This window comes from Salminus brasiliensis, chromosome 11, assembly GCF_030463535.1.
Source record: "Salminus brasiliensis chromosome 11, fSalBra1.hap2, whole genome shotgun sequence".
Taxonomy (NCBI): Eukaryota; Metazoa; Chordata; class Actinopteri; order Characiformes; family Bryconidae; genus Salminus; species Salminus brasiliensis.
This window is the reverse complement of record NC_132888.1, coordinates 33,990,513-34,134,691: the sequence shown is the minus strand read 5'-3', so window position 1 is coordinate 34,134,691 and position 144,179 is coordinate 33,990,513. Positions and strand designations below refer to the sequence as shown.

The window sequence follows — 144,179 nt, the reverse complement described above, 5'->3', positions numbered from 1 at the left end:
AAAAATATGTGATATTAGTTCATATATGTGCATTAGCAGAAGACACTGTGATTCTCTTTATGCTGCCTTCAAATCCTCCACCTGCAGTTGCTGCTTATGAGCATGTCAGTGGGACGTGATTTCTGTTGTTCATGTGGTTTTGGTCTGAAACAACATCAGCACTCCAGGTTTGCTTTTGTTTCTCTGTCACCTGTCTGTTTTTCTACTTTGAAATTCAGGTCTCATTGACACATCTAAGCTTCCCATTAGAAAATACAATGGTGTGATGGCTTTCCTGTGCACTTATCTTCTAAACACAATTTTTGCAAAACACTTTAAAACAGCATCATGACACTGAGCTAGCTGTCATATGCCCACAAATGAAAAATACTAATAGACTAATAGATTAATGCATGTTGAATTACAGATGTAATAATAATAATAATAATAATAATGTAAAATAAAATAAAAAATAAATAAAAAGGCTATCTAATAGCAACATAAGACAGTACAGATGAAAACGTTATAAAAAGTTATAGCTTTTACATTTTATTCATTTATTGTCAGGCTGGAGTTTGCAGCTGCAGGGACCCCCTTAAGGTAGCCTCAGTCTGGGTTAGATGGCGCATTAATCCTGCCATGGAATATACCTATATCTATTTTCAAAGACAAAGCTATGTAACCCTTTAAATGATCAGGAGTCAGGAACCAGTCAGGCTTCTATTTCACAATCATTTGGATGCATAACAACTTTCTGTAGGGAGAGTATACAGATATACAGATATACAGTTACAGTTAAGTGTTTCTTTTTTAATGTAATCTAGGAGTAAGCCTCAGCACTGATCCCAATCACAAGGCGCTGGCTTCTTATTGGTGCCTAGAACTATGAAAGCTATCACATGGGGAACAGAGAGGGAGGAATAATCTTTTAAAGGTCTATTACAAACACGGTTTAAAAAAAACTTAAGGTGTGTTTTTTTAAATATCTGATATAGAACATAGGAACTTGCCATTGTATTTTGTATCAATATAATTGTTTAGCATTCTTATTTTGTTGTGTACAATATATCTGAACATATCAGAACACTGAGATTTAAGAAACAAGAAAATTTCTTTCAAGAAACATGTAGGTTTAGCATGAATTAAAATCAGTTTACCAGTTACGTAATGTTTTTGGAAGTTTTTGTCAGTGGCATATCCTGAATATATTATTGGTAAACAGTTTGCCTGCCTAGTTTCATGTTGTGTCTGAGGAAGATGAGTTTTCTGTGTTTTTAGGTAAAAGGAAAATGACGAGGATCTTATCTTATCTCATCTTAAGTGGCCAGTATCCAAAGGCAGTGTTTGGCTGCAAATGCCCGCTTAGGGTAATGGTCACTGTGCAGTGCAGTGGTCTCCTCTTCTCCATGCATTGCTGCTGACTCTGTTGCAGCTATTTCCCAAGCAAAGTGTTTACATCTTATGTAACATGACTATTGAAATGGTGGATACACAGATCCATCATGGTGAGCTGAAAACACATGTTAGCTAAGCTACGTTTGCTTGCTGGTGGGTCTCAATTTTTAAATTTAGCTGTAAGTATTTTTTGTAGGCTTGTTGTGCCAATGTGGTAAAATACATTGCCTTTGTTTAGTCAAAGCTGATCTCTTTGTTTAGTTACAGCTGATCTCTTCAGTGCTTTGTCCTCTTTAAAGCAGATGATGTAAACTGAAGCATGATGCTAATTTCTGCGAGGGAGAGGGAGTTAAATCCCAGAGCTGAAGTCATATATACTTACACATTTTAACAGTGTAATTAAAAAAAGACAAAAGAAGAAAAAAAAAACTCTGAATATTACAAATCCAAAAAATCAAAAAAACTAATCTACATCACATATTTTACCTCTTCTATAGTTTGGCAAGCTTTTAGTGTTTATTCTCTTTTGAGACTAGAGAGTGAAATTGTACCCAAATCGTTGAAGTGTAGGATGCGGATTAAACAGTGTGGAATAACATTCTGCCAGTTAAACACATTAAAAACAACAGGGAACCAGCACTTTTGCACAAAAGCATACGTCTATGTTTGCTGACTGCAGTGTTGATAAATGTGAGCATACCTCTACTCCTGAATGCTCAAATCCCAGATACATTTTATATGCATTACCACTGCAGTAGAAAAACAATGCTGCTTTCTTGTTTCCACTTTTTATTTTATCTGAATTAAAACTTAAAACTTACTTTTATTGAGTGATGCTTTACAAAAGATATCTTTTTACTTGTTCACTGTCTATATCTGAATACTGTACTCTAGCAATACATATAAAGGCATGTCCAGTCAGATATCTGATAGAAATGTGTTCAGATCAGATGGTATAGTCCACAATATATAAGTGTCTCATGCAGTTTGTGTGTGTGTGGGTTAAATCTGGATGTGCTGTGTGCACAAGTTGTTGACTTTTAGGTTATTTTACGTTTTATGTTTATTCTGCTGGATGCAGTGGCTTCTCTAAAAAGGTACGGGTACATAAATTACACCCTAAAGATGAATGCGGTCGATCTTTGGAACACTGTACATTGTTTCCTTTTCCTGGCAGAAGCTGTTGCCTCCCTCTGTCTTTCTCACACTCATTCTCACTCATTCCTTTTCCTTGTGCTTGCGTGTTCTCACCTCCAGTCACGTGTTTTATGCATTGAGTGGGTGGAGAAGAGAAATCTAAGGGGCTTAGGAAGCTCCCTCTCTATCTCTTTCTCTCTACCGCTCTCTATCTCTCTCATGTACCATGCTTGGACATCTTCCTGTACACTGGGAGGCATGCAGGAAGGAGTCTGCAACAAAGTGAGTCTTTTTTACCCAACAGAAAATCTAAAAGTCTGTGAAAGCAAATTGCTTCTCTTTTGAGCTGCCTGCCTATTCAGTTTCCTGTGTGTAGGCAGGAAAAGGAGGCAGAATAAAAGCTGGTCAAGATGGCCTTCAGCTACACTGAACATACTCAACCTGAATAAGAAACACGCTGATCATTGCCCAACCTCCATCACAACAAGCCTTCCTCCTCACTCCCCCAAGAAACCATTTTTGGAAAAGTGCCAGCCCCTTTCTTTTTACCATGGTACGTCTCAGAGAGGATCAGCCATTGGACAACGAATCTGCCCTTCAGGGCATGTACAAACAGAAACAGTGATATAATACAAACTTGCAAATTTGGAATCCCACTGAATCCCAGAGAAGGTAATACGCAATAGATGTTCCAGAACCATTTATGCAGCACAACCTGGGGTAAGAGTGGCTTTCTGATTTACAAGCTCTCAGCAGGTGACATAAAGTGCTTAACAAACACTCTACAAAGCAACTGCCATTCACAGCTACTGGAAAGAAGATCTCTCATATTGTTCCATGAGGCATCTGCTTCATGTAAGGATGTTTTGCATGTTTATTTGTTTCTACTGTTTTAATGAATGAAACAAAGCAACCACAACTCCCTGTCGCAGCATGGCTGGCCCTGCGTCCTGGCTTTTCAAACTGGAATATGCAGAGAAGAATTATTAGGAAGTATAATGACAATAAAAATATACTAACTACTAAACTAAACAAAAACATTGGGCTTCATTTCCAATATCTTCCTTTGTTTGTTTTTTGTAATGATGATTCTATTGTCCTCATAAACTGAACAAATCCCAGATAAAAAAGCACTGGGAAATGCCAGATGGTTTATGAAAACTGCATAAGTTTCAAATTTCTTCTTAGGAACACTTGGTGACTAAGGGGAAATGTTAATAGAGGTAGTTAAGGTGGGTTGCCAATGAAAGTTTGAGTCCAGTGTCTTAACAAGGGTTACTTTGTCAAGTAAATACATTCTGGGTTTTTGGTTTATAACTGATTGTACTTGAATGTCTGTTCTCAAGCAAGTTGTCGTGTCCTCATAATAATCAAATACTTACCCCATGTACACACACACTTGCCCAGTCTCTCACCTCTCCCTGAGATCCAGCACATGCACACTTCACTTCATCCAGACTGTAGATGAACATTACAAGATGATTTGCTGAAGAACAGCCTAATGTGCACCTATTATTACTTTCAATTAGGTGCAAATGAATGTAATTTGACTCTGCTAGTAATCAAAAAGCAAAGTTTTAATTTAGCTTCCCCCCATAAAGTGCTAATGTGATTTACATACATTTCTGTGGGGTGTGTGAGAAGCACGTGGAAGCAGACTGATGGAGAAGATGCTGCTCAGCAGCAGGAGCAAGGTTGCTCTGACATTTCAGTGCCAAGGCACACTGATTCATTCCTCCTTCGTCTTCCAGTCTCTACTCCTCAGCCCACGGTTGGAGCTGTGCAGGGCCGGCAGCCTGCATGCCTGCCCCCACTTATCATAAGAAGCTTTCTTGTAGCCCAAGGGGATGCTGGGCTGTAGTAGGCAAAGAGGCTGAGCGGCAATGTGGTTTAAACTGGACACTATTTGCAGTGTCAGCATGGATCTCCACCAGTAAATAATAATAGAAAACAAAACAAAACATATGAGATCCCTTCCAGCCATTACAGTGTAGTGTAGCAGTGCCTTTAGGCGGACAGGGCTTTTAAGCGTGTGCTGAGCATTAAAAGGACAAAACTTATAAGCATTTAAGCTGCAAGGGACAGCTTCAGATGTAAGTGTGTTGATGTGATTGCCTTACGTAAAAAAGACTAGCATACATTGTTAGACATGCATGCATGTAAACATCAGTATGTGACACGCATCCACTCAGTGATGTACACACAGTCGCTTTTTAGTGACTCAATTAATATTAATATTGGCAGAAATCTGACACACTGGGCCCTGAACCACACAGAGTTTACATAGCTGTCACTCAGGATCCAGAGACAAGGACATTACATGCTAATGTAAGGTTGACCGCTAGCAGCTGGCTCTTTCACCCCATCCCTTAACACCCATGTCGTACAAGGCACATGGAATTCATTAAAGGAGTACACATTGCTCACTGTCACAATGCACAAAGCAAAAATGTCATTTTCTCAGTGTTTGGTCTGGCAATCTGACAACACTAGTTTCACTGGTACAGCTGTAGCCAGCTACGTTATTTTGTAATGTTATCAAAAGGTGTTTGTAATGTTGTTGTTGTTGTTGTTGTTGTGGAGCAGTGGTTGAAATGTTCCTGCACTTTTGCTGCTCTTGATATAGGGAATAATCTATTATTAATCCTTGACTTCAGTGCAGCAGAGTGGAACGCATTCTGTGTGTTTGAATTATCATTCCATTAATGATCATGGCCCTCTTCAGCACTTCAGTAGAGAATATGCACTACCTTTATATGAGATAAAAGCAACATTTGTAATTCAAAGGTTCAATAATGGAGAAAGGAAAATGGGGTGCTAAAAAAGATGGAATACGACTAGTAGGTGAACTGTCCTTAGATGGCAGGTTAGCGATAATTGTGAAAAATGAAGAGGACATTAAATCTGAAGGTTTAAGTTGCAATAAGCAAACAAGCCATATATCTCATCGCATCTGTCTCAGACTCCTGTAAACAGATGTGCAGACACCATACAGCTCTGATGGGTGCTCCTGAGAATTGCATAGCCTCAGTCACTAGTATCAATATTAATAAATTCTGCTTCTTGACCTTGCCCATAGCTCATTAATACAAAGTCAGTGTCAGCAACTGTTCGTTGACACAGGTCATGGAGTGGATCAGACTCTAATGAAGTTAACCCAGATTGAATGGGCCTTATCCATGCCACCTTATTACTGTTCTGTCAGTACCATTAGTATGGGGTCCCATCAGTTAGACCTGGTTTACTTTAAGGTTTCCTTTTTAAAACAGTAAATAGTTCATCTTAAATACAGCTTGATGTCAATGGGATATGCTGCATAGCAGTTTCTCTTTAAATGAAATGTTTAATATTTCTTTGATGCTTGAGGTTGGAAGGTGCTAATCTTTTCATTCCAAGTAGAAACTTGTTCTGAAATCTGAAATCCCTGATTAGATACAGTAAATAAACCACACCTGAAACCACAGATCTACCTCTATCCACTCAGAAATCCAACATAGTCTGGCTTTTAGAGCTTTTTGCCCTGACTATGTTGGACACCAGTCACTTTGGTATTCATGAATGAATTGCAATCACTTTCACACTTTTCAAATATTTGATTTTTTTCTCTCCTTCACATCTACCACTTCTACACTTTTTTGTTGGCACATGTTCCCAGTGTGTTTCATGCTTAAGTTTGGAACTCCATTTCTAAACATTTTTTGACCAGAAACATCAAAGGATCACTCTTCCCTATTGCATTGATGTTGGGGCCTTATATATCTACCTATATTCAGAGATAATGAAATCATGAGTCTGACACTCTGTGATGAATGGTATACTAGCAAACATGGCAAAATGGCAAAATATCATAACATGACAAAGGCAATGGGAACTGAAATTATTTTTCTTATTTTCCCAATTTTTCAAGAGATTGCAGGTCACCAACAAGCCATAAGCAACATCAGTTTCACTGCTCAGATGAAAGACTTGGCTCCCCGGTCCATCAAATGAAGTTTCCCTTCAAGTTCTTTCATAAGTTCAAATATGGGCAAAGTTACAACACTTCTTGAAAGTAGATCATGTTATGGCCCTCAGAAATGGGCAAAAGCAAGCTCAACAAAAACGCAAGTGCAAAAAGTCCCCTTAAACAGCCTTTTTGTGTCATGTTAATCTCAACATACAGATAGTCATAATTGGAATGTCATGTGATCACACTCGTTAATCAAAACTGAACTTTCATCGCTGATTAGCAATCTCTTATCACTCCATGTTTTGTATTGTTGAGCAGAGCTCAACAGGCTGTCTTATCTCGCCATGTTTCTCTGTGCATAAAATGGAAACCTCTCAGTTCAGGCCACCTGATGGGAAAATGATTAAGAAAAATTTAATATTTCTCACAGGCGGAAGTGTTTAACCCAAGCTACTATGTACCACTCATCAGAAAATATGAGTGTGACAGACATAAGTACAGAGATATGTTCATCATTAAATCGCATCATGATGTCTAACAGTATACTATGGGGATACAGAAGTTTTCTTCAGGCTCATATTCGTGCAAACAATTCCTCTTCACCAGGAGCCAGATTTCAAAGTTTAATGGAGATAATGATGTCCCAATGGTCCTATGTCCCTCCTGACCTAGAATTGCTTTGTGACAGGCTAAAAACCTTTCCAGCAATTAATTCTCAAAAGAAGGAGAGGATGTCCTAAGGTAGTCATAGCATAATAGTGGGTTAAAAGTTAAAATAAATATGTCACTTAAGTCACTTTACATTAGCTGGAGCCTGGAACATGCTAGTTTTGGAATTTCACTGGAATGTGCTACTCTTGGAATATTTTGCAAATAAAAAAAAACAAATAGTAGTAAGCGAACTGGTGTTCTTGTGAGAATTAGCTTGCAGAACTATGCTGCTAATGTAATTTGGCAAAAGCAGACTAACATAAAACAAATAGTCATGAAATTGTCACATTCTCTTTGGTAAGCTGTACAATCTAGTATATTCTACAAAATTGGCGTAGGTGTCATCATACAGCTTAACCACTTAAAATATTATTTTCTTATAGTGTTTAAGGTATATGGCCATATAATACTGGGATACAAGACAAGTAGCGTAATGTTTTCCCTAGGCCAATTAAATTTAACCTTTTTGTTTAATTAGACTTGGAGACTAGACTAGAATGTCATATGAGCAGACTGTGGATCTTAGGGTGTGAGTAAGCACATTAATCTTTGTAAAATAATTTTATTGCTGCACATTGTAGAGGGAAAAAAAATTATTTTACACGTTTTTCGGCACATCCCCAGAAAAGAACCAGACTGTTCCTGCTCAGTACTTCTCTTTTAACATTTTGACAGTAAACAAAGTCTATCTGCAAGAACAAAATTCTAGTCAGCAAAAGTGGACATCTGCCTAGACTGGGCATTGTAACACCTCGATTCTGACTTCCGAACAGAAGATGCCATCTCTAGAGGTTGACACTTATTTAGCTGTCACATGCTGCCCTCTCTCTTTTTCTTCCACCACTGCCTTGTAGCAATGTGCTCTCATGTGCATGTCAAAATATTAGTCGTTGTGTGTTTCCTCCATGAAGGTGTCCTCATGTCATTCTTTGGCCCAAACATGCCAATTATGGAGATTACACAGTAAAAATGGAAGAGTACATTCACCCTGAAAACGCATGCACAACTGCTATCCTTGATATGAACATCAGTCTCCAGATCTCTTCTCACGATTTTGCCTACAGCCCTTTTAGAATGTCACTGGATGTCTGATGCTTTTTAAATTGATAGTTTTTTGACTGCAGAAGACACTGGATGAAGCTCAGTTCCATCAGATATGCAGTGGTCTAACTGCTGGACTAGGTTTTCTTCCAAATTGTTGTATTAAACCTGCTGGCTCATTTTGCTGTTATTTTCAGAGTGCATGGAATCGTTAAGCAAACTTCCATAAGCTTTGCTTGCTTAAAATTGAACAGTCATTATTGGTCAGTTTGGATAGAAATCATATGCTTGTTCCATAGAAGGGAACTGAAAACTACTAGAGGCAGTTTGAGAATGTACACAATAACAAAAATAAAGCTCAAACACAGACAGCAACAACACTGTTATTATTATTATTATTTTTTAAATTATTATTTATTTTATTTTATTTTTCGATTGATGGAATTATGACATCATAAAAAGACATGGCCACATTTGAGCCATTATTTTTTTGCATGACTAAAAATATAGCACTGATAGTTGGTCCAGAACATGTGGAATTAGACCAGGGTTCAGTTCACTGAGTGCAGAGCAAACATGTTCCTTACTCTCTCCAGCCACCAAAGTATTGCTCTCAAGTAAATTTGCTCTTGACCATATTGGTTGGAGCTGTCTGGTACATAACTGACAGCCACTTCATTACGAGAAAGGAGCAAGAAAGGAGGGAAGCTGATACATCGCCTGTCTGCAGAGCACCACTTGTGCCTTTGTATAATTGATCAAGCTGCCATGTTTGCACATGGAGAGCAGTGATGGAGCCACTCAATCTGCTGCTGGTGCTTACCGGCTGCACGCAGGGCCTGATCTTCAACCTGCAATTACTAATATCAGCCATGGCAAGCGGTGTTTCATGAAGGAGGTTTTCCGTTACGTTAAAATAAGTCAGACCTGTCCAATAGGAGGAAAGGTTAGGGACATTCCTGTTGGACAAACCTTACTTTAGGCCTAAGTTGTTCATCTAAACTGTGAATGTTACATGAAATACCCCCTAGATCCAAACCATTCTCTCAGAAAGGAATCAAAGTAATGCGATTTCTTTTGACTGACAACTGATACAACTCTGAAGAGGTCAGGTCGTATTACCCAGTATGAGTTTTTGTTAGTGAAGGGGGGAAATAACTGGGGAGCATACACCAAAATAATAAACAGAACCAGTAACATACACAACTAACTAAACCTAAAACAAGAAATAGAAATATAAAAAAAATGTTAAGAAGAAGAAAATGTAAACAACAAACAAACACTTATCCCTTACGTCTCCCCAACGATTTATGAATTTGCTTAAGTATGTTGAAGCTAACAAGCAAACAGACCTGCAGTGCTAAAGTGTCTAGTTGGTCTGACCAAACTTTTCTGATAAGAATAGCCATCAAAGGGGAGGAGCCCTAAAGATCTCTCTCTGGGTCAGGCTTTGTTGGTCTCTTATAGTGAGAGCTCCCCTGGTGGGCACTCACAGGACTGCACACTGCACTACAACAACACAGCAAAACAGCATGCAGACTATATGGACATTACAACTGGACATAGGTCACAGCACAACTTTTAAATAAACAGAAAACTACATGATACAACAAAGCACAGCTAGTTAACACAGCTTTTTAAAATATGTTATATAAAATAAAATATTATATAAATTAAAAAAAAAATACTTTTCCTGTTAAATTACTAATGAAGAAGCCCTGTTGGTACAAAAGTTGGTACAGGATAATGGTGAAGTCGCAAACACCCTCCCCCTTTCTCTCTCTCTCTCTCTCTGTGTGTGTGTCTGTTTTGACAAGAGGTACTGCACAGGCTTTCAGCCTTTAGAGTACACTTCTTCCTTGGCTCCCTTTCACCCCACACAGCACGAAGCAAGCTACTGAGAACTGATTTGAAGACATCAAAAGGAGGACCCTTCCACATGGCAATCTTTTGGTAGTGGATTTGAAGCAGTTAGTAAGCCTACTCCAAGTGAAACAGCTTTACAGGGTTACCCTCCTCCTCTTTTGCTCTGTGGTCACTCTTTTCAATTACAGCTGGATGCACTGCAAGAAAAATAAGCAGCAGAATAAGATGCATATGACAGGTGTCTAAAAAAAAAAAAAGAAGGCCTTCAGGCATTGTGCCTAGTTCCATGCAGCTGCTTTTCAATGTGTTCAGTATTCTGACTAACAGTTAGCTGTTGCTGCACAGGATTATAATCAAGCAGTCTCACAGCATTCAGCTGCACAATTTATTGTGCGATCAGTTCAAACTGAAAAAATGCAAGAAAAACAACACACTAATCATATGCACATAGGGGGAAGAGCTCATCAGTCACTAATGAATCTCTCCTAGCGTCGTATGATCACTGGCATAATCAGGTTATTTTTCATGCACAGATGCACAGTGTGGGTTGAATTAATCGCCTCTGTCCAGGAAAAAATATAAAAAGAAAAGATTTCAAGATATATACCAGATCAATGAAAGATGCATGTTATTAGGCCGCAGAGTAACATGGAGTATTTACACTGCAAGAAAGATGGAAACATTTCAGCAGGGAAAGGTGGAATTGATGAGAGTCTGGTTGCGCTCTTAAAGAGCCAAAAACCCTCCCTTTCTTTTTTTTTCATATTTATTTGTTTTCAGTAAACCGTATTGCCTCTTTTACCATTTTCCAAGGTCACTCAAAGATACTCTATAAACATAAATGATTTAATTCAATGTAGAAATGACTCAACACAAATTCCACTTTGCAGGAGTGGCCGAGGCCAGGTTTTGCACCACATGGTCATATGCATGGCAAACATGATTTCATATTTACCACACACCATCTAATCTCCAGTGCTGATTCACTTGGCCTCGCTTTGAGGTCTTTGTGGGTAAGCCCTGGATCTGCAATTGGTTTTAGTCAGCCTCTGCGGGTTTCTACGGTCTCCCGTCAGCGCTTTTCTCCTCCTCATTGCCTGTAGTGTTGTTGGCACTCAGGGGACACGGCGTTCGTTACAGCTGGCCAGAGATCAGCAGGCTTGTTCACGTTGCACATATTAATGCCGTGCAGGGCTAAACCGCTGACTGGACTGGAGCCGGACAGACTGCGTGATAACAAGAGCTGCTGAAAGAGAGAAGAGAGAAGAGAGAAGGTCCCCTGATCTTCGGTGGGGGGGTTGGGTGAACGTTATATGCTAATTCCGTTTGTAACTTCTCGACTCAGGGCGAGCAAAGGGGCTGATGGAATTATTCATGAGGTAATTAGAGGAATGCTAATTAATTCCTGATAAATTATTAACAAATTGCCTACACACACGCTACCACCGTTGTTTGTTTTGAAGCGCCATGGTTTGAGCTCGTTTGGCTGTTGAGCAATACCACACTGCACTCTAGTGGTGTGAGAGAGTATTGCACTTAGATTACTTTATAATTACTGTCTGCTAGTCATTACTTGAGTAAATGGTAAAAATTGTAAAAACATTACATGTTACATGTTTAATCCATATATTTACACATTTCAATATTGCTGCATGATACATGGCCTTTCCTTCATGGAAAAAATTCTACACATCTTAAATGATTTTTAAACTCAATTCTGTGTTGTGAAACTTCTATTATCTCTTTCTGTATTGCACAGGTACAGCTGGGCATGGCTCTTACCAGGTCTCCAGACAGTTCTGGGACATGGACGATAGGTATCCTGCTATCTTCAAAACCTCACTTGCCATCAAGCAAATGATGCTAAATAAAGTAAGATGAACAAAAAATGAAAAATAAAATGTTAGTTGATCTTAACCTGTAGTTAATTACATTCAAATTTAAACTTTACAAATTTTTACTATACATTTGTTGCACATCAAAATACGCCCATTCGAAATATACTGTAATCTGCAAATATTACAAATAGACTAGGACAAATTGCCACATCCACAGACATTTCCACCATAGCAAAGCCATAGATAAATGTCCTCTTGATCTCTAATCTACCTCAAGGAACATCAGTTGTACCAAACTCCTACATCGACTCTTGCATCGTAATTTAGCCTGTATTAATACTAAACCTATGATTCACTGTAGTTTAATGTCCAACAGAAGTTCATAAACAGGTTCTGAAGAAAACTGAAAAAAACTTTTTGGTCATATAAATTAGCATTAAAAAATGTATACAAAGTACCATCTACAATAGACTTTCCACCAATGTAAAGAATCCCTTAAATGGTTCTTTGTATGGACAAAGTGTTTTCCACATTGATTAAAAGCATATTTATAGCAAATTAGCTTTTGCTAAAGAACCCTTAAAAGAACTTCTTTTAAATGGAGTAGTAACTCCACATCTTGTTTAATATTGCTCACTTTGCTTCTAATAGATATTTGATGTATATGGTTGGATTGTCATAATATTGCCATTTTATTTAGATCTAATTAAATTTAATCTGTTACAAGAATTTGACTCTCTTGTTCTGCACAGAAGAGATTCTGGTTTTCTTTTAAATTGTTCTGTAAGATTTCTTCTTTCAGCCATTCAAGGAACATTTCCATGCCACTGTTGCCCTTCAGTTGCTCATAAAAGGTTTCCACTCAGACATCTGTAAAGCTGCTGTAAAAGGTACAATGGAAATTAAATTGAATTTACCCAACTTAACTGAAGGAATATTATCAATGTGAGCCAATGTTCAAGTTAAAACCAGGGCTTATGAAAAGTAGGTTCAATTTGCCATTTATTTTGGAAAACCTTCCTTTAACCTAACAGTCTAATTGCTAACAAGCTAATTCATAGATAATAAATAGCTCTTTAATGCCTGAGCTACTTTTAAATACCACACAATCACTTGGAAACCACTAATGTATATAACAATAAACTGCATAGAGGTGTGGTTTTAATAAAAGAAAGAAGAGTAAAACACACTTTTTTCTGTAACTTTTAGACATATTTGTAAATTTTTTCTCCACAGTGGTCATCGCATCTAAAAAGTTCTATTCATCAGTCCAAATGCAGTAGGTCTGTTTAGACAATTTCCGATACTAAATTTTGTGGATGCAGAAAATGTTTCTTCTGATAAACAAAGTCATACAGTAGAACACTGCACCACTGCTGCAGAATCTGCAAAATCTTTCTAAATGTCTTTTCTATTCATCCACTACTTTCACATCACTTTCACCTGAGCCAGGGAAGAGCGGGGACTGGTATTACAAAACATATTGAAAAGGTGTGAGTTCTATGGAACCTACCCACCTCCTGATGATGATCTCTTTTAGCATGCCCGTTGGATTTTGGATGATGACCGGAAGTCAAACCTACAATTTAATAGTGGTCAGAAAGCCTTCCATACCTGTAAGGTGAACTGCATGTCCTGGTCTGAATCAATTTTCTTCCTGAACCCAAAGAACTAGTAGATTTCTCTGTGCTGTTTCAAGTGCAGTTTGGGCAGAATGGCCAGACAGCAGGCTTTTGAAAGCAGTGCTATTGTCTTGAGATACTAGTAAATGTCTAAGTAAAGTCTAGTAAAATCAGCGACATCCTGAACTTCTGAGGACTAACAGAATTAGATCTGTGCTAATGACAGTGTGTCATGAATACCTGGATGACTTTAACTCAGTGTAAAGGTATAAAACCCAATACAACAAGGTGTTACTGATGCTTTGAGGTACATTTGAGGATTTTGGCAGGTGGACAGCAGTAGGGTGGTTGTAGGTCAGTGATTTGGGCTTTTTGGATATCATCCATTATCCTCCAACAGATAGGGGCTACTACATATGAGAAAGGAAGAATGGTTTCGCTGGTCTGCCGGGGGTTGATAAAAAAAGCTTTTATGATAAAATAGCTTCTTTACTCACTTCAGAAATGTCTTTCACAAAAATAAAACGTTGAGATATATCAGGGTGGCACAGAATTTGAGCTGCAGTCACATTGTTCTACAATAAGAATAATGACACCTATTGTTCTGAAAGTCATACTCAAACTTAATACAATAATTTGTTTCAATCCCAAAGTCTACAAAACTATGCTTATGATCAACTAATGATTAACTTAACTTAAAGATTGTAGTATCCTATAAAGTAAAAACTTCATAGGAAACAGGTTCATATTTATTCCTGATATTACTGTATTGCCATTTAGGGAAACTGGGGTGGTGTAGCCCCTGCAAAGGGTTGTTTACTGTGGCTAATGTGACCTGTACAGAATTTGGAATAACAAAAGTATCAGGAACAGGAATATCTAAACTTGAATCACACTCCATCAGATTTTTCTTTGGCTATAACCTTCACATTATTGACATTGTTCTCAGTAGGAACAGTGTATTCAAGGTCTCCTGACACAAAGTGGTTGTAACACCAGCTTCAAAAGAAGTTGTTTCTCCAACACATCAACACCAAAGCACACATGAAGACATAAAACAACTAAACAACTAAAGCACTTTATTTCACTTAGTATACTGTACTGTCACTCAGTTATGCATATCATGACCACCAACTTCTCTTTCTATGACAAACAGATGTCATAAATGTTATATAATGATAATAAATATGATGACCTAAACAATCTTCCCCAAGAACATGACAAAATATGCAGTCTTGGACAGTTAGCCAGACGATTAAACATCTTCAGCTCCAGCTAAAAAAAGGGAGGGAGGTTGAAGACTGGCAAACGCTCTGTTAAATGGTGCAGGCGGAAGTTCGATAACTCAAATACTCCAAGCTGAAAGTGACTGTGGCACAGTGACTGTGAAAAACATCCACAGAGAGCTATTTTGGTCACAGCAGTGGCTTGTGTGTGCACCTGTGTTTGTGCCGCTGGCGCCCTCGTGCGCCAATAAGTGTAAATGATACCGGCACAGTATGAAATATGTGAGACGATTCATGTCACCGACCGAGCGATCAGTGCATCTCTGCTTGTAACTAGTAATGTGAAAATCCTAATCCAGCTTTACTTTGTAAGACAGCCTGTCAGTCAGTCAACATCAAATTAATGAAATGTGTAAAATCACCTATGTTTTAGTAATTCATTATTTTATTAGTCAGCCCCTCCGTGTTGGACCCTCCCCGGAGCGATTCCGAGCCACGGCCCACAGGCCCAAATAATAATAATAAGGACTTCCTCTTCGTTTGTGTTCGTTTCGTTCATTGTATCGGTTCAGGTCCATTTGTGTTCATGTGTTTGATTCAGTGTCTGGTTTCATGTTCATGAGATACACCTGGGATTGGGGGGTATTTAAGAAGCCTTCGGGCCGAGAATTGTATCGTATATTCAGTAAAATTCAGAATGTTTCATAAAAAAAACTATGATTTTATTACATTCCAAAATGTCTTCAGCTATGTAAGGTAAGTGAATGTATACAGCACACTCCACTACTACTTGATGACTCAGCTGATAGTGAAAAAACGTAAAGTGGGTTTCTGCAGAGGGGAAAGGCCCCATCTCCCACAAGGACAAAAGGTGCTCTGCTCCTGGAATCACATCTTCCCCAAAATCCACCACCCAGAAAAGCTAGTCTGCATCCGCATCTGCCAAGAAGACAAAAGACAATGTCCCCTTGTAATTATTATTTAACTATGAATTATAGGGGACTTTAATGGCTACATGCAGGGGCGGAGCCAGACATTTTAAACATCTGGCCCAAATGTTCATTACCATACCCATCTCTATTCCGTGTAACATATGCACTCAATCCACTCATTTTGTTCTCATTATTCCTCTTTCTCTCATTTACATTTACATTTACGGCATTTAGCAGACGCTCTTATCCAGAGCGACTTACAAAGTGCTTTGCTATTTACCCAAGAAAAACTTTAGCTAGTTAGAATAGACCAATAATTCAAAGGATACCTCTAAGCTTTAGACATTACTAAACACAAGACAATAAGGTGACCATAGTACTCTAATTGTCCAAGTACTCTCGGAAGAGGAGGGTCTTCAGTTTGCGTTTGAAGACAGCGAGCGACTCGACCGTTCGGACACCCAGGGGAAGCTCGTTCCACCACTTTGGTGCCAGGACAGAAAAAAGCCTGGACGCTTGTCTTCCGCGGATTTTGAGGGATGGTGGGTCGAGCCAAGCCGTACTTGAAGCTCGAAGGGCTCTAGGTGCGGATCGGCTTTTGACCATTGCCATCAAGTACGGAGGGGCTGGTCCGTTCTTGGCTTTGTAGGCCAGTGTCAGGATTTTTGAATCTGATGCGGGCAGCTACAGGAAGCCAGTGAAGAAAACGCAGCAGTGGAGTGACATGGCTGAATTTAGGGACATTGAAGACGACCCGTGCCGCTGCATTCTGGATGAGTTGCAGGGGCCTGATGGTGCGCAGAGGAAGACCAGCCAGAAGAGAGTTGCAGTAGTCAAGTCTTGAAATGATGACAGACTGAACAAGCACCTGGGTGGCCTCTCTAGAGAGGAAGGGTCGAATTCTCCGGATTTTGTACAGGAGAAATCTGCAGGACCGAGTTACGTTTGCAACATGACTTAAGAACAATAACTGATCATCCATGACTACACCAAGACTTCCAGCTTCTGTAGAAGGAGTGACCAGTGAGTTCTCAAAGGTGATGGCAAGATCGTTTTTTGGTCCAGCAGTTCCCGGGATGTACAGCAGCTCCGTCTTGCTGGGGTTGAGTTTGAGGTGGTGAGCCGCCATCCAAGAAGAGACGTCGACGAGGCATGCTGAGATGCGGGCAGAAACCTGTGTGTCAGACGGTGGGAAAGAGAGCATGAGTTGAGTGTCATCGGTGTAACAGTGGTAAGAGAATCCATGAGAGGAGATCCGAGCCTTGTGGAACACCAGTGGAGAGACTACAAGGAGCGGACGTGTCGCCCTGCCATGTTACCTGGTATAAGCGTCCCTGGAGGTATGATGCAAACCATTGCCATGCAGAGCCGGTAATTCCAAGGCCGGCAAGGATAGACAGGAGGATGTTGTGGTCCACTGTGTCAAAAGCTGCGGAGAGGTCACGAAGGATCAGAACCGAGGACAGTCTGGCAGCTTTAGCTGCATGGAGCTTCTCTGTAACTGCAATGAGAGCAGTTTCAGTAGAGTGAGCAGCTTTGAAGCCAGACTGGTTAGGGTCCTGTGGATTGTTCATAGTGAGAAAGAGAGACAGTTGGTTGTAGACAGAACGTTCGAGAATCTTTGAGAGGAAAGAAGAGAGATAGGTCTGTAGTTGCCGATGTCCAAGTTGTCCAGAGTTGGTTTCTTTAGGATAGGCACAACTCTGGCAGACTTGAAGGCCGATGGTACATGACCTGACAACAAAGAGCTGTTTATGATAAAGGAGATGAAAGGAAGGAGGTTTGGAGCGATTGTTTGGAACAGAGGGGATGGAACAGGGTCTAGTGGACAGGTGGTAGGATTATTGGAGGTGAGAAGATGTTGGAGGTAATCTGTTGAAAGGTCAGAGAACAGGGAGGAGGAGGGCAGGGCCTAGAGAGGGGGGTAGAGGTAGGGGGGAAAGATCGGCGGATCTTGTCAACCTTTTCTTCAAAGAAGGAGACAAAATCTTCTGCAGACAGGGTAGTGGGAGGTGAGGGAGTAGGAGGGTTGAGGAGAGAGGAGAAGATGGTGAAGAGTTTGCGTGGGTCAGATGCAGATGATTCCAATTTCCCCCTGTAGTAGGATGCTTTAGCAGCAGCAACTTCCGTTCTAAACCTGGAGAGAAGAGACTGATAGGAGTGGAGGTCGGAGTCGTGTTGTGACTTCCGCCACTTCCTTTCAGCCAGTCTTAGCTCTCTACGGTTGTTGCGGAGAACATCTGACAGCCACGGGGAAGGTGGAGAAGAATGTGTTGACCTAGGGGAGAAAGGGCAGAGAAGGTGGACAGAGGTAGAGATAGGTGAGAGGAGAGTGTCTGTAGCAGTTTCAAGTGTGAGAGAGGAGAAAGATTCAAGATGAGGAAGAGTGGTCAGGACAGTTGAGGCAAGAGCTGAGGGGGAAACAGAGCGAAGATTGCGGTGAAGAGTGGAAGAGCTTGCAGAAGTGGTGGTTGAAGGAGCAGAGAGGGGGAGTGAGAAGGAGAGAAAGTGGTGATCAGAGAAGCCCAAAGGAGTCACAGCCACATCCAGAGCAGGGACAGGTCTGCTGAAGATCAGGTCCAGAGTGTTCCTTGCTCTGTGTGTTGGTGCAGACTGGTTGAATGCGAGATCAAAGGAGGATAGGAATGGGAGAAGGCATGATGACTGGAGTTTCTCTGATGGAAGGTTGAAGTCGCCGAGTAGAATAAGTGGGGCATCAACAGGGAGTCCGCTCAAGAGAACATCCAGTTCATCAACGAAATTGCCCAAAGGACCAGGAGGACGATAGAGAACAATGATGTGAAGTCTAGTGGGAGAAGAGACAGTAACAGCATGGTATTCAAAAGAGGAAATGTCAAGATTAGAAAAAGATCTTTGAGATTCATTCCTTGGAAATGCCCTGCGCTGACAAAAAGAAAAACAACCGAGGTGATAAGACTGATAATCATAAAATCAAGATCCAAAAATTATTAAATGTATTGTTATTTGTTTCACTTATTTCTACACCCGTTATCCATTTTTTTACAGCTCCACTGATCATTTAGGACATGTTATGTAAGAAAGTTTGCAGAGAAACGACAAAGTTAAGATAAGCAGAGCTGATAAAATGGACAAGGGGGTGTGCCGAGAGTTGTACTTGACAAATGTCAAGTACTTGACAAATGGTTAAGTATATTAATGACAGGCCTCACAATTCTGTTTAAAATACATATATAATTAAATATTCACATTTACACAAAAACTATATTTTCAGTGCACTAACAGGGTTTCACAGAGGTGCTACACTTAACCAGGTTAAACAGAATGATAATTTACATTTAGGCAAAGAGTTTTGTCGTTTCAATATTACTTAAAGTTACATTACAACAAATGTTACACTCACACACAGTAAACTCCAACTAACTTTAACCAGAGTTATATCCTAGTTTTCACGTTAGCCAGGGTCCTAGTTTGTTTAACCCAGTAATGTTTAATTACACTAAACATGTCAGTCACTCACTGCTGACTCACTTGACACATCGTTTGCTGTGGTTGAGGGGCTGTGATTGATTTCTTAAAAAAAAATGTTCATATCAATAGAACTAGCTCCCTTAACTAGCTATCTAACGTGAACCGGCTCTGCTTCAGCTACCTGTCATTTGGGTGCGTTTGTCAAGTGATGTGAGTGTGTATTTCCACAATTTAACAGGGCAATAAAAACAATTATAGAACAAAATGTGTTGACAAAGTATATTTTGCAGATGGCCTTTAATGAAGTAAAATTCTCTCAAGTTACTTATCAATAATTCATATGAAAAATATATACCTAATAGCATGTGTTAATTATGCTTGAATAATTCATATACCAACACCCTTAACACTCCTCAAGGGTGAGTTTAAATTTTAGCAAATAACAAACCTGAAAGGACCAAAAAAGAGGAGGAGTCGCTTCAGCGCTTCATAAACCGAAATGTATGGAATGATCTCAAAGGAACATTTGTTAACTCCACCCACAAAACAGAGCAACCAACCCAACCCAACCAATCAATTTTACTCAGTCAAACACACAATATGTCTTACTCATAATATATCTATTAAAACACTCAAAAATGTCTAAATGTGTTTAAAAAATATTTTACTTATTCTAAAATCTGACTGACCTCAGATAAAGCTCTTGTCATTGAATGTAATTAAATTCACAACAATGGTTCAAAATCTAGTAGAAAGCTTTTTGTGAGATACTTAAACAAAAGCAGAGATAGACTCTTTAATACCCTTTATTACAGAGGAAATAATGAATTAGCAAGTGTCCCAATACTTTTGTTCATATAGTGTATATATAGTGCAAGTTGAGTTTCTAAAACAAAATAGGTTAATCCTCTACAGATAAGACTTCTGAACATTCTGAAGCATAATTAGTAGCTTAATATAACATATAGCAAGTAATATACAATAAAAAGAATGTATTTATATGTATGTTTATTCTCTGTAGAGAATCTATTCCCTTATTGTCCTTCAGTCTTGTGCAAAAGTTTGGCCATCCATGGTTAAATTACACATTTGATTTCCTAAATGTAAAATAAGAAATTATTTTATAAAGAAATATTTTTATTTATTAATTCAACAGATTACAATAAAATAAATAAAACAATACATTTAATGTTAATGTATTGTTTTACATACATTACATACCCCCCCCCCCCCCCCCCCCCCCCCGCACACAAACGAAGACAAAAGGTAGGCAGGGTACATACAACATTACAGCTTGTACAGATTGTGGAGGCACACTTACAATACACTGCCTCTCTGCATTCCAACCATGAGATCCAAGTGCTGTAACATTGAACAATATTTACATTTATTAATTTGTTGAGGTATGGAGTAAATGTTTACTGATTTATGGGAATCAATTTGTGAATGAAAAGTATTATATTTTTGTATATATTTAGTGTGATTTACCTTTTTTAAACCACATGCATCTAGTAATTACTTATGTTCAAAGTATTTGCTTTTATCGCCATCTACAGAGTATTATTTGTCAATAAAAGCTTCATTGTGTAAAGACTATCCAGCCTTTTGACCCGTGAATCCCTCTAAGTAGATGAAAACAACCCGGTGCTGGCATAAGGTTCTCACAGCAGTCAAATGACTGGCAATTGGCGCTTCTGGCTATGGTCAAGAAGGGCCGCTTTCAGTGTTAAATTCTAGTGTTCATTTTGGTGACAAAATTGTTAGAGCTATTCATTTGCCTATTGTCAGTGGGCAGTTGTTTACATTAAAAAGTAAAAAATGCCATGGGACGTAAATTACAGAACCAGGTGAGTCCAACTGTTCCCTGTATTGTTGCTTTCCTATTATCCACATCTAAAACAATTTTAAACATTGTTTTTGGGAGGGAGTCATGCCTGGTCAGGCGTGGCAGTGAAAAACTAGGAAACACTTGCAGGGAATAGATGATGCAAGACTTTAATGAACAAAGGCAGGGTAACAAGATTACACAAGGGGTATACAAACAAGATGGGATAAATCAAGGCAGAAGCAAACAAAGGGAAAATTCAGAAAGATACAGTGAATTCACGGCAGAGACTGCACAGAGCTTTTGTAGCCACAGTCCCAGGTGTTGTGCATGAGGTTAACGAGGGGAAGGCGGCTGCAGTGCGCATGCACAGCCACCATACGGAATCCTGGCTCCTGGGAGGGAAGAGCACGAGAACGAGGTCCTGACAAAGGGACGAGGTGCAGATTGCTAATGCAGATTTCAACCGCTTTGATTATTTAAAGAAATTTCAAATCTGTCTTTGAATTTCTGAAAACCTTTTTTTTTTTTTTTTACTTTAACTTTATTTTCTTGAATAACCCAACATTTCACTACACAATTCATTTATTGGATTTGCTCTCTGCCTTCAGAACATAAGCTGTTATTAAACAGGTTGCCCTAATGTCATGCCAGGTCAGGCGTGGCAGTGAGAACACGGGAAACACTTGCAGGGTTGGACGATGCAAGGATTTATTGATTAACAGAACAGGGAAATAACATTATAAGAACAGCCTAATCAGAGGTCATAACCTGAAAACAACAAACAGAACTTTGCCCAGACAACACAGTCTGGGCAACGTAAGACACCTGGGACTGGGAGGGCTCTGAACGGTATAACAGGGAATACATGAACATGAAGGGGCAGTGACAGGGGTACAACAGAAGACAAAACTCATGAACTAAAACAGTGAAGCAGGGCTCCGGATCAAAACAAAACAAGGAACCAAGAACTACTAAGAGACGGGCCTTTCTTAGCTTCCGGAGGAAGTAGAGACGCTGCTGGGCTTTCTTGGCTGTAGAGCTGGTGTTCAGGGACCAGGTGAGGTTCTCCGCTAGGTGGACACCAAGGAACTTGGCACTCTTAACAATCTCCACAGAGGAGCCGTTGATGTTGAGCGGAGAGTGGTCTTGTCTTGTTTTCCTGAAGTCAACAACCATTTCCTTGGTCTTCTCTACATTCCAGTGAAGGTTGTTGACTGTACACCAGTCTGTCAGCTGCTGCACCTCCTCTCTGTATGCTGACTCGTCGCCTTTGCTGATGAGACCCAGCACAGTTGTATCATCGGTGAACTTTATGATGCTGTTGGAACTGTGTTTCGCAACACAGTCATGAGTCAGTAGGGTGAACAGCAGAGGACTCAGTACACTGCCCTGGGGTGCCTCAGTGTTCATTGTGAACCTTGGTATAAACAATTTACCATGTATAAATATGCTTTTCCTAATATTGAATATGAGCCAAACCTGGTGTACAGCTCATACTCTTTTACCTGAGGTGTCGCACAATCCAAATCGGGAATCTGCCTTAGACATTGACATTGAGAACATTGAAGTAAAGGATGGAAGAGTTGGAAAGAAATAATCTCCAATGCGCTACACAGAATGGAAAAACACATGAAGGAAGCGCCATCTGGCGATCATTATTTAAAATTGAGGTTCCTTATATAAAGACTCTGTGTTTTGTACCATACAGACAAACAGTCAAAAAGCTAACCTTTGTTCATATCAGCTCCCTGAAAATTAGACAAAACAATAGTAATAATGTTGCTATTTCGTACAAAAGTCCATAAAAAGGAAGATCACTAATAATAATAATAGTAATAATAATAAGAATATATTTTTTCCAAACAATAAAACTAGTAATGCTTTGTTGAAGGTGTTTTAATTGTATATTGTCATGCATGTGTCAGGCCCTTGTTCTCGCGCCCTTCCCAGGGGGTGATCCCGGCCACCGCCCACAGGCCCATATAAGGACTTCCACCTTGTTTCAAGTATGCAATCTGACCTTTTTTGTGGGTTGAACTCTGAGTTCAAGCTGTGGACAGACACAGTACCTGCTCATGTGGAGGAGGTGTGGTCTTCTTCACCGTCATGTTGTTTTGTGCTTCAAACCAAGTAATTAATCTGGAAGGGATGCTATCACTATTACAAGCAGGTGGAGGTGACTGTAGTTGGTGATGGCCTGCATCCCTTGCCATATGTGCCATGTGTCAGCAGTGTCTTGAAAGTGTTCATGGAATTTCTTTACGTATGCGTGGTTTGTCTCTCTGATGTCCCTGGAAAGCTTTTTGCTGTTTTAAGGCCCACCTTATCTCCTGATTTAAAAGCCTCAGCAGCATGTGTACCTCTGCAGTCATCCGTTGATTCTTGCAGGGTGTATTGTAATGCTTTTGGAGACAATAACATCATCTCTTGCGGATGTAGGCAGTCACTGTTGTTGCTACAGTGTATTGATTGATGGCTTGGGTTTTATTCTGAGCATCTTATCGATACGGTTTAAGAAACTTCTAAATGAGACATATTAGGATTGAGTACTCTAGTCTTTTGGCCACTTGTATGGCAGTTGTTTGGTTATGATCCTGGATTGATCCTGCATGTGAAAGCAATTATGTTATGTACTGCACTGTGCTTAAGTGAATAACATTATGAGGCTGTACAAATGATAATTTGTCTTTAATCTATACACAAAACCTATACCTAACCCTGACTGTGGGCTTAATCATTGTTTTAATTCTAAACCTAGCACTGAATCAATGGAGTGTCAATAGATTGTTAACAATTGAAACATCTTTAGATAGTCTATAGAGGGCTAAAACTATTCAAATAATGAAACGATTTCTTTTTAATCAAAACAAAGCTCATCCCTGTGCTCAAATGTCTCAAATTTTCTCTAAATAGACAGCAAGGCAAATCTTCAAATACGGTAGCACGGCATAGAATGCAAGTATGGTTTCCATTCTATGATAATGAGTAATTAATGTAGTATCACAAATTCACAAACCCTCAGATTAACTGCATCAGGTAGTCTATTCCCTGCCTGATGCTATGTACTGGACTGCTTCCCAAAGTCTTATATTAAGATTTTTACTCTTTTTCATATGAAGATGCCACAAAAAAGACAGGCCTGGCTAAAGAGGACCTACATTCAGTTTAAATCCCTCTGTTGCTCTAATCATAAATAATCCTAAATCTTTTTTTTTTGTCCTAATCTGCTCATCCGCACAAACCTCTCATTATCCCACCCTCCCCCCACCACCCACTGCTGTCCATGTGTCCCTTTTTCTGTTTGTAATATGTCTATCCCTTCACCGCCTTTCACTTTCTTTCTCTCTCTGCCTCTCTCTCTTCTTATTCCACTTCACTCCTCTTGATAAATATGAGAGGAAATGGACAGAGGGCTCATAATGTAAGCAGGTTTTATTTTGTTTTGTGTCAACGGCCACACTGTTTCTTAATATTACTTCTTCTTCTCTTATGTGTTTTTGACAGAGTGGTAATTTATTGTCATGTAAAATGGAATATGGAATAAAAAAGCCATTGCGTTAATGACTTGGTTGCTGCTTTGTCAGATGCATTGCACATTTTAGATGTATTGCATATATTTAATTTGGAAAAAGTGCAAATTAAATAATTTATAGTTTTGGATTTATTTGTAAAAACATTAATATATTCCACAATTTTTTGCATGTCATGTTTAAATGTTTTAGAACATTCAGCTCATTTAAATACAGCATAACGTTAGTATACGCAAAATGCAGCTTCCATTTATTGGAAATTTCTTAAGGTTCTGAGACTCTAGCAAAGCACAGTAAGAGCCATTGTTTGCAAATGGAAAAAACATTAACAGTGGTGTAACCACTCAAACACTGCAGTAGGATGTCAGGGTTACAGCTCAGACTGCATTAAAACCCTTTTCAATTCAACTCAAGAGTTTAATTGAGTTAAAGTGCATTGTGCAAGTACAAAGTGGTTTAGAGTATCATATTTGAGATTTTCAGACCTCTGTATTGCCAGTGTCATAAATAATGAATGATAAGTATTAAATCATACATTATTAAGAAAATAAGAAAATAAAATGAAATACATGGTTTCTGTGCACTGCATGCACCACAATGATACATACAGATTTCTAAGCATAAATCACTTATGAGTTATGCTTAGAACATTTAAATAGTTTAAGGGCTTAAACAGCATTGTGTTCTGTATGGTTTACAACAATGAAAAATAAATTCTGGTTGCATAAAATGATACACAAATGTCAAATGTGTGGAGTGGTATTTACTTTCTTTTTAAAATACTAGGGTTAGTAATTTTATTAATATTTATTATTAATAATAATTTATTAATAAATTGATCAGAAAGTCAAATCAACACTTACTTTCAATTTTCTTTTTGTTTTTTTGCCAATTGTGTGATAGTCTAGGCTTAAATGGTTAAGGCTCCTCTGGCATCTACACTTTCTAGAACGGTTGTGTCTAAAACTGAAAACTTGGAAGATGAAACAGATGAATGATTTTTTTTTTTTTTTTTTTGCAATAAGAATGAGTAATATTATACTTTGTTTCATCACTGACATCAATCACTGTCCCTGGCTGGACAAGCACACCACAACAACAAAGAGTAAGACACTCTCTTACCTGGGTAATTAGATTTAAATGCAATCTGCTCTGGAAAAGAACATCAGAAAAAAAAAATGCCATAAATGTAAATTCAAAATCTTATCAAAGATATTTGATGGGACTCCTAGATTGTGTGACTCCTGTGACAGCCACAGAGGGTATGTTGTTGGGCACTGCATCTCATATTCTTCACTGTTTTTGTTTTCTCTTGCCATTGCGAAAACACTTCATCATGTTTTTGTTGGAAGGGCATTCAATAGGCTACTGTTTAGGGAAACATGTATCCATTGGAGGGATACTAGAGGAGTACCTAATTGGGCACTTCATCATGTTTTCTCACCTGTTGGAGTACCCGGTGCAGCACGGTGCACCCTTTTCTTTGCTGGAACAGGCAACCTTTGGGACACTGTCAAGTAGGGGCAGCATAGAGGGCACTTCATGACAGCACCCTTTTTTATTGAAAGGGCACCAGTACAAGACACGTTATCAATATTTTGGGCACATCATAAAGAAAGGGCACCCTCGTGGGTACTTTTTTTCCCATATGAAGGGCAGCCAATAGGGCACTTCATTTCATTTTTGCTGTAGAGGGCAATTTGGCTACACTTTCCAACCATGGGGGCATTAGGGGGATTTTTCATTTTTTATGTATACAAATATTTATCCCTGTATACTGTTTTATGTTTATGTTTATGATTGTTTTCTTATTTATTTATTCTTTTTTTGTGACTAACAAAGTCATCTGTCCATCAATCCATCTATCTGTCTATCTATCCATCCATATATGTGGAGAGAGAGAGAGAGAGAGAGAGAGAGGGAGAGGGAGGGAGTAGGAGGGAGTGAGGATGCAATTGAAATGCTCACCTCCCCGCCTCCGTAGGAGCACAAGCACAGCTCCAACAACCATAAAATCAACCTTTTCTACGGCTACAGACACTGCCAGCCATAACATAGCACATCCATATTACACAGCTTTTTTATGTTTATATAACGAACCATCAGACCTGTAAGGTAGCGAACACATTTACGAATTAACGAAACATTTGGTTCCAGAGATCAAAATGATTCGTATGTTGCCATCGCAAAGGACGGCAGCTGCTTCCTCTGTTGCACTGCTGGTAATTGCGGGTGAGTGAAAATTAGCGTTTGCTCTCTTAAATAATAACATTTAGTCATGATAACGTTAATCATGGCAGTATTAGTGTTCTGCTTTCGTTGTCGCTTGAATCCGTGTGCATGCATGTGTGTGTGTGGGTGGGTGTGTGTGTGAGAGAGAGAGAAAGAGAGAGAGAGAGAGATGCCAGATGCTGAAAATAAAACCTCGATGTATGTATAGACGGATGCTTGTGTGAGAGTGTCAGCCCTGCCAGGCGCTGATAATAAAGCTATCGAGACCCCAAATGATCATATTTCTGCCCCCAAATATCGGTCATTTCGAATCGCCCAGGATTGTGTCTTTGCATAGCCATATTATTCGAATGGCGTCATGACGCGTCACACATCTCTCCATATTGCTGACATATGGCACACGAGTGAAGTGACGTAGCCCAGCGAGAAGGGAGGCAACAGTAGCTATAGCATATGTGTCTAATTGTATTTCCCTGTTTCAATGTCCGTGTAAAAATAATTTATTTAAGGCTGTTGTGGAGCATTTTCATTGATCCTTAGGAAATTAACAACTTCCAGATTAAAAACAAAAAAATTGGGATTGCACATTTAGTCTTGGGTGTTACTGACCTAAGAAGTTACATGAACAAGAAATTACTGTGAACAAGAAATACACATTGTCGGAGGCAGTTTGGCACTAAAAGTACTGATATGTCAACTATTTCTTTTATAAGTGAGATCTGCATTTTTTTCTTTAGGTACTTTGTATAGATTTGATATATTGGCTTTATATTGCAACATATTCCAGCAGTCTAAAAGGCAAAAATATGTCCTACATTGGGCTACTTTAACCTACATTTAGTGGATCATTCACATGGTGTTCATGTGCCATAATTGTGTACTATAAATAGAATAGGCCCTAATAGTGACAAAGCAGTTTTGAGAACGAATGTTTAATTGCATAACACGGTTCAATCAGGTGTCCATGCTACATGGTATGACCTAAGAAAATTTGATTTTAAATTTACTTTAAGAAATATGTTTGAAAATAGTGGTTTTGAAGCCGCTATGGGTTCATGAACCTCTGTGATAATCTCTGTGAAAAGTTATTCTTTTGAATCCTATACTCTAAGCAAGAAATCTATATTTTACTGAAAATGTTTTTTTACTTGTAATAATAGTTGAACCCTTTTTGATGTTATATAGAACTACTTTTAAAGGTTCTGTATAGAAACACCCATGCCAAGAGCCCTTAAACTAGGCATCATAATGGTTGTTTTGAGTCATGGTTTTATGTGGAACTATAGTCTTTATTAAAAAAAAACTATTGAAGAACCCTATATAACCCTATATAATCATAATAGCATACTATTATTAGGCATTTAATATCATACTATTTTTATTATGTGATAAGTAGATTAATGCATTTTGGTAAGTTAATACATGCTTTACAGATGAACTACTAGTCAAAGTCTCCCTTTAATGCATTTACAAACTGATGTCCAATACTTTGTTAAGCCTCCTTTTGTTCTCAAAACCGAATCAGTACTTCTTTTCATTCCTTTTAGTGTCTTTCAGTTCACTTTAATGCTGACAGTCTCCTATTCCAGAACATCCCAAAAGAGTTCTACTGGATTCTGATCCGGTCACTGAAAAGGCCACTGAAGAACACTGAACTCATGTTCATGTTCATGAAACTAGTTTAACATGACTTTTGTTTGTGACATGATGCATTATCATGCTGAAAATAACCATTATAAGTTGGAAAAATTGTGGCCATGAAGGGATACAGGGTCAGCAACAACTCAAATAAGCTATGGAATTCAAGCAAAGACTGAATGCTGATCCTTGATTCTGAGATTTATCAGACAAGTCTTCAAATGTTTAGCTATGAGTGGAACCTGCTGTGGTTTTCTGCAGTGGTTTTTTATCTCACCACAACATAGTGTACATAATGATTATATGAGGTATGGTGAGGTCTTGTATTAAAAAACAAAAACAAAAAAACACTGCATATCATATCTTGTACATACATTATTTATATATATATATATATATATATATATATATATATATATATATATATATATATATATATATAATAAAAAATACCCACTCTACCTCTTTGCTCCAAAGCTCAGGGGTCAAGATCCCAATAGGTTCATGTTTATCTGCTCCAAAGAGTCCTATACTATTGGCAATATCTCTGTACAGGGACTAGACAAGCTCTGTGCCTTTGCACACCTGCCTCAGTATCATATATATATATATATATATATATATATATATATATATATATATATATATATATATATATTATTAGTTAATATTTATTAGTATATTTATTAGTTAATATTTTTGAGACATAAAGAGTCAGGCTACAGTCCAGGCCCACAGAAGTTTAGAGAAGGGTGTGGGATTGGACGGTTGCTAGTTTGATCTGCTTTCTTCTCCCAGAATATTCACATCCACAGTGCCTTTGAGGTACTAACCTTTAGGTTCTCCCTGGGTGCTTACTGATCTGGGTGTGTTTGCTAGAGTCAGTTAAGGACACTGACTATTCTTGGCAGAAATGCTGACCAGTCTGGCAGATAATGTAAGACAATTTGGTCACTGTCCAAAAAATATCTAGTGATAACTTTGCAGCAGAAAGCTGTGTAGCTTCTGTGTTTAAATTAAATAGAAGACTAAGTATTAGAATTATTAGTATTAGTAGAAGGAAAAATAAAATGGAGAAGCTTACTCTCAGCATTTAAAAATGAGAACTGTGCTTTAAGAAAACTGTTGTTTGGTTTGCCAGCCACATGAGGGCAGCTTGCCATTTCGCTACAGTCTTAACAAGCATAAGCAGATGGGGCCGCTTTGATGAACTGTGTAACTATCATTAGGGTTTCCAGGCAGGACAGCATACTCAGTCATATGTTGTGACTCTGCAGTTCAAGGATGCTGCCAGTTACCTAACGTCAGTTATGGATGGTACACTCAGTTAAGGGGATAATCTCACTTAGGTCAAGGTATCTTGTGACAGTTGTCCATCAGTAGTATCATCAACAATACGTTGGTGCACAATTGCTTGCAGTGTTCTGAGCAAAAGGTAGTATGTGACACTTATCTAAGAGTAGAAACTGATCCACTGGTCACAAGAAAGTTCCCACTATTGTCAATTGTAGACTTGACACACTGCCCATGATTAGTCATATTTAAGTAGATTAGGTTATATATATTTAAATGTCAGTGTATTGTAACTAAATGCATAATCATCTTGGCAGACAGCAACATGCGTATGTGTGTGTGTGTACTTATCTAAAAGGCCTTATGTTCAACTCTTATACTCACATTGCTCTTGAGATGAAAAAGACAGTGAGGGGAGGTTGTGGATATGAAGCTTGTGGAAAGGAGGGGATGTACACTGCAGTATTGCAGTATTGTAGTCCTTCTTCTTCATAATACACGTTTTGTGCATAATCCACAGTCAGTGGCATAATTTAGTACTTCTTTAAAATGATCTACAGAAATTCGTCTTTGTGCATGTAAATAAATCTTCAGTTTGTAACAAGTTACTGGTCACAGTGCCAAGGAAAAGGAAACTGCAAATTCAGTATGTTAATATATACTCTACTCAAATGGCAGAGTAGAGGCCTGTGTTCTCCCTGAATAATATGGGAATGGGAAACACTCAGGAAAATGTGCTAAATATACATGAAGGTGAAAGAGTGGGTGGTGTGACATTGACATACTGCTGTTATTGAGTAACGCACCAACCAGAGTGTTGACTCTGCATCTGTGTTTGTGTGGGTACGTCTCTGTGTGAGTGCTTTTATTAAAATGCCGCAGGATGCGATGACCTTACACAGTGCTGTACTATGTGTACTGCAGATTTGTCTTGGGAGACAGAAATGTGTCTCCCGATGGTGTATGTGTGCTTGTGTGTGTATGTGTGTGCGTCCGGGTGTGTCCGGGACAGGTACACATTTCTCCTTAAGAGGAAGGACATTTCTCTAGAGGGAGGGGCTTGGCTGAACTGCAGCAGAGAGATAGAGAGAGAGAGAGAGAGAGTGCGCAAGAAGGAGAGAGAGAGGGGGGAAGAGAAGGGAGGGGTATGACAAAGTTGCTGCTGCTACTGCAGGGAGAGCTCGGACGATGAAGAATAATTGCAGCAGCAGTGGGAAGTTGTCCATAAACAGAGTCCGTACTGCAGAGTGATGTAGCGATGCAGAACCTAAGAAGGAGGCAAAACACTAAAACACATGTAATCTGCTTCCCATAAACACACAATACTTACATTATTACACAAGTCGAAATACTGCCTGTATGGTTCAATACTTACTTTAAAAGACACATTAAAAATTCATATTATTGCATTGGCTTTACTAGCTGATGGGTCTCTTTTTGACCTGAGGTGCAGTCTATAAAAACCCATTAGATTAAGACATTAAAACCACTGTAATGAGTGCTTTTAGAGATTCTATTAAGCTCTGAAGAGCAACTAACCTCCAAAATGATAAAAAGTCATTTCATGACCATATAAAAGATGCAGGTTGCTGATATTATTGTGTAAAATGTTAAAACTGTGGTTAACTGCAGCACACAGAGAGAGAGAGAGAGAGAGAGAGGGGGGGAATGAGAGAGATGAGAAGAGAGTGGTATGACAAAATGATCCTAGTATATTTGGGCAGTTTTATGACAAAAAATTATTTAACCGTAATACAGCTGTGACATATGATAGTTCATATATCTAAGAAATCTGCAAAGAGGGAGGCCAGTTTACTATCACATGTAGTAATACAACAACATACATGTTATCCAAAAGAATGTGCACTCGTTTAATGATTGTTCATCAAATTTAATTGATTAGAATATTTTAACTTGGAAAATGAGATTTCATTGTCTGTAAACAATTACTTTCAATTTAATAATTCCTGCTGTATACACCTCGAATAATACATGAACACAACAAAAGTGTTCAGTGTTCTTAAGATACTACAGTATTATAAGTATTTTAACTTTTTACAGTGTTTTTTTAATAAGTGACAGACATCCTTTAAAGTGGAGGGTTAATTTAACAGCAGTAGCTAGATGTATTTTAGGCTTCTCCAAAACGAACATTTTTTGTTAATACTGGTTATAGCATATTTAGATAACTGAGGCTGACCAAGCCAATCTGTTGTTTCCATACATCACTAAGTTGTTCCTTAAACACCCTTTAGTGCTTTCATTTTTTAGTAAATGTTTGTCAAAAATACAAAAAAATTAGCATCCTGTGTTCTTGACAGTGGCATCGGTTGACATCCAGTGTCTCAGTATAAATGGCATTGGCACAAAATACAGAATCCATTTGACCAGATTTCCTTAATGTTTCTCCGTTCTCTTTATATTTGACCGCTTGAGCAAGTACCATTTTTTTTAATTAGTCACCAAATTTTCCACATTTTCCCATGGAACAATCAGGCACAATCAAGCTTTCCACTTTAGTTATCGACTCTCAAATAAGAGCAATTGGCTTCACTCACCAATATCGTCCTAAGGATTTCTTAAATTCATTCTCAAAAAAGTCAGATGCATGACATGTTTTAAAAGTGCCGTATTGTTCACAGCTATGCTCTTGTAATGATACATGTAATAAAAAAAGCAGTAATAAAAAAGCATTATTTGTGTAGTTCTACTGCTGTTACTGTTTGCCTTTGATAATCAGATTAATAAGTAATCAGTGTAATCAAGCCTCAGCTTTCCTCCAACCCCAACCCTGTTAATCTGTTTAAATCTTTTCAAACCCTGTGGTATTAGAGTCTCCCTTTTCATTGGGCTTCATTTAGAATCCCAGGATCTGATGTCCTCTGATAGTGAATGGTAGAGGTTTTGTTAAATCCGAAATAAGCAATGCCTGGGTCCACTCTGATTGTTGTTCTACACATGTAAACAATGGTTTATTTCATTGTTATATGAATCCATTCACTGGTCCTTCCTGTCTTTTACATACATTTAGCTACTTTAGGTTGCACCTATTGCTGACAAATGTGCAAAATCACACACAGCTTCTGTCTAGTCCTTGTAGAGAAGTACTGCCAATAGAATAGATCTCTCTGGAGCAGATAAACATGAACATGTTGGCACCATGCCTAATGCCAGGTGTGGGCTAGAGGGGTATAATGCCCCCAGCATTCAGCTGTGGAGCAGTGGAACTGTATTCTCTTGAATAATGGTTGGTGCTCCATCGAATCCACTTTTGAGATGAGTTGGGAAGTTGAGAATTAGGTGGGGTGGTGATCATCCAATATTAATAATATTCGGGACAGTTACTCCAACAAAAGCAGGATAAATTCTTTTTTTTTTTTTAAGAAGAAACAATAAATGAGCAAGTGTCCCAATTAGATTGTGTGTAAATTTTTACACAGAGCAAAACTCTGTTTCTTCTGTGTGTGTTTGTGTATTTGTGCATGTTCTGCAGCAGTGCAGTCATCTGTCTGGACTGTGAGAAGTGCTGCCTAAGCTCTTGTGCCTGTGCATAAGTGTGTATGTAGTGCAGCAGCACTGCAGGATTGGGTGTGGTACCTCTCTCATCAAACAGAGAAGAGTAGTTTTTAGACCCAGATCCAGATTTTAACTATAGGTAACCTAAAATTACCTAAAATATGTGTGAATATTAACATATGTAAAGCTGTATACATTAGTAATAATGCATTATTATAGTACAATTTGACCCATTTTACTCAGACCTCCCTACATTTATGAACACCTAACTTCTGGGACGTAATAATTTAACCTTATGTAGAAAAATGCACTAAATGTAATCAGGGCACAAATTTCTGTTTCAGCCTCCTGTGTCTCTTCCATGGATGTACTTGTGGCTCAGCAAATCAATGCACTGAATGGAACCATGGTCAGGATCTCTTGCAGCTTCACTTCCTGCTACAGGCTGGATCACACCAAGTTTGCTATGAACTGGACATACCAGGAGACCTTAAATGATACAGAGGAGATGGTGAGGATGGTGGAGATCAATTAATCTTTTTTCTGATACAGAACACTCTGCCTGAGTTACTTTCCTATTTGGATTTCTGTTCTGTTGGTCTAGCACTTGCTGTTGCTTGCACCACTCACTTTTGGGCTTAATCATTTTATTGTAAACAAAAAATGTAGGGATTTGCATCTAATAAACTAAACAGTTTCTGTCCAAGTGGATAGTAGCAGATATATTTAAAAAAAATTGTTTGTTGATTTACAGGTTTCAGCATCAGTCTAATTTAAAAACTATAATTTCTCTTTTTCTAGTTTATGACCTTTAAGAACAAAATAACACCCTTGAGGACAGATCGCTTTGGAGACCGGGTAAAGTTTGCTGGGAATCTGGACAAAAATGATCTCTCAATCACCATTTCGGATGTACAGTTAACAGATGAAGGAATCTACAACTGTTATGTACGCAACCCTCCTGATCGTATCCAGGGCCATGGTATTATCCAACTGTCTGTAGTTACTGAGTGTAAGTAGCAATAGAACTGAACTGTTTTCTTACATTAACATTCACATATGTACATTTAGAGATATGGCTATGTCCCCTTTCATTCATTCTTTTTCATATACTTGCTATATTAACAATTAGCCATTATGTTATTTTTTGCATATCACAATGTTATTTAAATGTTAAATCATACTTTACATACCAAAATAAATATGTTAACAGCATTGACAAATGATGCTCTTGAGGGAGAGTACATTAATATTTCGAAATATACACTTTACCTGTGCATTAAAACATTAGATTATTTAACATTAGATTTTCTTAATGACTACATATTTGTCAATATTTACAGTATTGCTGATCTTAGATCCTCTGTCAAAGCTAGCTTCAGTCTCTCCTTCTCCATATTGGTCTTGGTTCATCAGTTCTGCTTATAGCATCTCTGTATTCCACCATCCACCCTCACTGTGATGTATCTAAGGGCTGCACAGCATCCTCAGCTGAAGTGATGATTCAGCACTTTTTTTGCGCTTTACTTATTGATGACTGTGCCAGTCTCGCTCACCTCAGCATCACAGCCTTCTGTCCTGCAGAGTTCTGCCAGAGTGCTCTAAATGCGCGCGCACACACACACACACACACACACACACACACACTCACTATGACGTCTGACTGCAGATGGATGAAATGCTGCAGAGCAGTACAAGCCCTCTAATATGATTTTTTTAGCATGCCTACAATTAGATTTTTAGATTTCTATACTTCGTTATGAAGTACAAGCTTCATAGCTAACACACAATGGAAGCCATACACACCAGCAATATACACTATTTAGTATTGTATAACCAAAAAACATGCCTAAATAATCAAACATAATCTATCAAATGTCAAACCGTCTTTAAGTGGAATTTGTCAATAATGCAGCCATGCCACCATCCAGGGCTGTTTTCAGTCTTATACATTTGTAAGCTCCTCTCTCTATTCTTTTGTCCAGTGCCTCCTCCACGAGACTCAACTATTGCAGTGGCGATTGGGGCATCTGTAGGCGGTATGCTGGCTCTGGTCATCCTGTCCATGGTTGTGGTCAAATGTGTGCGCAGGCACAAGAAACAAGAGCTAATCTCTGATGAACAGAAGATGGAAGAGGAGGGCAAAACAGATGGTGAAGGTGGCACGGAAGAGGGCACCAAGTGAGAATTTTTCCATTTCTCCTGTCCTTTTGCCAACCACCTGGGTACAAAACTTATCTCAGTTCTTATATGGCAATGTAGCCATTCAAAAATTCTAAAAAAAAAAGAATTTATTTGTGTGTGTGTCCTCTGAAACAGACAACTCTAATCTGGCTACTTGACCTGGAAGACCTAACGTTTGGTGGAGCCCTGCCCCTCACATGCTGGTAAAAATGATTTATAGCTTCTTTGCTGCATAGCTTCTCTTATCTTCCCGCTTCTTGTTGTGTGTTTAACTTTTAATGGAACAATTTTAATAAACATCCTTTTTTGGCAGTCACTTGCAGTTTATAACCCACTTTCAGAGTTAAATGTTCTATGTTAGTATGTTAGTATGTCCTCAATTTTTTAATTCCCTCATCAATAAGCAGTTTGTATAACAGATGCTATGAAGGTGTTCCTCATCACCTCTAGGGAGTGCACACTATACCTCACTAATATCTCATTTACATGCTTCGTGCAGATTTTTCTCAGAAGGCTACCCACAGGGCTGTGCAAAATAACCTAGTTTTTGTTATGTTGGCTTCACCCTGAAAAAACCGATGTTGCAAATAAGGCTATGTAAGCTAAAATAAGTTCTGAAAGGTAGGCCAGCTTTTTTTCTAGTTTGAAGTCCCACTTAGGTAACTGCAGCCTTCTTCCTCTTCAAAGATGCCTACCTTCCATTATATAAATGATATAAATATAAATGATTAGTGTTTACTTTTGACATAAATGAGGAGTGTAGTGGAGAAACATTCAAATAAAGGTTTTACACTTTACAAGCCATAAAGATGAGAAAACATGGCAGAGTGTCTTACCAAAATTGTCCAAATGAATAACGCTTTAAATAATAGTTTTAATAACTCTCGATTTCTCGTATATACAGTGGGGGAAAAAGTATTTAGTCAGTCACCAATTGTGCAAAATCACATTGTCTGATTTTTAAAGAATTTATTTGAAAATGATGGTGGAAAATAAGTATTTGGTCAATAACAAAAGTTCATCTCAATGCTTTGTTATATATCCTTTGTTGGCAATGACTGAGGTCAAACGTTTTCTGTAAATCTTCACAAGGTTGGCACACACCGTTGCTGGTATGTTGGCCCATTCCTCCAGATCTCCTCTAGAGCAGTGATGTTTTGGGGCTGTCGGCGGCCAAACGGACTTTCAACTCCCTCCAAAGGTTTTCTATGGGGTTGAGACCTGGAGACTGGCTAGGCCACTCCAGGACCTTAAAATGCTTCTTACAAAGCCACTCCTTTGTTGCCCTGGCAGTATGCTTGGGATCATTGTCATACTGAAAGACCCAGCCACATTTCATCTTCAATGCCCTTGCTGATGGAGGGAAGTTTGCACTCAAAATCTCACAATACATGGCCCCATTCATTCTTTTATGTACACGGACCAGTCGTCCTAGTCCCTTTGCAGAGAAACAGCCCCAAAGCATGATGTTGCCACCCCCATGCTTCACAGTTGGTATGGTGTTCTTTGGATGTAACTCAGCATTCACTCTCCTCCAAACACAACAAGTTGTGTTTGTACAAAACAGTTCTACTTTGGTTTCATCTGACCATAAGACATTCTCCCAATACTCTTCCGGAACATCCAAATGCTCTCTAGCAAACTTCAGACGCGCCCGGATATGTACTGGCTCAAGCAGGGGGAACACATCTGGCACTGCAAGATCCGAATCCCTGGCGGCGTAGTGTGTTACTGACGGTAGCCTTTGTAACGTTGGTCCCAGCTTTCTGCAGGTCATTCACTAGGTCCCCCCTGTGTGGTTCTTTGGATTTTTGAGATCTTGCGTGGAGCCCCTGATCGAGGGAGATTAGCAGTGGTCTTGTAGGTCTCCCATTTTCTGATCATTGCTCCCACAGTAGATTTCTTCACATAGGCTGCTTGCCTATTGCAGATTCAGTCTTCCCAGCCTGGTGCAGATCTACAATTTTGTTTCTGGTGTCCTTCAACAGCTCTTTGGTCTTCACCACAGTGGAGTTTGGAGTGTGACTGTTTGAGGTTGTTGGCAGGTGTCTTTTATATTGTTAACGAGTTCAAACTGGTGCCATTAATACAGGTAATGAGTGGAGGACAGATAAGCCTCTTAAAGAAGACGTTACAGGTCTGTGACAGCCAGAAATCTTGCTTGTTTGTAGGTGACCAAATACTTATTTTCCACCATTATTTGCAAATAAATTCTTTAAAAATCAGACAGTGTGATTTTCTGATTTTTTTTCTAATTTTGTCTCTCATAGTTGAGGTCTACCTATGATGTCAATTACAGGCCCCTCTCATTTTTTAAGTGGGAGAACTTGCACAATTGGTGACTGACTAAATACTTTTTTCCCCCCACTGTAGTGCATTCATACCAAACATAATACAACTGTGGCTTATTTGACTTATCATCTTGAAAATTCTGTTTTGTATTTTGTTTCTTGTCTCTTTCAGACTACATGCACCATGTCTGAAGATGTATATTAAATTTAGCTTGAACCATTGTCCTGTGACTGCATTGCTGCCAATCCTAAGGCAATCTCTTCTCTTGCCCAGCCATCAAATGTGTCTCATTTTGAAAACTCAGCCACTGCCATGTTCGGGTCCGAGTGCATCGAGGAGAAGCTACAGAGCAGGTCTCCAAACTACAGATTCTTCCATTTTGACACAAAAAGTTTACAATATTAAGAAAGCCAATGACGTTTTTGTGACCCGGGTGTTTTTTTAGACGTTTTAGAATTGTGTCCTCAAATTACTGCCAATGCATTCGTTGTGCAAGATTATCTTGGGGACACTGTTATTGTCTTCTTAATCAGTGACAAAGCACACTATTCTTACTACTGCCAAAATATTACTAGTATTGTAATGTTTCTAAGACATTTTCTGGATATTGGTACAGTATTTTATTTGTTTTTCTGGTTTTCTGAGTGCAAAAAAGTCCACAGATTCTGTCTCTCTTGTTGTGTGTGTGTGTGTGTGTGTGTGTGTACTTAAAGCCATTGTCTAGTCAAAATAAGGTAACATTGCTAAAAATTACTAAACACCCACCATTTAGCATTATGCAAGTGACATCATGCTAATTGGTGCCTACCAGCTTCCATTTATTGTTGGCTGTTGCATCTTTGCATTAATATACTTGTGAGGAACAAATGTACAATTCCAAAAAGCAACTTTTATGTGTGTGGTTGTCTGTTTTGTTTGAGTCTGTCTGTGGGCAGAACAGATACACATAAAGTAGTAGCACATTTAACTGGTGCTTCTAATCAAATGGTCTCTTTAATTTCGATTGTTTGCTGTGTACCCTGGCTGTCAATCTGACTGACAATAATCATATCTTATGTTTGCATGCTTTAATACACCTACACACATCCAAACAGATTAAAACAATGTACTTCATCTAACTTACAAAACATGTGCATGCTTTCATAACGTCCTACACATACAGACATCTTTCACATAGGTATATAACCTCCCCACACACACAAAAGTTTGCAAAATGACCTAGAAAATGTTGACAATGAAACATGGTGACCATTCAGGGAAGACAAATTAAGTCAAAAATATGTTTCTACCAGATTCTAATATTTATAGATTAAAAGAAAACAAGTTTTTTTAGTTTATAGTCTTACCTGTAGAATTTTTTTAAGTTATTGTTCCAAACGTATTATACATTCCTTTTACATTAGTGCTGTTATTTTGTAAACATTTGAAGCGGTAATGTGAAATGGTTTGTTATGTATTACACTAAGTATGCATTTGAACTGCATCAATTAAATAAACAGTCTGATTTTAGTTAGTGGTAGACTATTTTGAATTTGCAAGTTGATTGCAATTAAAAAATAGAAAAATGCTTAGAACACCACAGTGCATGAACTTTGTGAATACTTAGTATTTACATGGATATATTGTAGCTAGATTAAAAAGAATAATTATGTAAAATCTTGTGAAAAGTGTCATATATCAGTATAAAAGAAAAAACAATTCTAAACAACTGAACTTAAGATGATAAGATAAATAAACAACTGGCAGAAAAAGGCTTCACATTATGCACATATTACCCATGAGTAGTATTATAAGTATACCTCTGATTTTGGTGACACTTTATTTGGATAGTACATTTTAGACACTTTGTAGATACTTAATTTACCATATTAAAATCACTTTCATTTCCCCTAACTCTATACCTCACCCTAACACTAAACCTAGCTTTCACTAAAACCCAAATCTAACCCTCATTCTGGTCATAAACATAGCCCTGGTCCTAATCCTAAACTTATATCTCAACAGAGGGACTTTAACAATTTGAGTATCTGTAGATAACCTGTAGAAATATGAAGTGTAGCCTACTATCCTAATTAAGTGAAACCCAGATTTTAGTCATTTCAATTTGGATTAATGGTAATGATGATAATGAGTTTATTTGTTTTATTTTCTTTCCACATAATATTGACACATTAAGTGCAAAAGTAGAGCAACTTCGTTTGATTTGTTCCACTCTGTTACTGCAAATGTATGAGTGTGGCAGCTACTAATTAAGCCGATTGTAGATTCAAAATAAGAGTAAATATTCCTGTTTTGGCGAGCCTTCTCACATTATAATGTTGGTATGTCACACCAATCTTATGATTTGGAGTGAGCTGGATCACATATTTCTATAACTACTGGTATCCTTTTCAACACAACAGTGTATAGAGTTTTAAATGTTGTAATAAAGAAAAATATGTATATAAATACATATAAATACATGCCAGTGAGTGGCAGTTCTGCCAATATGAGAGGTCAATGCAAAATGTCCAGATTCTTTTAAACAGTAAGCAGTAAGACTCAGATATCTACTCTGTACAACTTTAATGAGCAAAATGCATGACATGTGAAACCTAAAACCTCATCAAATCTCAAAATGGAAAGCTGATGCTACAGGTTCACCAAAACTGTACAGTTGAAAAACATGACAGCTATGATTAATTTTGATTTCTGCTGAGGTGCAGCAGGGTCAGAATGTGGTGCCAACAGCATGAATCCATTTGCCCAACCTTGCCTTGTGTCAACAATCCAGGCTGATGAACATGATGTAATGGTGTGGAAATTCTTTTCTTGCCACACTTTGGGCCCATTAATACCAATGAATGCATTAATATCAATCAATAATCACTTTTTTTGTATTGTAGCTGACCACAATTTTACCATATTCTAATGGCTACTTCCGGAATGATAATTCATATAACAATGCAAAAGTCACTTCAAACTGGTTTCATGAACATGGCAATGAGTTCAGTTTATAGTGTTAGTCAATGGATCTTAATCCAATAGAACACATTTGGGATGCAGAATGTGAGATGTGTGCATGAATGTGAACCTGAAAAATCTTTTGTGTTACAGAACCATGTCAGTATGGACCATACTCTTAAAGCAATGTTCTCAACATATTGACGAATCCATGTCATGAATAATTTAGGCTGTTTTTAGAGCAAAGGGAGGCCCTACCCAATATTAGTATAGTGTCCATAGTAATGTGCTTGTTTAATGGAAAAAGTGCATCTTTTATATTTGAGAATAAGCATAAACATAATAAGACTGCAAAAGTTACTGAATACCAATCATTTGTTAGGCTGCCACTAACAACTATTTTTCTATTCATGAATTGATTAATATTGATTAATCTAAATGATTAATTTTCCTCCAATAAGTCAAATTGAGCATTTAAAATTATTTTATTTTGACAAACCTGTACCTAAAGGTTTACAAATTAAGTGCAAAATAGTAGGTTTAAACTTCATGATAATAATCTGAAGTGTAGAGGTGTATTTATACTGGTGTATATGTGACCTATTATATTTATGCCATTGCTTACACAAAGAATGTGTTTAAAATAATGGTCGAATAGAGTAATTAGATATGGTTTATATCCAGTCAAGCCCAAAGCACACAAACAACACTGTCTCTGTCAATCGTAAGGGAATGTAAAAGCCCAGATTCTAGACATAACATTTTCTTTTAGTCATGTAACCTCTGGAAATTCTAATGTAGCAGGCAGATGTATAATGATGTATACACATGTATAATGAGTGCAGTAAGTGGCTACAACAACAGATGTAAACTACTGTAGACTACTGCAACTTTGTTAGACATTTTCATTTTCATCGTCAAGGTAATTGACAATGGCGACTAATTGTGACAGCCCAAATTCCAATGTAATTTTTCTATTGTGTCTAAACTCATTAAATCTAATTGTATTCTCAAATCTATCATATCTATAAAATCAATAACTACAAAATTAGCTTACAAAAAAAACTAATACCAAAATATTTCGCATAGGTCTGTCACAAATTAGTTCTGTAATCTATGTCATTGCTAAAGTGAACAAATACTGTAGCTCATTTGTATGCAATGCCAAAGTATTCACCCCCTTGGATGTTTTAAAAAGAATTAATTGTCCATATAATTTGGCTTTTTGACAAGAGTATATAAAAAACTCACCCATGTCAAAGTGAAAATAGATTTATACAAAAGAATGTCAATTCAATAAAAATATATAATGTAAAATAAGTGATTGCATAAATATTCACCTAATGCATAAATGACTGACCTAATTCGACAGAGATCCAGGCAATTAAAGCTAGTAGTCTCCAAATGAGTGAATGGAGATTGTAGTATAAGACATCTATCTGGAAAGTCTAGTTACTGGTTAATCAGTCGTCCTCACAAACTGAGTAACCGTGCAAGACATAGGTCACCAAGGAGGCCCCCAAGACACCTATGACTACTAAAGGATTTAAATTGATGATACCAACACCATGCTTTGTGGTGGGGATGGTGCATTGTTTGGTGTCTGTGTCTGGTGTCTCGTGAGGGTGAACTGTAGTAGTTTTTTTTTGCGACTCTCCTATAAAGCTATGACTGGTGAACAACCCAGGCAACAGTTGTCATATGTCTCATCCCATCTCAACTGCTGAAGCATGTATCTCCTTCAGAGTAGTCATAGGTGGGTTCTCTCATTAGTCTCCTTCTCGCACAGTCACTCAGATTGTGGGACGGCCTGCTCTAGGCAGACTTACATGGGCCATATTCCATTCATTTGTTATTGACTGCATTGGACTTTAGTGACTGGACCTTCCCGTGTCTTTATACTACAATCACCTGAGACACATTCACTAATTGTGAGACTACCAGCACCAATTGCCTGGACCTCCTTAAATTAGGTCAGCAAATTTAAAGGAGTCACTTATTGAGTCACTTACTTTACATTATATAGTGTTATTTAATTTACATTATTTTGTAGAAATCTGTTTCCCATTTGACTTTTTTGTAAATTCTTGTAAATCCACATTTGAAAAGACCATGATTCCATTAATAAAAGCAATAAAAGAGCAAAGGATGGCTTACTGTCCTTTTAAGTTACCATTAATGTCAGTAAGTTTGGCTAATTAGCTAGCTAGTTATATTCTACCAGTGATATGTGAAGTCTAAGAAGTGATATTTAAGCAGTTATATAAATAAATGTAATTACATAATATATCACTCTCAACCCAGTCAGTTATTGTATCTTATCACAGTCTAAAGATGCCTCATGCTGCTATTAAATGAAAATTTAATCACGAAGTAAAAAACGTTACAAAACAGTCTAAAAGCACTATTTCCCATTCAGAACTAAAATTTAGACTTAGGTGTTGATTCAGTTTTGATGCGGTGTCTTTTAAAATGACAATGTATACAAAGAATATAATGTACATGAAACCAAAGAATGATATGACCTAAAAACTAGTTTACTTTTATTTGTCCCTATCAGAGTCATATGCTTTATGGCCATTAAGCTTTTCTAGGGTTTTTAGTTGCAATCAATGTGTACCTAATTGTTTACTATTTAAGCAGATTTTGAGTCTAGCTGTCCTAACAACTTTCACTTTTTCAGATTCCAAGTACTATGAGTACAAAGTCATTGTTTCCCAAAACCATTTGCTTCATAATACCTTATTTATACATATAGGGGAAAACGGAAGGTTTTTGTTATGAATAAGTATAGATGGCCTTAAACTCATGTAATGATTGTCACCATACAATGTATGTATTACCTTACAGTCTATGACACAGAACATTAGCTTTTTTTTAATGAATCATAATAGTGGGGTGAAAAAATTGGGGAACACATATTGGAAATGATACACACATTTTTTTTTTATATCATATCATATAAAGACTTATCTTGTCCTGCAGTTTCCATAACTGGCTTTTTGGCAACAGTGTGTGCACATATACTCAAAAATAAAGTATAAGCAGTATTATGATGGATCTTGATGCATAAGTGAGAATGGAAAAATTACATTGCAACATGATGGCTTTACAGTCATAGACCTGATGCTTGAATGGCTGCACTTCAGAGAACACTATGGCTGTGTGCCCTCAATTATGTCCATATTCACTTCTTTCACCAGAAAAAAAAACTTTTATTAAAAACAAAATGCACAATACACATGTTACACATAGCTGTATTTCAAGAATAGTATGAACTTGCATGATTTGTTTTATATTGCACATCTTTCTTTGTTCACATCTTATTTTTCCAGTGGTAATATGAATGTGAAAATATTTAATGCTGTATATGGTCAGATATAGCATTCTATCATATTTAAATCTGTATTGCATATCTGTGAATGACTTTTAACAGAATGAGAGGTTCCTGACAGATGGATAATATATTTGAAATAAGTATATTGAGGCATGAGACTATATAATTAATGTTGGTTATAGGTTGTAAAGAGATGTTTTTGCACTGGTAGAATATAAATATGCTAAAAGTATTGAAATGAAGTATCATTCAAAAAGTGATAATTGTGTTGTCTTGATTTGTCTGATCCATGCTCTTAGAACTTCTACATTGCTTTCATATATCCTTTTCAACTAACAGATTTTTGTCCTTCATATTGTTATTATTATAGATTTGAGTGAACACAGAACTTCTATGCTTTTCTGCACCATTTCCAATACACATATATGGCTTGATTTGTGCACCTAACCAGCAAAAGAAAGGTTTGGTGGTGTTAGCCTGTTTGTGGGTGTGTAATCGTGCATGATTTTACTGCAGTGGATGGGTAAGCTGCTCTCTCCTGACAAATAAACCTTAAATAACAATACTTTGCTAATGAAAAATATCATAGATGTATACTTTGCAGTATATTCTATATATTAATGGGGATAAGTTTAATGACCTCAAAGGGAAAGGATATTGGGGCCCATACAGTGAATAATAATAATGCCAAACTGGAGCAGGTGCTGTATCTAGGGCAGGTGTTGTTAAATAGGCCATACAGTAAGGAGTTGGCAGAAGGGTCAAAGGGTGAAAGCTTCTGCAGTGTGATCAGCCATTGTCAGACATAACAGAAGCAAATGTGACTTATTTATACACATGACCTGAAAATCTTGCAAATTTATTAACACAATTCTCTTTTTTGTCTATTGTGAGTTGTATAAGATGAATAACGTAGACAATCAAGTACATTGTGCTGCATTTCAAAGCAGTACTGGCAGCCATATTTGTTTCGCATCAGTGCGCATAGAGTAGCTATATAGTACAATGTCATTGGCTTGTTAAAGAGGGGCTGCAGTTCTGCCTGAATCCCAGCCAGTGTACTGCTGCACAAGGCTAAACGCAAACAAAGCAAAAAAGTCTGCTCATTGTACAAGACAGTGGGGCTCCAGGGCCTGTTTTAGAGACCACTGCTATAAGGAATCATCTACAACAAATGTTTTTGTCCTTGCAGTTTAGCTCCATGTGCTCAGTACTAAGGTGACACTGCCACCATGCTGACTCAGCATAAAGACAAGCAGTTTCCAGTATGGCCTCTGCTGCTGCTGCGTAGATAGGCATTAAACTACATGACAGATGCTCTAACATAACTGTATACCACAAGTCAGCAAAAGTCTCACCTGGAATTTTAATGTGCATGTGTGTGTGTGTAGATTTTAGAATGCACGTGAAGCACTGCTTGCCTTCTTAATTTTCACCCCGTCTCCGCTTTCATTTGGATGCTGTTATTTAGCTCAATACAGCATTGAGAAAGAGAGACAGTAACCACACCTTTCAAATGGACGTAATAATATGAATTCAGAAATGGCGGAAACTAATGAAGTAAGTCATTTGTTTTCCCAGCTGTCACCATGACATTTGTGTGGAGTGAGGAAGAAGCGCTTGAAAAGATTTTATTTTATTTTATCATCCTTGACTCATCTTTTCCCATTCATAATTTCCCTAAATGTCTTTTGTGTCAGTTGACGTTGTCCTCAGCAAAACTTCGTACGGCAAGCAAGTATAATAGTATTCCATAATATATTCACTAAATGTATATGTTCAACTTCCTTTTACTAATATGAGAATAATGCATTGAATTTGCATGATTCAAAATGTACATCATATTCACAAGCGGAAATTACATTAATTAAACCAGAAAGCTGATAGAACGCTGCTTTAGTTTGATGTCTGATTAGACTAGCAGTCTTGGTAACATTTAGGCTTGTTTGAGCTGCATTATGTTAAAATTCCAGTTTAATCAAGGTCTGGATAACTAACCAAAAACGTATAAGTGTCACAATATTTTGGATTTTTAGGTCAATTATAGGTCTACATCAGACATCTACCCGGCTAAGCAATTTGCTTTAAACCACAAAGAACAGTTGATTGGACAGCAGTGAAATCTTTAACATAATGTAACCTTCTTAAATAAGTGTATATATTTTGATATAGGTGTATGTGTATATATATATATATATATATATATATATATACATCCTAAAACACAAACACATGCACGATGCACAGCCACATATATATATATATATATATATATATGTGTGTGTGTGTGTGTGTAATATAAAATATAAAATAGTTACTTACTTGTGCAGCAGATGTGTTGATTTTGTTGTGATGAAACATTTGTGTAATGTATATAATGTATATAAAAGCACAGCTCTAAAACTTCATTCACATGAATATGCTCTGTCTACCTCTAGCTCTCGCTAAGGCCTCTGTGTTTATCCTTTACTCATTCAAGATTTAGCTTAGTGAAGAGGGAATGAGGGAGTGAGAGAAAGAAAGAGAGAGAGAGAGAGAGCGCGAGAGAGAGAAAGAAAGAAAGAAAGAAAGAGGGAGGGAGAGTGAGTGTGAGAGCGAGAGAGTTAAGAATGCAGCATTGCACTCGGATGAGAAGGTAGAAAAAAAGAAGAGACAAAGTGATTCTCAGGACAGTGTTTTTGAAATGCAGGTGTGTCTAAAAAGAACATATCTCTCTCTCTCTCTCTCTCTCTCTCTCTCTCTCTCTTTCTATGTGTGTAAATCTGTTTCCTTTGCCACTCTCTCACACACTCACATCTTGCACCTCTTTCCCCTCCCTTCTTACCTCTGTCCCAAACCATCCTCCCGCCCCTCCCCTCTCATCCAGGTTTAGGTTTTGCTTCATCATGCTCCCCTTCGCAGTCCGGCAAAGTCCTTGCAGTCCGGCAAAGCTTGTCAATCTTCTCCACTTTTACCTTTAAAAATTGTCTTCTTTCATATTCTAATGTGTGTATTAATGGCGTTTCCTTTTCCCCGGAGAAAAACACAGCAATCCGTGTTTGAAAAATTTCCAAGAATTTTCAAGAATGGTCCATCCATACATTGTCAGTTCAAATCTTCTTTGAGAAGCCCATAACATAATCTGTGGGCAAAGTCTCTGTCCTGACTGTTCCCTCAACTATCTCCACAAACTCTCATTTGCAGCTTCTAAGTGCTTTCTCCACCTCCCTCTGTGTTGCTGACTTACTCTGTCCAACTCTCCTCCCTCTACCTTTGCTTTGCAATCTCTCTCTCCCGTCTCTTGTCTCTTTCTCCCCATAACCCCCCACTGCCCCCCCTCCCCCCGCACACACACACACACACACACACACACACTCCTTTCGCTCTCTTTCCTCTCCCCAGCAATTCCATACCCTCCATCTGTGACGGTCTCTATATGGCAGATTACATTACAAAGGTTGCTCTGCCACTCCCTCAGACACATATGTGCACCACACACTGTCCCACACACACACACACACTCTAGTTGCAATGATAGGGTATACCAAGGTCACTGTATCACAATCTGGAGGTACGTGCGTGCAAGTACATATGCTTGTGATTTTGTTGGCATGTTTTCACTCTAAGTAAATAAAGATTCTATTTGTTGGTATATACTACATATACAAAAAAGAGGTTCAATCAGTTTCATGCATAGTAATCCATCACTACACATGCACACATGTGTACATCTTGACAGAACTGGGTTACAGACATAGTACATAGTACTCTGTACATGCATATCAGGAGAACAGAAAAATGGTCATCCCAATGATGTTTGTCCATATTTAACACCTTATTCTTGGCTGTATCATTGCCATGTGTACACTGAGGAATGCAGCACTGTTATCTCTGCATCGTTGCACACTCAGCATAGCTGAATGAAGTCTCTGGAGGATTTGGCTTGTGTGCAGCAGCTGCAGTTTAACCCCCAATGAGTCCTGCATTCTGGGACTGCACTGCACTTCAATCCACCTAATCCAATACAGCTGTATTCTGGTCTGAGTGTAAAGGTCATAAAGACATAATATGCTGTAAATGGCTGCTACACGTGACTAGGTTTGAATGGTAGTAGTGTTGTGTTGCTCATTATTGCACCATGATCCAGCTTACAGGTCTAAATCATTTATTTGAATATCTCGGACTATGTGCATTGCTTTCCATGAGAGCTAGATCATGGGGATCCTTCACAGGTTTACATGCGTTCCATCCCGATCACCTTGCATTGCTGCAGCCAGATGGTGCCCCCAGAGGTCCAGCAGAGCCTTCTGCCACGGGAATGAAGAACATGACACCCCCACCTGCCTTTTGCATAGCCCTTAATCATCACGTCCAAAATGAGGGAACAGTGTGGCTGTGAAACGAAACATAGCTGCTTAGGACACACCGGTCACTCTTTTAGACATAACTGCTGAGGACACTGACCAGCAGTCACAATACTGAAACAAATCGAATAAAGAATGCAAATCTCTGCATTAAGGTGCATATCATTGCTATCCCAAAATGTTTGGGTTTTTTTTTTTTGCTGTTTTTTTCTTTTTGCTATAATTTGAAGCTGCCAGTTGTTCTTTATATTATGTTAAAATGCCATGATAAATTAATCATAAGAAATGCTCCAATTTGTTTTTATATTTATACAAACATTTACATAAATCTTTTTTCACATTTTCTTCCATGAAAAGTTTTATTTTTTTCCTGCTTTAAAGTTCCTGTAAAGACTCCTGTAAATTTTGGATATATATATATATATATATATATATATATATATATATATATATATATATAGTGTTTAAATTCTTGTAATTAAATTACAGTTACTTGTAATTAACAAGTAACTCATTACTCATATGTAATTTCTGTACATGTACACGAGAAACCTACAGTAATCCACTGACTTGCCCCAGCACAGCATATACCTGTAACTGTGCATTCACTCTGTGCAGACAGAGTACTTTTTGCCAAAGAAATGTCTGATTTTGCAGTCATTTGCAAATCATATTGGAAAAGTATTGATTTTACAAACATTATAAGTTTTAAGTGCAGTCTTAAGAAGCCAATCTGTAAATATTGTAGCACTGAGGGTGATACTTGGAAGTTTTGTTATTGAGTGTTCTTTTTCTTCACCTAGTGCTCCTTTCTCATTTATCACGTACCCGAGATGCAGTTGATCTGCCAAGATTTGTTAGCCCTGCTAACGCTACATTCGCATAACTGTGCAATATGATTCAAATGTAAGTCTACCAAATGCTGTAAATTGTGACAAGTTCAAGTCCAGTGTTTGTTAGCAATGTTATTCTAGCATTGCTCTTTGTAAACTAAAGAGGCACATTGAGTACATCTGTGGTAAGTGACAAATCATGATGAGTGTAGTGGCATTGTGGCATATATCATATCATGTGGCTTTTGGTTCATGTCAAGTTTATATGGCTCAGATAAACCACCTGACTATAATTACTTTTTTTAGCTATATTTTGAGCAGCCCAGCTATGACTAGGAGATAGTGTGGTCAAAGCTAGTCTGTTGACTGTAAAGAAATCTGAATCCACCCTAAGAATGTATAAAAAAATCAGGTGCAACTCAACATTGATTGTATGAATGGAATTTAGTTATAGCCACAATTCCGTTGTGCATAGTCTACATACAGCATATACTGTAGATATTAGACATAAAAAAACTGCAACTGATCTTTAAGCCAGAACTGAACTGAAGCATGCTAAATGTAATAAGAATGAATTCTGCCCTGCTGATACCTAAGCGCCGGCCTAGGGTGCACTCCATCCATTTAGTACACGCTGTATCGTATGAACAACTTACTGTTCAGTTATGGGATGTAACCACTAGGAAGAGGCCTACATCTTTGGATAGGCTGCAAGGGTGTTTGTATTATGAAAGACATTATGAAGTGGTGCAGGTGCACTGCGCCATGCTAATTTGGTCTTCATATCTGAATATAAGGATATAATACGTCCATGTTCACCTTATATTAAAGGTATGCTTGCTGGTCATAATGTATTGGCAATATGTTAATACAGGTCTATTATATTATTATATGAAGTTACAGGTTATGTTATACTGCAAACTCATGTTCATATAATCAATTATATAACTTGTTTTTCATGAGGATGCGGTTGCGAAACCATTGGAATGTACAAGTGATAGTGGAAGGCATAGTTCCTCATTTTGTTAAAAGATGGGACGGATTCCCCCTTTTCTGGTGAGAGTCGGCTGAGTGGAACTGCAGGTCCAGCTCGGCAGTTTGCTGAGACGGCTGTCTCTTACCAGGATCGAAGGGCTCGATCCAGTAAGTGGTAAGTAACGGCAAGTCTCAGTGTGAAACTGTAAGCATTCTGCCAAGTTTGAGTTATTTGATGATACTCCCTTTGATTCAAAATTTCACAAAACATTAATACACGGCGTCCGGCACTGGTCCTGAAAGCCCAATGCAAAGTAAACACTTAACTCTGCAGTATTCTTTTTTTTTTGCCTTTTTTTAGCTATATTTTGAGCAGCCCAGGTATGACTAGGAGATAGTGTGGTCAAAGCTAGTCTGTTGATTGTAAAGAAATCTGAATCCACCCTAAGAATGAATAAAAAAAAAATCAGGTGCAACTCAACATTGATTGTATGAATGGAATTTAGTTATAGCCACAATTCCGTTGTGCATAGTCTACATACAGCATATACTGTAGATATTAGACATAAAAAAACTGCAACTGATGCTGACATAGTCAAAACCAAGTCAAAACCTCCCCTTCTTCATGAATTTTGTACAAATACTTGGATTATTCTACTCAAAAATACAGAGTATATGATATCGCACTGTGATATATTGCGGATTATGTACAGAACTAGAGAGACAGTGTAAACGAGAGAAAATTCAATACTACAAGAATCCATAATAATGTTTATGGCATGTGATATTCTGACTGGAACTCAATACGGTTCTAGTCCTCAGAGTCCTTGCTGCAGGCTCTAACCTGCACTGCAGAAAAACAGCCTCAAAACGGAAAATGGCTGTGTTTGCCTTTGTGTAGGAACAAAGCTGGCGTAGGATGTATTGGAGTAAAATAAAGGAAGTAATGAAACACGAATGTCCTTGAGGAAAAGTTCAAAATCATAGTCAGAGTCTAGGACACCCATTTAAGGAGAAACAGAGCGAGAGAGCAAAAGAAAGAGAACAAGAAAGAGAGAGAGAGAGAGAAGAATCAAAACCTATAGTACTGGAATGGACTATGACATGATACAAGCCCCTGGTGTATAGTGTTCTGAGCAGAAGTGTTTATGATCCTAGATGTGATTAAGCTGAAAGACCCCCCACACACACATACCACCACCCCCATGCCTCTGCAGTAGCTTCTACCATTCATTCTTTTTCACGCCTGCACACACACATACACACACTTGCTTCCTCCACCTGCTCTATCTACCGATCACACACATGCAGGCTTGTTCACAGAGCACACTCATACACAGAAGACTCGCCCTGAGCGTAGTGTTCATATGAATGAAGACAGTCTCTCTCCTGTCTGCTGGTCTCTCCTCATGCTGAGTGTTTCAGCGGATCAACATCAACGTTCCACTGCCGGTAAGTGCGAACCAATAATTTGCAGAGGAAGGCAGTCCTTTACACTCTCTCTCTCTCTCTCTCTCTCTCTCTCTCTCTCTCTCGCTCATTCACTTGATCCTGCTATTTACGTAGAAAAGGAAGAAAAGGCAAATGCAGCCTTGACTCTCTCTCTTCCTCTCTATCTACACCTTCTCCCCCTCTTTCTCTGTCTCTCACACACACGCACACACACCAGGTCCCACTGCAAAGGAGGAGAGAGGGGAGGGAGGCACTCTCTGCAGGACTTATCTGGCTGAAAAGTCCACACTTGCTACCTCCCTTCTTTTTTTCCTCCTTTACTCCTCTGTCCCACCTCATCCCTCATTCCCCCTCCTTTCCACCATCCCACCCTAGAGCTGCCTGCATCAACCCACAACTCACAGACACACATATACACACACACACTCACGCCAGAGGACTCAGGACGGGGCAGGCAGACAAGGAAAACGTGTGGGCAGCATAGAGGACATGGATTTGCAGAGAAATAGTGGGTCGCTTTTGCACAAGTGGACACGGTCCGGTGATGCAGTCCATGCTGGCTTAGTCATCACACTTCTGATCGGTAAGTCAACCAGCTTTTGCAATTCCTGTCTTGTCTTCTTTCTCTCTGTCTGTCACCCTCTATATCTCTCTCTGTGGCTCTGTTCTGTTATGCATTCTGCCTCCCCCTTCTCCTCTGCACTGGGGTCTGTGCCAGAATGCAGCATTTTTTGCACTGCTTGCAAAAACAGAACACACTCTGGCTGGAAGGATGGACTTATTTACTTGTTGCTGTGCAGGGTCGATTTGGTTACATGGCTCAAGTCTCCCTCCATATGTGGCAAGGGTGTGGAGGCTAGCACAGGCTTGCCAGACCCAAACAGAGAAAAAGAGAGAGAGAGAGAGAGAGAGTCCAAGTATGAAGTGCAAGTCACTGTAGTCAGTACCTGCACAAGCAATACGCTATGTGTACCAATTTACTTGTGTGGAAAACACTGTGGCATACAGCATACAAACTTTGTAGGGTGAATATTCAACTAAATTCATGCTTCTGTTTATGTCAGTCGTTTATGTGACAAACATGCACACTCTGAGGCTATGTTTTGGAACTGATAGCAATGTCACCAGCTCCTGAAAAGTTAAATAAAGCACAATTGTACAGTAGTACAAATTCAGGAATTAATAATCCACGTAATAATCGTAATATAGTATTACAGCATGCTGCATGTGCGCAACTGTAGAATTCCTGCTGGAGCATGCTTGACCATTTTAATGTTTTACTATATATCAAACAAATAAATACACAAAGTATACTATTGTGTATTCACAAGTAATCAGTGTAGTACTGTTAAACTAATGGTAAAGATACATTATTTATAAAATGTATATTTATTATTAATGACATAATATGACAATTTGTAAAAAGGCATACACTATTTTTACTTGCATATTCCATATATACACAACTAGATGGATATTGCTTGTATATCAAAATGTAGCTAAATGGTCTTTCACTGCTTTGCCATTAATGCTCAAAGGTGTGCACGAGTAAGACCATATCAAGGGCAGTTTTTCGTTTCTGTTTAGTGTTAGTCTTTAGCTAAGCACTGCAGCATAGGGTGGTGTAAATCCTCACCACTGTGCTGTGTGTTGACATTGCTGGCTTCTAACTCACTGGTCCTTGAACACCCCCACACCATCACACACACACACACAGCTTCCCCCCCTTCACTTGCTGTCAAGGTGAACTGGAGGCAGTTAAAGTAGGACATCCTTTTCTCCTTTTATGGCCCAGAGCAAAGGGGTTAATATACATGCTATGATGGAAGTCCCAGTGGTGGCAGGGAAGAGTGATATATTGTGATATGTTCAGGCATATCATTTGTGTGTGTGTGTGGGGGGGGGGGATGTTGTTGCACTTAGCAGTACAATGTCTGTTTAGCGATGACACTAATGATACTATGGGCTTGAGTACAAACCCTCTGAAGGACACCCAGCTAATGTTGAGTAAGTGATTGGACACTTTTTGCTCTTATTTTGGACCAACTTACATACCTTACAGATAGATATGCTAATTTCAAAATGAGGTCATACAGCCAGAATAAATAATATGTTAAGAAGAAGAAGAAAACAATGAAATAAGTAAACCAAAGAATATTGCAGTTGCATATCAGTTTCAGGAAGGCTAATATAAAATATTCCTACTTTCAAACGAACTCCTGCTTATAACACTTATGATGGAAAAGAAAACTGGAAGAGAAAATAACATAAGAGGAGAGAATCAAATCGTTTGTCACTATTTATAATCAAAAAGCACGTGAACACATTATGTGTGAAGTGTTGGGGGGTGTATTACCTCTGGTGTTATCGGCCACTCACACCTCTGAGTGATTAGAGGTCTGAAGAACTCATGCCTCTGTATTGGCATTTTGCCAGCATGTAGGAGCTTTGTCAGAGCACTGAATGCTTATGTCTTCACATGATCTTTAAGCCAGAACTGAACTGAAGCATGCTAAATGTAATAAGAATGAATTCTGCCCTGCTGATACCTAGGCGCCGGCCTAGGGTGCACTCCATCCAGATAGTACACGCTGTATCGTATGAACAACTTACTGTTCGGTTATGGGATTTAACCACTAGGAAGAGGCCTACTTCTTTGGATAGGCTGCAAGGGTGTTTGTATTATGAAAGACATTATGAAGTGGTGCAGGTGCACTGCAGAGCCAGGCTAATTTGGTCTTCATATCTGAATATAAGGATATAATACGTCCATGTTCACCTTATATTAAAGGTATGCTTGCTGGTCATAATGTATTGGCAATATGTTAATACAGGTCTATTACATTATTATATGAAGTTACAGGTTATGTTATACTGCAAACTCACGTTTATATAATCAATTATATAACTTGTTTTTCATGAGGATGCGGTTGAGAAACCATTGGAATGTACAAGTGATAGTGGAAGGCATAGTTCCTCATTTTGTTAAAAGATGGGACGGGTTCCCCCTTTTCTGGTGAGAGTCGGCTGAGTGGAACTGCAGGTCCAGCTCGGCGGTTTGCTGAGACGGCTGTCTCTTACCAGGATCGAAGGGCTCGATCCAGTAAGTGGTAAATAACTGCAAGTCTCAGTGTGAAACTGTAAGCATTCTGCCAAGTTTGAGTTATTTGATGATACTCCCTTTGATTCAAAATTTCACAAAACATTAATACACGGCGTCCGGCACTGGTCCTGAAAGCCCAATGCAAAGTAAACACTTAACTCTGCTTTGGCCTTCCATTATTTGAGTGTGGCCACACTGCTGTAATATAATACAGTTTTCATGAAATGTAAATAATATACTGGCAATATAAGAATAGTGAAACTGACTCACTGTTGTGAGATCACAAGAATACTGCATTTTCAGACATACACATATGTGGGATCAGAGGTGTACTAAGGTATGTACGTTTCTACAGCAGATTTCTACATTGATTGGTTAATCAACGTTTACAATTACAGAAATCTTACACTGTATACCAAGTCGCTCCTCAGTACTTCTAGCCAATACCCCATAAGTATGCCCCATATAACTGTTCAATTCCATCATCTCAAAAGTAAGCCTAGTTATAACCATGGGAGTGTGTAGCTCTTGACAGAGATAATGAGATATGGTACATGAATGTAAATTGATGACCTGAATAAAGTACATAGGGGGGAGCCAATTTGAGGGTCATAAGGAGAGAGTGGGTGATGGTTTTCTTTAATTAGTCATTTTCTCTAGAGCATTGGTGTGAGGAGTTGTAGATTCAGTCTTGTTTGAATTTGTTGAGTTCCTTACCTGGAGATTCACACCATTACACAGTTTTCACTACTCTAAAGCAAAACACAAGTCATACACTGGACTACTTACAGAACTGTCAGTGTATTTTATTAGCTGTAGTAAGGAGTTAGTGCTGTAGAATTATAGAAGTCTGCAGTGCTCCAAAACCAAAATTGCATTGAGCATTGCTTCCCTACCCTAGTCCTAGAAAAGGACTTATTAGTCAGCCGATTAGCTGGAGCCACTGCCTTGGAATGAACTTGGACCTGTTCATCTACCTTTTTATGTATCATTTGTTTGTGAGTGTGTTTGTTTTTGTATCAGCAGTGGAATTCTGAAATGGGTTGATTTTTATAGTTGATTCAACTGTGTGCAATTTGTATAGCAGTAATTAGTAAAGAGACAAGAAATCAACAACATAAAAGACATGAAAAACCTAAGACCCCCAGTAAGCAAGCCAAAGGCAAGAGTGGCAAGGAAAAACCTTGGGAGGAAACAAGACTCACAGGGGGGACCCATCCTCCATTTGGTGCAATTCTATGCTGTATAAATCTAATCTACAAATAAAATGGGGAATCCACAACAGACCTTTGTGTCACTTCAGTGCCATTCTTTTAAATTACAATAGATATTTCTAAATTCTCTAATAAAAATTATTTAAATTTCACTAGATGTTTTGTGCTAAAATATAGTCTGAGGGTTAAAAAAAGTGTGCTATATACACACTTGTGGTCATGAGATTTACATACATTAATTTCTTTAAACTGTTTTTAAACTGTTGTTTAAACAGAGTCCTTCAGTATAACCTCAAACCATCAGCTTGATGGTTGAAACGTGGACATAATTAGATGTTCCCAAATGACATTGACCCTCAAACAGAATAGGAATGGATATAGCAGGCTAACACTAAGCTTTTAGAATGTCCTGATCCTGATGTCAACCTCTGTTGGCAAAAGTTGGGTCTGTGTGCCAGAAAACTGGGAAACTAGCAGTTGAATGCTGACACTGAATACATTGACTAGCATTGCTGCACAAGCTGAAAGCCAAAGGAAAATAATACAAAAATACATTATAGATTGTCTGATAACTTACTTATACTAACTTAATATTGCTGTGAAGGTGACCACATGTGTAAATTAATAAGGCACCTAATGGTATCATATAGTTCTCAGGTTATTACAAAAATTTTGCATAGCAAAAAGGAAAAATTCTCAACTTAACTATCCAACATGCAAGGCATGCTTGAAAATATATAACAATTACAGGGGAATGCAGAAGATGAAAGTCATCTTTAAATTATATTTTTACAGTGTGTACCAATATTCTGTATCACTCAACTATTTTTGTAAAAAAAACTGTTTAAGGGAAGATTATAAATAAATAAATAAATGCCTAAGTGCCTAAGTGTTTGGACATTTCCAATAAAACATTTATTGCAGGCTTATTAGAATCAGTAACCACATTTTTTCCTGACCAATATAGATTGCTGTGTGGATCATGAATTGATAAAGAGCAAAACCAGCTTACAGTGGAAAAGACTGCACTCAGGACAAACTCAATGAATGCAGTCAGGACAAACCATTGCTGCATGAGTGGTGTGCTATCTTTACACTAATCAGCAAATGCATTACTGTAAGCAATGCTTTAGTCTTTGTGGAATCGTGGCTTAGCGACAGCATTCCAGACAGCGCCATTCAGCTAGACGGGCTAGCCTCGTTCAGAGCGGATAGGAGCGCGGCTCTGTCCTCATGCAGCAATGGTTTGTCCTGACTGCATTCATTGAGTGTGTTTACATCAACACGGAATGGTGTACCGCAGCATCCGGTCCAACACGACCAGACTCTGCAATAGCTTCTTCCCCCAAGCCATCAGACTTCTCAACTCAACTTCTGACCTGATGTCTTTTCTGCTACATGCACACTCTCTCTCTCTCTCTCTCCAACCATTTACCCCAGATAAAATGGGAAGCATTTTTTTACACAAAGCATTTGCACTAATAACTTTACTACCTCACTGGACTCAATATTTATACACACTGCAGAATTTGCACACTGTTCTCACGGACATCTTCAACGTCTCCCTGCGCAGCTATACTGTCCCAACGTGCCTCAAGACCACCACCATCGTCCCAGTGCCGAAGAAGTCCACGGTGTCCTGCCTCAATGACTACCGTCCCGTAGCTCTCATGCCCATCATCATGAAGTGCTTCGAGAGGCTAGTCATGAGGAACATCAAGACCCAACTGCCCTCTTCATTGGACCCCCTGCAATTTGCATATCATCCCAACCGCTCCACGGACGATGCCATCACCACCACCCTTCATCTCTCCCTTACCCACCTGGAGAAGAAGGACACCTACGTCAGAATGCTGTTCATAGACTTCAGTTCAGCATTCAACACCATCATCCCACAGAATCTTACCAGGGAGTTAAGCCTGCTGGGCCTCAACACCCCCCTCTGCAACTGGATCCTGGACTTCCTGACAGGGAGGCCCCAGATAGTCTGGTTCGGGGACAGCAGCTTCAGCACTATCACAATGAACACTGGGGCACCCCAGGGCAGTGTACTGAGTCCTCTGCTGTTCACCCTGCTGACTCATGACTGTGTTGCGAAACACAGTTCTAACAGCATCATAAAGTCAGCATACAGAGAGGAGGTGCAGCAGCTGACAGACTGGTGTACAGTCAACAACCTTCACTGGAATGTAGAGAAGACCAAGGAAATGGTTGTTGACTTCAGGAAAACAAGACAAGACCACTCTCCGCTCAACATCAACGGCTCCTCTGTGGAGATTGTTAAGAGCACCAAGTTCCTTGGTGTCCACCTAGCGGAGAACCTCACCTGGTCCCTGAACACCAGCTCTACAGCCAAGAAAGCCCAGCAGCATCTCTACTTCCTCCGGAAGCTAAGAAAGCCCGTCTCCCTCCACCCATCCTCACCCTCTTCTATAGGGGGACCATAGAGAGCATCCTAAGCAGCTGCATCACTGCCTGGTTTGGGACCTGCACAGCCTCTGACCGCAAGACCCTCCAACGCATTGTGAGGACAGCTGAGAGGATCATTGGAGTCTCTCTCCCCTCCGTCATGGACATTTACACCACCCGCTGCATCCGCAAAGCAACCAGCATTGTGGATGACTCCACCCACCCTTCACACAGTCTGTTCTCCCTCCTGCCATCAGGAAGAAGGTACCGCAGCATCCGGTCCAACATGACCAGACTCTGCAATAGCTTCTTCCCCCAAGCCATCAGACTTCTCAACTCAACTCAACTTCTGACCTGATGTCTTTTCTGCTACATGCACACTCTCTCTCTCTCTCTCTCTCTCCAACCATTTACTCCAGATAAAATGGGAAGCATTTTTGCACAAAGCATTTGCACTAATAACCTTACTACCTCACTGGACTCAATATTTATTACACACTGCAGAATTTGCACACTACCGGCAATTATTATTATTCTCTGTCTGTACTGTGTTGTGTTGTCTGTCCGCACTTGTTTGTGTTGCACTTGTGTTTTGTGTGCACTGTCTATGTTGCACCATGGTCCTAGAGGAACGTTGTTTTGTTTCACTGTGTACTCTGTATGTAGTTGAAATGACAATAAAACCCACTTGACTTGACTTAACAATAGCCTAGCAGTTGGTCTAAGGCAAAGTGGTGCTGAGATCAGCAAAACAGAGTACACTTTAATGGGGAGGATGTATTAGAGCATGAATGAGTTGGTGCAGTGGAACAAACCTAGACTGTAAAATCTTCTTACCAAAACAATTAACAGTTAATGTAACTTAAATACTACAGCTGATTAAGTCAAATAAACTCAAAAATGTATAGATAAGATACATATTACATTCAATAATGTAAGTGTAGGTTTTTGGCATATTTTGCCAAAATGCTTTATATTTAGGCAGTGCATGCTTGATGAGTAAAACTCACACCCTTTCTATTGGCTTTTGGGACCATCTATTTGCATACTGGGTGTGTCTTTCCACCCTTAATTACCATCCGTATATAGTCATTCCCCCAGTCTACATTCCATTTTTGTTAGTTTTTTTATCAGTTAACTGTAAGTGTTGTACTTCCAGTGTTTTGGGTAGATTGATAATAGTCAAAAGATTTAATTAAAATATTAAAACTTATTTAGTGTTAAAAGGTTACTCTAAACTAAAGTATTGTAGTACAGTGTTTAGTATCTTAAGAACACTCAACTTAAACATTTTCATTTGTTCAAAAAAGCCTTATTTATTTATTATTTTAAGTTAGGTGAACTTTTACAGGCTTACTGTGAAAGCAAGTTCCCACTTCCATCAGATACAGCGAAAGCTCATGGCAAGCTCTACCAAAGGCTCTTAAGCATGTACATATTATTGACACAAAAAATAGTTTTTACCAATAAGCACTAATAGCTTATGAAAAAGATATGAGTTTTACTCAGGTTGTATTGCACGCACAAACGTACCGTATATTACTGAACCAGAATAGCTCACACAGGTACTTGAGAAGCATCAATATGAGAGAATTCCTGAAAGCAGTTGCTTTCATTTAGGAAGTTGAGTACAAACAATGCACTTGTTTTATATGTAGTTTAGTAAATTAAGTCAATTGTAGTTACCCTATTTAGGCTGACATTACTCAAACAGGGGTCTTTAAATCTGGTCAGACCTTGAATAAATTTTTGAGTCCTGGACCTTGTAATCTTTGGTAGGTGTGACATTATGTGACCAATCAATTACCTTAGCTGTTCCCTTAACTTATAGTAAGAATCAAATCCAGAATCGGAAACTAGATTCAAGGTCCAGATTTGAAGACCTGGTTAAGAATAGTTGCTTCCACGTAAGACAGTGAGTTACAACATATTAGCTTAGTATCATAGACTTTTAATAACATTCATATTAACAATGGCTACCTTTATAAATGCTGATGGCAACAAGCCTCACTCACCAGCAGAACATTTTAACTTGTTAATCAAATTCAATCAGGTTTATTGTCACATCACTTTAACACAGGTGTAAAGGTGAAAAAAAATAGGTGCATAGTCCCACATGGTAGTAAAAACACAAATATATATCAAAGAATATATACAAATTAAATTACACTATACATGCACTATATATACTAACAACAATGGGAAAATGAGAAATGTCAGATATTTAGAAAGCATTTAAGATGATTTCATTTGCAAAAATATTGTTTTTGCAGCGTATACCAGTTATGCTCTTATCATGCAAAAACATGACTCAGTGTTAATTTAACAGCAAATTTGCTGTGTACAGTATATTAGATTATGGCCCATTTCTGTACCCTGAATGTTACCCTATGTACACAGTGAATAGACACAGTGCCACAGTCATTCATAAATGGAATAGCACCCCAAGGGCAGCTAGACCAACTGCTACCTGACAAAGGCAATAAATAACATGGACAGCTAAGAATTTATGGCTCAACAATGGTGGTGGTGGGGGAGGAGTTGAATACTTGTAAGGTGGGTCTGTAGTTTAATTAAAATGCTGCAGTAATTTAATAATGATTTTTATAATTGAGTTGTGTTATTCTACAAAGTACAATGAAAGTGAAAGTGGTTTTGTTCACTAGAGCAACATAGGATTTTGGAGTATGCTGAGGTAATTGGCTTTTGGGAGGAGGCTGGCCTTTAATTATAAGTGCTTGCCGATTAGACTTCACTATTCCTTTGGGACATGCAGTATGCACACACACACATATATATAGCCACCTGTGTTGTCTCCTGAGATACTGATGCCCTAAAACACTCAGCACAGCTCACTACACAAGTCCTTATTAAAGCTCTGATTTCTATAACAAAGACGACAGCCAGGTTATGTCTTCAGAGGAAAGGTTGTAAAGAACAAAATTGTCACATTGTTTGTAAGTTAATAAAGCACTTCTACTTAATGCCACAAAATAGCAAAATGTTGCCAAAATTGCATATAGTCCATTACCCTTGACTCTATTTATTATATTAATTGTGTATTCAAAATAGAAATTGTTCAAAATTAAACTAACTTGTTTAATTTTATCTGCTCACCACAAAAGTTTTTGTCTGCATTTTATCTGGTATTTTTTGGCTGAAAATCCCAGAAGATCAGCAGTTCAAGAAAAACTCAAAATAGTCAGTCTTGCACCATTAATCACGCCACACATATATCACTGAGGACACATTTACACATGCTTTGGAATGAAATTAAATTTATTATCAGAAATTGGAAAAAATAAAACCACATTATGTGCTATTACTTTTGCACACACCACATGTAATGTTTTTAGTTAATCTTTAAGATTATTATTTATATTATGAGTATTTTAACATACTTATCATTTTAGCACAAAATCAGTATTTACTTTAGTTTAACAGTTATTATATAGCCTATACTATATATACTATGAATGCAGTATGCTGTCAATTGTAACTTTAGGCTATAATTTATTTTACCTATTATAAAATTTCTCCCTTTTCCCTTTTTGTGGCTAGCACTACAGCATAAGGTTCGCAAAAAACACAACATTAGTTGCATCAGCTTCAGTTCTTTATCCTTTTGATTTCCTTTAGCTCTCACAAGAGATTAAATGTTCATGTTTTTTCTATCTAGTTTCACTCTCTTGGCCTGTTTGGCAATGAAAGCAGATAAAAGTAGTGAGTTTGAGAAAACATTGTTTTACAAACTTTTTAATCATCTTAGTATTTTCTTACCTAATAATTTACAGGGACATACAATCTATTTAGCTGTGTCATAATGACTGTTCATGCCTTGTGGATTGTTTGAAAGATGGTGCTTATGTTTTCCAGGGGACTGAGATGTTCTGCTGAAGGCTGTTATCAGGATGCTTTTGCAATGCTGGGCAGAACTGAAACTAAAGAAGTGAGCTCAGTGCACAGGAGTATGAACTACAGAACAACAAGCTGTTTAAGTCACGCCTGTTCAAGTAACATACAGGCCAGAAGACCTTTTACCAATCAATAATCTATTCTCATTCAACTTTTCAGAGACTTTTCCGGGACTAGGTTATTTGAAGATCGATTGTTCCCAAAGAAGGACGTGGTGACATGAGATAAGAGCAGACACTGCTTATATATCCATACTGATAGGCACTATCCAATGGGTTTCTTCTTAGTAATTCACATTTAGGAGGTCACCTAAGGGAACTCTTATCCCCTACAGTCATTCATTAGGACTGAGATGTAAGCTAGCACTGAGAGGTAACTATGTGCATTACCTGTAAGGGGTTCCAGCATAGGGTGCATGGCCTGTATTTTCACCTTATTGGGTGTAGGACTTTTACAAGCAGCTTATTTGATGTGGGGGGTAGTGGCTTGTTTGGTGTGAGGTGTAAGTCCTGTATGGTGTATGGACTCCAATGGAGTATGAAATTATGTTGTGACTGTTACATTAGTCCGTAAACCTCCCACCCTCTCAATGTGTTTAGTAGGTTAATAACCAAACAATTACATAGCAGGTGACAGAGTTCTGGTAGCATATATATATATATATATAGAGAGAGAGAGAGAGAGACAGTACTAAAAAGGTCTTCTGGCTGGACTTGACACTGCTTGGAAGGGTGGGCTTTCGCTTGTGTCCCGAGCTTACTTCTTTAGTTTCAGTTCTGCTTAACACAGCACAAATGGCATGATAACAGCCTTCAGCAGAACATCTCAGTCGCCTAAGAAAATAAAAACATAAGCACCATCTTCTAAAATATTTTTACAGCCTGAACAGAGACACAGCTAAAGAGATTGCATATTAAAGATGTCTCCCTGTGAATGATTAAGTAATACAATATTAAGATGATAAAAAGAAAATCAATTTGCAAAACAATTAATAATAAGAGTGTTGGAGGGGTAGGTTGTCTTTGATCACCACTTCAGTATGTGTGTGTGTGGGTGTGGGTGTGCGTGTGTGCATGTACAAGCCAAGGTGATGACAGGCTCTGAAATGAGCTCTCTCAAGTCTGGAGTGCTCTCATTGATGAATAAGTGCACTATAATGGCCAGCGATCCATCTCTGGTAGAGAGTCTAAGGGAATCAATAGCCAGTAAGGAGGCTGGCCAGTGACCTTGGAGCTGATGCTGAGGGTTAGAGCCTAGAAACCTGCCACTTGGACATACTCTTCCCAAATCATTTTTCCAAAACCTTATTATAGCCTGTTGTTTTCCATGAAGCAATTTTTATTATTCCAAAACACTCAGCATCTCTACTGTAGTAAGTACTGTATTTTAAGTACTGTAGTTTAGCAGTAGAGAACTAGTTGGGACTAAATAGCATTTTGCAGGTGCATTTGCATATCTACGAGGACACAAAACATCAGGTTATATGATCTATTTGACCAGCAGGACAAGTTGGACAGCTAACATTATATAGCTAGCTAAAGTTCCTTTAGTTGACTAGCGGGGCCTGGCTAAACTGTAGCTGATTCCTAGTGGAAATTTCACTTTTCCACCATTTTGTTTTAAAACAATTAGACACTGTGGAAACACAAGCTTAGGATATTAAGGATATTGTGTTCAGGGCTTCAAGTTTCAAGTTGGCCTAAGTGGAATTTCCATAGTGTGTGTGTGTGTGTGTGTTTTAAGATGGAATGCAATCATTGATGCACAATTCGGACACAAAAAAAGAAGAGGACATTCCACTACGATTAGTTAGTACACAGCAATATGTGTTATGGAAAAACAAATTTTTTATTATTCAGACATGAGAGAAAAGTAGTTTGTGGTAACGTGTAAATGCCTGCTGTCTTGAACAGCACAATCTATGCCTAGTTTAGAGTCTCAGATATGAAACTCTGACAACACATTAGTAAGAAATCTCTCTTTTTACGCTTTGTGAAGCGGTGATTGCAGCTGAAGGTGTGGAACCTAATGTAAAGATCTACCATGAGCGGGTGGAGTTTGTGGGCTCCAGTAATGAACATGCAATGAAACAGCTCGGGTTCATTCATTTAATTTATTGACTCTGCTCTGTTTACCAGTGCTCATTTGACTCCATGCCCAACCCCCCCCCCCCCCCCCCCCCCCCACACACACACACACACCACAAAATAGTATCTTTCCAAGGAATGACATATTGAGATGGGGTGGTAGGGTTTAAAAATAGCCGTTGAGCACAGACCTCTTAGGGCTGACGCTAAACCACATGCTGAGAATACCAGAGTGCAGAAAACAACCCCTCATATATTTGCTCTCTCTCTCTTTCCCTCTCTTTTATTCGGACATTTTTTTTTCATATTTTATCTTATATTTTAACATGTCCATGTTTGGAACAAGAAAAGTTAACACTTTCTTTTTGCTTATCCTTTCAACCATGTAGTGTTGCTTATGTTCTACACTGATATTGTTGTGTATCGGTGACAGTTTGCTTGTGGGTCAGTTTAAAGAACAAGTCTGTGTACACGTCTCTGTCACACAGACAAACGTCCACTGCGCTGGCACCCACAAAGCTCTTGTACAAGTAACATTCATTTAACTGCACAGCTGTTAAAATAGTAGATGATTCAACACTGTGTACTGACAGCTAGTGTCATGCATGGTGGTCACTGTAGGCTAATTATTCTTTCAGAGTGGTCATGGTCAATCAGGTGCTTGCTGGTGCTGCTCATAAGTATTGTGTTAAGTTTATATCAGAAACCAGATCATTTTTGCAGTTATAGACACTAGCCTTTGTACCATTGCTCTGTCTGAAACTTACCAATATCACTCTGTTTGCCCTATATACATTAGTTCCTAGAACAATTGATATGTTTAAGGGTTCCAGTATGCTGAATAAATACATTATTTCAGAAAACACAACACTTGCACAAATCTCATTCAACCTGTTGCACACAAACTACCTGATTCTGCTTGATTCCACTTTCTGACACACTTCCCCACCATTCCTGGACATGTATGTTACTTTAAAATCTGAAAAAGAGTATTTTTTCTCCTTCAATGTCACTGGATCCTGCGATTGACAAGCTTGTCAAAGGAACATTATGTTGCAATTCTACTTTACAACAACAACTTATTTTGTTCTAAGACAATATATATAACAATATATTTTGCTTGTACACTGACTCATATTAGGTAGAATGGTGGTCGTCATATCCATTCCAGGCCTGGCACACCTCCTCCTGAGCATTTTTGTTAACCCCAGAGTGCGATAGAAGGGATTTTTGAAGAGGCCATTCTTTTTTCCCCATGGAGAAAGACCAAATATGTGTGAGGCACCCACTACAGAATGACATGTGATGACATAAATGTATGCTGTGAATGTAATTTTTTTAGATTTTAGAGTGCCATTTCTACATGCATGCTTAAACAGGACAGACAACATGGAGGTGGTCAGCTATGCTTTTCATTGCTATTAGGGCAGCTGGCAGCATAGTGTCTCAAAATTAGTCACTAGCTCATGGAGGAGAGGAGCAGGAAAATAGCAGTAACAGTATTTGTAACAGTATTTGAAGACAGCATCAACGGTCAAATAGCCTTTAGCATAAGCATGTTTTTCAGTTGTTAGTCCATTCTCAATCATGTTTATAGGGTTCCCTATAGAGACTGCTCTGTAACCCTAAAGCACATTGGATTAATATATACTGCACTACTGTATGCTGACTGTGCAATTCCTGTATTCTCTCACTCTCTTTCAGGAGTATGGTATGCCCAGGCATTGGAGGTGTCAGTGGGGAAGGTTCACTTTGTCGAAGTGATGAATGGTAGCTCTGTACTTTTACCCTGCACCTACTCTAGTTGTATTGGCATCAAAAATCTGTATTTTAACTGGCAGTACAATGACAATGGCACAATGATGAAGGTAAGACATTCATCACTTTCACAAATTTCAGGTCAGGCAACCTTCATAGTCTCATGCATCTAAAACTGTTTACTGTAATTTGACATGAAGGCTGAATATGTAAGCCTAAGACTCTAAATCTGTTTTCCTTAGCTCATTTGACTTGCTTTTTCTTATATAAGATACCAATATAGTATGTTTTTTTTTTTCAGTTTTGGTGCTGATGTTTCTGTTATGTTTCATGCTGTGTTTGACTGTAGCACATAACCTTGGCTTTCATAACAGAGGCACAGAAGTATAATGTACTTCTTTTTCTTATTATTATTGTTTAAATCTATGCCTAGTTTAGAGTCTTAAATATGAAACTCTCTGACAACACATTAGTATGAAATTTCTCCTTTTTAGCTTTGTGAAGCGGTGATTCCAGCTGAAGGTGTGGAACCTAATGTAAAGATCTACCATGAGCGGGTGGAGTTTGTTGGCTCCAGTAAGGATAGTAATATCTCCATCCTGCTGTGGAACGTCACCTTTGAGGATGAGGGTGAATATACTTGCTTCGCCCTCAACCCCAAAGAGAAGAAACGAAACCATAGTGCTGTTTTCACCCTCTATGTAGTGGATCAGTGTAAGTCCCTTTTGTACATGTTTCATTTCTGATTAGATTTAAAATCAAGAATGTTAATAAATAAATAAAAACAAAAAGCCAAACAGCAAAATCCTCAAGTGTTGAATAAACTCCTATAGTGTAGGTTTGTTCCTTAGTTAGCCTTGTTAGTATGTTTCAGTTCCCTACTTATTTTAGCTTAGTCTAAACTATACCAATCAAAGTGATAATTTAGTTACTTTGATCTGTGTCACAGGTATAAGCGTGAGTTACCACCTGCCCTGCATTTGGCAGGACAGTCCTGAAAATGAAAGTTTGTATAATGTGTAGATTGTTTTTTTAACATACTAGAAAACAGCTTGTAGTAATTGCTAAGTGAAGTGTTAAGTACAGTTAAAACTATTATTACTGCAGTGTCATATTTATCTGTCTGCATTTCTTCTGCTACTGCAAGACGTAATCTACAAAACAATAACTCTCCCCCTCCCCCCTGTATTCAGTGAAGGAAGTGGACAACACACTGACTATCATCATTGTGTCTGTGCTTGGAGGGGTGATTGGTTTGATCATTATAGTCATGGCCATAAAGGCAATAGTTGTCCATTTTCTCAACAAGGCCCAAGAGAAGAAGTAAGTCAAACTGATCATTTTGCTTATTGCAAACTGTGTCTAGTACTGTACATGTTAAGATTCTGTATTCTCCATCTCAACTTTCCCTTAATGTGTTTTTTAAGGGCAGTCATGACTGTGAGGTCTTTTAGGATTAGATCTGTAGCTATATCTGCTTTTAAATAACATTAATTTGTGAAAGACCAATTGCATATTAAGGACTGTAGAAAAATAAGACACTATTCATTTACAATGCCTGCCAACATAAATGCCATCTAACCAAATTTGCTTTGGAGAGGTAAAAAGGAAAATTCAGAATGCATTATTTTTCAGATTGCACCTTTACTTTCACTCTCTTATTCTCTTGTTCTTCCTCTTTCTTTTACAGTAAAGAGTGCCTTGTGAGCTCTTCAGGTAACGACAACACAGAAAATGGCCTTTCGGGTTCCAAAGCAGACAACAAAGCATCACCAAAGGCATGAAAATAAGTATGTGTGTGTGTGTGTGTGTGTGTGTGTGTGTGTGTGTAAATCAGCAAATGTATATATGTACACTTGCATAATGACTATATAGCAAGAAACCTATAACAATGGACTGTTTTATCTTTATCTTATGGCAAAATAGAGAAATGTGAAAATATTCATATATATTTTAGATTGTGCTTGAAACCTGAGAAATATAATACTTGGGCTGGATCACACACTTTTACCAACGCTTGATTACATTTTTTTTATGTGTCCCAATGTCCAAATGTAGCGATTTCTGTAAGATAAATGCAGTTTTGCCTCCAAACCACTGCTCATGCATGTGCTGTACTCTGCTCAGATCTGTTTGTGACACACAAATTACTTACACTGCCATTGTTAACAAACTGCCACAGTAGTTGATCAGTCAGCACAAGAACGTGATGTTCAAGACAAACATTAAGAAAGCACTAAAACAGCTTTCCTAAGCTGGGATCACTCTTCGAAAGCGAAATATAGCCAGACTTAAAAAAATAATAATAATAATACATTTACACAGTCAATAGTGCCTCTTGGATTGGATGTTTACCACAAATTCAAGCAGCTAAAACATGTTGCCCAAGTGTCAGCCACCCTTACAGGTCTGCATGTGTGGCTCCAAGCAGTGAAGAGTAGCATGAGTACACTACATATGATTTGTCCAATTTAATGTACTGAGGATATAGAACGGAATCATGTTAATGAGATTTGTGTGAGTGACAAAGGGAGATCCAGCCCAGTTTTGTTTCTTTCTTGTTCTTTTTTATTAGCTGTAGAGCAGGGTTGTGAAACATCCCTGTCCTGGAGGGCCTTGACACTAGAAAGCATGTTTTCCTTTCTCTAACGCCACAGTTCCCACTTTCCAGTTTAAAATACCTTCTACCAAGCTGGACTATGTTGTTGTATATATTAAAACAGAGCATGAATACGTCAATAAGTCAAAGCATGGAAAGGTTAATATGTGTTAGAACTGGGAGATAACTTTGTACTGTGGCCTTCCAGGACAGGTTGTTTCTTATCCTTGTTTAGATGAAACACACGTGCCTGCAAATGCTTTTAACTCCTCTTGCTTCTGGGGAGCCTTTTAACTACTATGTAAAAAAAAAGCTTCCTCTAAAGAAAACTCATTAGCATAGTAAGACAATCCCCAAAAAACAGTTCCCTGCAGAAAATGAATGATACTTATCGATGCTGCTTTTAACAAGTTAATCAATGCATTTTTTAAAGAAAAAAAAAAGCATGTGAATGATTTTATACATGTAGTGTCTAATGCTCACTTCTTAACACCACTTTACCACCTTACCTGCTCAGAAGATCGCTAGTTTATAAATGAATGTTCTTTGCGATATCAAACCCCCTTAAAGAACGATTGGTGTAATCTACTGCTTTCCAGTCATCATCTTGGTGTTACCCTGCAATGCATATTGTAGTGCTTTCTCTGCCCTAAAACATCCGTTTTAAACCAAGGAAGAGCTTGTTAATTAGCTGATCAAATGAGGTAGGTGTTAAATGCAGGGCCATTTTTTAGCTATACGCAATATAAGGGATTGCTTAGAGCCCTCAGGCCACCGGGTGCCCAAAGTATGTATTTTTAAAAATATGTTAGTGTCAAAAGGTGCAGACTGCCCTGGTTAACTGGAATGTTAAAATGTGTAGTGCAGGAGTTATTAAAGACCTGAGAGGAAAAAGTTGGTATAAGCAGTTATGCCCTTTTGCTGCCCCCCCTCCCACCAATTCTCCATCAAACCTGAATAATGTTCTTGAGCAAATCACTGGCATTAATGATAACCCCAAAATCTATGATGTTGTTTACAACTGGTTGTTTCATGCATTTTCATGCATTGTTTCACGCATCTTTTTTCTTACAGTATCACGTTCATATTTGAGTTTTTTTCTCACTGGTGGTGGTTTTGACAGGTGTAAATGCAGGTGATTAAAATCTTATCTGGATAAATTTAGATGCAAGTCACATGAAATGACCATTTGTAAATGTAAATGTGTAAAGTGTAGTAGCAGGTCAGTTAGTATGCCACACTATAGGCCTATCGGTCAAACAAATCCCAAGCAAGCCAATCTTCTTCAATTTACAATGACAATTGTTGAAAGTACTAGTGATCAATTATCAAAACAGAGGTACAGTAGGGGCCACTTGTGATCCCTGTTGTATCAGTTGATGTACCCCTCCAAAGTGATCATGTGTACTAAAAAGATTCAGATCACTATGCCTGTGGGCATAATGGCTGACCACAGTCATAGCCTTAAAGGCCCCAGTGAGAAGTACCCTTAATGGTGCAGTTCTGTGCATTTTTTAGAAAGCATCTTTTGATTTGTGTCACTAGCTGTGAGTAAATCATATGATTTCCACTCAAGTTCATGCTGCCATATGAAATTACAAAATACCTCTTTGCTTCCACTGAGAGTATTAACTTTCATTACATATCCACTGCTGAATGTTTCTTTGTAGTATCAACTGAGCCCTCCACTGTATTGTAAAAACATATAATGGATAAGGACTTTGATAGTGGAGGGTAATTTGGGGCACTTTACTCATGTAAATAAGAATTGCGTTACATAGAATGTTACTATAGATAAAAATAGAGTTAAAAGGCAATGTATGCTACATTGCAGGACATGCTGAATGTCATATGGAATGAATACAGTGAAACTGAAATTAAGGCACAAACACCAAAACAGGAGACCTCCTTAATCTCACAGTATCACGTTCATATTCTATCTCTCTCTCTCTCTCTCTCTCTCTCTCTCTCTCTCTCTTTCTCTCTCTCCTCTGTCTGTCTCTCTCTCTCTTTTTCTTTCTTTCTTTCTCTCTCTCTCTCTCTCTCTCTCTTTTTCTATCTTTCTTTCTCTCTCTCTCTCTCTCTCTCTCTCTCTCTCTTTTTCTTTCTTTCTTTCTCTCTCTCTCTCTCTCTCTCACTCTCTGACCTCCATCTCCCCCAAAAGTGCACAAAGTTAAGCAGTCTTCCATTACACTTCAGAATTCAGGGGCTCTGGCAATCTCAGTTGTTTGAGATGCTTTAGACAGAGCAGTTTTAAATCTGTTTTATCTTTATGGCTTTTCCTTGTACTGAATTTTGAGGATGAGTGGCTTTGGTTCTCTGTTTCACCAAACTGAAGCATGAGGGAAGCACACCATAGATATCCAATTCACCTCATGTCTTATAAGATGACAGCAATAACTGCACATTCTTTGTAGAATGCAGACACTGTAAAACATGCAGTTGCTTGTGCTGTGTGGTTTTGTGGGTTTGGTACAGTTCTGTCTGTCAAATGCACTGATGTACAATTTTTTGTATTGATGTGGCTGGTGTTAACTGTCCCTGCTCATGTAAATGTTGCCTTCGAAAATGTGGATCTGAAGGCAATACTTGTCAGTGTATCTCTCTCTCTCTTCTTTCTCTGTTCATGGAGCCAGAGGAGACTAAAATTTCCTTGATGCTCCTTTCACCTCCTGCTGAAACTTTACAACACTGTGCTTCTGGTAATCCCCTTGTAATCTATACTGTCACATAACATGTGTGTCAGAAAATATGCAGTGGGTTTGTTTAAAAAAAAAAAGTTCAAATCAAAATCGATGTGTAATTTGATGTGACCAGCAAATTGAAGTGACACGTTAAATAGCAGAAACAGGAATGTGGAAGACTGTAGAGGTCATTGCTGTCCATCTTCAGAGCTGTTCTTTGTCATTGTCGATTATCTTGTAATTGTTTTATTGCATAAGCATGCCTAGGCAAATATAGGCTTAAAAATTACATGGAGATTTTTCCATAGTGAGTTGCTTAAGCATGCTTTAGCAGCTATATGCTTAGCATAATGCCAATACATTTCTTTTTCCAGAAAAGCAATACTGTTAAAGAAGAAAATGAGTGCCTGCATGTCTTAAACCCATGCCTATGTATTCTATAGGTTTGATATGTACGTTTTTTGTTTGTTTGATAATGTATTTATCACGCCATTATAACCACGCCATTATTCTCGGAGGCATATCTGCTCCAATTCTGTGTATTAAAAAAAAAAAAAAAAAAAAAAAAAAAAAAAAATGAATGTACCTTCACCCTCCACCCTCCAACCCCCAACCTCCACCCCCCAACCCCCACCCAGCCGTTTTGTTTTGATTCGGATGTCGTTCGGTCTGGGCTCCGCTGATTATGTCTGCCTTTAAATACCACCGCAGCTCCTGCGGCTGCGTTCTCTCTGGGCTCAGCTGGCCACGTCTGGTTAGGCATCCACTGCGGTAGAGGCAGCGCGCATGACTGCAGTATTCCAGTGTCTGGCAGTGCTAATCGAATGCAGCTCGCTTCTGCATCACTAAGGCAGTTCTGCAGTCATCAGACTGGCTCACTGGCTCACTGCAACCCAAAGGCTAGGAATATGAAATCAATTCTGATTCTAACCTACAAGGACACTACATCAAGCCACACACAACTGAATACTCCCATTACAGTTTTCTTGCGCCACGCAACCTGTGCATGAGGGGTTGATGTCGATTACATTTGGTTTTGCAACATTTTGGTTTTTGGCATAGTATAAATGTAGTAAAATGTTCTCCTTATTGCATTTGGAAATGTGAAATGCAGCATATTGCTTTGTGCAAAAATAGCGCTTTTCTCAGAGCTTTACCAGACGTGACGTGATCCCTTAGTGTTTCCAAAACTCAGCCAACAAAATGATGAGATTAGTTAAACTGGATTTCACTGCCTGAGCAGCTCCTTCTCTCACTGCCAAGCCACGAGTCTGAGATCTGCTCTGTGCTCCACACATTCCATTACAGAGAGCTTTGTCGCCCTCTGCAGTCTGTCTGGTTGGACTGCAGTTCCAAACTAAAGCTCTGATCTACAGTAGTATCACACAGAGGTAGCTAAGTGCACCCTTTTAAGATTTTAAATATATTAATACGCTTTCAATTTTACACAGTTTAAGTGACTTTTCAATGCTTAAACAAAATTGTAGCCTGTAGCATGACACGGTAACTCTTCCCCTATTGCACAGGTCATCTGTAGAACCACTTTCCTATTGTTAGAAATACAAAAAATGCTAGGGGTCAATAAAAGTTAACAACCACTGGTTAGCATTATGAAAATAACATCATGTTAGACTGATTGCTGGTCCCTATCTTCCAGTAATTGTTAGCCATGTTAATATACTTGGTTGAGCTTCTCCTTTAGAAGAGCCTCAGAGTGCGACAGTCTGTGTGGCTAGTACTGAAGTAGTGGTTTAATCCTTCATTGTCTTCGAGCCCTTTGAAAATGCTTATTAATCTCACTCAACAACACATATCTAGGAAACCAATGTGCAACTCTTCCATCTTCTACTCAAACCTTTCTGTGTAACAGTGTACCATCTTCCCTGACCTCCATAACTATGCACATCAGTAGTAAATTGTATAATATAAAAAGAATATACAAAAAAGTATTATAAGAAATAAATGTTTGCATAAAAGTAATATTATCTTTGTTGTCTTCTTTGCGGTCTCACTAGTTGATGCATCACTCAAGAAACAGCACTGCTCCCACAAATTGGATGATTTAATGTTTACAGTATTTACATCAATAACTTAAGTCACAAGTCTCCGTTTTACATTATGTACAGTTCACAAATAAGAGTTTGGAGCATAATGCTTGTGAAAAACTTTTCAGGAGAATCAAAGCAAAATGTGAACAGCTTTGCTTTAGTCTTAACTGGGAAGCTAACACATGCACAGGTTACATTACAACAGTAAGTAAACATTGCATTAAATTAGAAGACAAAAAATAGTAACATTACCTGTGCAAAAGTATCTTCAAAACCCATCAAAACATTCAAACATTTGAAGTATTTTTCATAATTCCAATACCAACACCCAAGAGCAACCTTGTTTATACCTTGAAATAATTTAGGCAGATTTGGGCAAATAATTTGGACTTACTTTTTACTAATCTGCATCCTCAGTATTAAGAGATGAGCTATACGATATTGAAGATCCACCTAAAGGTCTAAAGATTTCTGATCAGTGATGTGATCTTAGCTTGGCACTTAGCTTTTTACATGATCAGGAGACATTTTATCACCAAAATTGCATGCTGATTCAAGATGTAAACATCCTCAATTCAGTGACTACTGCACATTACCAAGTACTTCACAAAAGTGCAAATACAAAAAACTCAGTAAACCTGAGTGTGAAGACTACAATACACTGCCAGAGATATTTGACCATTTCAAATATCAATAAATGAAGAAATGTTTTTCAACACTCTCCTGGTTTTTCATTAAAATCTTTATCTGATAAATATATCCACAAAGGTTCATGATGTCTTTGGTGCAATGAATGTGCAAAAGAACTGATGAAAAGTCACTTCAGAGGACCATTGTCAAACTGGTTTCCGTCTGGGTCACAGCTGTGCAGAGATGATGGTTTTCCCACAAGTTTGTCTCAAACATTCTGAAAGCCATTAAAAACCTTCCCAATTTGCTGAGGAGTTAAATCAAATGCGTTTAACAAGGAAGAAAGTTCCAGCAGTGCTGTGGCTCAGGAGTAACCCAGTTTGATCTTGCTATACAAAATAAAATGGCACCAAATTCATTTGTCATTTATAAAATATAGGCATCTACAAGACCTTTGAGGCAATAGATCATGGCAACTGATCCCTGAGTAGATACAAAATGAAATGCACCGATTCACCAAAACATATTCTTCAGTTATATACATACAATTCCCCCTATAACTTTGAGTCCCTACCCTATGTACCCTATGTCTTGTTGGGTACCAAGGGCAACATATTGCACAGATTGTGTTGCAATGATGTTAAGTGATTGTGAATATTGCACTGCACTGATGAGTTTATCCTCCCAACGGCCTCTTGAAGGATGCACTTTGTCTTAAGATTTCTGATGAAAAGAAGGAATGAGGAATAATCTGGTCAGTTTTAAGATTAGAGCACACTGCATAATAGTGTTCAACCTGGTATCACATATTTCATACCTTTAACATGATCACATACTACATATAACAAATCTACCATGTGTCCTTATAGGAGCATAGGTTTCTATAAAATTATATACTTATTAATATACTTAATAAAAAATATATATTTTTTATTAAATATAAATTCTTAGCACTATGACTGAAAAAGAAAATATTCTATTAAACTGGACCATCTCAATATCTCTCATAGTTGTTTGTGGTATGTTTTTCTCAGCTTGAATGGATTGCGACTTGAACCTGTGAACATGCTGATCTCTTCAATGTCTAAATGAGATAAGCATGTCCACACTTTACAATATTGCAGAATTCAAAAGGATAACATATATAGTTTACTGCAGGATTCATATATTCCAATATAAATCCTTGCTTACTATATATATTAGTTTACTGTTTGAATATTTATATTATTTAGTATATTATTTAGTTGCTTGGACACAAAAATAAATATTCATGAATGTAAACTTACCTCCATGACTGTGTACACCCAGTTCAGCATTTGTTCCACATTACAATAAACACCAGGCCGGTCCTGTCTGGCACAGCCCACGCCCCAGCTCACTACCCCAACCAGCATCCACTGCCTGCCAGAATAGACCAAAGGGCCACCACTGTCCCCCTAAAAGAATGAAGAAAAACAAAAACATATTGCTTCTATTCAGGCCAGTGATTTTTTCCATTTTTAGTCCCTACATTGTACATGCATTTTCTCTGATCTTAGACATCTGATTAAGCTCAGAAAGGCGTTGGTAACTTAAGAGAGTTCATTAAGTGTTTTAGAGCAGGCAAAAATATAGAGTGCACAACATTATTCTAATACTGCACTTACAGTAACATCCTAAAGGTAAATCATACTGCATGTTCCATATGCTGTTAGTTCATCGTGTGAGCATTTAAATTCCTTATATTGGAAGTAGTAGAAAAGCTTGCAATTTATTTTGCACACAAAAACTGAATTAAACTGTAAACCTGGCATGCGTCCACTTTGCCTTCCAGGTACCCGGCACAAAGCATCCTGGAAGTGATACTGCCACCATACACTACAGGGCTAGAACACTCGGCTTGGTCTATTAGAGGTATAGTGGCTTTCTGCAAATTGGACGACAATTTGCCTGTACAAGACAAAATAAAGACAAAATCAAGTTTAAAATAGCCACAGTAGAATAATCTGGAGAAAACTGCAAAAAAAACAAACAAACAGGAGTCATGTATGTAAAGTTGTAATACAAAGTTACTGTGATACCATTTTCTTGCAGATGGCCCCACCCAGTCACTACCAGAGAAGCTCCTTCTGTTAGGCCCAGGTTAAAAGGTGGCAGACATACTGGTTTCACAGAGCCTAGTGAGAATTAACAGAATTATGAGAGAGGTTTTATATGTGCAAAAGTCAGTAAAGCCACTATAATGCCAAAACATATTATACAATAAAATGAGCCTTCTTAGGATTTTATACATAACAGTAAGTAAATATTTTCTACATCCTATGCCTAATACAAATTTTTTTGTATTTTATACATTGTTACAGAACCTTGTGCCAAGGAAGTAAGGTTAGAAATGTTTTGTATCTTTTTAGTTCTAAAAGGTATCATAAAAATAGACTTTATTTTCCATCATGTATTTTGTCTCCCTTTAAAAGTAGACTAGGTCCTAATAGAATTGGAAAGACCAAACACAGACAACATATGATGGTATGAACCAGTAAGATTTGTTTTTATTCATTTATTGTTCATCAGTTAGTCTGGCAGAGAGTCTGGGAAGAGAGCCCTTAAAGAGCTCTTAAATTATTTTATGGCCTAACCAAAGACAGGTGTTCTAGAACTTGACTGTTTGACCAAAAAGAAAAACTCATAAATGAAAACTACTATAACTATTTTAGAAGTAGCCTCTAAGACAGGGCTGACCTAACCGAGTGTTCTGGAATTAAACTTTCCAAGTTGGCAGATCTCCAGGACCTGGACTGAGTATTTCTGCTTTAAAGGTAACCCAAACTACATGCACGTCTCAGCTCTGACTAGGACACAAAAGATGAATAACAGCTCCTCCTGTTTTAACCACCAGGTGTCAGTAATGTGTATCATTTAGAAGTTATAAACCTCTTTTTCAGATATAGTTTACCATAGAAAGTCCTGTTACACTAGCCTACCTCCAATAGTAAGTGGGCTGCTAAGTTTCATCATGGCCATGTCATAGTCGTTACGTGCTGGGTTGTAGTTTCCATTCACAACAATCTTGTCCACACTAGAACCTCCCAGAGTGGTCATGTATGTTCTACCTGCCACCACCCGCCATCTGCTCACCTCACTCTTACTGCTGCGGAAGAGAAAACAGATATTTCATTTCTATAATTATGTCACTTTGTCATAAGTGACAATAAGACAAATTATTATCAGTGTTAAAGACAATATACAGAAACACATCTAATCTTTGATGGCATTTGCATTTTGTTGATTTTTGATTACGTTACAAAAGGCTAAATGCTCCAAAAAAAATGGGTGGTGTATCATTTATTCTAGGAACATACGTTCTCATGGTTCTCTTTCCACTCATATGCTGCTGTGGCACCAATCCATATACTTGACACATCAACTTATTTTCTTCTTGTCCTGATTAGGTAGTGCAGTCTATTTATTGTCCTGTATATTTACTGTCCTGCATATACATTGCTAAGCCATGTATCTGAATTGTATGCAATTCTTTGTAATGAGCTGCTGTTTTGTGTCACACTACTGGTGTGAAGAATCAAATGGAATGTCAATTTCACAACACAGAATTAGCATGGAAATAATTATTAGCTGTACTTCCTATCATAACCACAAGGTGCCAGTAATGTGCACGATTCAAATCAAATGTATTTATATAACGCTTTTTACAACTGACATGGTCACAAAGCAGCTTTACAGAATTAGTAAGAGGACAAGAGATTAACAGGACATGAAAAACTTTAGACCCCCAATAAACAAGCCAAAGGCTACAGTGGAAAGGAAAAACTCCCTCAGAGCTAGAGGAACAAACCTACAAGGGGGGCCCATCCTATTCTGATCAAAACTACTTATAAAATATTGATAAAAGTCACCATACCACCACATAAAACTGTCCTACAGCTCAGTTGTGCAAAATAATTTTATATCTTATTATATCCTAATCTAATAATCATAATAATGCCCTTTTTCTAATATCATTTTGAAAATGTATTTGAGAAAGATAAAGAGAGATATTCTCATTCTTAGCCAGATTGTCTTTTAAATAAATCAATTTGAAAGCTGCATGCCCACCCTTATTTTGGCTAATATTTAATGAATATACCTATAACCAAAACCATGGATATTAGTCTTATCTTTCATGAGGCAACCTAACTGAAGCAACATGAAGCTAAACTTTGAGGCCATGGGACCATAAAGTTACTTGGAAGAATAGTCAAAAAAAAAAAAAAAAAAGGAGGCAGGTCATGGGATTATTGGGCTGTTTCTAAAATTGCAAAAAGAGGATACAAGCCCCAAGAAAACACAGGCCCCTGAAATACAGGGCTGGTTCCTTCAGTAGGCCTTCAGTTTTTTCATGTTTTGTGAAACAACATTGTTAGCGATACTAAACATATTGCATATACATATATAAGCACATGTGTTTACCTGGCAAAGCAGTGGGCTGCTGTGATGACCCAGTTTGGAGACACCAGGGAGCCTCCACATGTGTGCTGCCCATTCTGCTGAAGGCTCACCTGCCACGGCCAGTTCTCAATGAGTGCACTTTGCCCTCCTACAATGCGGCTCTCGGGGGCCTTTGGACCACAGTCTACAAACAGAAGAAATTAATACCTCAAAATATCCCACAGATTTTTAGAAAACAGCAATATAACCTGTATTGTTTCTTTAACATTTCGGTTTTGCTGCCAGTATTGGTCAGACCTTTCAAGACTTTAAATTGACTGAAAGGAATGGTTTTATCAGAATCTTGCAGATCCAGACATGACTCCTAACTTTTTATTATAATCTTAATGCCCACATTTTGGACAAACCTTTTTTTTAAGCTAGGGGTGCCCAAATATGTGAAAAGTAGTGCATGTTCTGTATTTATGTTTAAACTAAAAAGCAAATCAGCTGCTTACCTGAACAGGACAAGGTAACTACTGAACCCAAACTGCATGTCTTCCTGAAGAGAAGAGAGAGAAAGCAGAATGTGAGTTATATACTTATTTATTTAACATATCTATGTTGCCTAAATTTGGGGTGCTCATACTCAAAATTAGTTCCACACTGAGCCACTGTGATGCTGAATCTTCTACACACATCCAATCATGTCCAAACAAGCATCATTACTTACCTGTCTGAGAAACTAGTTTCCATTGCCTGCACACTGCCTGGTCCAACAGCAAAGAAAAACATCTTTAAATCAGATGGCAGATCATTCAGTACAATGGTACCGTAAGATGGATTGCTAGAGTGAAGAGAGAGAGAGAAAAATGATAAATGATCAATCAGTATTGATACTTTTTCAACTGCATGGCTTCAAATTAAACAATTTAACAGTGCTAACATGACACACAAAATTAAACCGATTGATACATTCTATTACTCCTTGATTGTGGTATTTTACAGATTTTTCAGCTGGCCTCACACTGTCCATCACTCAACCCTCAGTTGTATTACTGATTACTGATGAGTGGGGTGGTTCTCTCCATCTCAGAAACAGGCTGAACATTTTCTTCTTTTTACCTATAAGGTCCTCACTGGCCATATGCCACCATATATGACAGCTAAGTTGGCTATGATTTGACTGTACTAAATAAGTTACACATTTCAATCATAAACTTTTCATGACTTGGAAAAATATATTTTTAGTTAATTGCACAGCTGTGAGCTGCATTTACAGCTTATTCCCAAATACTTCCTCAGTCTGTAGCTGTAACTTTTAAAATAATCATTTGGTTTAATTTTTATGTATTATTATCATCATTCTGTTTTTTTTTTCTTTGTTTATAATCTTATATGAGCACTTGTTCCTCTCATTTTAGCTACACTGTATATTATCTGTAGATACACTGTCATGGAGAATATATTCATTAATATATTTAGAGTTTAAATTTAGGTTGAAATGATTTCCAATGATATGGGCCTTTTTAGAGTTTTTCATACTTACACTGTGTATCCTAGCTGCTGACATGCTGCCTGAGTATGTTGCTTGGTCCAGCCCTCTGCACACACACTTCCCCACTTCTTTTCACTGGCACTGTATATCTGAAGCACTGAGAGATTGGAGACGAGTCGTACTGTGAAGACAAAGAAAAAATGTCGGAAGGTTGCTGGTTCAATCCCCAGGACCTGCATCCACGGCGGAGGTGCCCTTGAGAATTGCTCTCTGGGCACCAAGGTGGCTGTCTATCGCTCGGGGTGTTCGTTCTTGCTGTCCTTTTTACTCATCTCTTCAAATACAGAGGTGAAATGGGCAGCATCAGGGGAAACAAGCTTAAATAGTCTAAACAGACAAAATAGTCTAAGATAAAAAGGCATCAGGAGTTTGTGTGACATCTGTAGTTCTGTTCTGTTTACCGTCTTCATTACAGCAGTCACAGACTTTTTACTGATTACTGATTCTGTAAAGCTTTGTGACAACACCAGTTGATTTAATTTGACCTTATTGTACTTATTTTAACATCACTGTGTTATAGCATACAGAACGTCAAACATTTGCAACTAGACCAACAGGTTTTCCTTAGGATGACTATGTTTGTGTGTGTCTTTGCATATGTGGTGTGAGTGTGTATGTACAGTATATTGCAACACACATCTTACCAGGAAAGGTAGAGTTGGCTACAAAGCGAGACACACAAGTAGACTCGTCTTCTGCTTCTGTACAATCTTGTTTACCATCACAGGCTTGTTCCAGTGGAATGAACTTCAGTGACTTGGAGCAAAAGAAATACTTGCTTTGAATAAGCTGTTGGACTGAATGTTGGGAAGGACAAGAATGGAGGGAAGAAAAGAGCAAAGAAAATATTCATTTAAAAAACTTGCTTTTTTATCACATTAATGTGTCAACGTTTGTACCCTCTACTGAAAGATGTTAGGTTAGATTAAATGTTTATTCTGATCATTAGGTGTGGCTAAATGTGAAGGATACTCACTGAAGTACACAACCACAGCCAAAATAGCCAGAATGACCACAACACACAGAACAGTGATGATGACCTTTTTCTGTGATGCCCGTTTATCCCTCAGTGGCTGTGCGGCAGACATGGGCATTCTGTGCCTGCCAGGCCTGGCCACAACTGAAAGATAATGGAGGGGGAGGGGGGGGGGGGCATCAAGTCATGCACACAGCTTTTCCAAAATAGAAAGATAGGATCATATCATAGACTATTGAGACAAATACGAGAGTCACACTTTACCTCGAGGTTTTGGGTTTAAAGGTGTATGGCTCTCTTCAGCAACCTGGGTATTAGTCTGTGTGTGAAAACAACAGCAAATAATTATTCACATAATTAACCCAAAAAGAGTTGAGTTACGTAGGTTGAGTTAAGTAAAGCTCTTTTTATGAATGGTTGGTGAATAAGGCCCATCGTTGATCAAATGAGTCATTTAAACTCAGTATACTACATTTGATCAGATAACACACTAAGTCCACCAGACTAACGATTATGCAAATCCCCCTTGTGTGGCCAAAACAGCTTTAACCTGTCAAAGCAAAGACTTCCCAAGACAGAGCCGCCATTAAAGCAGATCTACTGTCGGATCAGACAAGACAGGAGAGCCTTCGCTCCTCACACACGTCACTGAGCTTTGGGCTCCTATGACCCAAGTAGGTAGTAACCACGGCATGCTAGGAACACCCCACATGACCTGCCATTTTGGAGATGGCCTGAATCAGTCGTCACACTTCACAATCTAGCCCTTGTCAAAGTGTTGCAATTTCTTACGTTTGCCCATTTTTCCTGCTTTTACCAAATCACCTTCAAGAACTGATTGTTCACTTGCGGGTGCCATTGTAACCAGATAATTAATGTAATTCACTTCACTTAAGAGCTTTTAAATGCTATGGCTGATTGTCACATATGACTTATACAATATTTCATGTAGTACTGTATGCTATAACTATACTGAGTCTAAAATAGGTTTGATCTGAAATTAAGTAGGTCAATTAACATCACTTTTCCCTGTCATGCACACCTCTTATAATTTCTAGGTTTGTGTCATCTGGTAACAGTGACTCAGCCGTCATAATTGGTTTCAAATAATGATGCGTCTCCGTACACATAACACTTTCTTCCCTGAAACCTCACCACACACCTGTAAAAGCGTATTGTATGTGTCACAAGGGATGAACCATAATAGCAGGTGACTGTCGTTTTGTGAATGTTCAAACAGGTGTGAGCAAGTTATCGTTCCTTGAAGCATAAAAGATCCATTTTTTTTTTATGTTCCATTCCTTTACCCCATCATGACACAGACTGACACTGCCCTTTTGTCCTCTTTCTTTGACGGTAAAGACATGACATTTCTTGACCAAACAACTGAATTGTGAATCTGGTTCTTTGGTTATATAAAAGCTTTCCTCACTCTTCTATTTTTTTTTTTATGTTTTTCAAAGACGGTTAACAGCAGATGCCTGCAGCTGTCTGCTGTCAAAGCTGAGTAGAGCGCAGTTTGTTAAGGGTGGTACCTGATGCTTATATGTCCAAAACACACATACAGTATGCTCTATGCCAATGTAAATATTATCTTACAAAACACAGCCAGAAAACTACATGTAGAACTTACAACATTACCGCTACTACATCATGGGTCCAAGCCAACATCTCTTTTTAATAGGGTTGTTAGAAAATTTGACAAACTCTTTTCTTTCAGTAAATAGATATTTAGGCATATGAATGACTTGAACTGTCAGTCAAAACAATGACTAATTTAGCATTAGGACAGTAAAACAACCCTTCATTCCAGACAGCGCTGACTCAAATCACCCACTCACTAGTTTTCAAAACATGTTTTGAAACGGCATTCAAACCACAGCTATGGCACACAAGGACAGGCTTCAGTGTTTGGTTTGTCTCGTTCTGTCTCAGTAATACACAATGATATATTGCTGGAGTTACTGCAACTAAGCCATTTTCTATGTAAGCCACTTAAATCTGGTACACCTACCACACAGCTACACTTCGAAGGTATACAATCTGTGGCTTAGTCCATCAGTCCTGATCTACCCTGTTGATCACTATAAATGACCACTATTGCCTGGCTAGTCGACCTGTGGACATGGACCCTGGGCTTTTTTTTTTTCTTTTTTTTTTTACATCTTTTGCTACACCAACCCACTAATTCTGTGGTGCTTAAAGTTTCTAAATGTACTCACCCATATACATTTGTATAAGGTACAGTGCAACCAAAAAACTGAAGTTTATTGTATGGTGAATTGAACTAAGATGATATATCGTCTGAAAAATAAGTGTCACAAGTCCCCTAACAAGACTGCTCGTTTACAGCGTTCGCTAAGTCGTAAGATTCAAAACATGTAGCCTAATTTTCAGTGTTGCAAAGTCCTCAGTAAGGAAAGTAGCTATTGGCTGTCCCAAAAGTCAATAGAAGTCGCTAAATGACGTCATAGCCTAATTTGCAGAATTGTTCATTTGCTTGTATTTGAAGCTGTAGAATAAAGGAATAACGTTGCGGGAGAGAAAAAAGTGAGCAAAAAACACCCTAAATGTGTTAGAGCTACAAATGAAGTTCTTCTGTTGACCCCCCCCCCCCAAAAAAAAAATTTTTTTTTTTACATAAATCATTTTTACAAAAATTACATAAATCTTATGCGGGGTGAAACTGCTACTCTACGCTCAACCATCCTCTTTTATCCGGGCTTGAGACGGGCAAAGTGACGTTAAAAGAGACACTTTGGCAGCGTTACTTATTAGTTACTCAGTTTTTATTTATTTTTTTAATTTCATTTTTTTTTCAGTTTTGAGGTGAGGGAGTGACTGAGACTGTGTAAGTTAAATACAGTGGTTTATTTTCGTGTCTCGCTGAAAACTGCATTTATATCTACATACCACTGTAAATAGGGGGCGGGGTCAGCGGCAGCTGTATGCATGGGCAGTTATTTGCAGTGTGGACGTGGAGCGGTGGGGGTCTGCTCTGGCTGTAAGACCGAGCACAGTGAGTGTTGTGGGACGGGGCTCATGGCAGCACCCGCAGCTGAGGACAGTAACTGAAAAGCATGTGTGTTCACCTCAGTGTCTCAAAAAAGTCTCCAATAACAGCAGAAAAAGTCGCTAGAGAGAAGTTCGCTGAGAGGTCGCTAAATTGGCAACACTGCTAATTTGTGTTGAGATTACTCAGCACGAAAGAACTTGCTAAGCATGTTAAGGTGAACTGAAACGTTTGAGCTGAATGGATTATAAGGTCGAAATACGTTTTTGGAAACCTAAAAATCACAGTAGCGGCCAATACAACATTGTAGCAAAACATGTTCCGTCTGCAGAGAGTAAAGTTAAAGGTATCTAGCTACTTGCAGGGGGCTTTGGGGCTGCCAGTGCTTCGTAGATCGTGTGATTTCTAACTAACATGGCGTTATGTTGTCGCTTTAAGTATAAAGCACATCTGCTCAAATGTTGGTTACTTATAATTGCAGCAGAAAATGAGGTTGAACTTTTTTATGTATGTATATAGGTCCTGCTATAGTGGGCTTCTTAAGGACAGATAGCTAAGTTATACATTCTGAATCTGAAGTTGGGGCATGCTTGCACGTAATACAAGAGCCAGTTTATGAAAGGCCTGTTTTTTTCCTAGTTCCTCCCTATTAGGAGAGAGTGCCACTAATGAATGGTTTTATTTATTTATTTTTATTATGTTTTATTCATTTAAAACAATGTTATGTTCATGTCCTGTTTCTTCAAACATTTACACATATTTGGGACTATTTTCAGCTCAGACTTTGTGCTAGACCTGGCAAGACTATCTATGTCTATGGTCTACTATAAAAGGTAAGCTACATGCCATGTGGAAAAGCATTCATTTGTTTACCACTTTTAACATTTTAGAAACACATTAAAAATCTCCTTTGTTAGGACAACTCCTTACTTATTTATCTGTAAGCATATACGAGTATGAGAGGACTACACACTAAGAAAGAGAATGTAGTAGAACACGTTCTGGAGTGCAGAGGGCTTGTCTTTACACTACACTTAACACTGTGCATTTTAATGTCCGTATATGTTTGTTCTATAATCCAGGGACAGTGACGTACTAAAAAAGTTTACAAAGGCTTTAAGACTGGAACAATATAACCCAACAACACCAGTGGTCAGAACATGTCTAACGTGTTTTTCAGAGACAAAATAACTTCAACGTCTATTGAAAATGATATTTTGCTACAATAATAGGTTCAGGTTGATTTTTTTGTTACTTTTTTCAGATAAATGAAAACAGATTTATGAAAAACCCAATAACAATATCGCCCTAACAAACACAACCGGCCGTGGGAATCTAGGAAAGGGATCATGTTTAAAATGCAAGCTGGAAAGCAAATTAACTGAGTAAATGTGTAGCATGTCAGCCAGGTATGTAATGGCTGGTTGAAAAATAACACCTGGCATTACTTACACTAAATAACTAGTTTATTAGATACACATACTTTGTACCTTTTCTGAGCAGAGTTGGGTGAAGTGTAATATATAAAAACAGTGGAGTGCCCACTTACATGCTACTACCATGATGATGTCACTGCTGAGCTGACAATGCTAACCTTGCTAACAAATTGTGCAACAACAGATGTGCTACTGTCAGTAAGTAAGTAAGTAATTTTGAGGATATATCACTGATAAAAAGGGCAGTGAGTGTAGGGATCAGGTATGTGTACCTAATAAACCTGAACTCAACATATACATGGTATCATTGTCAGAGTCAACATACCTCTCTAAAGAGTGCTAGTAGTGTGATGTGATGTATGGTAACATTTTTGGAAAATACTATATAAAATACTACATAAAGAGACACATTTTGAAATGGAACATGCTTTGTCATACAAATGCATTGGTAGAATTATTTTTAATATTATTAAATATTGTGCCATTTAAGTATTTTTACTTAAAGTTCAGAAATGCAGTAATGAAATCTAGAGTTGTGTAGAGCAAAATATATGAGCTTCTCTGTGTCTTTTGATGTTTGATTAAAACATGACTGAAAGAATTACAAACTTGATTGAATCTGATTGACATTTATGTTGTTCATAACTTTTAAATAGAGGTACCATTCGGATCTGTTTTCAACACTTAGATGAGCTTGCCTTTTTAAGCCATTTATTTTTACTTGAACTAGGTCACTCAAGGATTGATTTCCTGGTAAACCACACCAGACTATCTTGGCTCTGTTGACTGCATTATATTAATAAAAGAACAAGATTTTGTCCATTTGGAATCAGATTTTAAGTCTCAGATCACAGGAGTGAATGTTTGAATAGAACAAAATGCTTGAATAAATACAATAAAATTACATGAAAAACAAAGTATAAAAATCCATTTTATCAGCATCATTGTTTTTCAGAAAACATAAGCCCTTGCTATATTTTGCACAGTAATATTATGGAGAGAATACATTCTGCATTCGACAACTTAAGCAGGACCTTTAGTGTAACACTCTCCCCATGCATTGTCTGTCACTTGAATGAGATATCAAGTGTCAGCATGATTTTTTTTGACCGATCCTTTGTGATCTAGATAGACATTTCATTCGACTGTTTACTTAGTTTGCTTTCTGATTTGATGACTTGATCATGAAGGCGATCAAACATGAAACAAGTATTTTGTCAAACCAGCACTTATCCTGTAAACCTAGCCTTAATGCACTTTTCTTTCTCTTTGTACTTCCTATTCAACAGGAAACTGGTTTTACATATAGGAAATGCAGACTCACCCTCATGGTTCTGTTGCTGCACCGAGAGGCAGCACTCTGCCAGTAGAAACAAGACCGCAGACCAGGTTTGAAGTGGAGGTCTTTCAGGTGCGAGACACTACCCCTTCTGCTTCCTTCTTTTTTAGGAATGCACCCCTCCTTCCTCTCTTTCTGCTTTGCTTCTGCTTGCACTCTGCCTTCTTACTATTTGCCCTTGTCTTCACAACTAAGGATATACAATACAGAAGGGCATTTGGAACATGTTTCCGGAAGCATAGATGCTGTCTTTGGATTCCCTGTGTATTGCTCAGATTTATTTCCACTGGCCCAGCCCCCAACATGAAACCTTCACCACTGAGGCAACAAGACACCTATTTGCATTTTTTACCTATACCCTCCTCCTTCTCTCTCTCTCTCTCTCTCTCTCTGTGATCCTGGGCGTGGTTATGTCTGGTTGTTCCTGATACCATTATAATCTTACCTAACACTAGGCCCCATGCTCCTGGCTCAGTGAGAAAATGGCCTGTATAAGAAGACAGCTTTCCAGTTCTGTCAGTCTGGGAGTTTCTGTTTTTCATATTATGAAATTGTTTACCACACAGATCTCAGCTTCCTACTAGTTTTCATTAGTGATCTTAACATTCCCGTAGATCACACCCTGAGCTTAGTTTGGAGATTATGTGATGAGAATGAAATTTTCCATTTGTGAACCACCTTATCCATTTGTGACCCAATTATCCATAATGCATAATATACTACAGAATAGTGTGCATTAGCATTAGCTGTTTTACTCTGGCCATATTAATCATGGAAGCTAAAAGTTTGAATCTCTTGGGATTCTTTCAGTCTTAATTTAAAGCAATAAACCTGCTTTAACCTCCAACATTAAAATGTGTTTCATTTTACTTCCAAGCCTAAAAAGCACACCAACATTTGGTGTGTTTTATTTCTGTTTAACTTATTGTAAACAATGGTTTCTTATAAAAATAGAAACTGTTTACAGTCCTGTGAAAACAGTCTCTATGAAATTAAACAAAAAAATGGCCAAGTAACTAAAAGTTAATGCCTAAAATGTAAAATAAGTGTTGATTACTTTTCCCACTAGTATATTGAGAAGTAAAAGGTAGAAGTAACATATAATTTCAGTACCTGAAAAAATGGAGTAAAACTCAAGTAGAAACTTATAGCAGTTTTTTTTACCTTTGAGTGCTGGCCATTGATTCTGTAAATGCTGATAGACACTGAAGGTTATGGCAAGAGAGTGTAGGCAGTGACATAAGCATGTTGTTATAGTACTGGGGAGTACTTACTGAATCCCTAAAACATGACAAGCCTGACCGCTTAACATTTAGTGCTTGCTCATTCATGGGAGTAAGGAACAGCCTTAATGGATTCCACTGAGACAATGGCCTAATTCTTTCTTATGCTAGCTCTCCACTGAGACATGAAACCTCAAAAGAGTAGATTGTATCCGGTTAACAAAAAGGTATGCCTTTCACAGAAGTGGACAGATGAGAAAAGAACTAATAAGCAAAATGTGAATGTATAGTACTTGTGTAATGTTCAGCGACCTGATTTTGACTTTGCTATAAAAAAGAATGAGTTCCCTTTTTAAGCCCTGACTCCTTGTTTTCTTCCTCATTCGATCTCAGGGAACTTTTCCACTGCCTCACGTATTGAAGGGTGATGTCATTGGGAAGCCTCCCTTTTGGCTGAGTCACTCTAAAATCTGTCCAGAGTTGAGCAAGAACAAAAAAGCAATACTAAAACACCAGGTATGTTTGCATTTCAGAACAGCAGCAACATTATAAGGGTGTTTAGGCACCAATATGTTTTATGGCATGTTTTGTGATGCAAGCATATGTTTTCATACTACCTAAAGTGGAAGTAATTTACTAATATAATGCCATGGTTTAATAAATATAAAATAAAATTAAAAAAATAGTACCACTGCCAATACTGTTAATGGACTCATTTTGAAATAAACACAAAATATACATACACCCAGGATATCAATTCAGAGGTGAAAGTCCTAAAATGTCCTTTAATTTGACATGGTCAGTGACCCTTTACCACATGTTATTGATCATGATTGGCTAGAGCATTAACTGCACCAATTAGATTGACCAACACACGAGCGCAGTGAAAATGTCCAAGGAGCTTAATGCAGATCTGAGAAGGATCATTGGGAATTTAGACCAGACAGGAACATCATTGGAGCAATTTCTAAACAACTGCAGATTCCAAGATCATCAGACCAAACATAGCTTGTGCAGCAACATAAATGAATCCCTCTGAAGCAGCTAAAAAGGCTAACAGCTTAAGGTAGGCAGACTGAAGCAAGCAATAATGCATTTATAATTCATGCACCCAAGCTACAAATGCAGAGTTACTCCAATGGCGTGCCTCGACCATGCTGCATAGTTACTCCAGTGGCAGGCTGTTTTTTCTTACTGCCTTTAGATTTTTGAGGCCAAGTCAAACTTCTAGGTTTTGAAGAAAACCACCAACAGCCAACTAATAATCTCTTCAGATCATTCATTCTCTTATATGTACGAAAACATATAAAATGCAAAGCAAATCTGACCGTGGTCTACCGAAACATCCAAGCCAAGTTGCTAAAAAAACAGTTAAAAAATCTCCTTCAAGGCAACTTACTACACTCATTTTTTTAATTACATGGGCTCTAACTGATGCTATCATTTTAATTTTTATTTGTCATTACTTAATTACTTTTCATTACATCATTATCATCATCATTTTATACATTACATTATTCTTACCATCACTACTATGATTATATCAGTACACCTAAGCATAACATCAGCCTTTGTGTGAACAACAGATTGGACTTTTTGACCAGAGGAGAATGAGTCCCCCTTGTGAGTCTTGGTTACTCCCAAGGTTTCTTTCTCCAGCTTTGAGGGAGCTTTGCCTTGCCACTGTGGAGTTTGCCTTGCTCACTGGGGTTTAAGTTTTAAGTTTTACAAGCAATTCGGTGACCCAATAATCTAGTAAGAGATCTGTTGCTCTTCATCTAATTAAACCAGTGTAATTACACTGTTTGTAATGTAACCTGCAGATGATCAGTGTTTATTAACACTAACAGTCTCCTCCATATGCTTAGAAAAGCATATTGTTATCACAATAACAAAATTTATCACGATACAATAAAATATTGCCATATTGCCTAGTTCTATGTGAAATTTACAGTGTATGTTCTGCTGACAACCCTAGCATTTAGGACCAACTAAAAAAGGATTTAAATTCATCTAGTTGGTCCAACAATATATTTTGTGTTTAATTTAGTTAAGCCTTGTTAAACAAACAAACGTTTAAGTTAAATGTGCTTAAGGCACTAAACATTATATGTAGACTAATAATAACTATATGCCAAAAGACTGACAGTGGTAACACAAGACTCACCAGCTGTACCCATTTTGCCAACACAAGTTATATAATGAGACCAACTTTTAATAAGTAACTTAATAAAGTTAGTTAAAACAATTACTTATATAGTTTACAGTGACATTTTGAGATTTGTAATTAAGATTACTTATAAATCATATTAAAGCGCTGCACAGTAAGCCTTATAGCTATGATGTACAAACAGGTGGGAAATTTCTGAGCCCTTGGCAAAAGTCACTTTCGTCCAATGGGGAAACAATAAAATTAACGCACAACGGGTAAAAAAAAAAAAAAAAAAAAAAAAAAACAGTAAACAAACAAACCAAAACTGATGTAAATCGACAGCCAATCTGACTTTCAGTCATGTGTTTATTTTCATTGATGTCACCGAAACACCATTTTATTGTCACAGTATAAAGTTCAATGAAAGCAACAAACTTCAGTAGCATTGAAATATTGTTAATGTTACCTACTAACAGAAAAACAGCCAAGCACAACATGATTGTAGAAAATGAAAAGAAAATATTTAGAGTTGACTACAGAACAGCTTTGAACACAATATTTTCAAAATGGTGCACAACACAAAATGGTTTATATCATTTGTCAAAGGCCAATTTTCTTTCTAAAATTGTGCATCCTTAATGTACACAGTTAATGTAACATAAAGAAGCATGCAAGTGAGCATTCTCTTAGATGTGTCCAGTACTAAGCAAGAGCAGGAAAAAAAAACAAAAAAAAAAAACAAGCAAAATGAGGCTTCTGCCTGCAGGACTGTTTTTGGTATAACAATTTACTGCTCAATCTAGCTGTGTCAAATTCCAAGGTCACTAGGAACAGTTTTATAGCCACTGAGTTTTAAAGCTATTTACAGCATTTTCCCAGTCCTATTCTTATTAGAGTAGCAAAGCAGGATTAGCACAACAAACGTTGACTGACATGTACAATGTACATTTACATATGTCGCTTCTATATTGTCTTCTCTATTGTAAACAATGCACTGACATCAGAACTGAAACAGAAAAGCCACTCTTATAGGCATCCTACAAATATGTACAAAACTGTTAAAATAAATTATGCCTGTAAATTCCAGCTTGCTATAGCCACAAATAGACTGAAATGATCTTTTAAAATGTAGACCAAAGATAATCAAATCAGAAGGCAAATGGACAAAGTAAAAAAAAAACTTTTCTCAGTGAGAAAAATATTTTCACCTTTTGAAAATAGGCACATTATGTTAAACATAGGTTAGTTATACTTGTATACATGTATTTAAGTGACTGGTAGATTACTGTACATGTTTTCATTGCAAATACATTTTTATTTAGATGTATTACTTACTATTCTGAAGCATTTATGTCCTGTTCCACCAGTATGAGGTCGCAGTTGTATCTCTTCCTCTTTTCCAACCTCCCAATCCTTTACCTTTGCTCTGTAGCCTTTCTGTGAGTGAGTTCTCTGTTATAATGTGTTTACATTGGCTCTTACCTATCCCTGCTATTTAAACATGCTCCCCCTCTCTCATTTGCTTCACATTTCCATCTCATTTGCTATCCCTGTGGCAGTGAAACAAAACCGATTGTAGCATAGTCCCCAGATATTTTTCTATATAGGTCTATGTCATATATCAGGGGGGAAAGTTCAACTGTGTGTGTGTGTGTGTGTGTGTGTGTGTGTGTGTGTGTGTGGGGGTGAGTGAGTAGGTGTGTAGTGCTGATGTGGAATTGAACTTGGACTTTTCAATTTCACATTAATCACAATCTTTATTACCAGCCATTATCACATTGAACATATCCATAAATTAGAGAACAGCTGTCATGTTCACGAAATCATCATCAGACTCTGACTCTGGATAATGTGCAATGTGTATCACAAAGTATCCATTGTTGTCAACGTTGTCTGGATATCTTTGGACATACAGTAGTGTTGTCACTGATTAAATTTGAATAAGAAAGTATGAATTGATGAATGAATTATGAATTATAAGTTTGTTTTTTATTGGAAGACAAATGTTTAACAGATATTTTGCAATTACTTTCAACTGAATATAATATTAGATTTTTCAGCATTTACTCTGTTCATTCTTTTTTGGATGAGACTTTTGCAGGATATTTTTCCATACCTTTAAAGTTTTAGCATTTTCTGAATGTGTTTGAAAAGCTTGTGGGTGGCTAGTGCGTAGTTCTGTGAACACCAAGAAATTTGTTGCTTGTTTTGCAAATTTGCTTATTTTTTGGTCTGTTTCTTTTTCTAAGTAAGGAATTGATTGGCTTCACATCCTTACAGACAAAGAACGACCCAGATCTCAATACTGTATATACATCTCTACATCTCTAGTTACCTGAATCAGCATACTATGAATGGCATAAAGTCAACCAACAGCAATGTAAAAGACTAGTGGAGAGCCTGCCAAGACATAAAAGCTGTGATTGTCAGTCAAGGTTATTTCACCATAGTAATTTCTGAAGGCTGTCAAAGTTCAAATATTAGTACTGTGTTGTTTAAATTTAATAACTATAATAATAACTTATATGTATTATTATAATTATTAGAATCATTTCTTTGCATTATTTGAGCAGTTGTAATTTCTGCAAATAAATGCTCTAAATAGCAATATTGTTATTTGGAATTTAGGGGAAATGTCCATGGTTTATGAAATACAAATGTTAATTTCCCTGAACACATTGCCCATAAATAGCAAAACCAGAGAAAATGATAATGTAGGGTGGTCTCCATTTTTTTCCGGAATTAATATAAATATATATGTAATGTAATGTGTAATGATTTTATTCAGGCAAATACACTTTGCTGATCAATTTGATGTAAAAAAAAAAACTATATCCCTTAATGAGCAACTGGAGTTGTTACATTAAAATTCTCTTCACTGGCTTTCTGTAGCTGCCCGCATCAGATTCAAAACCCTGATACTGGCCTACAAAGCCAATGTACCAGCCCCTCCGTACTTGATTGCAATGGTCAAAAGCCGATCTGCACCAATAGCCTTTTGAGCTTCAAGTACGGCTTGGCTTGACCCGCCATTCTTTAAGATCCACGGAAGTTGTGGAACTTCAAATGCAGACTGAAGACCCTCCTCTTCCAAGAGTACTTGGGCAAAGAGTAGAGTAGTATGGTCTCCATATTGACTTGTGTTTATTAGTATCTAAGCTTAGAAGTATAATTTTAGTCTATCCAAACTAGGTTATTCTTGATTAAACAGTGAAGCAGGTTTGTAGGTCTCTCTGGATTAGAGCGTCTGCTAAGTGCCAATAATGTAAATGTATAAAGGGAACAATTTAAGGGAATCGTATGAGGAAAAGACAGAGACTCGATAGGGGAGCCCATGTCACAGAAATGCATAGAAAAGCCACTTCCATCCTGGAAAAGGACAACAGAAAGAAGATCTTCCATTGATGATTTCAGAATTTCCCCAAGTGTCAGCCTTTAGTTCTGCTGAACTTTCTTATCTGCTTCTTCCTGGTCCAGGTTGTAGTGGGACTGGTGCCTACTTGGGATCATTAGGCACAAGTCCAGGGGTATTCATGCCTTGTGCCTAATGATCCCAGGTAGGCTGACACTTGGGGAAATTCTGAAATCATCAATGAAAGATTTCTGTTGTCCTTTTCCAGGATGGAAGTGGCACCAGTCTGTTGTAGCACACATTAATTTATTCTTTCATTTACACACTCGCACACAGGGGCAATTTAGCATAGACAGTTCACCTACCATGTGTGCTCCTTGCTTAATTAAGTTACTTACTTAAATGAAGCTCATTCCCAGCTTCTGGTCCATTTCCTGTGGAAGAAATGGCTTGCGAAGTGTAGAATTTATTTGGGGTTTATTTCTGTGTACTGATTTAACCTTTTATAAGAGGACAGACAAACCGTAGTGATGGTTTAAATGAAAACCACAAAACCAGAAGAAAAAAAAAGCGAACCGAAGTTGGTTTCTTAACTGCTGTAAGAATTTCCAGGACACACATCATTGGTCTGAGTCAGTTGTAAAAAACATATATGTCAGTTTTAAAATTTAAGCCCTGGCTGGAAATATTTGAAACACACAGACTGCCTCATCTAAGTTTGTTCATTTTCATACTATATGAACTCTATATAAACTATATGAACACACTGTGTGTGTGTGTGTGTGTGTGTGTGTGAGAGTGAAGGAGTGAGTGAAGGAGTGGAGGAAAGAGAGAATAAAAGACTGTTCTTTTCAAACATCCACACTCTACCTGGAAATGAGCAGGAACAGGGAAAGCACCTAAAGATGTTATTCACTTCCTCCTCTTCAGTGGCGATGTTTATCTTGATGTGCGTCATTTTTTTATTTTTTTCATTCATCTGTCTTTAGATATAAATGTCATGTTGACTTCTGTGCTGTTTTATAATTAGTATTTAAATATGTATAATGGAGAAAAGGTAACGGTACAAACTAATTTGAAGAATTCTGTGTAGGAAGATCTGCTAATCATGCAAGATCTACATTAGATAATGAGATTCACATACAGATAATTGGAGCAAATTTTGGGAGCAATTTTCTTCTGTTGTATACATTAAAAATGTTTATAACACATGATCACCTTCTGGTGTCAAAATTAACTAAATGTGTTTGATTAAATTTTTGTTTGAAGTGTTTGTATTAGACTTGTTTTCCTAAACCCTGATACTGAGAGTGCATTATATTTGTTGTTCATCTGGGCCATTGTCTACCATCCCGACAAGAGGTACACAAGAGGTACTTTCAGTTAGAACTTTGAGAGCTTCTAGGGATGTACTGCTGCTTCATTACTTTGTGTTTCCATGCCCAGGTTGTTCTGTGTACGGCCTATTAAAAAAGATAATAATAATTCTTTAAGATCCACGGAAGTTGTGGAACAAACTTCCCCTGGGTGTCTGAACGACAGAGTCGCTCACTGTCTTCAAATGCAGACTGAAGACCCTCCTCTTCCAAGAGTACTTGGGCAAAGAGTAGCGTATTATGGTCTCCATATTGACTTGTGTTTATTAGTATCTAAGCTTAGAAGTATCTTGAATTTTAGTCTATCCAAACTAGATTATTCTTGATTAAACAGTGAAGCACTTTTGTAGGTCTCTCTGGTTTAGAGCGTCTGCTAAGTGCCATTAATATAAATGTATAAAGGGAACAATTTAAGGGAATCGTATGAGAAAAAGACAGAGACTCGATAGGGGAGCCCATGTCACAGAAATGCATAGAAAAGCCACTTCCATGCTGGAAAAGGACAACAGAAAGAGGATCTTCCATTGATGATTTCAGAATTTCCCCAAGTGTCAGCTTTTACTTCTGCTGAAGTTTCTTATCTGCTTCTTCCTGGTCTAGGTTGTAGTGGGACTGGTGCCTACCTGGGATCATTAGGCACAAGGCATGAATACCTCTGGACAGGGCACCAGTCTGTTGTAGCACACATTAATTTATTCTTTCATTTACACACTTACACACGGGGGCAATTTAGCATAGACAGTTCACCTACCATGTGTGCTCCTTGCTTAATTTAGTTACTTACTTAAAACATGAAGCTCATTCACAGCTTCTGGTCCATTTCCTGTGGAAGGTGTAGGATCTAATTGGTTTATATTTTTGTGTACTGGTTTAAGGACACACAAACCGTAGTGATGGTTTAAATAAAAACTGCATGTGCTGCACGAACAGTTGGATTATAACAAGGCCTATTAAAAAAAAAATATATATATATATATATATATATATATATATATATATATATATTTTTTTTTTTTTTTTTTTTTTTTTTTATATATATATATATATATATATATATATATAGGTAGTGACCCTGTGTATGTCATATTCCAAACAGTAGAGGGCAGAAATGTTCACAAGGAAAACATGTTTTGTTTTGACAAGAAGAAAAATGTGTTCAACTTAATGGCATTGCATCGAGAACTGTAATGTAATGAGGCTATGATTCCATGAACTTTTCTAGAGAGGTGAAGTGCAAGGCTATGTACAACAGCAAATGCTAATTCTAAAAGATTAGATATGATGCCAAATGGTGTAAATGACAAACTATGTTATAAGGAGTCATTAACTCTAAAAACCTGGTAGAAAAAACCTAGTTAAAGGAGCCCCCGGAGGGACAAAATATGAGTTTAAAACAATCATTCATGGAAATGTATCAGCTTGAACGCTCTGTATTAAGGAATAAGGGGCTAATATGGAAGTGAAAATAATGCAAAGAAGACAGGGCGGACCAGCCAAACTGAAAAACGTACAGAATGAGGACAAACCAGTTTAGAAAAAACAAGTTATCTGCACTCAGTGTCCCTGACTACAGAAAGAAACAAAGGATATCTAGCGACAACATCATAGAAGTAATCTTTCCCTCTTTTTTTAAATCGGAAAACAGATTTTAATCTCATCCTTCACTCACCAGGAAAAGTCAGATGGGTAAGAAATAAAAAACAGGCTATTTGGGCTGGGTTTACCAGATAAGGATTAAAACTAGTCCTGAACGACACAACTAAATGGCAGTTCTCTTAAGAAAAAGAAAATCCATGGTTAAAATCCTAAACTTAATCCCTGGCTGAGAAACCCACTCATAGAGTTTAGCCTTTCCTCATTGACAAGAACTAATAATAAACATTCATCAGGATGTTATTATTACTACTACATGTAGAATGGGTTGAAGTAAATTATGTTTTGGGTGTCATGTTAAATTCAGTTTTGCATGCCATGTTAGATACAGGAGTTTAAGGATGACACATTTACAAAGGAAAGTGTATGCCTAAATCTCTAAATACACTGAAAGAGAATGTTATTTTAGATATATGTATATTACTGTATGTTACTGTTATGACTGTCATGACGTTCAGATCATCCTGAGTGTGAATAGGCTATTGTGTCTTTCAGATGCCAGATCACAGTCAGTTTCTATTGGAATAGCGATAGCATTCTGCATCCTTGGGGTGTTTGTGCTGGTCTGTGTTCTACAGATTTTTTGGAAGAAACTCAAGAGCCGCTGCAAGAAGAAGCGTACGTATTTATCTTACAATCAGCCCATTATTCATTGGCTTTACCGAGGTGAGGGAAATAATAGTCTTCTTTTGTCTCTCCTCTTAAAGGGCCTTTAGCAAAAGACAAAATCCTCAAGTGAGTAAAATTGAAATGCACTATTTACATGTATACACACACAAGCCACCCTATTTGGTCTTGCAAATGTCTCATAAGTATTATACCTAACCACCTAATGTAATAGTAATTTTCAGTACTAACCCTAAATTTAACTTTACCTTCACAAATGAAATAGCATTTTAATGAAAAATGTAGTTTTAAGCATTATATGAAATCAGAATTAGCCAGGAATACTGATTAACCAGTAACTGGACCTTCTAGAGAGGCGTTACTGCATGTATAATATACACATTTACTGCACTCAGGGGATCTCATTTTCAGTAATTGTGAGACCACTAGCACCAATTATTGAAGTTGTCTGCCTTTTTACAGGAAAGTTGGTCTTAAGAAATCTTCACCTCCTTTCTCCATCAGTGGGATTATAGACAAGAAATGACACCATGTGCTCAAGACATGCATCTAAATATAACTTCAGTCATTTCCTCTGATACTTATTTATTTTGACAATGATTGATTCTTCTAGATTAGCTCACTTTTACAGTATGTAGAATGTGTGGGAATGTTTAATGATTCGTAATTGTAATAAAATGTAATATGTATAAACCCTTACACAAGTTAATGAGATGTTACTCTAAATTCTTAGACTTTTTTTATTTATTCTTTTTCACTTTCTTTTGCCTTAATTTAACAACAAAGCTCTATCTTTATGGAATTCATAAAATGTATACAGTCACCAAAGGCTCTGACAATGTACAATAATGATCACAAGTTGTGTTTTAAAAGTAAAAAAGTAAAGGTAATTTGCTGCTGTGACAGGATGTGGGGCACCAGGACCGTTGGTTTCTGAGATGTTGTGCTCAGTGTTAGGCCTGTCGTGGTTTCCTTTTGCTAGTGTCAAGCTGCAAATAGCAGGTGAGGGAAATCAAGCCAAGACCACTTATGTGAGTATGAGCCTGTAAAAGAAGCCATTCGTTTTCCCCTCTAGTTTCATACAAGTGCTAGACAGGCTGCAATAAGTGAAGAATGGCAAAATGTCAGCTCAAAACCACAGAGGTGATGGAGACGTCACCCAACATGACTTCTTTTTACCTTAATGAAGTTTGAAATCGCACTTTATTAGAAGGTGACTTAATGCATGCATATGCATAAATGTATTTTAAGATAATGTATTTATAAAGCAGTACTTTAATAATTGGAGCGCTCATGCCACTAATTCATCATAGATGACCTACAATGTCATAATGTATTTAGTGATTTAGTGAATCTTTAGTGACAGGACTGTACATACAAGCACAAATCCACTTCTTGAGTAAAATTGGGACTATTAGTAGGACTAACATTAAACTATTACTGTTTATACATAGAAGTCTATTTGTCTAAGTGCAGTTGTACAAGCTAACTTTCAAGAGTAAAAGCACTGTTTAGACGTATTACGGTTACTGGAACAGTTTGTATTACAGAGAGACTAATGTTACTGTAGATATTTCATTCATGTCTCCAGTCATACATTTTCTTAATAGAAACTGTACTTTTGTGCTTAAAGTCAAAGAAAAATATCTAGTGTAATTAGTGATTTTCTTAACTAGTTTCATTGACAGTGATGTTTCAAAAGTGTTATTAATGAAACAAATGCACGTCACGAGTATTGTCTATTCAGTGTACATTTATAGTACTTTATTCAATGCTTATGAATGTGTAAAATCCCAATACAGCACTCAAATAAAGTACTACCCAAAAAAACATTTTAAAAAGCATAAAAAGCATTTGTTTTTGTCTTATGCACTGTGTATTTGTAGTGGTTTTGTCAATTGTCCATTTATACATTAAAACTCATTTCAAGAGAAGACCGCAGGATTCAATGATCCAACATGTCATATTTTTAATAATGCACTCCATGCATCCAAGATGGGAATGAAACATATTATATTGGCAGATATAATCTGCCTCTGATATATATGACATAGAAAATAAGAACAGTGCAGATTTTCCTTTCGTATAAGCAGCAAAAAAGTTGTGTAGCATGATTGCGTGTCCTGCAATGTGACTATTGTGCATGCGCACATTATAGTGTCGATGCTAAAACAATATATTGTGCAGCCTTACAATAAAATGAACGTTTAAGAACTAAATTCAAGATGCTGTGAAATAATCTATTGCTTTCTGGGGCATTATGGTGTTAGCATTTTACCCCAAAATGTGGCGTTTAGCTTCTTGATAGTGTAATTATGTCTATTAACACTTTGGGTCTTAATAATTTGCTGCTGTGAGAATAGTTGTGTCTATTACAAACTATTGATTTGCAATTGGCTCCCATGAAGGAGCATAGAAATGAAATTACATGTCCCAGGAGCTGTACATACAGTTAGAACAACAAGGGGCCTAAAAGAGAATCTTGTGGAACACCAAAATACACTCTTTTAGACTTGCTAGATCTCCATTTACACTAACAAATTGGTACTAATCTGTGAAATAGAATTTGAACCAGACTAAAAAGTGTTGTGAAATGCTGCATCTACATAAGGCTGAGGCCACCAAGAAATTGGAAGTTTTGTCATGGTGGTGCAATGACTATACAGTAAGACGCTGTGTAGCACTATGAGTCTGGCACTGTATTTTAACGCTACTTTCTATTTTTGACTTTGGATGTGGTGTTAAATTGGTGTTAAATATGGTTTGTAAAGTGACCATACGCTTCTTGCAAGTACCAGCATTACAAACCATATTTATTTTTAGTTCACCAATCCTCACTAGCTAGATAAATACAATACATAAGTCTTAATTTAAAGTTGGGGGTTTTGCTGTGAACTTAAACTCTGTAAATGTGTTCTTAAATTACATTTAAATACTAAATGTAAAAAAATATATAGATTACAGGTTCAATGTAGGGCAACTCAACTGTATGGCCAATGATTCAGATGTAACGTGTAAGAACGTGGGTGGCGCTGTTTGGAAATGTTGCATGACTAAGCATTAAAATGTTAAGGGTTGCTGTTCTAAGCCACAGAAACTCCGCATATGTGTTTTCTTTTAAACTGTGGGTAACCTTCCTTTAAACACTGCCTAAAACAAATGGCACATATCACTTATAGAAACAATGATTATTGCTATAATAAAATAATTGAAATGTGATGATTTGCTAAAGTTAATGTACATCAAACTCTTACATTCAGTTAACGGTTTGTTCCTATGCAGTTTCTTTGCTGTGTTGATTTGTTATTGAAATTTCGAATGCAGTTTGCAAATGCAGTTTCCCTCCGATTATGAGTAACTGTGGGATGTTAACCCTTAAAAGAGCATTCAGATTCATTCCAATTCTTCAATTCAATGCTATTTCTGGAACTGGAAGGGGTTTAGCCTTAGAATTCATAATAACACATCTAACACATCTCAAAATATGTCTAGATTGCCCATGTGACAATAGCATTCCTTTTCACACAAAATACCAAAAGGAACATTGTGTGATGATTGTTATTTTTGCTACTGAGGATTTTTCCTGCTGCTGGTCCCCCACAAACAGCTGTACATGTATATTTGCTGGCAAGCTAACAAAGACAGAACTATCAAAACCACATTTGACGTGAAAGAACCAAGTCGACTGACAAGGTAGACAATTTTACCCTATTTTACACAAAACCTTAAGTTGTCTTGCTAGCGGGTAAACCACTGTTGACATGGGCCTTAGCTTATGATTAAAAACTAGTGAGTTTACAACTTTGCTAACACAGCAAAGCATCAAGCTTGTGTAGGAGAACAAGTAAGCAACTAATTAGTTATTACTTACTAGTTCAACAGGAAGAAAGCCATCTGCCATCTGTCGTGGATCATTTTATTTTTCTCTTGCTAACAAGTAATAAATCCGATTATGTTTTCCCAATAATATTTACAGTGTTAAATATTTCTAGACTTCTTCTTCTGCTTGGATTTGCTCATGTCAAAGTTAATTTTGGGGAAAATTAAAAATTGCGGCACCTTTGGATATACATCATGGATTCCTGGGAATCCAAATACCCAACTTCAAGAAACGTGGCTATTAACTATTGTTTAAGGCTAAGTAAACTCACTGATTTGACTAATTTCGAACACATTCGGTAGCTAGGTCAAATTTACTTAAATTCAATGTCATAAATACATTTTTACCCACAGGTACCACAGGTATGGCAATCATATGCCCATGTCACTAGCATAGATTCCATTTGATTGTGGATGTCTTCAAGATTGAAAAATATTTATCCTGTGTTCATAACTGCTGTGTCACTCATAGGGATACATAAAAAAATATCTTGTAGAAAGCTTCCCACATAAAAGCATAAGGAAATCACTCAACCGAGAAATGTGGGGGGAGGTTCAAAGAAGGGACACTGAAATAGACTAACGGACTTTTTCTGAAAATGTTGCACAGATTAACGCTAAGAGAACAGAAAGTGATGATGTTTTGTGGTGATAAGAATCAGTACTGGGAGGCAGTATATGTGTAATGCAGAAAATTTCCATGAGGTACACATTTAACTTTTTTTTGCTGCACTACCAAAGATTCTGTTACAGTACAAAAGATTGTTTGGAATCGCCAGTGTGGTTTACATTTTCTTTAAAGGATAAAGGAAATCTCAAGAGATACAAGTCATTATTCATCATGTTGTATCGTTTATCTGTAGAGTGTGGTGTGCTCCATGGAGAGTGGTTACTAGAATAGGAAGTGGTGAGCTCTTTTGGATCTACCATATTTACCCATAGTTTCCAGATGATCATGTAGATTACATCTCCTGAACCACCTAACTAGCACAAAACACTTGTGGTTTTTTTTTTGTTCCCTATAAATTAGTATCAATAAAAAGGCTGTTGTTATAGGTACATATTTTCAAGTGAAAATAAATGTGTAGATGAATTATTCACTTTGAAAACTTAAACTTAATCAAATGTTAATATATAATCAAATGTAATTGAACCAACAAATGTTTACATGTGTCTATAATGCACGTCCCTGTGATGCAAATTAAATAAGTAATAATGTATATTAAATAAGTTCTTATGTCAGTTATAGCAGACTTCTTACATAGCAATCACTTTTTAAATAGGGAATTAGACAACAAACAGGACCATTGGATACACTTCTTTGTGATTCACTCAAATCAGGCAGTGGTGGCTCAGTGATTACAGTGCTGGGTTATCAAAAACAAAGTTGTGGGTTTAATACCCAGGTCTACTTTTGGACCCTTGGGCAAGGCCTTTAACCCTCTCTGCGCCTCTATGCCATAGCACAGCTGACCTTGTGCTTCTATTAGATTGTATTAAAATAATCTAGGTCTGTAGTGTAATCTAAATCTGCTTTAAAAAGAGTGAAAATAATTTTAAATTAAATAAATCGAAAGCATGTTTTGTTTTGTTTTTTGTAGATGGGGTGGTAGATGGGGCTTCTTTCAATGAAACAGTCCTCCAACTTCAAATTTATTTGTTTAGGTGTGTATGTTACAAAAAATCATCTTCAAAATTGCAATAAATAAATAAATGTTTTACATAATATACAACATGCATGTGCAAATTATCAGTCAAGTAGGCACTGATGATTTCTAATTCAAATTGAGATGGTAAGTTGCTGTCCATAGCCTTTTCTCACAAATAGAATAACATCATCAGAATGTCTATAACACTACCCTCGAGCATAATTCGGAACAAATAGGGCCCACCTCAAATGCTGAAGAGCAATAAAACCCACATGGCTTAGTGTTCTCCTTCTTCTAACACACCTGATATGTCTGGTGTTTCACATATGCTGAAATATTGTAGAGAAAGGAGGTGAATTATGTCATAAAGGTGGGTAATGGTATTTTTTCTTTAGGCCTGGCTTCCATTTCATCAATGTTAGCTTGAAAGGGGTTATATTAGACATACAAAATAGAGTTGTTACATCCCCATAAATTAGATGACATTCCTCAAAGTCTTGAGTTTGTGCTAGTGCCATGAACAAAGTAGTCTAAAAGGTAAATCAGAGTAGCAAGTGTATCAGTTCACAACATATTTTTGAAATAGATCTGCAAGACCCTTTTTCGACCGTTTGAGCTTCCAGCTTTGTTCATGAAATCCATGTGTATGCATATCTGTAAGTTCTGAATAAGGGTCACTCACAAGCAACTCAGAAAAACGTTAGTTTCACGTCCTCAAGTGTGAAGGAATTCGCGTCTGTAATGCAGGCTTGGTTTTCTCCATTATGCAGAAGCAGAGGACAGGGAAACAGAAACGGGGAAGTCTCAGTGCTCATATCTGACTGGGGGAACATTGACTGACTGACGGACTCCTCCATACTCAAAAGATTTACTGTCTGGATAAGATTCTTCCGGTAATTAGAGATGGCAGAGTCCCCATCTACAATTTGACCTAAATCTGTTTGTACTTGGGTCACCGACTGACGGTCTTCAGTCAAAGGTTTCTTAAATTTGCACCAAACACAGTACTCATGATCTAAACACATACATGTAACTTGACCAGACCTATATCCATCTAGTGGGGCAGCCATGTTTGTGTCCATGTCACAAGGCTCAGAAGTCTCATTTTTCACATCCACACTAGAAGGACTCTGACTCCTATATCCATCTCCAATCACCACCTCAGACAACAGTCCACTGTCCTCCCCCTCTAGAGAACTGGACACCTCTCGGTGGCCCATTCCCAAACCACTGTCCTCCCTTCTTTCATTTCTACTATCATGACTTATCTCATCTAGAGAAAGGAGCTCTTCTGTGGCTCTCCTACCGCTTCCACTGCCTTCGGTTCCTTTCAGACTTCCACAACCACTGTCCTCTTGTATGTCTCTCGTCTGTTCATCTGCCTCTGTGTTATTTGCAGACGGTTGCAGTTTTTCCATGCTCACTCCACTGTCAAGGCTTTCTCTCCAATCTTTGTCCTCTTCAGTTAAATCAATCTTCTCCTCTGACGTTTGCCTCTTTTCCTCATTTTTGTTAGTGAAAAGTATCCATCCTTTGTCTGTGACTGTTTCCACTTTATCCAATCCTATAGTCATTGGCTGCCATTTGTTTACAACAGGTTTCTGGGGAAGGGGACATATAATATACTCGCTTATAGCACATATCACAAACCAATTTTATATTATAAAAAATCATTTAAACATAGAGAAAATTGTTGTTTCTATGATGAAAACAAGATATAAAAACAAGCTCATTTACATATTGCCACCTATTCAGCTTACAGACGTTTAGCCCTGCCCATTCATATGGCTGTTTTAAGCTAACATGTTGAATGAACCACAATATTGTGTAGCCGATCAGAATATATATACATTTATATTTAAAAATGACCAACCAAAATAGCTGGTTTTAGCTCTAAGGGTTAAAGAGAGGTACATAACAACGCTACATAATACATAATAACATTGTGAGAGTACCTTAATAGAAATATAAAAATCCGAAAAAAATGCATCAGAATGTTTCTCTGAGAAGCTGCATTAAAAATTTGCTAGCAATTATATATAATATGCTATAATAATATAGCATGTTTTGCATAATGATATTCCTCACCATCAGCAGACTGTCAGTCTATAAGCAAAGTATCTAAATAGGGGGACTAACCATGTATAATGAAATGAGCATACAAATTCCCCTGTTTCCCTGGGTTGCCATATTGGCTGGACTTCTAAGAAAAGCGAAGTGCACAGCTCCACGGATAAGCTTCACTTCATCTCTGATGTTTCTCTGTTCCTTTTTTTGTTCATCAGCGAAACAATCTTTTTCTGCTACTTTTAGTTTTGACGAAACCAACTGAGTACTGTGATGACTCACCAAAGAATCTGGCATTTTTATAGGACGCCTCAAAAAACAGCAAACAAAGATCATTAAGACAGTCACAAAGCCCAAAAGTCCAAGAAAGACAAAGTAGATAATCAACGCCATATCTAAGGGAAAGGAACAAGAACATGAATAAATGGGGTTGCATTGCAGAGTTCATATTTAATGTTCAAAAAGAAAACATCATATTTTAGTTATGCTCTTATAGTATTCAAATAACAAAAATTATGCCTTCAAGCTTACCGATTGGTAGCTGTATGCACTGTACCGAAGACATATTCCTGGCACCACTTTCACTCTTTACCTGCACACGCACACAGTACACCTGCCATGGTTGCAATGAGCTGAACCTAATGTCACCATCTTCATCAGTGTCACTACCACTCTGTGTCTAGAAAATAAAAAAGTACACACACAAACCAACAATTAGTTAATCTTCACCAATTAAAGAAATTAATATAGGTATGTACATGACTTTGAATGGCTAAGAACAGTTTCAGATGTTCAGACCTCTTTAATATGTTATAGTGCAAAATCTACCTGATTATTTTGCCCCTCTGGCCACAGATAGGCAGTATAATCCAAGCCATAGGGAAAGATACCAGACAACTGTTTCCTGTGTATCTTAACTTGTACAGAAAATGTGGTGGACAACAGCGTGAAAGATGGTGGCAATAGCTTACCTAGGACAGCCAGAAAAAGTTTTGTATTTAATACAGTCATTAAAACAAGATGACTAATCTTGATGAATTACAGCTGAATACGAAGAAGTCCGTACAAAATGAATCAGCACTTTAAAAAAGTAACATGTGCATCATTAAAAATTAAGTACTTACTTCTCTTGATGTTAAATTTTCTGTTACTGGAGTAAAAGGTGCCTTGAGATGTGTGAACAACAACTCGAACAACTCTTTCCTCTGACTCGTTGATAAGGGTTCCAATGTTACAAACAGTGTCATGAAGTAGATTACATTTAGTAACATTTTCCCAGACCCATGGATTAACCATGTAGCTAGAAACAAGGACAAAAAAACATACATTAGCTTTTCAACATGTACATTTTGTCCAAAATGTGTAGACCTGCTCATCCAGTGGATAGGGTGCCTGGATGCTTTTAGACATTTTAGATGCTTTTGGGGGGGGGGGGGGGGGGGGGGGTCATAATACAACAAGTATCTGAGTGAAATGGAAAATAAAATAGCTTCTTACTTCGAAACCTGAACTGTATAGAGACAACCTCTTGGATTTTTCTGAGGGGGATCCCAGGTCACAGTCACATTGCCCTCCCATAAGTGCACAGTAACATTCTGTGGTTTCATCATCACACCTGACAAATTGAGAAATTGTTTAGAAGCAGAGAAAGCACTAAGAGGATTTTTTTCAAAAGTTTTCAAGACTTCCAGTTCCGCAAAATAGAAAAGGTTTTAGAATTCAGCTTAACCAAAACTCACCCTTTAAAGATTTGAATGTATATTGTTGAGCAAACATACTACTAGCTCTTGAAAGCTCTTTCAGCTAAGATAATCTTACTACTGAGATTTTTGGGAAATAGAAATTTCAACAGCTGCCCAAATTAACACTCTGTGTATTTCACAACTCTATGAAATATTATGTAGTTTATTCTAAACATTTTTAATGTGGCCATTGAAGCTTTTACAACAGCATATTCCCTGTTTCCACACTTGCTTATTCATGTGAACATAGTGGAAAATGACGCTAAAATCTTTTAAAAGAGGGAAGTGCCTTTCTTACGTCATTGTAATTCCGGAAAACGTTGACTACATGGCTTAGACTTAGATTTTATTTAGCAATGCAGATTTTACATTTAGAAAACCAATAAAAAAACTACAATAATTTCATTCAAAAATAATGAAGCTGATTTCTGTTTCTACAAAGATTCCACACTCATTCACAGCTATGTTAGGTTTTTCTTATTGATCTTGTGAATATTAATAAGCATAAAAAGGTAGGATATCCTTTATTCTCTGGGATTAAAAGTGACACTTAAAAGTTCACCTACCTGATATATGAAGCATTAAGTTGAACAACATGACAAGAGCCAAAACCCAGGGGTTCCTGTCCATGGTTGCGTTAATGTACAGGCATCATACCCAAGAAGACCACCACTGTTCAGTCCAAGTCCACAAATGGAACTATCTAAGACTATTTACAAGATAACTCTCAATGTGTACTGTATTCAGGTTAACGCGAGTAAATCAATTTGTAAAGGATTCCAGCTCTCTGTCTGCCACCAACAGTGTGTGTCTTGTTCACAAGCTGATGCATGAATGTGTGATGACAAATGACTGTTCTTCTCTTTTCTCACACTGTGAACTACCCCAATTACACTTACTCTCCACATATATCTCTCTCTCTCGTATCTCGCCTACGCTCATACGCTACCAGTTCCTGTTTTGCTTCACTCTTCCGCACCTCATACTTTTTTTTTTTTGTTTTGTTTTTTTGCATAATGACTGTAAACCCAGGCACAAGCTAATGATCTGAACTTCTTGACCAATTTAGGTGCAAGAACTATGATGCAAAATGCAAAACATAGTTGAACTCATTTGAACACTAACTTGTTCCTACTACAACTTGTAAATGAACTCAATAATTGTTTAGATAATATCACTAAAATCACTATTTAAATATGTATTGTGTGTAATCAGGAGAATATATACATTATATATTTAGATTTTATTTAGATTTTATATCGCACATACTAGAGCTGTGTGCCTTAGCATAAACACACTGACAAATACATGTTGATAAGGACTTAAGTTAAGGACATGTTGATAAGGAAGAGACAGTGTAACTTCAGCTACTCAAGCTGATGTTAGCTGAGTTCCAAAACAGTGAAAATATACTATATTATGTATTTCTAACATGTTGGCATAATGTTTACTGTGGCACATTGCCTTGTGTAGGAGACATTGAGTTCCCATCAGCATCCAAAACTGCAAGTCACTGTTTGTTAGTGTTAGCTATTAGGATATGGAAGACTGTGTTATGGGTTTCTTTTATTATTATTACTTTCTCATGTTTAACCAATTGCACACTAGCTCGCATGGCTACATGATTATCAAATTAGTCACATGAAATATGATGAGGTACGTCCTCACTTCAGTTATTCACTCTCATAATTGCAATTCTGTCTGAATTAACATTTTCATAGACCCTGTAGTAGAACCCTGTGGTACTCCAAAAATGCTGTTACCAGGTAATGCATATATTGCATTATATAACAATATACATATTGTTTAATATGTATTGATTAATAACAAATGGATTCAGAGGGTTAAATGTTACAATTTTACATCATAAAGTAAATGGAAGTCATACCTAATTGTGGATAATGGTTTCCATATCAGTTATTAAAGTATGAAGTGAAAATTATTTTGATTACACAAAATATCATAGCATTTCTATTTTCTAGTTTCAGATTTGGTTCAGATTCTGAAAAAGGAAACAGAAAAGTGTGTGTATGTATGTGTAAAACATGCCCATTGTTTAAATTACTTACATATACATTAGGTTACTTAACTCAAAGCTATGTGTTAATTGTATGATTTTCTTAAAAGTAGCTTTCTAGTATGTTCTAGTATTTTTTAAATTACACAAGTTCAGGAGAAAACAACACTTACACAACACTCTTTAATTTCTATGCCACCTAAATATTCAAAAAATAGAAAATGTAAGGTACTTTATTTATTTAAAATCAAATTTAATTCAAGGAGCAGGACTTGATAAGGATAATGTTGTTTATGAACACACATAAAATGCTTGTGTATGCATTTTCACTTCACTTAAAGTGTGTGTTTTCATGTGATCTGTCATGGGGTAGCATGTAGGGCCAGATAAGTGCGACTAAAGCCCATTTGCTTGCCGGAGCTGATGTTTATATTTATAAGGTGGATCCCAACTGTGAGGTCTTTGGGGTTTTCTTATTAAGTGTTGGGTGTTCCCAAAGCAAAAAGGGGGATGCATTTTCTGCTCATGTTTGCGAAATAACTAAGTGCTTCCTTAATTTACCATGTGAGATACCAGGCTAACACTGCTAAATGTCACCGGTCATATCTGCCTGCCTCTCCCAAGTTTGGATCTTCTAACACAACAATTATCCAAAGCATGCTTCTAAATTAGCATGAAGCTTTTGCTGGGGCCAGGATCATGAGAATAAAAAAACACACCCTGTGTCTGTGAACACTGAAGGTTCACAACAAACGGAAGTTGTCTTTTTTTCGGTTCATTTGGGGATTTTTTTTGCCTCTCCCCCCGCCCCCCTCTACACACACACAGCTGTGGTTTGGTGTTTTATAGTTGCTTTTGTAATTTAAAATAAATCATTAGGAAAATCTTATCTTTTTAAAGTTGTTGCTGTTTGCTGTAATCAAAATAATGGTTATGATAATAGTTTGTATATAATCTTAAATTTTATAGAATTTTTTTGTTTCATTTTATATAAGAGAGTTAAGCAAAACATTGCAAACAAAGGGCATAAACTGTAGTTTCTACAATAACAAAAAATATTTTTCTTTGCTTAGCCTGTAGAACCACACATTCAGACCTTGCCAAAAGCAATCACTTGGAATCTAACGCCCTCTTGTGGTCATCAATGATAGCTGACAAAGCTAGCTTGTAAGGCAGGTGTACCTGTTTAATGTTTGCATCCATGTTCATCCATTATAATAATCTATATGCTTGATGTTTGTTTGTTAGTTTTGAGTTTTGAGCTTAAACTACACTGCAAAAAGTAAATAAGTGGCCAGATGGTTTCCAGGACCTAACTGTTAAATGAAAAGTATCCTACTCTTGTAAGCATATATTATTCAATAATGTTAAATAAATACATAAATACATGGTATAAGTGTAATTTAGTACTTTTACAATATTAGGCTGTTGACATGTTTCTCAATACTGGTGTGCAGTTTTCAATATGATCCTTTTTTTCCTAGAGCATATTTGTACTTTGAACAAACTACAGCCATAGCCAGACTTACATGGTGATACAGTACTTTAGCGCAGTAGCATATTCTTAATCACAGATTAAGAACACAGTGTTTGAAAACTCTGTGCCCAGTGGGACCTATATATATATATATATATATATATATATATATATATATATATATATATATATATAAAAGAAATACATATTACAGAAACTTAGGACTTACAATGCCTAGCATAACACATGATTTGTCGTGGGCGGATCCTATTCCTGGAGTCCTTTGCTGCTGCAAATTTCTTAGACACGCCTCTCCAGGGCTACACAGCATTATTATGAGGATGAATAAAAATAAATGACTTAAACACAAGGAATTGCCACCAACTACTACCACACCAGCTCCACAAATTGCTCATGTGTCTCAATGCATTCTTTTCACAGTAAAGAGCTTTTTTTTGTTTTTAATTTACAGCCGAATTGAATTTTACCGTAGATGGCTGTTTTTTAAAAGACTACTGCTGAAAAATGACTATTATGGACAATGCAGCTACTTGTCAATAATATTTGTACATTCTGGAACAAAAAGCACTTTTTCAGAGTTTTGCGTTTCTACTCTCTGGCTGTTCAATGATAAACCATTTAACACTTGCTGTTATTTGAGTTTCAGTGTATCTGAAGCAGTAGCCTAAAGAGGTTGCCAAGAAACTGGTCTGGCAGGTGTGACACTGACACATGCTAATCGTCCCTCCAGTGAGATGAATGAGCAAAGGAGAGAGGGATTGTTGGAGAAAAGGTAGTCCCACCCGTCAATGGGGATAGAGGTCAGCCTTCGACACCAAGGAGAGGCTCATTGTTCCACCAGGACAGTGGAGACAGGACCCACCTACACCACACCAGCTCCTCTCAACTTCTGTAATGGCACACCATGACCCGGTATGAGCTCCCACCTTTTGTTTGTTTTTGTTTTTTATGAAACTGTAGTGTTTATCTGTAATTGTGCATTATATAAAGTATGTGTATGTATGAGTGTATGTACTTTTACTGTATTCTGCATGACCTGATTCAAGTCTAATTCAGATAAATTAATGTAGCCAGTTCTTTTAAAATTCTAGTCAGTAATAGCTGGAACAGAGCAGTTTTTAGATTCAACTGAATTTTATTCTTATTTGAATAACAGTTGACCTACTTCCCTACTTTTTCTTCTTGAGTCTTGTGGTGCTGCTTTTGTCATTGAGTATTGATAAAGATTTCTGTGATCATGTAATCATTTTATCACTAATCTTGTAGTCTTGAAGTCTGGAAGTACAAAGAGTTTATACAACAGTGACATGTCACATCTAGTTTAGTTATATCTAGTTTACTTATGCAACACAAACTAAAAGACAAACTGAGATACTGAAACAACCATCTGATACAAGGTCTGACTGTATAGAAAAGGTGAAAATTTTCTCGTGATTGTTATTTTAATCTGTCTTGGCAGATCTTCAGATGTTTCCTGTACACTCTATACCATAAACATTTAATGCATCTTTTGTATGTACCTTTAGAACCTTGAGTCTTGAGAATTTCAGCAAATCAGTTCCTCACTGAACTTCAAATAGATCTTTCTTGATTGTTTAGTGCGGTGCCTTTGGCAAAACCTGAAATGTGAGCCTTATACCATTAAAAGCATATTTGTCAACCTACATATCAGCTGCACAGGCAATCACCATATCATATTTAGAGTCTTTTTCTTTGCATATGCCACAAAACACTGCATAATGTGTTTTGTTTTAAATTAACTTAAGTGCTGAATAGTGAATGCACCTCTGTTCTCACAGCCAAGGGTTAAGTGAGCAAGCAATATTTACAGGATTTACAGTAGTAACTTAATACTTTTTATAACTTGTCTATCACTGAAAAACAAATTAAAATAAATAAAAAGAGAATAAATATATGCTATATACAACAGGCCTCCAAAAACATACTCCGACATTCATTTATTTGTTTAAATGTTAAAGCAAGTGTCCTCCTAGTGTGTGTGCAATGAGGGGGCGTGACCATGGCCAAGGTATGGGGTGGAGGTGGTGGGGGTGTGTTGGTTTCTTTAGGGGGGGTGCCATTTCATTGAAACAGAACAAAGGAACAGCTCATATAACAGAAGCATTAGAATCATACATGCAATACACCACTAAGAAAGACACTGCAGGTGTTAATGTTCTCCAGTATCCTCCTTGGATTTTAGATGATCATCTTACTCTCTAAAAAAAGAAAGATTTAAAAAAAAAAGACGAGGTTAAGTTTTCTTTTCTTTGTTGTAAACACTCGCAATTGGAAGAACCTAAAACAGGAACATTCAGTTAATGGCCTAGCAGCGCTGTTTAAATAGTCTTGGTACTAAGACTGTCAGACCAGACTTTTTTAATAGTAGGAGCATTTCACAATCATTAAAGATGTAGAGAAGTTCTCTATATAACTACACCTACTAGCAACTTTGGCCCAGTGTTCTATCTTTGTGATCCAACTGAACAGACGTACAGATTTGTAGAAGAGTGCAGTTTGTAGAAAGCAAACTGTAGTATGAAAGTATGAAAAGAAAGCAAACTGCTCAAAACAGAGACCAACCGCTCTTTTTCTGACATTTCATTGGCTGCCTGTCAGTTTACAGGAGAAACCAAGGCTGTGTCTGAAGTAGCTAGCTTACTTTATGTGTAGTGAAGTGATGAAGATCTTTGTAACGAAATCACAAAGGCAACAAGACATCCTGACGTTTCCAATGCTCACTGCTAGATACGAGCGTTTAGCTGTGTTGTCATTATCCATTAGCATTTTTGCCCAATAAAGTTGAAGACTAAATTACTAAACATCGATTCAGACATGACTGGGTGCCTTCCGGTCTCAGAATCCTGTTTGAGTATGCAGCATTTCTTACCTTTCAGTCACACCACAAGACTGTGACTCAGGTTGCCTTTGCATGTTGTTGCTATGACATGAAAAAAATCAATGGATCTTAATGTAGGTTTTCTATTAGAGTTACACAATATGGGTGAGAAATTCCAAAGTACACGTTCTGCATTACTGTACTCTGTCTGCCTGCAGATTTTAACATCGTAGATGTATGATGTATGACCTACAAACAAATATACTGACGAGCTAAATCGAATGTATGTTTTGCTGTGCTAAATGGGTTTTAATACTAAAATACTAAATTTGGTATGTCAAACTCAGCATATTTCAAAACGGTATAATATTAAAATTGCCTAATAGACACATCAAATAAAAAGTACCTGGACATAACTGCACTAAACACTGTTAAAAGGAAATAGGGTTTTCCTTTTCTTTTCAGATAGGTGGCATTGTTTTTCAGAAAGTTTATTTAGCTAATTTAAAAGAAAAACACATCACAATGAGCTGACAATGCCATATGTAACCACATACATTAAATAATATTGTTCCCACGTTGTTGACACCTATTAAAAAAGCAGGGTTCCCTTACTTCCCCTACTTATAAGTGATTTAGCAGTATTTGTTAAAAGAAATGTGGTTTAAATATAAACAAAATTTAAATGATGCAGTAAGTAACACAACATTTTAACTATATAGATTAATATGTATGATAAATAATGATTTTTCATGTTTTCTTCTTTCTTAGAATGATCCTCCTCCTCCATACTGCTCAGTGGCAGTGCACACCCAACCATCTCTAATGTCATATGAAGAGATGATCTATGGAGTAAGTTATGGAATTGTCCAGAGCCCTGGCCCAAAGTATATCCCTCAGAATCCCCTGCCAGTCGCAGTTCCAATCATCACTCAACACAGTTTCCGTAAGTATTGGTGAATCTTGGAAACAAAGATATTTCCACTCAATAAACTTGAAAAAAATAATAATATTGTATGATTTCCATAAGAAAAATGTGTATAAAATATACACTAACCATTCCCTGTACTAGAAACACCAACTTACACTCACAACGCTGGCCTGCACCTACATCTGTTGGTGAATGCATCAGAGTTGGGTACATGTTGTGTTCCTGCCAATGTTGTCGGAGGCAGTTCGGAAAAAGAGACGCTGGCCGTGCACATGTTGGAGAAGATGTGTCAGGAACATTTCATGTGATAGGGGAAGAATATGTATGGGTTGGATAAAAGTTTAAAACGTAAAAAAATTGCACCAGCAACGTCAACCTAGAAGACATGGTGTTTCGAAGAGAGTGACCTGTAAATATGCAATATGAAAGAATAGATTTGGTAGAACAGTATATTTCTGAATGTCAATTTGTAATGACAAAATACCACATTAATGCAGGTCTTAAACTAGTACAATATTACACTTCTTGACTAAGACATGACATTAGAGTGAGCCCTGTGGTGTTTTTCTTGCAACCATAGCACCGCCTAGCAGTAAGAAGAAGGAGTGCTGTGTTCGCAGTGCCCAATGTTATGGTGGATCAGGAGCTACATTTTTCTTGCTTACCCTTCTTGCGGTGACCATCTGGCTAGGAAGTAAGTAAAAACAAGCTCTGACTAGGTTTTTCTTTAAATATTTTTTTGCTATTTGTTATCTGCATTACAGATGATGCAGATAAAGGCTCTGTTTTTAGGGGGAGCTGGGGGGGGGGGGCATTTCAGAGGTCCCAGATGGGGATTATGCAAAATCAGAGGTTTTCAAGCTCTGGCCTGGGCTCTTTTGTCACATTCACCAAAGTGAAGCAAAATTAGACGAAAGAAAAAGATTGTAAGATTAATAACTACACCTTTTTTAGACACTCTCTCTCTTTCTCTGTGACAGTACATTATGGCACAAGGCTGGCATCCGCTGCTATAATCCAGAATCCTGGTGGAAGGGAGGAAAGTGATGGAGGTGCAAAGCAGTGGAGTATGACAACAGCTGATTCTTGCTCCAACTTCACAGTGGAGTGTGACTCTGTCCATGACTGTAAGCATGGTAGTGATGAAACCAACTGTGGTGAGTTCATACATTTGCTATAAATTGCCAAACACAGAGAAACTGTCAGCATAATGAAGAGTCATAACTGAGATATTATAGTATGATACAATAAATGAACACGCACAAAGGCTTTACTAATTCACCTTCTCATTTTTTTATTGTGCATCAGTGAGATTTGCTCAGGGTGGAGTTCTGCAGGTCAGAACTGCTCTGGATGGCCAATTCCTCCCAGTGTGCTCTGAAGGCTGGGATCAAAGCTATGCTGACCAGACCTGTGCTCAACTAGGCTTCAGGCGGTAAAATCTGTTCTGTGACTGCATTTACTCTTGCAGTAAATTTGTACCTGTTTCAAAATACAAAATCACACTGATCTGACATAAGGTATGTACGTTACAGTAGATTTACATAGTCATTGTGCTTCCACCAGGTCATTTGCCTCAAATTCAGTAGAGAACAAGATGTATCCTGTGTTGACCTTGCAGACCAGAACATCTCAACTTATTCAGGGTTTTGTCAATGTCAGGTAAGAACACAGAAATGGCTCTCTTATCTGTTGTATTGGAGTGGAGCTGCAGCCAACCTCTATTAATTATCCGATTCAGTAATTGTCATGTTATAATCACACACTGTCTATTGTTATTCTTCTGTTCTACAGCTCCTCCTGCCCAAATGAGAAAACAGTCACCCTTGAATGCATCGGTATACATTACTTTATTTAATTATAAATGATACGGTTTCCAACTTCAGACTTTAATTATATTTAATTCAGTTCAGAATTTTAATTAGCACTCATTTTAGGAATACCTCAACCAAAAATGTTAGTGTTGCTAATAATGTATTAAAGCTAATTAAGCCGTTAGCACATTATATTAGCAAATGAAATGTGATTTTTGGATTAATAATTAAAGGAGGACTATAAAAACTGTCACTAATGGTAAAACATTTTATTTGTAGAAATCAGTATTTAAGAGGGGGACGTGGGGGCACTGTGGGAACTAGCTGACTGCTGAATTTACACTCTGATAACAGGTGTGAAAACAAGTGCAAGGTTGCAGCGATGTAGCGGCGAGTTAAGCCATTCCAAAGAAAAAAGAGCAATTAAACTGGGATGAACCAGTCTGCTTAATGTGCCTGAAAACTGATGTAGAGATGGAAGCACATCCAATAAGCAGGAAAAAAATATCTCTGTCCTTCCAACACCAGTCACTCAATCTGGGTCATTTTTGTCTAAACACTTGAAAGTGTTCTGTGGAGAGCAGAATGTTATCTTGATGTTTTGAAATAATGCAAGATGAGAATAAGAGCACAGCAGCCATTAAAAACATTTTATGCTACTCTCTGTATACCACAGTAATATTTGAAGGTGGTAAGAGAATGTGAAAAAAGTGGATACAGCCCAATTTTATGCTGCAGTGTAAAAGGATTAGGCCATGTCTCATTGTCACCTTTTCCTCTTTATTACAGACTGTGGAAAGCAGCAGATTACCTCAAGAATAATAGGGGGAAGTGTTGCGCAGCTTGGCCGCTGGCCATGGCAGGTTAGCCTGCACTTCAATGGGGCTCACATCTGTGGTGGATCATTGATCTCTCAAGACTTTGTGGTGACAGCAGCCCACTGCTTCCCAGAGTCAGTATGCATACTATAGGCGAACAGTAATAGCCCTGATTATTCATACTTTAATTATAAAAATGGATAAAATGTTGTAATAAAAAAAGTAATATCTTGCTAAATGTTACGGTTAAAATTATTGTACAACTTAGCAGTTTTAAGGCTATATGGAAGTCAATTTAGTAAAAGATTGTCTTCGTGAAGCTGTTCTATGTGATAGGTTGTATCACTGTGTTGCTGCCATTCTTGGCGAGAGAGAGAGATAGAGAGAGTGACCATGTGGTTTTATCTTCCAGTTCAAATCCTTTGTACATGGATGTCAGACGCTGGCGTGTGTATACTGGTGTTGTCTCTCAGAACAAGCTTCGAGACCTCTATTATGTAAAGAACATTTTGCTGCATGATCAGTACAACAAGGACACCAATGATTATGACATTGCTCTCCTGAAGCTCACCAGTTCTGCCGAACTGTCCAGTGAGTATATGACTTTTAACTTAGGCAGGATTGAGCTGAGTCTGTTTTGCATCTTCTGCCAGGAAGGTAATGTGTATGTGGAAGGGAGGGTGGAGGTTTTGTGTTTCATGCATGCGTGCCCACTAATTTTCAACTTTCTGACATCCAGGCACTGTGAATCCAGCCTGCCTTCCTGCCTTTAATAAGAACTTTTCTTATGGAACAGAATGCTGGACATCTGGTTTTGGGACAACAGTAGAAGGAGCAGGTAAAGAGTAGTTGACCAGATAGAGACAATAATTATACAAAGAAAATTGTAGTAAGATAATTAAAAAATAAAACAAAGATGTTTATATAAATACAGAAATCCATCACAATATGAGCTATATTATAAGGTTTCTGATATTAGATTTGCCTTTTCATGTCAATAATCTGCATACACAAGTACTATCTGGCTTGGTTGACCTGCTGTGTGTGTTATGTCTTTACAGACACTGGCTCTTTGGACCTCATGGGGGTAGCAGTGAGCATAATCGACGTGCGAGTTTGTAATAGTAGTGATGTTTACCGGGGACGGATCTCTGTCAACATGATGTGTGCTGGCGACTTGCAGGGGGGACGGGACTCTTGTCAGGTGGGTTTTTTTCTACTAGTAGTTCAGCATGCACATTATATTAGGCCAAAAAATGCCCTGAAGCAAATCCATTCTTTGCTGGTCCAATTGCTTTGAATGCTTCTTTGAAGACTGTTATTCCCATGACACTAATTTATTCTGGTGCTTGGACTGGTATGGCGATGCATGCAGGGAGACCATATGCTACAGACATATGTGTTCCTTGTTCATGTTACTCCATATATTGTTTAATTATCATACAAGTACTGTAATATGAATAATCATAAATATAATAATAGAAATATTATATTATATTATCATATGATCTTGATATCTACTATCCTTTGTGGTCAAAAATAGATTTGCAGCATTTGACAGTCAATTTTTCCTTATCCTTTACACCGTTTAGCCATACCTGCCCCTGTAGGTCCCCCTTGTGTCCTGTAGTATGGCACCAAGACAACAAGTCCCGTTGTGATGTTGGGCCTTCATAAATCAAATCTATTAGCCTTAGGTGCCTATGTCCCGCTGCACCAGTTACCCTTCTTTGTATCACTTTTTGTATGTGCTGAAACAATAAACACAGACTATATACACATTAACACTATACATACATACACAATACATAGACTATTGCACTGTTCCTAATGTATAAGCCTAATATGTAAGGTGTGAGGAATATACAGATATTTACATATTGCTATTTATTTAGACACTTGATAAAATATAAATTGTTTAAATGTAAATAAAGTAAAAGGTAAAAATGTCTTGCACAGCTTGACAACTTGACAGCTATACATCCTTCCAGACATGCAGAGCTGAACTGTCATTTCACAGTGACCAAAATTAGTGACCAATTAGTGACTAGATTGAACATTGTAATGTGTATCTGACAGTCTTTTTGTTATTGTTTTATATTGTTAAAAACGTTTTCCCGAGTTTTCCTGGAACATTGAAACCAGCTGTGAAACTGTTGGAGCCCCTAAAGGAGTAGCTAATTCATGTATTAAACAATAGTCTCCTGTAACCAGAGCTCTTTTAACAAGCTCCTCAGTGGGAGCTTCACTAAGCGGGACAAACCTGTTTGACATGTGAAACAATGGAGAGTGGTCTTGTGGTGGGCTAGTTTTGGCTAGCTCTTCTTAAGGCAACTGGGGCTGCTAGCAGTGAATCCTGCTCTCTATCACTTATAATAAACTTTGGATGTGTATATCTAATGGGCCCACCTTCTCCACCAGACAACTAGCTAGCTGGCTAGCACAAACACAACCTCTAACATTACCAGTAGTGGTGGAAAAGGGGTTTAAACATTCCACACTCTAAGCAAGCAAAAAACTCCACATTCACCATAGTTATGCAGGTACTTTACCACTTTTGTTTAAATAAGAACTTACATCAAAAACAAGCTTTATTGCAGGGACAAACAGCTACTCTGCTTTCTGTGATCAATATCCTGTGGAAAACTTACGAAATACTTACCTCCTGCTGATACAATGGTAAAAGCCACTGAGTAGTGTTAAAATCAAATCATACAGAACAGTTGTCTTGGTGTTCAGGGGGACAGCGGGGGTCCACTGGTGTGCCAGGACAGTGACCAGAAATGGTACCTGATGGGCGTGACAAGTTGGGGGATGGGCTGTGGACGAAGACAAAGGCCAGGCGTCTATAGCAAAGTGACCAGCCTCCTGCCCTGGATACACAGCATGATGCAGGTGAGAAGATCATGAAGACATAGTGGCCTCCATAACTATTAAATAACACTATAGTAAATTGCAAATTGCAGATAGATTTCCAACAGGTGCACATTCTTCAGCGCAACTTCAATCTTTGAAAGTAACACAAAATACTCATATACTCCCAGGGCCAATACATTAAGAATGCCTTTGTACCTACACTAATTTGCCATTTTAACAGCTATGCATGCAACATTTGTGCATTTTGTACTGACTGTAGCCCACCTATTGTTTAATAATGTTTAACAACATTATTATCTATAATATATGGTCTCAAACTATTCACTTTGTAAATGTACAGTTAGAAACCATTATTCATGTGTTAGCAATCCTCTAGCCCTTTTGTGCCTGACATGATGGGATGGCTGAATATTTTTGGTTAGCAGACTATTCTCTACCTAGGTGTTACAATTAAATGTTATGATATGTCTGCTCTGGATAAGAGTGTCTGCAAAATGCCTAGTAATGTAAATGTCAAGTAGCATGCCAATGCCATGTTGATGTCACTACTTTGCTGAGAAAGGTCTGGCACCTGAATATGTTTGGTCAATTGTGGTCCTGTGGTGGTCTCTTGCCAAAAATAGATGGCATGGAAAGTGACTGTTGGTGTAGCAGAGTGGGTAACAACTGTCTGGTCAAACACACCATGCTACACCACTCATTGGGCATAAATGTACATTTTAATGGCTGATAAATGAAGCAGCAGAAACTGCTTTTATTAACTGAATATCTGCAAGTTAAATGGTAAAATGGGCAATCATTGTTTTTGTATTAAAAACTCAAACTTGTTTTAAATAATTAGCATTTCCTCCAAATTAATCTTTTGCATTGTAATTTACAGAAAGAGAGACCTTGATGGCATTCTTCTGTGTGGCCACATTTACTGTTCCTCAAAGGACCACGGGATACTCTCACTTGTTTGGACAATAATCTCCAGAAGAAAAGCCAAGACTGCTAGATGTGGCAAGATTGACAGATGTGGTGTCAAAGAGGAAAGAAATACTAACAGTACTGCACTTTAAATTGGGACGCTGCTTCCCTACTGCAATCATGACATCCACTAAGAAAATGAGTGCAGACTTCCTTTTAATGCAACTGTGCCTTATGATAAGAGAGCTCAAATCCTACCAATAGGTCCATGGGGCTGTGCTCATGACTTTGCCAGGCTGACTGAGTTACCAAGATCCCCATGAATAATTGTTTTGAATTTACACTCTTACAAAGTACAGTTTCTGAAACAGAATCTTGAGCCTTTGTCTTGTTATGCATTTCTGTCTGACCTGACGTGGACTCTGGTCTGACGTGTTGATTTTTAGTTTTTGTCTTCTATTACTTTACAATGATTTTACATATTTTAATCTGAATTTAATCTTAAAGGAACAATAATTACTTTTTAAAATGTCTCTCGCAGTCCAATTTCAAAACAATGGACAAAGTTGTCTGACCCGCCCCCTCCTCACCAAACACGTAGCTCAAGCAGGCCAGATTGAGGACAGTGAACCTCAGGAACGAGCGCAAGACGAGTTCAAAAACTTTCACAATGACAAGTGACAACCAGATATACCCAAAAATGCCCATCCCTACTAGTGGTTGTAAAAAATTTTTTAGCTATGATTAGCTAACCCTAGCTGAAGCTCAGTGCTTAACTGTTATTGATTGACTTTTATTATTTTTACCCTTTTGGGGACATTTGTCTCCAATCCTGGTCCTGGAGGCCCACTGACCTGCATATTTCCATGCTTCTCCTGCTTTAACACACCCACTTCACTTGTTAATTAGTTGGGTAAAATATACTGGTAGCAGAGAAAACAGTCAAATGTGCATGACAGTGGCATTCAGGAGAGTGGGCCTTTAGTGATGTGCAAAAATACATATACATACTTCTGTGTAGTATTTGATGTGGCAGTGGATAACAACTTTATTGGGTAAGACTCCTTATACTACATTTACTGCCTGTGTAACATGATTCTGAAAGAGCATCTAAGAGTGAGTAAGAGCATCCGACAAATGCCATGAATAAATTATAGTACCCAAAAAGATTTCTTTGGCAATAATAAAAACATTTTGGTGCTCTACATAATAATTTGTTAAGGTTCATTAACAGGATTCCCACACATCCTGGATAACCTGGAAAGATTTAAGACCAGAAATGAGAAAGTTGCTTAAAATATCTTAGAAATATTTGTGAGGGCTTGGTAAATTGAGATATTACCCATTGTTCACAAAGATGTGCACATGCACACATACTGATTGTCTAGTCCCGGTAGAGAAGTATGGCAAAGATAAACATGAACCAATTGGCACCATGGCTAATGCCAGGCTAAAGGGGTATGAAGCCCCCAGCATGGAGCTGTGGAGCAGTGGAACTGTGTCCTCTGGAATGATTGTGCTCCAACCATTTGGAATAAGTTGAGTGAGTTGGGGAGGAGGTAGGGTGGTGAACATTCAACATCTGGACCTCACTTGTTCTTGACACTTAATGCAATCAAATCCTCACAGCAATGCTCCAAAATTTAGTAGAAAGCCTTTCTGGACAGTTGAGACAGTTACTTAAAAAAACTGGTTAAACTCTTCTATTTTTAAGCTTTTTTTAAAAAAAAATGTTAATCACCAGTTATTTAACTGTATTAGCGACTCCATGCAATTGGTGAGGACGGGGAGAAGGAACAATAATTAATCACCTATTCTTTGGTATAAGAGAATAGACACAGTCATGGTCTCTGATTATGAGTCTGTTACTTCAACCAGTGATAACAGGTTGTGTAATGGTTTACTGTGTGTGTGTGTGTGTGAGAGAGAGAGAGAGAGAGAGAGAGAGAGAGAGAGAGAGAGAGAGAGACAGAGAGACAGAGACAGAGAGAGAGTTCTTTTGCTTTATATTTTACTTGACAATGATGAAGCTCCAGCTTAGGTGCATAAGCTTCAAAGTTAGGGCTGGTCTAAAAAATGTTGCTGTTGTTATTATTATACGAAATGCACAGTTCAGTAAAAGTTGTAGTGTCATTATCCATTCAATTAATTACGTCACTTATGGCTATACCACAATAATTCGGTTAAAGCTCGCGCGACACATTGGCCACATCCGAAAAGAAAAATTTCTAACAAGAGTTTAAAGAACCACATACATACGATTTACAGAGAATAATAGATGAAAGGCAGTCCCACAAATCTCATTTAATGTTCTCTGTGTCTGACCCTACTGGTGGGCACGTTTAGTCTGTCACTGCTGAGCAAGAGAGAGAGAGAGAAAAAGAGAGAGAGAGACGAGAAAGGGGGACTACAGGGGGACATATCGCTAAAAGCCAGTTGTAGTGTCATTCGTACAGAGTGAAGAAACGTTTATTTGGCTGCTCGACATAGCACTGTGAGGAACTGAGGAACTATTCTCTCCCACCATCGACATTTGATATTTTTACGATTCAACAACTATCACTCTAAAGCCAGGACGACTGCACACTACTCCAGTCTTACAGAAATCATTTGCATAAGGAAACTGTTTTTGCTGACCGTTACTTACTTACGAAGGTAAGCTGGGAGCAGGAGTGGCGTCTGCTGCTTTGGAACTCACACAGGCGTCTGTACTTTTACGGGCTCTCGTATATTTGGCGTTATTACAGTTTCAGTAGACGTGCCTGCACAATAGAAATGTGTATTTTGCAAATGGTTGGCTTCATTACAATTTTCCTATTGCACGAGCCGTTCCGTGATGTCCGGGCAAAGCGCGCGTCTCTGAAGAACTGACGCACTGATTCGGGTTACAATGAAGGAATAAGTGGATCAAGTCAGACTGAAGTAAAGATAATGTGAACGGACATGTTTACCTAAGCCCACGCTGTTAAGCTTTTCTTCGTATCGAGATGCCACAGGTTTTCCGCTGTTTTGTTTGCGTCTCTGTCGAGAGGGTGTGTCCCACATGCGTTTTACGTTCGGTGAACAGCACGCCTAACCTACATTGTAACGGCCTTTTTCAGCACACATAAACGCTTCAATAAACGGGAGCATGTTTGTGAAAAGATTAGCATGAATGGAAAAAAATGTCAACAGGTCCGCTGCGTCTTCATCCTCAACTATAATGGGATATAAAAATGATGGCGCGCATTCATACGACAGCTGAACTGGTCTTGGCATGGATGAGCTGAAGCGCACAACAGGTAGTGTGTGAGGTGTGGCAATGCCAGCGGAAACGGATCGAGAGGTCAGTCCTCAAAAATCAGCCTTCCTTTTCCAGCCAGTTCGGGCTGGCTACTACTTATACCCATACAATTTTTTTTAGACAATAAGCAATCAGATTGGCTTTGTCGAGAGGGGCAGAGAAGTGCCCCTCCCACGATTCAGTGCCCACTACCCCCTGCTATTATACTGTGAGAGTATAATGGCCCTGTACTCGATTGTCATTTCTAAGACCCTTCCGTTTATGAGCTTTCCACCAGCTGCTTTGGCCATTCTAATAGTGATCACCTGACGGATGTGGTCGCCATAGCAATATCCCAGCACTCTGGGAGGCACACGTCTGGCAATATGCCACTGAACGCTTTGTTGTCATGGATACTGACCTGCCTTGAAGTTATGATGTGGAGCTGTAAGTGTAATTCCGATGACAACGGTTTACGTTCACCCATGTTGGTGTCCGACTGTTAAGTGACAAGCAAACAAAAAATGGCCCAACTTCGAGAAATAGAGATTCAGGCTAGTTCTTGCCATTTCAGTGTCAAGTATGCTTCTTAGGTGCCTCCTGGGTAAAAAGTGTGATTCTCCTCACAATAAGCATAAGCATTCAACCTCTTCATACTTTGGTAGCACCACAAGTGTGTTAAATTAACGTCTATTTTGATAAGGTTCAGTTTTGTACGCTAGATTTGATTCACCCATTCTTTCTGGCAGATTTGCCAGAAGGTTGGTTGAATGACACCTGTTGATCTCAGTTGTTTATATAGACTCTAACTATTTGCTACTATCATTGTTATTACCACCATTCATTCAATTATTTTCATAGTATGATCATCTCTACTATGGTTATATTTGGGGGGGGGGGGGGTATGTTTTGTTTCTACTGATTCCTATAAAGCTGTTTTGTGACAATGGCAGTTGTAAAAAGCTATACAAATAAATTTGATTTGATTTGACTTGCCCATTGTACAGGGTGGGCCATTTATATGGATACACCTAAATAAAATGGGAATGGTTGGTGATATTAACTTCCTGTTTGTGGCACATTAGTATATGGGAGGGGGAAAACTTTTCAAGATGGGTGGTGACCATGGTGGCCATGTTGAAGTCGGCCATTTTGGATCCAACTTTAGTTTTTTCAATGGGAAGATGGGTCATGTGACACATCAAAGTTATGGAGAATTTCACAAGAAAAACAGTGGTGTGCTTGGTTTTAACGTATTCATGAGTTATTTACAAGTTTCTTCACTTATAAAATGTGTTCAAAGTGCTGCCCATTGTGTTGGATTGTCAATGCAACCCTCTTCTCCCACTCTTCACACACTGATAGCAACACCGCAGAAGAAATACTACCACAGGCTTCCAGTATCCGTAGTTTCAGGTGCTGCACATCTCGTATTTTCACAGCATAGACAATTGCCTTCAGATGACCCCAAAGATAAAAGTCCAATTGGGTCAGATCGGGAGACCTTGGGGGCCATTCAATTGGCCCACAACGACCAATCCACTTTCCAGGAAACATCTAGGAATGCTCGGACCTGACACCCATAATGTGGTGGTGCACCATCTTGCTGGAAAAACTCAGGGAACGTGCCAGCTTCAGTGCATAAAGAGGGAAACACATCATCATGTAGCAATTTCAAATATCCAGTGGCCTTGAGGTTTCCATTGATGAAGAATGGCCCCACTATCTTTGTACCCCATATACCACATCATACCATCAATTTTTGTGTTCCAACAGACTTGGAGGGATCTATCCAATGTGGGTTAGTGTCAGACCTATAGCGGTGGTTTTGTTTGTTGACTTCACATAAGTTTGCCTCATCACTGAACAAAATGTTCTGTGTAAACTGAGGGTCCTGTTCCAATTTTTGTTTTGCCCATTCTGCAAATTCAGTGTGCCGATCTGGGTCATCCTCGTTGAGATGCTGCAGCAGCTGGAGTTTGTAAGGGTGCCATTTGTGAGTAGCTAATATCTGCTGAAGGGATGTTCGACTGATGCCACTCTCCAGTGACATGCAGCGAGTGCTACGCTGTTGGCTCTTGCTGAATGAAGCTAGGACAGCCACTGATGTTTCTTCATTAGTGACAGTTTTCATGCGTCCACATTTTGGCAAATCCAACACTATACCAGTTTAACGAAACTTGGCAAGCAGTTGTAGCATGGGAGATGGGTGGTCTCGTAGGGTGTCTTGCATTGAAATCTGCTGCAGTGACCCGGGTACTGCGTTCACCAGACATGAACACAAATTCTATCTGCTCCTCACGTGTTAACCTCTGCGACATGTCAATGGCTGTAAACAAAGAGAAGCTTGTAAATAACTCATGAAAGAATAAAGTTACGTTAAAACCAAGCACACCATTGTTTTTCTTGTGAATAAGTTTGATGTGTCACATGACCCTCTTCCTATTGAAAAAACTAAAGTTGGATCCAAAATGGCCAACTTCAAAATGGCCGCCATGGTCACCACCCATCTTGAAAAGTTTTTCCCCTCCCATATACTAATGTGCCACAAACAGGAAGCTAATATCACCAACCATTCCCATTTTATTTAGGTGTATCCATATAAATGGCCCACCCTGTAGTTCAGCTACTCTTGTGGGCCTTGTGCATGGAGTCATTGTCCTGTTGCAAGGTATAGTTTCTCCCATGCTTTAGTTGTTGTTGGGTTTTTTTTTTTTTAGCAAAAAGATACAGGTTGCCTGTATTTTGCACTACCCATACATCCTTCCGTTTTACCAAGATGCTCAGTCCCCACTGAGAAAAAGCATTCTCACAACATTGTGCTACCACCCCTGTAGATTATGTTTATGAGGAATAGGCAGGGTTAGGTCTGCACCAGATATAGTAGTTTAAATTTTGGCCAAAAAGTTCAATTTGGTCTAACCACAAAACCTAGATTAAGAGACTTCATTCTAGTCACCCTCCTATACAGGCCAGGGGCATGCAAAGTTGATTTCATTACAGTTTCAGTGATAGTTTGCTCTCTTTGGTTAGAAGAAATAAGACGTTTTAATGATGAATGTGTTGTAGAGAAGCAGGGGGAACTTGCATTGCCACCATGCATTTACCATAAAAAATTCTCTGCAGAAATCACTCCACTGGCTTTTGGGCCACTGACATGTCCTTCCATAAAATCTAAGCATGCCTGGTTAGGTCATTAATTTAGGTCTTACTGTTTTAGTGCCTTGGCTTCTAAGTGGTGGAGCAAACTCCTCCCTAAAGTATTTAGACTTGTACTTATTTCATTATGTTAAGCTAAATGGTGCAATTTTAGTCTATAGCATTTAGTTTTGTTAGTTTAGTTTGGCTTCCACTGTTTGCACATTTTGCTGGTTAAGAGCATCTGCTAATGTGGGTTAAGTAAAATAATTTTTATTTAGCTATTTTATTCATCCTTAGGGAAATACCATGCCAATGTATATTTTCTCTTGCCCCTAATTAAAGTGTTCCATTGTACTGTTCTAACATTTTTGTAAACCCTTATTCAAATGCCATGGCACTGTAATGATTCCTCTGTGTATTTTTGTTTGTAAACATAAAGTAGCCTTGCTACTTAGTAATAGTAATTGAGTTTCATTGTGTCATTTTTTAAGGTGTTGATTGTCTAGCACCTCCACTGACTGGTTGCAGTGTGTTGTATAAGCCCTTATATTTTATTGAGACAACAGTCCATTTTGCCATCTGATTTGTCTTCTCTAAACTGTCTTTTCATTTTCAGTGTCTTACTCCAACAGCTAATTTCCCCTGTGGTAATACAGACACATTTTAAGTTTTGTTATTCTGTTCGTAAGAACATATCGTAAGAAATCAGAGTTCCACTTAGAAATTAAGTGATTAAAAGAAAAAGACTGGTCTGGAAGAAACCATCTGCAGGTAGCGCATGCGTGGTATCAGCTACTGTATAAGTGATTGAATATCTTTTTTGGGGGGGGCCTAAATATTCATTTGTATCTTTCTCAAGGCAACTCGGAAGCATGGAGTCTCTTCTGCATTGTTTTTTAGTGGTTGATACAAGTTGCCATCTTTTTTTTTTTTTTTAGCATTACCTCCCAGCTCTTGCTGCTGGCATAATTTCATGAATAGACACTTAATGGCAGTAAATGCCAGCTGAAATAAATGCTTGTTTTTTTGTCTTTGCATGCTTGCACAGTATATCATTACTCTGACTAAAAAGAACAACAGTAAGCACTTAACAATCCATGATCACATACCCTCTCTGACAGAATCTGCATTCAGCTTAAATATGAGTAATGCTGCTGTGTGTGTTATAAACTGAGGGTGGCGGAATTAGACTGGACCTAGCGTTTCAGTAATCTCTGAACCTCTCTCACCCTTCCTAGTCACATTCTTAAGATGACTTATGTAAGCTTTAAGTTTTAACAACATGTAAATGAATATAACATAATAAACATTTATTTGCAAAATCCAAAAGAAACATACTCTCATTTAATAAAAGAGAAGGAGTTTTGGTAAGAAATGCAAGAAAAAAAACAACGTTCAAGACATTTTTCATATGATATTGTTTTTCTTTTAGCATTCTATGCATTTTATATATGTGAAAGCATTACAGCATTAAGCAACTTCACAGATGTCTGGGCTTAAATCTTATTTAGACAAACTAATGGCTCTGTCTCTGCAAAGCAAAATAAACAATACAAGAAATACAAAAGACAAAAAATGGAATAGTGGTCATATTAGGTTAAGAGGACCATGACTAATGTGGCAGCACGACATGGGTTTTAAGAATGGGAGTTAGTTCAGGACAAATGCTCATTCTTTTTGTAGAAAATATATTATATTGGGCCTCCCAACTCTAACTCTAACTCTAATTCTGTGGAAATACTCAATACATTGGGCCCCTGGCAGTCACAGGCCTTAGAATCGTGCTATTCCCCCCGCACCCATATGACGCCCATGAGATGGATAGGGCACAGAACCAATGTAAAATCTGTGCAGACTAAAATGTTACATGCACAATTATGCGGTGTCAACCTGCTGTGAAAATTGATGGTAGAAAAAAAAATGAGGGGTTATACATTTCAAACTTAAACATTGCAAATTAAGCATTTAGGGAAATCTATAAATCAAAATTGGTTAAGGTCATGAATGTTGTGACCCAAATAAAAACTAAGTATCAGGGATCTTCAAGATGATTTAAAGACACAATTGTGCAATTTATACATATTTTACATTAGACTGTGCTTTGACCAATAACAAAACATGTCAAATAAACCCCATGGCAGCTGCTATAAAAAAAACCTTTTAAAAATTGCCCTGCCCTTCTGTATCTACATTACAGTTGCTTTATTTGTGTGTCCAACTTTAGAGCATTGCTCTCTGAACTTCCTATTAAGTTTGTGCAGCAGTTGTTTTTTTAAGGTTAGTAGAGTTCATCCTTGCTCTGCTCCAGCAAACTGGAAGAGTGCTAAGTACTGTCAAGGGTAATACACAGACTAAGTACCTTATACAAGCCCACTTCAAAACAACTGAACTATCACTTTAGCATTCACATAGTTGTTCATTTTTATATGATGGTATATGAAGTAATTTCCCTATTTGCATTCAAGCAGGTGGTAATTTTAATGGGACATCATTTTCTGACATAATTTTCATTGACCAATTATAGACTATACAGAGCTAAACACCTGCCATGGAGTGAATAATCAGTTGATGTGTGCAGTTATCTATTCAAATTAACATTATTTTTGTAAATGCTCAATAAATCACTGTTTAATCTATTGGATATGTAAAATAGAACAGTCCAGTTACAGTCCACTTATCGCTTTGATGTAGGGAAGAGTGGGGTAAGATGAGCTGTTTTTTACTTATCGAACTCTAGATATTATTTATTTGGTACACCATTCTGAGTAAACTTGAGAGACTGTTGTGGTGAAAATCATTAGCAGTTCTAGAAATACTCAAACACCAACAATCATGCCATGCTAAAAATCACTAAAAGCACACTTTATTTCTCCATTCTGATGGTTAAAGGTGCAAAGTGCAAAAATGTAATTAGGTGCAGAAAAGCAAATAAAAGACATGACTTTATATACCATCATATCAAAATGAACAGCTATGTGAATGCTAAACTGATAGTTCAGTTGTTTTGAAGTGGGCTTGTATAAGGTACTTACCCTTAGTCGACAGCACTTAACATTCTTCCAGTTTGCAGGAGCAGAGCAAGGATGAACTCTACTAACTTTAAAAAATAACTGCTGCTCAAATGTAATAGGAAGTTCAGAGAGTAATGCTCTTAAGTTGGACACACAAATAAAGCAACTGTAATGTAGATAAAGTAGGGCAGGGCAATTTTTTAAAGTTATTTTTATAGCAGATAATGTCCAGTTCAGTAGTGCCAACCAACTTGAGCAATGCCATGCACCGATGCATTTTATGGCTAATTTGAGCAATCCTCTTACTAAGATTTGAAAACATATTTTTAACTACCAATGCAACTGCGCAGGTATTGTTTACCTTATCTCTACAAGTTTGATGGTTTTTTTTTAAATAAGCTGCTTGTTTGGTCTCACTGGGCAAACACAGCTTATACTACATAATAAATATGTTGCACTCAAGTTGTACCTTAAATATATTCAGGGGTTTACTTCATTTCATTCCAATTTAACTTCAGCAGAATTTGACAGGGTTTTACCTTATTTACTTGGTGTCCAAGTTTCAACATCTATGTGATGACTTAATATTGTCCTGAAAAAATCTTCTTTATTATTCTACTGTATAATAAATACGGCAATGTACCAGTTCCACTACTACCACTACGCTTAACAGTGTATGCAGGAATCTTTAAAGCTAAATGCATCACCATTACACCTCCAACCTCTGGTTACTGTGGCCAAACAACTCAATATTTGTCTCATCTGACCATAAAAGTGTCCTCCAGAAAGCTTTTTCTTTGTCCATTTGGCGAACTGGAAACTTTAGTCAAACTAGAAGGTGTCTACTTTGGAGAAGGCTTCTTTCTTGGACAGAAGCCTCTTAGTCCATGGGGTAAGCTTGCTTGACTGTAGATAGTGACACTGGTGTTTCTGCAGCTTCCAGTTCATGGCAGACCTATGCCTTGGTGGTTCTTGTGTTGTTTTTAACAAGCCAAACCAGTTTCTTCTCAGCTGAGGGTGACAAGTTCTTCTTCCAGACCATGGCAAAGTGGTTACACCTGCCATTAACTTATACCTAATTGTTTGCACTGATATTCCTGTAATCTGCAGTTGTTTAGACATTGGCTCCAAGAGATATTCCTGACTGATAATACTTAAGACCTTATATCTGCCCTGAGCACCTTGGACTTTCCCCAATGTACTATGTGTACTGTCAGAAAACCTACCAGCGTTTGTCACTAACAGGGAGTCAGGAGGCCTTGGCCTCTGTATCTATGATACAAATTTCTTTGAGAAAAATACCTACAGCACCAAACACAAAGGGATTTGGAGGTCAGTGCTGAGTATGTTCAGACTGCCTCACAAAATGTGTGCCACTTATCCTGATAGAGATACAGAGGCCAAATGCCAGCATGGCAAGGTTCCTTGCTGAGAGAATCTTTGTTTTTTTATATGTTAAAAAAGAGCAGGCGTGTGTGTGAGTGGGAGAGAGAGTGTGCGTGTGTGTGTGAAACAGAGAGAGAGAAAGAAAGAGAGTCCCATTTCTGGAATTATAAATATCATGCCAGCATTCCCTCTGTTGGTGTTAATACATCTAATCATAAGAGCTGTCAGCCAGTGCCATAAGCCACTGATGATGATCACAGCTCTTCCATTCATAAAGTCTCAGTACCCGTAGAATCTGTGACAACACATCTTTGCTTATTACATATGGTAGAACAGCCTTGCCATATGAATTTTTTGACACTCAGTAATTCATGCACAATAGATGCCAACATAACCATGAAATGCCTGGCCTTGTGTGGGTGTTGCCACTAATGGGTTGTAGAATTGAATTAATGGGATGCTTGTTTGTATTTAGCTATCTTAATGCAGTATTCATAATTCATGTGATTGTCACAGGACATTATATGCTTGTGCTACAATTACTCGCACCCCTCAGACTCAATGTCATAGTGTAAGGAGGGATAGCTTTGGTGAAACAGTACACCAGTACACAATGGAACCTGAAATATCTGTTAGGGCACATCACATGGGCCAGTGAAAGCAGAATGCCATTTTCAGTTTGCTATTTGGAGAGAGAGAAAGATCACTTCTAAAAGTGTATGGTTCACTTTTTCTGAAGTAGTGTGTATTTAGGTTGTTTTGTGTCATTTTGCATCTTAATTTATTCTTTATGGAATCATTTTGGCTTTTGGGTTTTCTTTTCTCAAAGAGACTGAAAGAGACAAGGGCAGACCACACCCTACCACAGTCCAAAAAGCAAACAAATAGCCCTGGGTAATATCTGATTTAATTTTATTTTTGTTAATAACATAGGGATTATTTATTATATTCTGCAGTCTGCAGCAACCCACTATCTGCTTTTCTTTTATCATACCTTTAGGATTATCTAATTTAATACAAATCACATTAAATATGATGTAAACTAAATCTTTCTGCTAGCTTGGCTTCATGTTGACCTGCCCATGTTCGTGGACCTTACATATTCCAAAAAAAATTTACCATTTTCTATAATTACAGTGGAAGCAATGTATCATATTTTATAACTTATCCAAACCATCTGAATACAAGCTGTACAGAAAACAGATACACACTATATTACAATATTTATTATGTCTCACTTCTAATAAGTTGGAACTGACAAGAAACAGCCAGGAAAAATATTATCCAAACCTATGACTACAAATTAATTATATTTCACATATCACACACCATTAAATCCAACAAAATGTATTAAATCCAATGAAAGATAAATAATTATGCTCTTTGTATATGTTGTACCCATGTTGGACTATGTAGCATAGATGAGGGCTGACTGGTTGCTGTACTGCTGTGTCTTACACATCAGAGTGTCTTTTTTTATGTATGTATGTATGTTAGAGCACCCATAATATCATCCTGTGTTTAATCCATTTATATGCTCTATAATAAGTAGTTCAGTCTTTTTAGGTTTTGGCATGCAGGTTCTAAGCAGGTTCTAAAGTGTCAGCATTGAGCATTGTTGTATTGCCTCAGAGCAAGGCACTAAGGCGCCACCTTTGTATTGGTGCACTCATTCATCCGTATATATTTCAAGGCACTTTCTCCCTCTTTCCTGTAATTCATCTGCTGAAAAAACAGCTTGGCCAGATCAAGCTGGTCTAGCTGGTTAAGCTATCTGACCAACTTAGCTCTTGACCAGCATAGGGTATGTTTTTGTTTGAGTTTGATGGACAAGCTGGTCTACCAGTGTGAACAACCTGACCAAGTTTATCAACTAGCTAGTGGTTGACTAACAAGACTAGAATGACCAATGTGGTTTGACCAGGATGACCAAGATGGTCAATCAGTATTACCACACTGATCCACCAGTATGAGCAGCTGAACCATCGAACATCAAGTACATATACACTATGCTAAGCTGGTAAACCATCTTAGCCAGCTTGCTTTCCAGCAAACTTAAAGGTTTTAGCCTGAATGACCAGTTTTTCCACTCCCTGGACCATTGTAGATTATCTAAAATCAGTTACCAGCAAAAGGTGGTCTTGAGCTGTTTATTTCAGCAGGGTCTTGGGGCATGGATACATCTACTAGAAGACATCAATACTTTTAGTGAATGACATGTAGGGATGCACCGAATATTAACCAGCAACCATAATTTTTTGGCAAAATGGCAAATAAGTGAAAAGACAGATTCATTTATACAGAATAATGATGTTTTTGGTGACGCAATTAATTCACAACCAGTGTGGATTGAGGTGCTCTTTGTAAATGCAGCACACGTCAGCTTGTGGAACATGTCGGTGTGAAGAAGCATTTTAAGGGTCAGAGAATGACTCAAGAATGGTCGCTTGCAGACACTGTTCTGAGGAATTGCTTCAAGTTTAATTTAAGTTCAACATCTTAAAAATACAAAAAGTTTACTAGTGACAGCGCCAAAGAAAAAGGCATCAGCCAGAAGATAATAGAATTAATCGTCTTGGATGACCAACCGTTCTAGGTTATTGAAGATGTTGGATTTTGTTTACTTTCGTTGAATTTTGAGTGTATTGAGACCTGTTAGACCTGACCTAACCTGACCTGCTATTTAATTCATGCAATCTCTTAATACTAAGAGAAAAATAGTTGGTGTTATCATCTTTATATTTACCATCACTGGACAGGGATTCTAATGTTATGGCTGATCTGTGTATATCTAGCTATCTTCATGTGCTACCTCAATAATGTCCCAACTTGGTTCTTAAGATTTTTTTCTTCTGTAAATTTACTGTATGAAGATGTCTGTATAGTCATGGCAAATTGACTATTAATAATGGCGACGTACTTGTACATATTGTGTCTAAGGAACAGAATAAAAATGATGCAAATGTTATACCATGTCTGGCTGCCATATTTGATTAAGACAGAGACTAGAACCTAATTAAGTTAGTGATGCAAGAATCCCATTAAGTTCCCTGCAGATCATTAATGTTATCCTTCCACAACAGATGGTGACACCAACATTCTGAATCACTGTTAGGCACTGAGGTACAGACCTCTTATGTGGGCTTGAGAAGCATGTCAGACTGTCAGAGAGCCTTTGCAGACATATCAATGAATGGCTTTTAAATGGAATTTTGTGTATCGATCAACTCTGTATTGAGACTGAAATGTTGAATTGAATTTTGCCTGTCCAATTTTGTTTGAGAGAATGGTTGCATTTAGTTGAGGAGTCATGTCTTAGCAGTTTTTCTTCCTGGCTTTGTTGCAATTAGAGAAAAGTGATACTTGATTCATGTCTTGAATCTTTCAGGTCACTTTTCAGTGAATAGAAGTGCTCATGTCTCAGCAAATGTTGCATCTGCATGACTGTCCAAAGGACCTTACAGACACTGTGGGCCCTCAGAAATGAAAAAGATCCCAATAACATTACATTTCCAATATCTCTTAGTTTATGGTCTTAGTTAGCTCTTGCTTTCATATTCATTATGAGGAACACAAGAGATAAACACATTTCTGGAGAGAAATACTAGTATTCTGTTGTTGGAATAAGACAAATTGATTTGCATTTCTGTATTAAACAGTTGCTCTGTGGTGTTTTCACCAAATTAAAGGAAAAAAGCAGAACATTGCACACTATTTTTTTTATTCAAAGCTCCAGGCCATTGAGACAACTCTGAAGGCCATAGGAGCCAATATATAGGTGACTAGGATTTTCTACAATAACTATCTGCACATTTCTTGACATGTGCATAATGATGTCATCCTTAATTAGGGACTGCTGACCTTCTGCAAGACATCTGGCACGAGCACAGGAAGTACAAGAGGTGCAAAAAGGAGGAAGAGGAGTACTTTAGACCATATTATTTGAGACTGTACATGCAACATGGGACAGGGATGGTGGCTGGATGGATGGGAATGGTTGAGGGGGAAATATAAAATGCTATGATATTACTGGTTATTATAAATTAACCTCTGGCACATGCTGATGTAGTTGTCAGAACACGTCTAGAAAAAAAACTGTTCTAGAAAGTTTTTTACACTTAAAACGCTAGCACAGCTTTACTTCTAACAAAACTGATTGAAACTGAAATTTTTTCTGAAACGAAATATATAATTTGATTCTTTCAGGAACCACATATAGTTTTTCTTTGACTACTTTATTATTTACTGTAGATTCATTCATTAGGCAGATATAAACATTGTACATAACTGGAGATTGAGTCATAAAAGATGACTTGTTAAAGGTGCTATTTGAGTTTTTTAATCTTGCTTTAATCTTGTAAGGTTGTCACACAAGAGAGCCTGACATAGGCAAATACCATATTGGGAATAAATACAAAGTATTAGACATAAAGTCTGAATTTGTGCCCTGTTGTCTTTTTAAGTTTTAGTAGAATCTGCTGACATGTATTAATGAACATATATTAATGTGTCATTTTTGATTTGCATTTATATCATGAGGCAGGTGCTCTTATTCAGAGCCACTTTAGTTTAATCGTGTTACAGAGGTAGACTAAAGTAGTAGTTACAGGGTGTGCTTGCATGGGTTTTGTACTGTTGGAGGGCACTACAGTGGTGTTTGCACATTTAAATGTGCACCTTTTGAGGTGTATGTGTGTGTGTTGTCTGTGTGTGTATGTGTTGAAATTGTAAACATGAATCTCACTGACACCGATTCTCACTAATATCTCCTTCACTCTGTCTTTCGCTCTCTGCAGTTGCCATGGAAACAGTTCTCTTCTTCTATTCACTTCTTGTCTATGTAGCTGGTAAGTGCCCCCCCACACACACACACACTTTTCTTGGCCCATTGGTATCTATTAGGAATGCATGAATGCACAGGGTGCAAAAAGGAGGGAAGGATGTCATAACGACACAAACACACACTACATATGGCTTAATCTCACCTACAGCTTGAACGCATTGGTGGCCTCATATAGTATTTTATACAGGGGTGTGTCAGTGTGCTTTTGTGTTTGTGCTATCTTGTCTGTATGTATTTGCTGCTCTGTGTTTTTTTTATGGTTGTTTGTGGTCATGTGCTTGTAGGATGCCTTGTTTGTCCTCTCAAAAGTCATCATTGGAATTAGTCCATCCATTTAAAACCAGTTCTCCACAGGGAAACATTCGTTCCCGCATAAAAGTAGGACACATAAAGCTGCCAGCACATGTGCAATCACTGTGCACTACTTTCATGTCTACGCATGGAACCCTGTGCAATAGCAGTAATGGATAAACCTGACTTCATCTCAGTAAACAAACAGCACATCTCGCCTGGCAGCTGCTTCCCATTTGTTATCCTTTCTCTAACTTGAAGTCACTGCTCCCCATCAGTACCCCTTCCTTTTCTGTATATGTGTTTGTACTTCAGGCATTTAGTTCTATATATTTTATTCTATTTTTCCTTTACCATTTATTTATCTTGCAGCTTTTTTTACTGACCCTGTTAATTTGACCTGTTGAACCTGCTATTTTCCTTTTTGTTTGTTTTTGAGAAACTTGGTCATACTTTTCATTTAATGGGGAAAACTATGTAAATCACATTCCTGGTGTTGCTGTTAATCTTATTTACCGGGGTTTTGTTCATGATTCAGAGACATTTGTACATATATTTTGGGCCTATCTATTTATTTAATAGTGTTAAAAATGTCATTAATTGTGCAAGACTTGATTGAGGACGAATATGACCCCACTCTATACCTATTTGTGTAAAATATCCACTTCATCAAAGACAATTGCTGCTGTTTTTTTTATTTAACATTTTTATTAGCATGAAAAATAGAAATAAAAGCATCATCATATTTTCTTATGTAATAATGGGATGAACTGTTTATATTGCCTTGGTCTTAAAAAAACTTTTGGTAATTGGTTGGCCAATTACGTTCTGCCTTCAACTGACTTTTATAATAATAATGCCTCAAAAGATGTGATGTTCTCTGCTTCGTCTTGGATCTAAATGTAGAATAAACAACAACTGAAGATGTGTAAAGAACTTCCATAATTGTGCACTTATCTGTCTCTCTCTCTCGCTCTTATATTAGCTGCATCTGATGCCACTGCACAAGGTAAGTAAATCTACTGTGGTAGCTTTACCTATTTTACCTTTTAACTAAATTTATGAAACATGTGAACTTTGTTTGCTTTGACTTATACCAAAACACACTAGGTGAAGGGGAAAACCATTTACATGTGATCATGATTGTGTGAGTGACAGAATAGATTAAATACACACCAGCGTCATTGTCATTATACATTAAACAGCATTTTTTACGAACAGATGTTTCAGGGGTAGCCATGATGAGTAAAGTTAGCTGAGAGCACATGTGCATGAACATAGACAGTGGTGTAAGTACTCTGAATGTTTATTTATTACTCAGGCCATATCAGGCCAGGTCCCAAAGCTACTCATCTGCAATTTACACATAAAGAAAACACAGTATGAAGCATCGTAGTAGAGTTCCTGAAAAGGTTAAGAAGGTTAGAAATAAGCAGTGGTAGTTTGCCCAAGTGCTCGCCTTCCCAACTAAGCTCTCACTCTCTCTCTCATGAGCGATGTCCCACAATGCACATGAACATAAAATTGAACCAAAAACATTTTAAAAATTTAGTTTTTTTACAAAATGGAGATATTCATTTCAACATCATTTTTAGTATGTGACGCTATTCATTCATTTATTTATTCATCAATTTATGTACATTTATTGTCTTCACCAGATGGAAAGGAAAAGAAATTGGACCCATTTGAATATGGTAGGAGTGAATAATTGTATGGTCTATACTTAAAATCCAGGTTTGGAATTGTAATTCTTGGATATTCTCAAAGTAAAAGAGAATATCCAAGAGACATTAAACACTTATTCAGAACTGAGCACCTAAATTCTTCCTAGTAATGCTTTCTTTCATTCTCCCTAGATTATGAAAGTTTGAGGATTGGAGGTTTGGCATTTGCTGTGGTGCTCTTTGCTCTGGGCGTTCTCCTCATCCTTAGTAAGATATCCTGCAGTACAGCTACTACACGTCTTACCACTCTCATGATATATAGGTGTTCACATGTTACTTTTTAAATTTTTGTTTTTGCTATACAGTATCACTAAGTCCTTAAACATGATAAAGAGAATCCAATTAAACAAGTGATGAACACAAATTAAGGTCTTACCCAATGTTAAAATGTTGTGTTTGGTATTCATTAAATATAACACTTTTTTGTTACAATTAAACCTTCTAAATTCTATTTGGATTGATATGTCCACAGAAGATAGACTTCAATAGACTTCTGGCCGATTAATGTGGTCTTCAGCAAACTTCAGACAGGGCAGTAGTGTTCTTCGGAGAGTAGTGTCTTTTTCCTTGCTATCCTGCCATGCACACCTAATTGTAGGCTTATAAACATGGCATTACTCATTGCAGAAGAAGATTTTCTTAGATGTTATCTAGGGGTTCTTTGGGATTTGCTGTAATATTATTTACCATGACCACTATAATGTTTTGTATAATTTGTTTAATTGGGTTTTGATCTAGTTTTAGGTCTTTAGATGAAGATCTAAGACCTAAAGATCTGTAAAAATTATACAAATACACAGAAAGTTATAAATGGTCTGCAATCTTTCTAACTGCACTGTATATTAGAAACCTTACAATTCTAATATTTGTCTGAGGTGACTGTATGTTTTGTCAAAATAGTTTAAGCCTGTATGCTTTTGTGTGGATTTTAGGCAGAAGATGTCGATGCAGTTTTAACCAGAAACCCCAAAGGTAATTCACAGCTGACAGTTGTAAAGCTGACAGTTTTATACACTTATGTTACCAGTAGAAATACTTACACCAGATCCATGAATATAATACAAAATGAATTGATTATTACAGTTAAATCTGATAATGACAATTTTTTATTTCCCACTAAACTTTTCTAAACTACAAACTAAGTTTATATTGGTAGTTTACAGCACAGTGCACAAAGCACCAGTTTCCTGCTCACTCCTCTTTGATGTTTCTGTCTATTTATCACTCCTCATCATCACCTGCCAACTGCTGAAATAAATTCAATATCTTAGGACTTTGTGGTTTGCCACAAAATAAATAAATAATTAAAATAAGCAGGCAGAAATTGCTCTTGCTCACACATCACTGAGGAACTGGCATCACAGTACAGATCCCGTCGATGTGGGAGACCTAGATTGGAAATGATTCATATATCTGGAAAACACACACACTTCCGCCACTTTTGCAATACCAGAGAGTTGTGCCTAATGCCAGGTCAATCAAACTGTTCACATGTGCTGACTTTGTTCAGCAGAATAATGAAGAATTTAATTAGAGAATACAATGTTTTGCAATCCCGAAGCCAAGTATGTTACATTAACAAATACATAAACATAAAAGAAAATGTTTGCCTAAATGTTTATTCATTGTCTTGTTTTGTCATGCTGAAATCCATCTTTTTACCTATTTTTCAGGGCTCCGGGGGATGAGGAAGCCCAAGCAGAAAACTTGATGGTCACCAAGGGTGAGGACACAACAGGCTTAGTAGATATGCATATATCTATTAATTGATATGCATATATCTATTAATTCATATCCAAATAAGCACATAGTATTGTGAAAAACCTATGGCACCAGATGAAAGCCTTTGTAAAAGGCTAAAAAAAATTGTATGACTAAACTGAAGAAATCTCATTTGTAAAATGTATTTACTACAAAAGTTAGGATACCCCCACATGTCCATATGTTTAAATATGTAAAAAAATAAAAAATAATAAATAAAAAAAAATAAAAGAAAAAAAGGTTTTTGCAGGGTGTCCTGATTTTTTTTTATTTTTTTTACAAGGCTTTTTTGCATTTGTACAAGGAGATGGACACAATAATGAGAGCACCACATAAAAAGTGCTTAAATAGCTTAAGCAGTACTATCAACTCAATAACAATATCAGTATATCATCGCTACCATGCAAAAAACAACAGAAAAAAATGTAATTTTTTTTTTTTTTTATTCCAAGACATTTTGGGGCATTTATATCGGTTGAATCTTCATTACGACATAATTAAGTCAATGTGGAACAACTGATTCGAATCTTGTCAAAAACTGAAAAACAGCAAAAATTGAGATACAAGGTGTTTGCGTGCCAATGATGATACCTTCTTTTAATGATTCCCTTTTTTTAAAGCTAAGGAAACCCCAAAAGCTGAGAACTGAGACTTGTCCAGGTAAGAAATAAAGAAAATAAAGTAAATAATTCATTATAGAGGCAGCTTTTAATGACAGTATGAGTTAGTATAATGTTATAGTGGCAAAAGCATTTATTTTGCATGTTTGTTAAAATGATCATTTTAATTGTCTCTTTTTCCTCTCTTCAGAGAAACACAGCTGTCTCTGAACCACATTTTTGCAAACGTGACGAAGATGCTGAAGCTGATTTTGGTCCATGGCTGTTAAAATGGAGAAAAATAGAGAATTGAGAGGAGAGCTTGGCTGGAGTTAGGGATGGGCCAATGTCTTGTATATATACCTTTAGTCTTGTCATGTGACCAGTAACTGTATCTGTCTTTTTCCGTCTGTGCCCTTTCTTGTGTACAAAGTAAGTTGTTTTAGAGAAACTAGCCACTACATGCTGATTGTTCTTAGCGCTAGTACTCTTCCCCAGCTAAGCTCTTGTGTTTAAAAGGTAAGGTTCCACTTCTTGTTTTTGTCCACCTTTTTTTTTTTCATAAAGTGTTATTTTGGTGTAAACACTCGTTACATGTATATCTACTGTTTTCTTCTTGTCATGTAGCTTAAATTAAAATGTACATGTTCATGAATTATGCAGAAATGTAAAAAGCAAATCATGCATAGGAATTTACCATACATACAATATGTGTGCGTTCGTGTGAATGTGAGAGTTAAGCTTGAATAAGGAACATGAATGAGCCACTGCCCATACGAGTAAGTGTGTGTGGGTATGCCTCCCTCCTGACAATCCGATATCTGCAGCACCTAGTTCAACTAAAAGCACAGAAACAGTTCTACTGCTGCACCATAGGGGGCACCACACCACTGTTCTCTAAATCAGCTATAACACTGCCCAGCTCTGTGCCTGCATAAGGACCTGTGACCTGATGTCTGCTGGACACTACGGCCGCAGGAGCACTCCGCCTCACCATAGTGCCACTAAACTGTCCTCCACTTTCTCATTGCACATGTAGCGTTTATATCCACTCTTCTCAAACAACATATTTAGCTACAAATGTTCTACTGTCCTGTAAAACCAAACTGTTGATCTCACTGGAGATGGTGTGCTTTCGTATGTATGTTGTCGTCCCACACATCACTTGTGGTAACAAACCTGTAGATGTACAGGTCAGTTTAAAAAGAGAAAAATATATTTACCATTTAGAACATTTATGCTGGATATATCTTGAATCATGCAGTCAGGTACAATGCTAAGTATTTTAGAAAACAGTTGTGTTTATTAGAGAAAGTTCATTATAAATATTCTGTACATCTTTGTGCAGCTGTATTGGTTGGCCACATTTCGTGCTTTTAAATACCAAATAAAGTCTGACAAAGGACTATGTCTGGAGTCATATTTTCTATAAAAAAAATAAAAAGGTCCAAATGAAATCATGTCAATCAGTCCCTGTCTTTTCAGTTCTGGGAGACATACTGGTCAGTAAACACTATTAGCTTCAATCTTACACCCAAGCAACATTGCCATTCCCTCAAAAAGAGAAGGATGACTGACAAGCATGAGGCCCTTTATCCATATTTTAAAGTCAGGCCACAACATGGCACTAATCACTCTTTGACAGAAATTGTGATAAGATGGGTTTGCACTAAGATTGTGATTCCAAAGGTTGGGAAAAACAATGCTTTACAACTGGTCAAAGGGCAGTGTTGTGGGGTGGGGGGAGGTGTCGAGGCAGGGCATACATTTATTGACTCTCAGACATTAAGCAGGGAGGGGCAGACATATGAAGGGCACCTTTTACACAGAATAAGGAGAGACTTTCAGCCCAGGGTTAATTTTCCACAAAGACAGGAGCCTCTATGCAACTAAGGTAAGTGGTTAATAATTATTTATGTTTGCAGTGTAACTTTTCACTACTTTATAGTTTGTTGTGTACATCAAAGAACTAGCCTTTCATCTAGGGGAGACATAGTATTTCACTACAAACAGGAAAATAATTGTATGAAAGCATTCTAAAACACGTCTTGGATACAAGATGCACTTCCTATCTCAAAGCAAGTCTACCATTGTGCATGTGTGTTTAGCAATAAAATCACCAGTCACATTATTATAATTTTACAACATAAGTGCTGTGACTAAATCAGACTAAAAACAGAAGTCTTCATAATAATATCCAACATTATTTTTAAATGTTCTCCCATCTAGACAAAGGTGTGTGCTATCTTATTTTCTTATTTTTATTCATCAGTAGGTGTTAATGTCGCTTGAGTTAAACATAGTTCATATTCTCACTGTGAAGATGAGGATATGAACTGTGTGAGGATAGAGTATGCAGTGCTGAAACTTGAGTCATCTTCTAAATGTTAAGTAAAAGTAGTGCACCTATTAACACACAAATCAACCAGCATGTATGCATTGGCTCAGATATAAGATAAATAAAATTATTCATGTTATTCTTTTAAATAATAAAAATTCTGACTGATGTGTAAATGTGCTCAGTTCTGTATAGATACTATCCGAGCAGGGTGTAATTGCCAAAGCATTCCCAGTATAAATTTGGGAATATTGGGAAAATGTAATTGGGAATTGTTTGTTTAACTTTTGGGAGGATTTTAAGTAAACAGACAAACAGTTAAGTAATAGATTTGTATGCACAACATTATTTATCAAGCTTTCGTACTGCCTCTGGATCACTTTTATCTAGTTCATTAGTTCATTTAAAGTCGTTCTCTGAAGGCTTTCATCTTCCTTTCGCTATTTTCCTTCACACTTATCCAACCCACATGCTCAGTATGTACTGCTAAATTGTTCAGTATGATGTGAAACATCTATTCCAGTTTGTACAGCCTTGACACTGCCTTTTCAGAAAATGGTCACGTACAAAGTTGGTCTGCACACAAATATGGTTGCGTAAAACAAACCTGACTGATGCACTACTTGTTTCGGTGGACTTTTTCTTTTTCTCACACACCTACTAAATACACCAAATATATCAAAACTATTCACAGATTTCCTGCTCTGCACTGCTACCCACACACAGAAAACCACTATGTCTTCTGGAGGAGGTGAGTGTTAAAAGGTACATTAGGGAATTTAGAAGCACCAAATCACTTGATTAGTCACAAAAATAAAGGAAGTTAGCGAGGATATGCTGACCTCCTTAAATTTATTTACTAATAAATAAATACATTTCCTCAAATTCCTTACCTAAAAAAAAATAATAATAAAAAAAAAAAATAATAATAATAATAATAATAATAATAATAATAAATATATATATATATATATATATATATATATATATATATATATATATATATATATATATATATATATATATATATATATATATATTTCTAAATAAATCCTTTGCATCCTGTTTATTGTTTCTGGAATGCTGTGCAGAAGATTTTGTACTGATTACAATGTAAATCTGGATGTAAAATTACTCTTGGCACAGCTATTCTATTTAAGAACAAATTGGGGAAAGTTTGTAAAGACTGTAACATCAAATAAACACTAGAGAGTTTTTAGGTTTTGTGGGTAATTTAATGTATTGACTGTTACAGTCAAGCTTTCTATAATTACCTCAAACAGTCCACATAAACACTGTGATGACTGTGACATTTACAGATCTTTCTGTATGCTTTTTTTTTAACAATATCAAAAATGCATTATAGGTTTGGAAGATTTTAGAACATACAGTACTCTCCAGACATTTTGGGCCCCAAAATTGCTATGGTCAAGAGTAAACACTAATAACTCACCTCCCTTTTCAATAAGCTATTTTGCATATTAACAGCGGAATGCAGAAAGAAGCCTGCTGGATCCTGTTGACCTTTTTTAACTCGCCATGAAGGCACCGCCAATCAGCACTCTTTGTTTCTAAGACGACTTTATCCTTTTACAAAGGCCAAACATCCATAAAGAAATCACACACAAATGATCAGATAATGAGCAGCACATTCTATACAATTCCATAAAAAACTGTATATTGAAAAG

The 144,179-nt window shown here is 37.7% G+C and overlaps 6 protein-coding genes across 9 annotated transcripts; 4 read left to right on the top strand and 2 right to left on the bottom strand.

The window, feature by feature from the left end:
• Nucleotides 1-26,491: 26,491 nt before the first annotated feature.
• Nucleotides 26,492-44,202, top strand: scn2b (sodium channel, voltage-gated, type II, beta). 2 transcript variants are annotated; one of them, XM_072690712.1, is made up of 6 exons: nucleotides 26,492-26,736; nucleotides 33,528-33,694; nucleotides 33,985-34,195; nucleotides 35,169-35,364; nucleotides 35,503-35,570; nucleotides 37,831-44,202. In XM_072690712.1, exons 1-5 carry the CDS (start codon nucleotides 26,670-26,672, stop codon nucleotides 35,510-35,512), a joined length of 651 nt encoding a protein of 216 aa, XP_072546813.1. In that variant the 5' UTR covers nucleotides 26,492-26,669; the 3' UTR covers nucleotides 35,513-35,570; nucleotides 37,831-44,202. The 2 variants fall into 2 exon arrangements, with proteins under 2 accessions (XP_072546813.1, XP_072546814.1); XM_072690713.1 differs by lacking the exons at nucleotides 35,503-35,570; nucleotides 37,831-44,202 and having other exon boundaries at nucleotides 35,169-35,368.
• A 7,145-nt stretch (nucleotides 44,203-51,347) lies between these two features.
• scn4ba (sodium channel, voltage-gated, type IV, beta a) lies at nucleotides 51,348-73,210 on the top strand. 2 transcript variants are annotated; one of them, XM_072690710.1, is made up of 6 exons: nucleotides 51,348-51,542; nucleotides 51,760-52,125; nucleotides 65,975-66,138; nucleotides 66,523-66,742; nucleotides 67,222-67,351; nucleotides 67,719-73,210. In XM_072690710.1, the coding sequence occupies exons 2-6, from the start codon at nucleotides 52,032-52,034 to the stop codon at nucleotides 67,810-67,812; spliced, it is 702 nt and encodes a 233-aa protein (XP_072546811.1). In that variant the 5' UTR covers nucleotides 51,348-51,542; nucleotides 51,760-52,031; the 3' UTR covers nucleotides 67,813-73,210. The 2 variants fall into 2 exon arrangements, with proteins under 2 accessions (XP_072546811.1, XP_072546812.1); XM_072690711.1 differs by lacking the exon at nucleotides 51,348-51,542 and having other exon boundaries at nucleotides 51,719-52,125.
• Nucleotides 73,211-73,355: 145 nt separating this feature from the next.
• On the bottom strand, nucleotides 73,356-91,485 carry tmprss4a (transmembrane serine protease 4a). Of its 2 annotated transcripts, none has more exons than XM_072691320.1 (13): nucleotides 91,423-91,485; nucleotides 81,189-81,243; nucleotides 80,925-81,068; nucleotides 80,593-80,745; nucleotides 79,940-80,069; nucleotides 79,124-79,237; nucleotides 78,909-78,952; nucleotides 78,433-78,595; nucleotides 76,950-77,116; nucleotides 76,050-76,145; nucleotides 75,776-75,918; nucleotides 75,276-75,425; nucleotides 73,356-74,712 (listed from the first exon to the last, which is right to left on the bottom strand). In XM_072691320.1, exons 3-13 carry the CDS (start codon nucleotides 81,040-81,042, stop codon nucleotides 74,704-74,706), a joined length of 1,287 nt encoding a protein of 428 aa, XP_072547421.1. In that variant the 5' UTR covers nucleotides 81,043-81,068; nucleotides 81,189-81,243; nucleotides 91,423-91,485; the 3' UTR covers nucleotides 73,356-74,703. The 2 variants fall into 2 exon arrangements, with proteins under 2 accessions (XP_072547421.1, XP_072547420.1); XM_072691319.1 differs by lacking the exon at nucleotides 91,423-91,485 and adding an exon at nucleotides 86,698-86,957.
• An 11,132-nt stretch (nucleotides 91,486-102,617) lies between these two features.
• il10ra (interleukin 10 receptor, alpha) lies at nucleotides 102,618-107,294 on the bottom strand. Its single transcript, XM_072691312.1, has 7 exons — nucleotides 106,999-107,294; nucleotides 106,188-106,305; nucleotides 105,815-105,990; nucleotides 105,519-105,661; nucleotides 105,222-105,369; nucleotides 104,973-105,085; nucleotides 102,618-104,224 (listed from the first exon to the last, which is right to left on the bottom strand). Exons 1-7 carry the CDS (start codon nucleotides 107,060-107,062, stop codon nucleotides 103,313-103,315), a joined length of 1,674 nt encoding a protein of 557 aa, XP_072547413.1. The 5' UTR covers nucleotides 107,063-107,294; the 3' UTR covers nucleotides 102,618-103,312.
• Nucleotides 107,295-110,841: 3,547 nt separating this feature from the next.
• Nucleotides 110,842-119,259, top strand: tmprss13a (transmembrane serine protease 13a). The gene is made up of 12 exons (XM_072690915.1): nucleotides 110,842-110,859; nucleotides 113,558-113,732; nucleotides 114,298-114,411; nucleotides 114,698-114,874; nucleotides 115,026-115,152; nucleotides 115,284-115,379; nucleotides 115,512-115,555; nucleotides 116,321-116,483; nucleotides 116,762-116,940; nucleotides 117,089-117,187; nucleotides 117,411-117,553; nucleotides 119,089-119,259. The coding sequence occupies exons 1-12, from the start codon at nucleotides 110,842-110,844 to the stop codon at nucleotides 119,257-119,259; spliced, it is 1,506 nt and encodes a 501-aa protein (XP_072547016.1).
• Nucleotides 119,260-122,474: 3,215 nt separating this feature from the next.
• Nucleotides 122,475-141,559, top strand: fxyd6 (FXYD domain containing ion transport regulator 6). Its single transcript, XM_072691311.1, has 9 exons — nucleotides 122,475-122,790; nucleotides 135,732-135,782; nucleotides 137,055-137,078; nucleotides 137,728-137,763; nucleotides 137,926-138,000; nucleotides 138,726-138,765; nucleotides 139,467-139,516; nucleotides 140,175-140,214; nucleotides 140,365-141,559. The coding sequence occupies exons 2-8, from the start codon at nucleotides 135,737-135,739 to the stop codon at nucleotides 140,201-140,203; spliced, it is 300 nt and encodes a 99-aa protein (XP_072547412.1). The 5' UTR covers nucleotides 122,475-122,790; nucleotides 135,732-135,736; the 3' UTR covers nucleotides 140,204-140,214; nucleotides 140,365-141,559.
• The last annotated feature ends 2,620 nt before the right edge of the window (nucleotides 141,560-144,179 follow it).

What these genes read in the sequence shown, in the direction of transcription:
- scn2b (XM_072690712.1), top strand. Translation starts at nt 26,670, where the DNA reads ATGATTCGTATGTTGCCATCGCAAAGGACGGCAGCTGCTTCCTCTGTT. An exon ending in TAAATGATACAGAGGAGATG is followed by an intron (nt 33,695 to 33,984) that starts GTGAGGATGGTG and finishes CTCTTTTTCTAG; the next exon opens with TTTATGACCTTTAAGAACAA. An exon ending in ACTGTCTGTAGTTACTGAGT is followed by an intron (nt 34,196 to 35,168) that starts GTAAGTAGCAAT and finishes TCTTTTGTCCAG; the next exon opens with TGCCTCCTCCACGAGACTCA.
- scn4ba (XM_072690710.1), top strand. Translation starts at nt 52,032, where the DNA reads ATGGATTTGCAGAGAAATAGTGGGTCGCTTTTGCACAAGTGGACACGG. An exon ending in ACAATGGCACAATGATGAAG is followed by an intron (nt 66,139 to 66,522) that starts GTAAGACATTCA and finishes TCTCCTTTTTAG; the next exon opens with CTTTGTGAAGCGGTGATTCC. An exon ending in AACAAGGCCCAAGAGAAGAA is followed by an intron (nt 67,352 to 67,718) that starts GTAAGTCAAACT and finishes TTTCTTTTACAG; the next exon opens with TAAAGAGTGCCTTGTGAGCT.
- tmprss4a (XM_072691319.1), bottom strand. An exon ending in GAAACTAGTTTCTCAGACAG is followed by an intron (nt 78,953 to 79,123) that starts GTAAGTAATGAT and finishes TCTTCTCTTCAG; the next exon opens with GAAGACATGCAGTTTGGGTT. An exon ending in GCAGCCCACTGCTTTGCCAG is followed by an intron (nt 77,117 to 78,432) that starts GTAAACACATGT and finishes TCTCTTCCGCAG; the next exon opens with CAGTAAGAGTGAGGTGAGCA.
- il10ra (XM_072691312.1), bottom strand. Translation starts at nt 107,062, where the DNA reads ATGGACAGGAACCCCTGGGTTTTGGCTCTTGTCATGTTGTTCAACTTA. An exon ending in CTTAATGCTTCATATATCAG is followed by an intron (nt 106,306 to 106,998) that starts GTAGGTGAACTT and finishes TCAATTTGTCAG; the next exon opens with GTGTGATGATGAAACCACAG. An exon ending in AAAATTTAACATCAAGAGAA is followed by an intron (nt 105,662 to 105,814) that starts GTAAGTACTTAA and finishes TGGCTGTCCTAG; the next exon opens with GTAAGCTATTGCCACCATCT.
- tmprss13a (XM_072690915.1), top strand. An exon ending in CAGTTCTGCCGAACTGTCCA is followed by an intron (nt 116,941 to 117,088) that starts GTGAGTATATGA and finishes TCTGACATCCAG; the next exon opens with GCACTGTGAATCCAGCCTGC. An exon ending in GGGGACGGGACTCTTGTCAG is followed by an intron (nt 117,554 to 119,088) that starts GTGGGTTTTTTT and finishes CTTGGTGTTCAG; the next exon opens with GGGGACAGCGGGGGTCCACT.
- fxyd6 (XM_072691311.1), top strand. Translation starts at nt 135,737, where the DNA reads ATGGAAACAGTTCTCTTCTTCTATTCACTTCTTGTCTATGTAGCTG. An exon ending in ATTGGACCCATTTGAATATG is followed by an intron (nt 137,764 to 137,925) that starts GTAGGAGTGAAT and finishes CATTCTCCCTAG; the next exon opens with ATTATGAAAGTTTGAGGATT. An exon ending in GGGCGTTCTCCTCATCCTTA is followed by an intron (nt 138,001 to 138,725) that starts GTAAGATATCCT and finishes TGTGGATTTTAG; the next exon opens with GCAGAAGATGTCGATGCAGT.